The 144179-nt window shown below is 38.3% G+C and overlaps 6 protein-coding genes across 13 annotated transcripts; 3 read left to right on the forward strand and 3 right to left on the reverse strand.

Moving 5' to 3' along the window:
* Positions 1–38412: 38412 nt before the first annotated feature.
* LOC107770274 (uncharacterized) lies at positions 38413–39139 on the forward strand. The gene is made up of 3 exons (XM_075227221.1): positions 38413–38580; positions 38664–38736; positions 38862–39139. Exons 1-3 carry the CDS (start codon positions 38413–38415, stop codon positions 39137–39139), a joined length of 519 nt encoding a protein of 172 aa, XP_075083322.1.
* Positions 39140–43674: 4535 nt separating this feature from the next.
* On the forward strand, positions 43675–44970 carry LOC142166821 (senescence-specific cysteine protease SAG39-like). Its single transcript, XM_075226259.1, has 2 exons — positions 43675–44183; positions 44263–44970. The coding sequence occupies exons 1-2, from the start codon at positions 43745–43747 to the stop codon at positions 44853–44855; spliced, it is 1032 nt and encodes a 343-aa protein (XP_075082360.1). The 5' UTR covers positions 43675–43744; the 3' UTR covers positions 44856–44970.
* Positions 44971–45057: 87 nt separating this feature from the next.
* Positions 45058–54844, reverse strand: LOC107773222 (phosphoglycerate mutase-like protein 1). Of its 8 annotated transcripts, none has more exons than XM_075226261.1 (13): positions 54756–54844; positions 53300–53361; positions 53043–53150; positions 52631–52710; positions 50228–50289; positions 49971–50078; positions 49559–49638; positions 48796–48958; positions 47288–47362; positions 47080–47168; positions 46470–46589; positions 45733–45777; positions 45058–45656 (listed from the first exon to the last, which is right to left on the reverse strand). In XM_075226261.1, the coding sequence occupies exons 5-13, from the start codon at positions 50285–50287 to the stop codon at positions 45545–45547; spliced, it is 852 nt and encodes a 283-aa protein (XP_075082362.1). In that variant the 5' UTR covers positions 50288–50289; positions 52631–52710; positions 53043–53150; positions 53300–53361; positions 54756–54844; the 3' UTR covers positions 45058–45544. The 8 variants fall into 8 exon arrangements, with proteins under 8 accessions (XP_075082362.1, XP_075082363.1, XP_075082364.1 ...); XM_075226262.1 differs by lacking the exon at positions 54756–54844 and adding an exon at positions 54557–54733; XM_075226263.1 differs by lacking the exon at positions 54756–54844 and adding an exon at positions 54614–54732.
* Positions 54845–68834: 13990 nt separating this feature from the next.
* Positions 68835–69788, reverse strand: LOC107791274 (senescence-specific cysteine protease SAG39-like). The gene has a single exon (XM_016613302.2). It carries the CDS (start codon positions 69786–69788, stop codon positions 68883–68885), a length of 906 nt encoding a protein of 301 aa, XP_016468788.2. The 3' UTR covers positions 68835–68882.
* Positions 69789–70008: 220 nt separating this feature from the next.
* On the forward strand, positions 70009–81765 carry LOC142167068 (phosphoglycerate mutase-like protein 1). The gene is made up of 7 exons (XM_075227222.1): positions 70009–70015; positions 70143–70255; positions 71657–71731; positions 79645–79733; positions 80224–80343; positions 81036–81080; positions 81157–81765. Exons 1-7 carry the CDS (start codon positions 70009–70011, stop codon positions 81266–81268), a joined length of 561 nt encoding a protein of 186 aa, XP_075083323.1. The 3' UTR covers positions 81269–81765.
* Positions 81766–81842: 77 nt separating this feature from the next.
* On the reverse strand, positions 81843–83132 carry LOC107772860 (senescence-specific cysteine protease SAG39-like). Its single transcript, XM_075226268.1, has 2 exons — positions 82630–83132; positions 81843–82550 (listed from the first exon to the last, which is right to left on the reverse strand). The coding sequence occupies exons 1-2, from the start codon at positions 83066–83068 to the stop codon at positions 81958–81960; spliced, it is 1032 nt and encodes a 343-aa protein (XP_075082369.1). The 5' UTR covers positions 83069–83132; the 3' UTR covers positions 81843–81957.
* Positions 83133–144179: the final 61047 nt, after the last annotated feature.

Genomic DNA, 144179 nt, shown 5'->3' on the forward strand with positions numbered 1-144179 from the left:
GATGAAAATTATTAGGTCAGATAAAGATGGTGAATATTATGAAAAATATAATGAATCGGAACAATGTCCAGGTCCATTTGCAAAGTTCCTCGAGGAACATGGCATATGTGCATAGTATACTATGCCAGGAACACCTCAACAAAATATTATTATAGAAAGGCGTAATCGAACACTTATGGATATGGTTAGGAGCATGATGAGTAATTTCTCATTACCCAAATCATTGTAGATGTATGCTCTTAAAACCGTTGTATATTTATTAAACAGGGTTCCTAGTAAGGCAGTTCCAAAGACCCCTTTTGAACTGTGGAAGGAAACCTAGTTTAAGGCACCTGCATGTTTGGGGTTGCCCAACGGAAGCTAGAGTTTATAATCCACAAGAAAAGAAATTAGATTCCCGAACAGTAAGTTGTTACTTTATTGGTTACCTAGAGAAATCTAAAGGGTATGTGTTTTACTGTCCAAACCATAGTTCAAGAATTATTGAAACCGGTAATGCAAGATTCATTGAGAATGGTGAAGTTAGTGGGAGTGTTGAAAAATGAAGTGTGGAAATAAAAGAGGTGAGGATCAATATTCTATTACCCACGAATGTGCCTACTTCCACACAAATACCAAATATTATTCCAGTTGTTTAAGAACACTTTGACAACACCGAGCAACATTTGGATGAAACACTTCATGAAGAAACTGACTCACAAATATCTGACACAAATGAACCACAAGAAATGCCATTAAGAAAATCTCAAAGAGTTAGAAAATCGCTATTTTGGATGATTACGTGGTTTATTTGCAAGAGTCAGATTTTGACATTAGTCTTAATAAGGATCTAGTTTCATTTTCACAAGCCATAGAAAGTAATGAGTCTGACAAATGGATTGATTCCATAAAGGAAGAGATAAAATCTACGGAATACAAAAAAGTCGGGGATCTCGTTGAATTGCCAGAAAGTTCTAAAAGAATCGGGTGTAGATGAGTCTTTAAGACCAAACGTGATTCAAATGGAAATATTGAACGATACAAAGCCAAACTTGTTTCCAAGGGTTATACTCAGAAAGGAGGCATTGATTATAAAGATACCTTTTCACTGTCTCAAAGAAAGACTCGTTAAGAATTATTATGGCGTTGGTGGCTCATTATGATTTAGAGCTACACCAAATGGATGTGAAAACTGACTTTCTTAATGGAGATCTCGAGGAGGAAGTTCATATAGACCAACCAGATGGTTTCAAAACTAAAGAAAAATGTCAAATGGTGTGTAAACTGAAGAAGTCAATATATGGACTTAAACAAGCCTCACGACAATGGTATATAAAGTTTAATGATACCATAACATCTTTTGGATCTGTGAAAAATATCATTGATCGATGTATATACCAAAAGATCAGTGAGAGCAAGTTTATATTTTTAGTCCTATATGTTGATGATATTCTACTTGTTGCTAATGATTTAGGCATATTGCGTGAGACTAAAGATTTTCTCTCTAAAATTTTTGAAATGAAAGATATGGGTAAGGCGTCCTATGTGATAGGAATATAAATATTCCGTGATAGATCACAAGGATTATTAGGATTGTCTCAGAAAGGCTATATCGAAAGAATTCTAGAGAGATTTAACATGAATAACTGTTCAGCAGGAATTATTCCAATTCAAAAAGGGGACAAATTTAGTCTCATGCAATGCCCTAAGAATGATGTAGAACGAAAGAAAATGGAATCAATTCCTTACTCTTCAATTGTTGGTAGTCTGATGTATGCTTAGACTTGCACAAGACCGGATATTAGTTTTGTGGTTGGAATACTAGGAAGATATCAGAGTAACCCAAGAATTGATCACTGGAAAATTGCAAAGAAAGTCTTGAGATACCTAAAAGAAACGAAGGATTACATGCTCATGTATAGGAGATCCAAGCATTTGAAAGTTTTTGGATACTCGAATTCAGATTTTGCTGGATGTATTGACACTAGAAAATTCACGTTTGGTTATTTGTTCCAATTAGCTGAAGGAGCAATATCGTGGAAGAGTGCCAAACAGTCTGTCATTGCTACATTCACGATGGAAGCAGAATTTGTGACATGTTTTGAAGCCACAATTCATGCATTATGGCTGCGAAATATTTAAAGAACATGTATATAGAATGAGTCTTGGCTGTATTTAGGATTGATGTATTTATGATGTTTTGACACTCTGAGCTCATTTATGTGTTTATGATATACATTAATAATTTCCTGTTTCTCATAATGATTTACACATTATTGTTTTGAGATGTTACAGGATAAGTCTCAATGAGACATTATTGTAGACTATAATATTTTATGGCTTATGAACCTGATACGATAAATTACTAATGTTGTAGTATATGGAAGGGAGTATGTAGACAAATTATATATAACCGCCATAACTCACATTCAGTAGTTTATCGTATTATGGTATTTATGATGGACGTTATAAAAGGGATTTGTTTATGTGCAACTAATATTTATATTATTAAATATTAATATTATGTGATTATTGGGCCAAGTGGGAGAATGTAAGTTATTTTTCCTACGTGTATGTAGCCCAATAGATTTAAGGCCCATAATTAATATTTAATTAATGATCAAATCTCATACGTCCGATCGGTTACTTGATGGACGTACCGGATTAAGTGAGAACCTCTATAAATTGGTCCTCTCCCCCACCCATTAGGGTTACCGTATTTTTTTTATTATCTCTTCCATCACTAAAGATGGCGGTAACGAAAGCTAGGGCAAGAAACCAATTTGAATTAACGCTTCCGCTTCACGATGATGGCTTACGATTCAGGTATGTTTTCTGTACGATTTTGTATAAGATTATCATGTTCAAGATCCTGGTATGCAATTAAAGTTTATGCTCACACAATGAGCTAGTAACTAAATCAAAGCAGAAGCAACAACAGATAATATTAGAAATCTACTAAAAAGATAAACAAGAGTAATAATACAACTATCGGAATGGAAGGAAAGTACGCTTAAAGCCTTCTACTCTAATTCTCGATCTCCATGCACACTTATCAAAGAGTCGTGTCGTGAAAATGCATATTTTCCCTAATTATCTCTCCCGAGATGATATAATAACAAAATTGTCCTATTGTTGATAGCCGTTTCTATGCCTTCAGCAACGAGATTTTAGGAGACGATTCTTTCTTCTCTGCTTTCTGACAAATGATTGATAGAAAATATTGACTAGGATCGGACTTACTTGAGGAGCAGGATGCAAAGAGAAATGTGAATATAAGAAATCACATTTCTTCGATAATTGAAAGATATATATCTTTAAGCAATTATATTACGCTGGCCAATTTCAAGTCAAGTTACACTTGTGTGGACCTTTTGATTGGACAGTAACTCTAAACACTAAACGAGGTTAAGAGTTGATTAAGGACGACCATAAATTGCGCCAAAATTTTTGTTAGGATTGTGAAGTTGCAACTGTAAGTCCTACTTGATTTTCCGAGTTACTTTTTTAATATTATGATTTTTCTCTTTTAATCATCATTATGGACTTACCTATAGAAAAACTAAATTTTATTTATAAAATAAAAAATGAAAAATTAGTTTTCCAACATATATTATATCGCAATAAAAATATAATTTAGCATAATTTCGCAAGAATATATAATGTATATTATAAAATACCTTAATTTTAAATATATATATAAATTATTTTCTTTCATTTTCAATTGTGTAAATAAATTTTTTATTTTTTGTTATATATATATATATATATATATATATATATATATATAAATTATTTTCTTTCATTTTCAATTGTGTAAATAAATTTTTTATTTTTTGTTATATATATATATATATATATATATATATATATATATATATATATATATTATTTTCTTTCATTTTTAATTGTGTAAATAAATTTTTGAGTTTTTGTTATTAATATCAAAATTATTATTACGATCATATATATATATATATATATATATATATATATATATATATATATATATATATATAAATTATTTTCTTTCATTTTCAATTGTGTAAATAAATTTTTGAGTTTTTGTTATTAATATCAAAATTATTATTACGATCCAGATTGTTCTAATTAATTTTTTTACTTTGCTCAATATTATATATGCTTAAATACTATTTTTATTTTTAAATTTATAAATAAAATATATTTATTTAATAGGTAAGTCCATAATATAAATTAAAAAGAGAAAAAATTATGATATTAAAAAGTTAAAAAAAATAAAAAGATGAAAAAAGTTGATAATATAGAGGGTAAAATAGGTATTTGACAATCAAAAGTTTTAAAAATTTAGTTGAGTGACCTTCTGAGTGCTATAGGCATAGTTAAGTGACTTTGCCGTTACGAACGAAAAAAAGATGACTTTAGTATGCAATTTCGGATAATTAACACATCATTTGAGTAATGAACTTTTGATTTTCCCAAAGACTTTATAGCTTTGAGAGAATGAAAGAACAAGTTTTTATAATTTATAATTAGTATGATAAAGTTATAATCCCTCTTGTTCCCTTTTCGATTTTAGTTGCTAACTTCACTTTATAGGGAGTAAAAATAGGATACAATATTATCGTTGATTATTGCCAAGGAATTTCTGACGCCATTGCGTACATAATATGGTTGTCGTTTCCTAAATTGATTACTGATTATTCAAATTCTTAATTATGGCGAATATTCTATGAATCATTTTGTTCGGAATATTGTCCGTGTGTTGAATTGTGCGAAGAAAGTACAGAACTCTTTGAGAGAAAAAAAGGAAAGGAAAGAACTTTTAACTCTCAGCAATTATCATTGCACTTGATGATTTCCTTCTTTTTTTTTTTTTAATCAAACACAAACCACCTAGTTCCAACCTAAAATTCCACAAAATTTTCGCACTCTTTGGCCAAGCTTTTCCCAAGATCAAATGTGTTTTTTTTTCAAAAAAGTATTATTTTTTTTTTAAACTTGAGATATTTTGCCAAGCTTTTTGGAGGAAAAAAGGGATTTTAAGTAGAAACAAAAGCAGATTTAAAAAAGCAGAAAAAAGTAACTTCTCCCCGAAGCAGAAGTAGAAGCAGATGCAGTTTTGACTTTTCTTACTATAAAAAATACCTTTAGCAAAATATTGTATATCCCAAAATAACCTTAACTAATTTAAACTATTAAGTAATATAATGACTTTTGGGATGAACTTTCATATTTGTTTAATGCTTTTTTATATATTTATATCATCTTAAAAGAATAAAGTACTTTTTAATTTTATTTTTATATTTTACTTAAATAAAATATAGAACTTAATTATTATCTTTAATAATGATAAATATTTATAATTTTTTATCTATTTATATAATATTAACTATTAGATAAATCTCTTCATGTCTTTTTTCATAATTTGGTACTTAAAAGCACTTTTTTGAAAAGTTTGGCCAAACACAAATTTTTGCTCAAAAGTACTTTTCAAATTAATTAGTCAAACAAAAATTACTTTTGTCAAAGAGGCTATAACACTATTTATCGTTTATCAGCACAAATAAGAAGGAACTAGCTGGCACTACTAGAAAATTGTGGATTTTCGACGGAAAAAAATTGTCGGAAATTTCTGACCAAACCGGTTGGAATTTTTTTTTAAAAAATCAATTATATTTTTTTAAAAATAACTTCGACCATATTTCCGACCAAATCGGTAGTAATTTTTGGCGCAAAAGCCTGAGAAGTTATTTCCGTCTGAATCCGTCGGTATTGAATATTTAAAATTTGACTGTTTGGCTTTAGTAGCGACCAAATCGGTCGGTAATTTTTTTCAAAAAAAAAATTAATTATATTTCCGACCAAATCGGTCGAAAATCTATTTTTAAACCCTACCCGACCCTCGTTCCCAAAAAATAAAAGCTCGTTTTTCTTTATTCCTCCTTCTCTCATCCTCCTCCTCTCTCCCTCTCGTCCTTCTTCACCATCCTCATCCTTCTAGATAATGTATTTTTGCTCTCTCTCTCTCTCTCTCTCTCTCTCTCTCTCTCTCTCTCTCTCTCTCTCTCTCTCTCATTTTTTCCTCCCTTCTTCCTCTCCCTCCTCCTCCATGAATTCTTCAACCTCCTCCTCCCTTTTTCCCTTAATTTTTTAACTTATTTTTTTCGTTTTGCAGTAGTAGCGTCGCGGCGGCAGCTCCACCATCTTTCTTCTCCGGTATTTTTTCCGGCGAGGTAAATACTTCGTTGACATATATATTATTTTTATTGCTAACTTTGTAGTAATTTTAGTTGTTGTAGGCTTATTGAATTTTCTATATATGAACATTCTAGCTAGTTGAATTAGGTATGGTTGAATTTTTAGGGATTTTAGTTTTTGTAGGTTTATTTGATTTAGGTATGGTTGAATTGGCATTATGTAAAATTTAATTGTATATTTCTCTTTATTATGCTATAAGTTTTTAGGGTTCCCTATAAGAAAAATATAACACCATTGCCTTGAATTTATCTATGGAATGATATATTAGCTTTATAGTTTATTAATTTTAATCGTATTAACTAGTTATAGTTTAAAACTTTGGTGTAAAGCTGTCACGACCCAATTTTCTCTCCGTTTGGATATCGTGATGGCACCTAGTCTTAGGGACTAGGTAAGCTTAACATTAATTGAAAACAACATTATTTAATTAACATCTAACAAAATAAATAGAAATCTCTTACAACTCCCAAAACCAGCAGTACAAGTCATAAGCTCTATAGAGTGTTTGCTAGAAAACTTCTAAATACAACTGTCCAGAAATAAGAATAAATAGTGCAAAACGAAAACTTGAAGGTGACTTTGAAACCTACGAACTCAGTGGTAGGTTTACCTTGAGTCTCCGCAGCGACAGTCCACACAGCTAGCTAACGAACAAATACCTGGGTCTGCAAAAAAATAAATTGTGCAGAAGAGTAGCATGAGCACACCACAACAGTGCCCAATAAGTATCAAGACTAATCTCGGTGAAGTAGTGACAGGGACAAGTCAAGACACCACTGGTCTAATAAAATGAACAAGCATAAGTATATGGATGATAGAATATGACATCTATCTAAGGACCCCGCGATATGGCTAACGACATAGCAACTGCAATAAGGAAGAAAAAATAGCAAGTAACAGCGGAACACCAGAATAAGACACAGAAGAATGAACGAAAATACCACCCAAATCCAAAAATCACAATACAGTAAAGGCAAGTAGTAACTCAGCAACTGCAATAGTTTTCACATCAGGTCTTAGCTAACAAGCACAATAAATTAGTCAAATCCTTCAAGTATAAACTTTCACCCGTAAGTTTTTAAATTGAGGTCTTTAGAATATAATCCTTTCCAATAAGAAATTATTTTTGAAATATACTTCCTTCAAATAAATATCTTTCAAACATAGTTCTTTCAAGAAAAAACCTTTCAAATATATACTTTTCAAATAATTAGCCTTCAAACATAGTTCTTTCAAGATAAATACTTTTCAAATATAACCCTTTCAAATAAATATCTTCAAACATAGTTTCTTCAAGATAAATATCCTTCGAGTATAAGTCACCCTGTGACACCTAAGCATGGAAGATTAGTAGCTCCGAATACAGATATAACCACAGAAAAATTCTACCGGAATACCGTCCCGTAGTCCCGAATTAATTATGCAGTTAGGGAGGGGGGATTTCCCGGTGTCACGACCCAATTTCCCCTCCGTTTGGGTATCGTGATAGTACCTAGTCTTAAGGACTAGGTAAGCCTAACCATAATTAAAAACAATAACATTATTTAAATAGAATCTCTTCAAAATCCCAAAATCGGTAGTACAAGTCATAAGCTTTACATAGTATTTGCTAGAAAATATCTAAATACAACTGTCTAGAAATAAGAATAAACAGTGCAAAATAAAAAGTTGAAGGTGACTCCGAAGCCTGCGAACGCAGCAGCAGGTGTACCTTGAGTCTCCAGAGCAACAGTCCACACAGCTAGCTAACGAACAAGTACCTGGTTCTGCACAAAAATGTGCAGAAGAGTAGCATGAGCATACCACAGCGGTGCCCAGTAAGTATCAAGACTAACCTCGGTGGAGCAGTGGCGAGGAACAGTCAAGTCATCCACTAGTTTAATAAACTGAACATATATAAGTACATGAACAACAGAAGTATGATGTCACATAAAGACTATGCAATATAGCTCACAGTACAGTGATGGCAATAAGGAAGGAAACAACAAGTATCGGCAGAATATCATGAAAATGACACGGAAAGGTGAATGGAACACAACCTAAATCTGAAATCACAAATACAGCAAGGACAAGTAATAACTCAGCAACTACAACCGCTTTTACATCAGGTCTTTGTCAACAACTCCACGGGGTACCGAACCTTGGACAAATCATAACTCACGGGTCTCAATACCTCAACTCTAACACTTGGCATCCTGTGCCCTTATAACATCTCATAACCGCACTGACGACTCACGTGCCAATAAAGCCATTCTCACATAGAAGGCAAGTAAACAAAGGTGAACATCTATGCTCAACAATATCAAGAACACCTCTTATCCGATAAGAGTGCTTAACTACGTGTATGCTTGTGCAAGTGTCCTATCATAGTTCATATCAGCAAATAAGCATAAGGAAAAGGAACGGACAACACATAGAATATTTTCTCACAGCTTTCACAAGATAAAGCTCACACAAGTATGTATACCACTTCACAAATATCAACAACAAGAATGCCCCCAGGACACAAATAATCACAAATCAATCCCTGACACAGCCCACCTTGTCTCGCCACGTATGCAATAGTAACATAAATGCCCGCCTTGCCTCTCCACACGTACATAATAATGTTCCCACCTTGTCTCGCCACATGTGCAGCCCCATATATATATATATATATATGTAACCCATATATATATACATATATATACATATCCTGCCTTATCACGCCACATGTGCAAATATCAATGGTAACAATAGCACGGCAGAAACCTCGTGCAACCCCATAATAACAACCGCACGGCAGAAACCTCGTGCATCACAATAATAACAACCACACGGTAGAAATCTCGTGCATCGTCACAACAAGTACAACTGCAACAATGACAATAATACAAAGTACGACAAGTAAATCAACTCAAGAACTTTAATTCACAAAGAAACGGTAGAACCAATTCACAAGGAATAACCACAATAAAGAATGCTAGACGTAAAGAGAATAGCTCAACAAAGGAAAAACTAATGTGCAGCAACGATCCCACAATATACACTTCAACAACAGGGAAGCCAACACGAATCAAATAATTCCAAATAAAATAAGTCGACTTAGATATATGATATCTAAACTTCTTTTAAAGTTAAAAAAATTACGAAGGATATTCAACAATTCAATTAAGAATAAGCAGCGAAAAAATAATCATAACCTCAATTAAGACTGAACAATTATAAGATAAAATAATATAAATTTCAAATAAAGATAAGCAGTTATAAAAAGATAGCATGGCAATAAAAAAGATAACAGTTTCAATTAAGGCACATATGAATCAAGTAACAATAATAGTGGATCATGAAGCAATTGATTCTAATTAAGCAGGTAGATGTGAATCTAGTAATTAAGATATATAATTATAATAAGAACAACTGCATATTCAATGAATATAAGGATCTAAGAACCCTAAAAGTCCAACTTTCCACAAATAAGTCTATGCACGCACTCGTCACCTCATGTACACGGACTACAATCAACATAAAAGATTTAAATCCTAATGGGAAGTCCCCACACAAGGTTAGGCAAGATACTTACCTCGAACCAAGCTCAATTAGTCCGTAAGAATTCCCTTTCCTCGATTATCAGACTCTGAATGGCCCAAATCTAGCCAAACGCAAATTGCATATCATGAATACAACTATAATAGACTCATCTAATTAGTGAAATCAATATTTTAACAAAAAATCCAAAATTTGCCTTACAAAGTCGACCTGGGCCCACATCTCTGAATCGGGTAAAAGTCACAAAATACGAACACACATTCACTCACGAGTATAACCATATTAAAATTATCAAATTTCGATAACATTTCGTCCCTCAAATCGTGATTTTTCATTTTGAAAATTTTCTTCAAAAACCACTATTTTCCTCAAGTCAAAACACAAATTAAATGATAAAAATAAAGATAGAAACATGGAAATAAATAAATTCTAGTTGAAGAACACTTACCCAATCGATTTGCTGGAAAAATCCATACGGAAGCTCCCAAAATTAAAGTCTAAAACTCAAAATATGAAGAAAATGGCCAAACCATCGACTTAGTGTTTCTGCCAGGATTTCCGCATCTGCGGACTGGGAGACGCACCTGCGCACTCGCATTTGTGAGAAAGAGTCTACATCTGCTAACTCAGCTGGCCAGGCCTGGAACCACATCTGCGGATTTACAGCCGCACCAGCGGCACTACAGAAGCGAGCTTCTTCGCAGATGCGATCGAGGGACCGCAGAAGCGACCTTCGCACCTGCGTGCAAGCTTCCGCAGAAGCGAGCAAGCTCCCAGGCCTCAAGGATCGCAGAAGCGACCAAGCTCAAGCAGAAGTAGAGCCGCACCTGCGCTCCAAGCGTCGCAGGTGCGAAAACACCAGAACCAGATATGTTCAAAACTATGAAAAATATCTGAAAACTCGTCTGAAACACACTCGAGGCCCCCGGGACCTCGTCCAAGCATACCAACAAGTTCCATACCCTAATACAGACTCGCTCGAGGTCTCAAATCACATCAAACAACGTCAAAACTACGAATCGCACCATGAATCGAACTTATAAATTTTCAAATCTTTCAACTTCTAAAACCCGTGCCGAAACCTATCAAATCAACTCGGAATGATGTCAAATTTCCAAGCAATTCCCAAATAACATAACGGAGCTGTTCCAACTCTCGGAATCACATTCCGACCCCAATATCAAAAAGTCCACCTCTGGTCCAAATCTCCAAAAAATTGACTTTCGCCATTTCAAGCCTAAATCAGCTACGGACCTCGGATTTATAGTCCGGACATGCTCCTCAGTCCAAAATCACCCAACAGAGCTAATGGAACCGACTGAGCTCCATTCCGGAGTCGTCTTCACATAGTTCCGACTACGGTCAAAATCCTAAGACTTAAGCTTCTGTTTTAGGGACTAAGTGTCCCAAATCATTCTGAAACATCCGGTAACCAAATTCAACCACACACGCAAGTCAACACACATAATATGAAGCTTCTGAGGGCCTTATGCCGCCGGACGGGACTTCAATTCTCAAAACGACCGGCCGGGTCGTTACACTCGGAATACCCCCATAGTCCCAAAGTAAATATGCATGACAGGGGGATCTCCCGAAATACGTCCGTAGTCCCAATTTAAGTATGCAGTGCTGGGGGATCTCCCGGAATACGTCTGTAGTCCCAATTTAAATATGCAACGCAAACAACAGAGATAACAACTATAACACGACGGAAACCTCGTACATTACCACAATGAGTACAAAAGAAACAATGACAGAAATGCAAAGTACGACAAGCAAATTAACTCAAGAATTTAAATCACAAGAATGATAGAACTCATTCATAAGGAATAACCAAAATAAAGAATGCTAGGCACAAGGAGAACAACTTAACAAGGGAAAACAAAAAAAAAATTTAGCAACAATTCCACAATATTCAAGTCAACAATAAGAAGCCAACACGAGTCAAATAGTTCCAAATAATGGCAAGTCAACTAAGATATAGGTTATCTAAACTCCTTTTGAGGTTGAGCAATTACGAGGAATATTCAACAATTCAAGTAAGGATAAGCAGCAGAAGATAATCATAACTCTAATTAAGACTAAACAATTACAGGATGAGAAAATAATGATTTCAATTAAAGATAAGCAGTTATGAAAAATATAGCACGCTGATAGAAGAGGTAAAATCTTTGGTTAAGTCGAATAAGGGTCAAATAAATAGTAAGAGTGAATCCTAAAGCAATTATCTCTAATCAAAGCATGTAGAGGTGAAACTAGCAAATAGGAATTTAAACGTATCAAAACAACATCATACACGGTGAATATAAGGACATACGAACCCTAAAAGGCCAACTTTTCACAAATAAGTCCGAGTTCACACTTGTCATCTCGCATACACAGACTACAATCAACATAGATGACTCAAATCCTAAGGGGTAGTTCCCCCATACAAGGTTAGGCAAGATACTTACCTCGAGTCAGGCTCAATCAATCCATAAGAATTCCCTTTCCACGAATATCTGGTTATGAATGGCCCAAATCTAGCCAAAAGCTATTACATATCATAATTAAAATCATAAAAGGATTAATCTAATTAATTAAATCAATACTTTAAATAAAATTCTGAAATTCGCCCTAAAAAGTTGACTCGGGCCCACATCTTGAAATCGAATAAAAATCACAAATTACGAACACCCATTCACTCACGAGTCCAACCATATAAGAATTACTCAAATCCGACCACAAATCCCCCTTCAAAAACTCAAAATCTTTATTGAAGAAGTTTTTTCAAAATTTTCCAATTTCAACCCTAAAAATCTGAAATTAAATGGAGAAACAACTATAGATTAATGCAATAAAACCAAATTCGAGTAAGAAATCATTACCCACAATATTCCTCGAAAATCCCTCAAAGAATCGCCTTCTCCCGAGCTAAAAATAAAAAATGGAGTGAAAATGAACTAATCCTCGATTCCAACCCATTTCTGCCCAGCGATCCTCGCACCTGCGCCTACCGCACCTGTGGTCTAACCAGTCGCACCTGCGGAAGTCACTAACTCCCACAGTCTCCGCACATGCGAGCCTTCTTCGCATCCGCGGGCATCGCAATTGCGTAACTGCCTCGCACCTGTGACCCCAGGCCAACTCTCAATTCTCGCATATGCGCTTCCATCTCCGCACGTGCGAGTCCGTTGATGCGTACAAATTCTCCGCACGGAGACTGCCAAGTCCAGCACTTCTCGCTCTTGCGCCTCCATCTTCACACCTGCGACCATCGCACATGCGCCCAAGCTCCGCAGGTGCGATTACACCAGAACTCAGACCTCCCCAAAACCATGGAAATCATCCGCAACTCGTCCGAAAAACACCCGGGGCCTTTGGGACCCTGTCCAAACATACCAACAAGTTCTATACTCTAACACGGACCCGCTCGAGGTCTCAAATCACATCAAACAATGTTAAAACTACGAATCGCACCATGAATCGAACTTATAAATTTTCAAATCTTTCAACTTCTAAAACCCGTGCCGAAACCTATCAAATCAACCCGGAATGACGTCCAATTTTGCAGGCAAGTCCCAAATAACATAATAGAGCTGTTCCAACTCTCGGAATCTCATTTTGAACCCGATACCAAAAAGTCCACTTCCGGTCCAAATCTCCAAAAATTTGACTTTCGCCATTTCAAGTCTAAATCAGCTACAGACCTCGGATTTACAGTCCGGACACGCTCCTAAGTCCAAAATCACCCATCGAAGCTAATGGAACCGATGGAACTCCATTCTGGATTCGTCTTCACCTAATCCCAAATCACTCTGAAACATCTGGTAACCAAATTCAACCACGCACGCAAGTCAATACACATAATATGAAGCTGCTCAGGGACTTATGCCGCTGGACGGGAGTTAAATTCTAAAAACGACCGGCCGGGTCATTACATCCTTCCCCTCTTAAACAAACGTTCGTCCTCGAACGTGCTAAGAATCACCTCGAAGTCTTGAAATCACTGAAAGTGCATACCCAACATACACCTGTGGGGACCCTACGTCACCCCAATTCACATAAGCCTGACGACACCATCCCAGCATTAATTTATCGTTTCTATCAACACCGATAATCCTTAGAGTCAAAATTCTCACCTTCCATTTATCTTCAAAAGACCCGATTCTAAATCCATAACCGGTATCAGTCTCAACCAGCTGTAACAACTCATGCCTACATCTACAAGGTATGACCACACAACAAGACACACCACATATAGGCCCATAATAACATTTCTGATCATATTAGCTGCCCGAAATCAAAACCAGCACTGACAATTATACCCATATCCGTTAGCAACCCGTTTCAAACCTCTACAACACTGACAATGATGCAAGAAGCACGAAGACCTCATAACTATACACCTGAATCAACAAGTCACAACTGACACCATCAGGCACACACCCCGCAAGCTAAAACTCAAGAAGCACATAACTAAATTGACTAAATATGTAAAGAGAAACACATAATATAAATATCAAACAAGCCCGATAGGCGCAACTCTCTAACAATACCCTACTACGAATCAATTCAAAAGGAAAAATCAAAGTACATGAACAAATCATAAGGATCTCATCCTGGTATCACCCTCCAGCGCGGCATGCAGCCTGGCTCAAACATATCAAATCACATGGAGTCGCGAGGGTCTCGCCCTCAACTCTGAATCACAAGTCGAATACACAGCATACCAACGGAAATCTCCCACTAACTCAATTCTGCTAATAAAATCTCAACACTTGCTAAACTCTCACCCCGATAGAGTAACGAATCACAAATTATAACCAATTTACTCAGGAATCACATCAAACCTGCCATAATGGACAACATGAATTCACTTATAGTCTCGTAACTTTCAATAATGAATAGAAACAAACAATAGACACAACTATCACTCATATAATCTCCCAACGGGGTAAACATCTAAACATAATACTAAGTCATAAACTCACCTATAAGTGGAATAACAAGTGGGGGAACTCGACCCGATAAGCAGGACCGAATCAAAATACGAATGGTGCCCCTCTGTAACAAATAAAAGCATACCTGTATGACATCATCTGGCGTAGTGGCCTCAAGCCTACTATAAGAAACATATCAACGGGTCGGACCTTCCCCTCTTGGGCGCCCTCTACTCGCCTAAATACTCCGCTGTGATATAACTATCCGGAGTCTAGGACAATCTCTCACCCTGTGGATGGTATCTCCACACTCGAAGCAACCTCTCTGCTGACGTGAGTGTGGGAATTGTGCGGTACGGGTACTCTGAGACCCAGGAGCACCTGAAACACTGTGCGAAGCTTGAAGTGCAAACTGAACTGGCTGACCCACAAAACCTCTACCATGTCGCACCCTGCCTCCAAAATAAGAACCAGTAGATCTCTCTGATATACGAGGCCTCCTCACCTCCCTGTCCTCTCTCTCCTGATCTCGCATGTACTCTCTCTCACAGCTCCGCCTGTCCTCTTCCTCTTAATCCCACATGCCCTCTACACGGCGAGCGATCCCTACCACCTTCTGAAACGAAACATCTGACTCTAACTCCCGAGCCATGCTGAACCGAATATCATGCCAGAGTCCCTCACTGAATCTGCGGACACGCTCTCTAACTGTGGAGACCAAAGCAGGCGCATACCTTGCCAAATCACTGAATCTCACGGCATACTCTGACACTGACATAGTGCCTTGGCGCAGCTACTCAAACTCCGCGCACCATGCATCTCGAAGGGACTGAGGTAGAAACTCTCTCAGGAACATCTCTGAAAACTAAGCCCACGTAAAGGAAGCTAACTCGGCTGGGCTACCTAACTCATATGCCCGCCACCACTGGTAAGCTTCTCCCCTGAGCTGGAACGTAGTAAAAAGCAACCTTACTCGTCTCAACAATACCCATAGTGCGGAAAATGCGATGGCACTCCTCTAGAAAACTATGTGCACTCTCTGAAGCCAAACCACTGAATGTAAGAGGGTCATATTTCTTGAACCTTGCAAGTCTAAGCTGCTTTTCCTCGGATGCTGCTGCCCTAACCACGAGGTGAACTGGAACCACAGGATGTGTCGCCATGACACCTGGAACCTAACCAACATGAACTCGCTGCTCTGGGGTGTGGGCGGCGGGAGTCTGGATTCCTCCCCCGGTCTGTGAAGTAGCTGGTGCAACCAGAATGAACCCCGCCTGAGCCAATGTACCAAACATGCTCAGGAACTGTGCTAAGGTCTCCTGAAGTCCGGGGGTAATAACAGGCGCCTCCGGTTCCCGCTCCCTAACTGGAACTACAGGCGGCTCCTCAACTGCTCCTCTGGTAGGTGCTCTGGCTGCGACACTTACTCCTCGTCGGCCTCTGCCTCTAGCGATACTTGCTCCAGGAGCAGCATCATCTATAACTGTAGCTCGTGTCCTCACCATCTGTGAGAGAATGGAATGATAAAAGTTCAAACTCCGAGATCAATAAGCTCGCACGATAGGAATGAAAGAAGTGATATTGTCCTAATAGTTCTCTAGCCTCTCAAATTAAGTACAGACGTCTTTGTACCGATCCGCAAGACTCTAGTAAACTCCCTTATGACTCGTAGCACCTATGAACCTAGAGCTCTGATACCAACTTGTCACGACCCAATTTCCCCTCCGTTTGGGTATCGTGATGGCACCTAGTCTTAGGGACTAGGTAACCCTAACATTAATTGAAACAACATTATTTAATTAACATCTAACAAAATAAATAGAAATCTCTTAGAATTCCCAAAACTGGTTGTATAAGTCATAAACTCTACAGAGTGTTTACTAGAAAACTTCTAAATACAACTGTCTAGAAATAAGAATAAATAGTGCAAAATGAAAACTTGAAGGTGACTCTGAAACCTGCGAACTCAGCGGCAGGTTTACCTTGAGTCTCCGCAGCAACAGTCCACACAGCTAGCTAACGAACAAATACCTGGGTCTGCACAAAAATAAATTGTGCAGAAGAGTTGCATGAGCACACCACAGCGGTGCCCAGTAAGTATCAAGACTAATCTCGGTGAAGTAGTGACGGGGACTAGTCAAGACACCCACTGGTCTAATAAAATGAACAAGCATAAGTATAGGGATGACAGAACATGACATCTATCTAAGGACCCCGTGATATGGCTAACGGCATAGCAACTGCAATAAGGAAGAAAAAATAGCAAGTAACAGCGGAACACCAGAATAAGACACAGAAGAATGAACGAAAACACCACCCAAATCCAAAAATCACAATACAGTAAAGGCAAGTAGTAACTCAGCAGCTGCTATAGTTTTCACATCAGGTCTCAGCCAATAACCCCAATAAATTAGTCAAATCCTTCAAGTGTAAACTTTCACCCGTAAGTTTTTAAATTGAAGTCTTTAGAATATAATCCTTTCCAATAGGAAATTATTTTTGAAATATACTTCCTTCAAATAAATATCTTTCAAACATAGTTCTTTCAAGATAAAACCATTCAAATATAAACTTTTCTAATAATTAGCGTTCAAACATAGTTCTTTCAAGATAAATACTTTTCAAGTATAACCCTTTCAAAAATCCTTTAAGATAAATACTTTTCAAATATAAACTTTTCAAGTAATATCCTTCGAGTATAAGTCACCCTGTGACACCTAAGCATGGAAGATTAGCAGCTCCGAACACAGATATAACCATAGGGGAAATCTATCGGGATACCGTCCCGTAGTCCCGAATTAATTACGTAGTATGGGGAGATCTCCCGGAATACGCCCGTAGTTCCAAAGTAAAGATGCAGTGCTGGGGGATCTCCCGGAATACATATGTAGTCCCAAAGTAAATATGCAAGACAGAGGGATCTCCCGGAATACGTCCGTAGTCCCAATTTAAATATGCAGTGCTGGGGGATCTCCCGGAATATGTCTGTAGTCCCAAAATAAATATGCAGTGCTGGGGGATCTCCCGGAATACATCCGTAGTCCCAATTTAAATATGCAGCGCAAACAATAGAGATAACAACTATAACACGATAGAAACCTCGTACATCACCACAACGAGTACAAAAAGAAACAATGACAGAAATGCAAAGTACGGCGAGCAAATCAACTCAAGAATTTAAATCACAAGAATGGTAGAACTCATTCACAAGGAATAATCACAGTAAAGAATGAGGCACAAGGAGAACAGCTTAACAAGGGAAAACAAAACAAAAATGTAGCAACAATTCCACAATATTCAAGTCAACAATAAGAAGCCAACACGAGTCAAATAGTTCCAAATAATGGCAAGTCAACTAAGATATAGGTTATCTAAACTCCATTTGAGGTTGAGCGATTACGAGGAATATTCAACAATTCAAGTAAGGATAAGCAGCGGAAAATAATCATAACTCCAATTAAGACTAAACAATTATAGGATGATAAAATAATGATTTCAATTAAAGATAAGCAGTTATGAAAAATATAGCACGACGATAGAAGAGGTAAAATCTTTGGTTAAGTCGAATAAGGGTCAAATAGACAGTAAGAGTGAATCCTAAAGCAATTATCTCTAATCAAAGCATGTAGAGGTGAAACTAGCAAATGGGAATTCAAACGTATCAAAAACAACATCATACATGGTGAATATAAGGACATACGAACCCTAAAAGACCAACTTTCCACAAATAAGTCCGAGCACGCACTCGTCACCTCGCGTACACAGACTACAATCAACATAGATGACTCATATCCTAAGGGGTAGTTCCCCCATACAAGGTTAGGCAAGATACTTACCTCGAGTCAAGCTCAATCAATCTGTAAGAATGCCCTTTCCACGAATATCTGGCTCTGAATGGCCCAAATCTAGCCAAAAGAAATTACATATCATAATTAAAATCATAATAGACTCATCTAATTAATTAAATCAATACTTTAACAAAAATTCTAAAATTCGCCCTAAAAAGTCGACTCGGGCCCACATCTCGAAATCGGATAGAAATCACAAATTACGAACACCCATTCACTCACGAGTCCAACCATATAAGAATTAATCAAATCCGACCACAAATCCCCCTTCAAAAACTCAAAATCTTTATTGAAAAAGCTCTTTCAAATTTTTCCCAATTTCAACCCCAAAAATCCGAAATTAAATGGAGAAACAACTATAGATTAATGCAATAAAACCAAATTTGAGTAAGAAATCATTACCCACAAGATTCCTCTAAAAATCCCTAAAAGAATCGCCTTCTCAAGAGCTAAAAATCAAAAATGGAGTGAAAATCCTAAGACTTAAGCTTCCGTTTTAGAGACTAAGTGTCAGGGCCTTGTACTAGGTTCATTGTTGCTTGTTAGTTTTACTATTAGAATGATATTAATTTTTTTTCAATTTCAACATTAAAATTAATTTGTAGATTTAAGAAATCATTAATTTGGATTACATGAATATTTAAGAAGCTATTCAAATTTAATTATTATAGTTAAAGACTTATATATTTTAGAATAAGGATTAAAGTGAGATTTCGATTGTTAAAAAATATTAATTTAAAAATAAAATATATCAATTAATGTGCTTGACACAATGATACATATATATCTAAAAGGAACCTTTGAAAGAGTATAACTTTGTAATCAGTTTAAATAAATCAAATTGTTTTAAATATCACATTTTTAGATTTCTATTTGTGTAGATGAAATTTGTGCATCGTAGATGGATGTATAGTAGAAGTCATCCTAATCGTGCGGGGTTGAGGGATGCATTTATTGAAGGGGTTGCTGAATTTATTGCTAAGGCTAAAACACTTGATGATTTTCTTATTGGAGGAAGGATTAGGTGCCCTAATGTCACGACCCAATTTTTCTCTCTATGTGACGTTGTGACGGCACCTAGTCTCTACAACTAGGTAGGCCTAACATTTTCTGGAATAATAAAATAAAATATAGATTTAACCAACTATTCAAAAATTACACAACAAATTCCAAAACCCGGAACATCGTGAATCACAAACTACAGAAGGAAAAATCTAGTGTCTCTATACATCAGAGTCTAACAAGGAAAAATACAGAAGATAATGGACATAGGAAAGAGTAGAAGGGGACTCCGAGGTCTGCGAACGCGGCAGATATAACTTGAAGTCTCCAAAACTGTCCCGGCTCACTAGTAGTGCGGCTAATAAGGTGCACCTGGATCTGCACACGGAAAAAATATATATTCAGAGAGTAGCATGAGTACACCACAATGGTACCCAGTAAGTGCCAAGCCTAATCTCAGTCGAGTAGTGACGAGGTCAGGTCAAGGCCCTACCGGAGTAAATATAATAACTTAAACAGTAAAAGATATAAATAAAATTTACAGTAACACAGTTAAAGAAATTATCGAAAATTTAACAGTTACGGGAACCCTCGGCTCAGAACAAGGTAAACACAATGGTATATCTCCCGTGATACCGTCCCGTAGTTCCGAATGAATATGCAGTATAGGAAGATCTCCCGAAATATGTCCGTAGTCCCAAAGTAAATATGCAGTGCTGGGGGATCCCCCGGAATATGTCCATAGTCCCAAAGTAAATATGCAGGGATCTCCCGGAATACGTCTGTAGTCCTAAAGTAAATATGCAGTGCAGGTGGATCTCCCAGAATACGTCCGTAGTCCCAAAATAAATATGCAACGCAAGATGAAATGGCAGGTAAGGCATCGAGTTATACAGTTCATACAGAACATAGATAAGGAAAGTAGGGACTTAACTAAACATGGTGCACAGAATGTCAGATAGGCAGTTAAAACACGTAAGCATGCTTCTCTAGTCTAAGCTGAACAATTAAGCGAATTAGTGCAATTTAATAAGGGAAAGACGAATTTATGATTTAGAAAGGAAAAATGGGATTTTTGCAATAATAGCACGGGTACGTACTCGTCACCTCACGTACACGGCGCCCACACCTCAATTACTATCAAACATCATAAGGGAAAGTCCCCAACACAAGGTTAGGCAAGCCACTTACCTCGAACAAAGCTCAATCAATCGGTCACAATGCCTTTCACATGCATATCCGGCCCCGAATGCCCCAAATCTAGCCAAAAGCAATTACATATCATAAATACAATAATAATAGACTCTTCTAATTAACGAAATCAACATTTTCAAGAAAATTTCGAAATTAACTCAAAAATTATCTGTGGGACCCACATCTCGGAATCGGGTAAAAGTCACAAAATACGAACACTCATTCGCTCACGAGTCTAACCATATAATATTTGCTCAAATCCGACCACAAATCCCCTTCAAAACTTGAAATCTTTGTTGAAGAAGTTCTTCCAAATCATTCCTAATTTCAACCCCAAAAATCCAAAATTAAAGAGGAAATTAATGATAGATTAGTGGGATTTAAGAATCGTTACCCAATCGATATCTCTGAAAATCCCTCCAAATCTCGTCCAAATTCGAGCTCCCTATCTCAAGTTTCTGGTAAAATGGCAAATACCCCCGTTTTTGAAAACTTTAACACTCCCCAGTGATTCCTTAATCGCGATCGCGGAAATAGCCTCGCGATCGCGAAGAACAACTTTGCTGCCCCAGAAATTGCTCTACGCGATTGTGTAAAACACCACGTGAATGCGATGCTCTGGCTCCCCTACTCACGTGATCGCGAACATCTGCACGCGTTCGCGATGAGCAAAGCGCGTGGTCCACCTTTGGTACACTTAACACTACGCGATCGCGACCTTGTCTCTGCGTTCGCGAAGCACCACCTCACATCACTACGTGTTCGCATGCCCATGTCCGCGAATGCGAAGAACAATTCCATCCTCTGCCCAGAAATTACTCTACGCGATCGCGGATCACCCCACGCGATCGCGTATAAGGAAACCAGAACTCAGACACCAGAAAACGTCAGCAACCACCTAAGTCCAAATAACGATCCGTTGGGCATCCAAAACTCACCTGAGAGCCCCAGGACCTCGACCAAACATACCAACCAATCCTAAAATACTCTACGAACTTAGTCAAGCTCTCAAATCACATCAAACAATGCTAAAATCACGAATCACCCTCCAATTCAAACTTAAAGAACTTGAAACTTCAAAATTCTACAACTGATACCGAAACCTATCAAATCACATCCGATTGACCTCAAATTTTGCGCACAAGTCATAATCAACATTACGGACCTACTTCAACTTCCGGAATCGGAAAATGACCCCGATATAAAAAATTCCACTATCGGCCCAAAACTCTAAAAATTTGACTTTCGTCATTTTAAGCCTAAATGAGCTACGGACCCCCAAAACACAATCCGGACACGCCCCTAAACCCAAAATCTCCTAACGGAACTGATGGAATTCCATTCCGGAGTTGTCTTCACACAGTTCCGACTACGGTCCAAATCCTAAGGCTGAAGCTCTCATTTAGGGACTAAGTGTCCCAAAACACTCCGAAACTCAAAACCAATTATCCCGGCAAGTCACAATAACAGAAATAGATATGGCAAAAGCAGTTATTAGGAGATCGGGGCTCAAATTCTCAAAACGACCGGCCGGGTCGTTAAATCCTCCCCCTCTTAAAACAATCGTTCATCCTCGAACGAGTATAAAGACATACCTGAAACTGTGAAAAGATGAGGGTACTGGCTGCGCATATCCTGCTCGATCTCCCAAGTCGCCTCCTCGACTGGCTGACCCCTCCGCTTGACCTTTATTGAAGTAATATTCTTTGACTTGAGCTTTCTGACCTGCCTGTCCAAAATGGCTATTGGTTCCTCAACATAAGATAGATCTTTGTCCAACTGGAAATCCAATACATGAGTTGGATCACCGTGATACTTCTGGAGCATAGACATGTGGAATACCGGGTGAACTCCTGCTAGGCTGGGAGTCAAGGCCAGCTCATAAGCAACCTCCCCAACTCGCCGCAATATCTCAAATGGACCAATGAACCTCGGGTTTAGCTTGCCCTTATTCCCGAACCTCATGACGCCTTCATAGGCGATACCCGTAGCAAGATCCGCTCACCAACCATAAATGCCAAGTCACGAACCTTTCGGTCCGCATAACTCTTCTGCCTGGACTGGCTATGCGAAGTCTCTCTTGAATCACCTTCACCGTATCCAGGGCATCCTGGACCAAATCTGTACCCAACAATCGGGCCTTGCCCGGCTCAAGCCATCCCACTGGGGAACGACACCGCCTACCATACAAAGCCTCATACGGTGCCATCTGAATGCTGGATTGGTAACTGTTGTTGTAAGTGAACTCTGCAAGTGGAAAGTATTGGTACCATGACCCTCCGAACTCCATCACACAGGCACAGAGCATATCCTCAAGAATCTGAATTGTGCGCTCGGACTGCCCGTCTATCTGAGGGTGAAAGGTTGTGCTCAACTCCACCCTAGTACCCAACTCCTGTTGTACGGCTCTCCAAAACCGTGATGTGAACTGTGTACCTCTGTCTGAAATGATGGATACTGGAATACCATGAAGGCGGACATTCTCTCTGATATAAATCTCAGCCAACCTCTCAGAAGAATAAGTGGTCAACACTAGAATAAAATGAGCTGACTTGGTCAGCTGATCCACGATCACCCAAATAGCATCGAACCTTCTTAAAGTCATTGGAAGTCCAACTACAAAGTCCATGGTGATCCGCTCCCACTTCCACTCTAGGATCTCTAACCTCTGAAGTAATCCACCCGACCTCTGGTGCTCATATTTGACCTGCTGACAGTTGAGACACTTGGCCACAAACCCAACTATATCATTCTTCATCCTCCTCCACCAGTAGTGTTGTCTCAAATCCTAGTACATTTTCGCGGCACCGGGATAAATGGAGTACCGCGAGTTGTGGGCCTCCTCGAGAATCAACTCCCGAAGCCCATCTACATTGGGCACATAGATCCGGCCATGCATCTTCATCACACCGTCATCACCAATAGTCACATCTCTGGCATCACCTCGCCGAAACCCTATCCTGAAGAACTAGAAGATAAGGATCATCATATTAGCGCCCCCTGATATGGTCATAAAGAGAAAACCGAGAAACCACACAAGCTAATACCCGGCCAGGCTCTGAAATATCCAATCTCACGAACTGACTGGCTAAGGCCTGAACATCCAAGGTTAAGGGCCTCTCAGCTGCCGGAAGATATGCCAAACTCCCCAAACTCTCTGGCCGGCGACTCAAGGCGCCATCCACTACATTGGCCTTCCTTGGGTGGTATAATATAGTGATATCGTAGTCTTTAAGTAGCTCCAACCACCTCCGTTAACGCAAATTAAGGTCCATCTGCCTGAACAAGTGCTGCAAACTCTGGTGATCAGTGTAAATCTCACAGGGAACACCGTACAAATAATGACGCCAGATCTTCAGGGCATGGACAATAGCCGCTAACTCGAGATCATGAACCGGATAATTCTTCTCATGTACCTTCAACTTCTAGACGCATAGGTAATCACCCTACCGTCCTGCATCAATACCGCTCCAAGGCCAATCCTCGAGGCATCACAATAGACAGTGTAGGACCCCGAACCTGTAGGCAATACTAATACTGGGGTTGTAGTCAAAGCTGTCTTGAGCTTCTGAAAGCTCTCCTCATACTCCTCGGTCCACCTAAACGGAGCACCCTTCTGGGTCAGCCTGGCCATAGGTGCTGCAATGGATGAAAATCCCCCCACAAAATGACGGTAATACCCTGCCAAACCAAGGAAGCTGCGGATCTCCGTGGATGATGACGGTCTGGGCCAACTCTGCACTGCCTCCACCTTCTTCGGATCTACCTTGATCCCATCATAAGACACTGTGTAGCCCAAGAATGCCACTGAATCAAGCCAGAATCCATACTTAGAAAATTTTGCATACAATTTCTTCACCCTCAAAGTCTGAAGCACGATCCTCATGTGCTGCTCATGATCTTCCCGAGACCGGGAATATACCAGGATGTCGTCAATAAACATAATGATGAAGGAATAAAGATAAGGTCGGGATTCACTGTGCATCAAATGCATAAAGGCTGATGGGGCTTTGGTCAGCCCAAATGACATGACAAGAAACTCATAGTGACCATATCTGGTCCTGAAAGCAGTCTTCGGGATATCCGACTCCCGAATATTCAACGGATGATAACCTGAACGTAAGTCAATCTTGGAAAACACTCTGGCACCCTGTAACTGATTAAATAAGTCATCAATACGAGGCAATGGATACCTGTTCTTCACTGTGACTTTGTTCAACTGGCGGTAATCAATACACATCCGCATAGAACCATCCTTCTTCTTCACAAATAAGACTGGAGCGCCCCAAGGTGACACACTTGGCCGAATGAAGCCTTTATCAAGCAATTCTTGTAACTGCTCTTTCAACTCCTTCAATTTAGGAGGAGCCATATGATATGGAGGAATAGAAATGGGCTGAGTGCCCAGCAACAAATCAATGCCAAAATCAATATCTCTATCGGGCGGCATGCCTGGAAGATCAGCTGGAAACACATCTGAAAAGCCCCTCACTACTGAAACTGACTCAACTGTAGGGGTATCAATACTGACATCTCTCACATAAGCTAGATACGCGTCACACCCCTTTTCAACCATTCGTTGAGCTTTAAGAAAAGAAATAACTGTGCTGGGAGTATACTCTAAGGTACCTCTTCACTCTAATCGCGATAAACCTGGCATAGCCAGCGTCACGGTTTTAGCGTGACTATCAAGAATAGCATAATGGGGCAACAACCAGTCCATGCCCAAAATAATATCAAAGTCCACCATGCTGAGCAATAATAAATCGGCTATGGTCTCAAAACCACTCAAAGCAATCAAACACGACCGATACATGCGGTCCACAACAAGAGAATCTCCCACATAAGTAGATACATAAATAGGGGAACTCAAAGAATCACGAGATGTCCCCAAATCTGGAGAAAAATAAGAAGACATATATGAATACATAGAGCCTGTGTCAAATAATACTGATGCATCCCTATGACAAACAAGGACGATACTTGTGATGACTAAATCTGAAGCAACGACCTCTGAACAGGCTGGAAGGGCATAGTACCTGGCGTGGCCTCCCCCTCTAGGACGACCTCGACCTCCCCGACCTCCACCTCGAGCTGGTTGAGGAGGTGGGGTGGAAGCTGGGGCTAGAAGAATGGCCGGAGGACCCGGTGGAGAACGTGGAGGCTGATAAGTCTGTGGAGGTGCACCCCTCCTGGCTCTGGGGCAATCTCTAACCATGTGACGATTGTCACCACACCCAAAACAACCCATCAAAGGATGCGGCGGCTGAGACTGACTCGGACCTGGCCTGCTGGACTGGCCGGTAATAGCACATCGAGTAGGAGGATACTGGTGGTGCATAATAGGGCTCCTGAAGTCTAGGAGGAGCTGGAACATCGCTGGCTGCTGGAAGAGCTGAATGAACAGGGCAACTCATAAAACCCCTACCATAGCGTGTTGTTGGTGCATGAGCTCCTGAATAATGACCAGTCTCTCGAGACCTCTTGGCCTCTCTCTCCTCTCTGTCCCGGGAAAACATGCCCTCCACTCTCCTGGCAATGCTCACTGCCTGCTAATAAGTGATGTCCATCTCCAACTCCCTGGCCATACTGGTCCGAATACTGGGGTGGAGTCCCTCAATGATGAGACGAACCCTCTCTCTGACTGTAGTAACCAGAGCCGGTGCATGGCGAGCTAACTCACTAAAACGGACTGCATACTCCGACACAGTCATAGCATCCTGACGCAGCTGCTCAAACTCTGCGCGCCAAGCATCCCTGAGGCTCTGAGGAACATACTCACGTAAGAACATCTCTGAAAACTGAGTCCGAGTGAGTGAGGCTGCCTCGTCCGGACTACTCATCTCATAGGCACGCCGCCACTGATATGCCGCTCCCCTCAGCTGGAAAGCGGTGAAAGAAACCCTACTCGTCTCCACAATGCCCATTGTGCGGAGAATACGATGACACTCCTCAAGAAAACCCAAAGCATCATCTGAAGCTAGCCCGCTGAAAGTAGGTGGGTGGTACTTCTTATACCTCTCAAGTCTGAGTTGCTCTGCCTCAGAAGCAGCTACCCTGATCTCATGCTGAACTGGAGCCACTGGGGGCATATGAATATACTCTGGGGCCTGATCAACCTGGACACTCTGCTCAGGAGTGCAGGCTGCGGGAGTCTGTACCTCTCCCCCGGCCTGCGATGTAGCGGGAGCAATCAGAAACAGTCCAGCCTAAGCCAGAGTGCTGAACATGCTCATGAACTGAGCTAAAGTCTCCTAGAGTGCTGGAGCAGCAATAGGGATCTCCGGTGCTGGCCCTCCAGCTAGAGCTGCTGGGGGCTCCTCTGATGCAACTCTCACAGGTGCTCGGGCTATACCGCGTGGTGGTCCTCTACCCCGACCTCGGCCTCTGACGGCTCTGACAGGGGGATCAGGTTCCTCATCGTCAGTCCTCCGGGTACGGGTCCTTACCATCTGTAAGAAAGAATAGAATTTTAGAATTTTTGATGTCAATAACTCGCACGACAAGGAGATCAAAGAAATATGATTGTTCTTAACAGTTACATTGCCTCCCGAAGATAAGTACGGACGTCTCCGCACCGATCCTCAAGACTCTAATAAACCAATTTGTGAATTACGACACCTATGAACCTAGAGCTTTGATACCAACTTGTAACGACCCAATTTCCCCCTCAGTGTTACGTCGTGACGGCACCTAGTCTCTACAACTAGGTAAGCCTAACATTTTGCGGAATAATAAAATAAAATATAGATTTAACCAACTATTCAAAAATTACACAACAAATCCCAAAACCCGGAACATCGTAAATCACAAACTGCAGAAGGAAAAATCTAGTGTCTCTATACATCAAAGTTTAACAAGGAAAAATACATAAGATAATGGACACAGGAAAGAGTAGAAGGGGACTCCGAGGTCTGCGAACGCGGCAGATATACCTTGAAATCTCCAAACTGTCCCGGCTCACTGGTAGTGCGGCTGATAAGGTGCATCTGGATATACACACGAAAAAAAAATATGTGCAGAGAGTAGCATGAGTACACCACAATGGTACCCAGTAAGTGTCAAGCCTAATCTCGGTCGAGTAGTGATGAGGTCAGGTCAAGGCCCTACCGGAGTAAATATAATAACTTAAATAGTAAAAGATATAAATACAATTTACAGTAACACACTTAAAGAAATTCTCAAAAATTTAACAGTTAAGGGAGCCCTCGGCTCAGAACAAGGTAAACACAATGGGAAATCTCTCGGGATACCATCCCATAGTTTCGAATGAATATGCAGTACATGGGGATCTCCCAGAATACGTCCGTAGTCCCAAAGTAAATATGCAGTACTGGGGGATCTCCCGGAACACGTCCGTAGTCCCAAAGTAAATATACAGTGCTGGGGATCTCCTGGAATACGTCTGTAGTCCCAAAATAAATATGCAACGCAAGATGAATGCCAGGTAAGGCATCGAATTATACAGTTCATACAGAACACAGATAAGGAAAGTAGGGACTTAACTAAGTATGGTGCACAGAATGTCAGATAGGCAGTTAAAACACGTAAGTATGCTTCTCTAGTCTAAGCTGAACAATTAAGCGAATTAGTGCAATTTAATAAGAGAAAGACGAATTTATGATTTAGAAAGGAAAAACGGGATTTTTGCAATAATAGCCCATGTACGTACTCGTCACCTCACGTACACGGCGCCCACACCTCAATTAATATCAAACATCCTAAGGGAAAAGTTCCCAACACAAAGTTAGGCAAGCCACTTACCTCGAACCAAGCTCAATCAATCGGTCACAATGCCTTTCCCATGAATATCTGGCTCCGAATATCCCAAATCTAGCAAAAAGCAATTACATATCATAAATACAACAATAATAGACTATTCTAATTAACGAAATCAACATTTTAACGAAAATTTTGAAATTAACTCAATAATTGCCCGTGGGACCCACGTCTCGGAATCAGATAAAAATTATAAAATACGAATACTCATTCGCTCACGAGTCTAACCATATAAAATTTGCTCAAATCCGACCACAAATCCCTTTCAAAACTCGAAATATTTGTTGAAGAAGTTCTTCCAAATCATTCCCAATTTCAACCCCAAAAGTTCAAAATTAAAGAGAAAATTAATGATAGATTAGTGGGATATAACCATAAAGGAGTTAAAAATTGTTACCCAATCGATATCTGAAAATCCCTCAAAATCTCGTCCAAATCCGAGCTCCCTATCTCAAGTTTTTGGTAAAATGGAAAATACTCCCGTTTTTGGAAACTTTAACACTACCCAGCGATTCCTTAATCGTGATCACGAAAATAGCCTCGCGATCGCGAAGAACAACTTTGCTGCCCCAGAAATTACTCTACACAATCGCGGATCACCCCACGCGATCGCGTATAAGGAAACCAGAACTCAGACACCAGAAAACTTCAGCAACCTCCTAAGTCCAAATATCGATCCGTTGGGCGTCTGAATCTCACCCGAGGCCCCCGGGACCTCGACCAAATATACCAACCAATCCTACAATACCATACGAACTTAGTCGAGCTCTCAAATTATATCAAACAACGCTAAAATCACGAATCACCCTCCAATTCAAACTTAAAGAACTTAAAATTTTAAAATTCTACAACTGATGCCGAAACCTATCAAATCACGTCCGATTGACCTCATATTTTGCGCACAAGTCATAATCAACATTACGGACCTACTCCAACTTTCGGAATTGGAAAATGACCTAGATATCAAAAATTCCACTACCATCCTAAAACTCAAAAAATTTGACTTTCGCCATTTCAAGCCTAAATGAGCTACGGACCTCCAAAACACAATCCGGACACGCCTCTAAACCCAAAATTACCTAACGGAGCTAACAGAACCGATAGAATTCCATTCTGGAGTCTTTTTCATACAGTTCCGACTATTGTCCAAATCCTAAGGCTTAAGCTCTCATTTAGGGATTAAGTGTCCAAAAACACTCTGAAACTCAAAACTAAACATCCCGGTAAGTCACAATAGCAGAAATAGATATGGGGAAAGCAGTTATTAGGGGATCGGGACTCAAATTCTCAAAATGACCGGTGGTCGTTACACCTAGAGTGAAATGTAACTGTGTTAAATTATTAAAAACATACGAAGTTAAAGTTCATCTCTACAAGAAAGGGTTTATAGAAAATTATTATATATAATTATGCTAGTTTAGATGATGTTAACTTTCAAAATTCTTTTGGTGTTGAGGGTAGCCCCATAACGGAGCATAATGTTGAAAATTCTCGATACAATGAAATGATGAGGGATGCTTTTGGGATATTTTTTGGGGCTCAATCCGAACCAAATGATGGGGCTAAGTGTTTCTATGAATAGTTAGAGGAAGCTAGTTGTTGCATCCTGTACTTTAATATTAGGATAAGTCATAGTATTCAATATGTGCTTGAAGGGATTAAGACTATTCATGAGATTATAGAGGATTTGTAACTATGTTATTATAAGACCTCGTAAGTTTAACAATATGGATACCGTTATATACATTGGATATGGTATTTTGAGTGGAACAGTTTTTGTAAAAAAAAAAGGTTTGAAAAAATATGATTTTATATAGTTATTGAAATTACTACTTTCAAATATGCTTTAAATTATACATATAATATGACAAAGTTTATGAGATTTTCTTTATTATAAATATAGAAATTATTTTCTCACGAGAAAAGAAGGTTATCTTTCTACCATTTTAAGAATTAAGCGTACGAGAATTTTTACTCTTTATAAGAGACTAGAAAAATTATAAATTGAGAAAATATATGTATTTTTACATGGATGTTTTAATGAAATAATAGTGTATGTATTTATTTTATGTGGTACCACATGACCATGATAGTAGGGTACATAAAATGTGTTAAAAATGAGTAGTATTTTAAGTAATTTGAGATAATTCTTAATTATGCAGATAATTGATTAATTAATTATTTTTGGGGAAGATTAGTTAGTTAATTATAAATTTTTAGATAAGTCTATAATAGTCATTAAATGACTCTTGCCTTAGACAAACTAATCAGTGGGCACTTGGACAACAATTCTAAGACAATTACACGTAAAGAAATGACATTATCCTAGTCATCTCTATTTATCTTCAAAAGATATCCAATTCATTTCTTGGCAAAGATTATACACAAATAGGCAAAACAAGGAATGAAGATTCATATATCTAATGATGAATGCTCAAATTGTCGTTGCTTATATTGCTGGAATTTGGACCTTGCTTCATACTCAAATTGATTAAGCACCACGGAAACTACAATATGTGCAAGACCAACTGATCACTCCTTGCCCGTGTAGATTTTGTCTCAAGAATATTATACGAATTTTTCCTACTCCAGGTATGTTAAGGCTCATCCTTCTTTCTTTTGGCATGATCCAAGTAACGATACGTAAACGTAATGTTATTCCATAAGTGGTTCTGCTCTTAGTAGTTAAGGATGTCTATGTTATTCATTCCTGTAAAGTGATATTCAAGCATGTCTAAGCATATTCCTAAATCTCTATTGAGGTATTTGATAAAGATGTTAATGTTTATAATATAGTGATACACGCATATTCATGCATATTCATTTACCACTGTACTACGGCCGGTCGGATAGTTACAACCGGTTGGGCAGTTATGTATCATTATTTACCACCGGTTGGGCAGACATGCATATTCATTTACCATCGAACTACGGTCGGTCGGATAGTCATGCATTTACCACCAAGCTACGGTCGGTTAGGAAGATACATATTTACCATCGAACTACGATCGGTCGGCCAGTCATGCATTTACCACCGTGCTACGGCCGGTCGGACAGTTACCACTGATCAGTTAGGAAGTCATGCATCATAAGATATGAATAATAGTCTCAAAGAGAAGCATTGAATGTATATGAGTATAATAAGTATGAATATACGTTGGCACTTCAGAGATTCAGGTTGATTCTTATATGTTTTTAATTAATGTTGACTTATTATTATGTTTCAGTTCTGCCTTACATACTCAGTACATTATTTATACTGCCGTCCTTTTGTTGGGGACACTGCATTCATGCCTGCAGCTATAGATAATCAGTTTGACGAGCCCTCATAGTAGACGAGATTAGCATTCAGCAAATGATCGGTAAGACTCCACATCATTCGGAGTGCAGCCGAGTCTATGAGTCATCGTGTCAGAGTTTTGCTAAAGTCTTATGGGTAGGCCGGTACCCTGTCCCATTTGATGTCAAATAATCTTAGAGGCTTTGTAGACAGAGGTTCATTTTGTATAGTATGTCAGAGACCTTGATGGCTTATATGTATTTATGTTTTAAGAAAAATGGTCTAGTGATACAGTGTTGCCACTTGTAGTTATACATTATGAGTTGTGGCCATGTTGGCCCATGATAGTTACAGAAGTAAAACAAATGAGTTACACAGTAGTTCGCTCAGGCCAGCACGACACCGGGTGCCAGCCACGCCTCCCCAGGTTTGGGACGTGACACTAGTCATCCATTGCATGAAGGCTCGGTGCATTCCAATATTGATGTGAGCTCTTGGGGAAGATCAGCCTGTTATCCCTAGATTAACCTTTATCCGTTGAGTGACGGCCCTTCCACTCGGTACCGTCGGATCACTAAGGCTGACTTTCGTCCCTGCTCGACGGGTGGGTCTTGCAGTCAAGCTCCCTTCTGCCTTTGCACTCGAGGGCCAATCTATGTTCGGCCCGACGAAACCTTTGCACGCCTCTGTTACTTTTTGGGAGGCCTACTCCCCATAGAAACTGTCTACCTGAGACTGTCCCTTGGCCCGTAGGTCCTGACACAAGGTTAGAATTCTAGCCCTTCCAGAGTGGTATCTCACTGATGGCTAGGGCCCCTCCGGAAGGAGGCATTCTTCGCCTTCTACCTAAGCTGCGTAGGAAAGTTGTCTGTTGCGGTTAGATTGCTAAGTATTAAATCCGATAGTTCCATTTCCCAAGCAGGCATGGATTCTTGCTAATGAATCATGAATTTAGGTGAAGCACAAGTGCATTTATGAAGAACCGAACTGATTTTGAGGAGCCACCGGCCTGCTTGTGTTCAAAAGAAATTTGGAACAAAGTAAGTGATCTACCTAAAGTAGCAGAGTCTCCACCATCTAAGATATTTTTTTATGGTGTCACACACAACTGGACTAAACAGAGCATATTTTGGGAATTACCTTATTGGAAGCATAATCTTCTTCGGCATAATCTAGACGTCATGCATATCGAGAAGAATTTTTTTGACAACTTGTTTAACACTATTATGGATGTTACTAACAAGACCAAAGATAACTTGAAGGCTAGGATGTACTTAAAGGAATATTATAGGTAAAATGAGTTGTATCTGACATATAAGATTCAGAAGCCCAAAGCCAGTTACACGTTCACCTTGGATGAGAGAAGAGAGATTTGTAGTTGGGTTAACAATTTGAGGATGCTTGATGGGTACGCATCAAATTTATCCAGGTGTGTTGACATAAAATAAGAAAAGTCGGCGTCAATGAAAAGCCACGATTGTTATATTTTCATGGAAACCTTGATACCTAATGTATTCAATGCATTGTCTGATCGAATATGAAAATCGATTACAGAGATAAGTTACTTTTTCAAGAATTTTTGTTTTTGCACATTGAGGGTGGAGAACTTAATTTATATGGAGAGTAACGTTATCTTAACTTTAAACAAGCTGGCAAAATTTTTCCTTCTTGGTTTTTTTGACGTAATGGAATATCTTTCAATTCACCTTGCACAAGAGGCACAACTTGGAGGGCCAGTTCAATGTAGATGGATATATCCCTCCGAGAGGTAATTCCATTTAATCATTTACCTTTTGTATTTGTTTTAAATATTGTTTCGTCTAAAAATCACACTATGCAGGACTATTGGCAAATGTAAAAAGACCATAAAAAATAGATCAAGAATTGAGGGTTCGATATACGAGGCATATATGGTTAAAGAAATATCTTATTTTTGTCTATATTATTTTGAACATGATGTGCCATATTTGAGAAATGAACCGAATTGGCATGACGATGGAGGCAAAATCGATCCTTTGGCACCACCCTTTTCCATTTTTAATCAATCAGGTAAAAGAGGTCCAAAAAATAGTCCAAAGCGAAGGTGTCTGAGATGGAGCTAAAGTCAACTACAACACATGTATTGTTGAATTTCCCTGAGGTCCAACCTTATTATAGGTTAGTATATATTTGCATATATTACGGACTTTTATATTAGATCTACCACTGATTTAACTAATAAAAGTTATAATGGCAGTTACTTTGTGGGTACATATGGGCAAGATGTTATTTATCCCAAGTTTTCAGAGTAGTTTAAAGAATTTGTAAGTACTACTTATTATTTAACATGATTTTTATTATATGTAAATAAATTATATGTATTTTTAAAATTCAAAATTATATTTAATTCTATATATAGGTTCATGTTCCAGCTAATGGCATTAATGAACTATTTTTACGTGATATAGCTTGGGAAGCTGACCCTAGAGTCAGAATGATGTCTAAATACTTGGTCAATGGGTACAAGTTTCATATAGAAGAATGGTCTAAGGGAAAGAAAACCAATAATAGTGGGGTGTGGGTGAAAGGTGATGGAGATGTTGATTATTATGGAGTGCTTCAAGAGATTATGGAGCTGGAGTATACTGTAGGTTGGCCGAAGAAAAGGTTGGTACTCTTTCGATGTAAGTGGTATGATCCAACACCGAATAGAGGTACAAAGATGCACGCTCAGTACAAAATAGATATAATTAAACACACGGGGCAGTATAGACTTTATGATCCATTTATCATTGCACAAAAGATGAAACAAATATATTATGCTCCTTATCCTTTGAGCAAGAAATGGAACAACTAGATTGCACTTCCAAACAAGGGTTTTGATTTCTAATTCTAACTTTACTCTAACAATTATAAGCTAAGTGAGGAAACTAGAAAGCTAAATATTATTTTTGGTGTTTTTCCAAATAGTTAAAACGCTTGGGATGCGGCCTTAACCTAGGTGTTCGCATAATAGGTTAAATATGTTAATACTTATTTTATTGATCAGGGTGTATTATAGCTCTCAAATCTGAGTTACCCACTCAATACCTCTCGGTCATAGGATGGTTTTGCCCAATTTGGCTTTCTCAAGCCCAAATGGGTGTCAAGCTAAATAGTTGATATGAGCACAAGTCGGGTTCTCACTATCTCTAGCTTAAATCCTTTAATTAGGCTAATCAAACTCTTAATTAGCCTAATTTCTTGTTAGCCAAGTTGTCCTAAACTAGGTCTCTCTTTCTCAAGCAAAGACAAAGTCAAATAGGCATGAATTAATATTTGCAATAATTAATTCTAAAATTAAAGCATAAACTAGGCTAAATAATCAACACTCAATCATAAACAAGCATTAAATTAAATACCCATAAGGTTTACACAATAGGGTTGGATCACAACCCTAGTAAGAATCTAGCTACTCATAGTGAGAAATAAAGAAAACAAAGAAGAAACACTAATTAAACTCATAATCTAAGATTAAAATGATAAAATATGATGTTTAAATCCTAAAATAGTCACAAACTTCCTAAAATAGCAAAATACAATTTATCCGCACATTAGCTAAAACTCTGCTGGGATTCTTCACTTTTTTTGCGTCCGCAGAAGGAATTCTACGGTCCGCACTTTCTTTTGCGAACGCAGAAATACCTCTGCGGACCGCACATCTTATGTTATGCGCCCCTTCTTGCCTTGTGAGTCAGAACACTCATTTTTCAGTCGGATTTCATCATGGGAGCCCAAACTTCCAACACTCCTTCAATTTGCACACTTTTATTAGTTTTGAGAACATAAATCAATACTTTCGGACTAAAACAAAAGTAAACAGAAGCTACTAAGTGGTCAAAATCCACACTAATCAACTCCCCCAAACTTAAGTCTTTGCTTGTTCTCAAGCAAATAAATTAGTTTCCACCTCCTCAGAGTTAAAGGTCATTTCAGTGAGTTAATGGTGGGTCATTCATACATTAGTTGGGACCAACAATTACCCACACTACTCATGCATTATCAACAAGGTGACAAGTCAAATATTCATGCACATATATTTCTAATGTGACATTTGAGCTTCAAGAATTGACTTTACTCATCAAGGACTCTTGTTCTATCATGTAGGTCACGGTGGACTCCAAAATCTTCCTCCTCTACTTTCCATTTACCAAGCTCACTTAAGAAATTAGCACTCAATCTTAAGATTCAGGAAATGTTCACTCATCTCTCATAAGAGAATGTCACAAGTACGGCTTCAAGGACCAAAGGCTTGCCCCTCATGTAGATCACCACTAATGTAAGCTTACTCGATTTGAAATCAAGTAGGATTCCTTTCGGGTTGTACTGAAGGCTTGTAGATTAGGGTAGTATACCATATGAGTAATTGGTTACACCTTTCCTTAAGAACTCCACATTTTTATTTCTCGGCTTACAATTATCAATTCTTAGAGGCATTTTTTTTCATTGATGGCTAGAGAGACTTGATATCACTCCTTCTTGTTCACTTCATTATTTTTCTACCTTTTTGATTTCATGTGTTAGGGGTCATTACCTCTTGTTGAATCCATCAACCCTTTCACTTATTCATTTTTTTGTATTTTTCTTTTTGTTCTTTTCTTTCTTGCCTTCTTTTTTCATAGAGATCATTTCTTTTCTCCTTTTTTGTGCCTTGATATATTTTTCAAATTCCTCATCTCTACCCAAAACTTATGCTTTAAGCCACTTATTTCATAAGAGCGTTAAGGAAAGTCCGGGTTCCAAGAGAGGGTCACGACAAAACGGGTAAAGGCTTATAATATGGTTATCAAATGAGAAAGGGTAGAGGCTCAAAGGGGGTTAACCAGGGATAACGACATTGGTTGGTAATAGAAAACTCAAACGGGCTAAAGAAAGCCTACAATCACTTCTCAAACCAAGTAAAACTTAGGATTTCGCCTTGAAATACATTCAAGGCAAGTTCTAGACCATTCACACGGATACTTGGACTAACAACAATTTATCTCACCCCTCACGCAACTAGATTGGAAAAGAAGATAAGGGAAATATAGACTTTATGATTCCTTTATCATTGCACAAAAGGTGAAACAAATGTATTATGCTCCTTATCCTTTGAGCAAGAATAAGTGTGCATGGCGGGTAATTTTGAAAACACTGCCCATGGGTAGAGTGGAAGTCGAAGATGCATTAGATGTGGCATACCAGAATGACATTTCAAGTGTTGAAATAATAGTGGATGATGAACTAACAGATGAATTACATTATAATGAAGGAATATATGAAGAATTTGATCCTTCTGTCCTTGTACCAAATGAGGACGAAGATAGAGGTGTTGAACATGAAACAAGTGATGAGGAAGAATTACTAGATGAAAGTGAAATAGGCAATGATGAAGACTTAGATGATTACTATGAAGATAGCGATGAGGATTGAATTGTAATTCTTTTTTATGTTGTTCTTCCTTCAAGCATTTAATATATTTGAAGAATTGTTGTATGTTTTTATGACATGTCGGGGGTTTTTATGTTATTCCTTTAATTATCTATTATGTTGCAAAATTATTTTATATTTTTATAAATTGTTAGGTTGTTTATTTATTTCTTTAGTCGTTTAATTTGTAGAATAATTATTTTATATTTACTATCACTTGTTGTACTTGTTGTTTTGTATTTTATTATTATTATATTATAAATTTGGCATCTAAGGGGAAGGAAAAGGTGAAATATAAGAAGAAAAAAATAATCTTTTCCAACTACCTTAACCATGCCAAATATGAGTCATCCTCTTCCTCATCCTCCTCAATCGACTTCATTGCCATCTATCATGTTCACTATCTCTCCTCCATTTAATAATTCGGTTTAGTATTATTCTATACCTGCCAAAGTAAGTCAAAGTAACACTATTTTTAATTTTATACCCACACCTTCTATACCATCTTCTTCACCGGAATTTCATGGTAGTCAGCATGGTGGCTCACCAACTGTTGTACCCCCGAGCTTTCATGGTAGTCAGCATTGTGGCTCACCAGCTGCTGCACCCCCGAGCTTTCATGATAGTCAGCATAGTGGCTCACCAGCTGCTGCATTCCCGAGCTTTCATGGTAGTCAGCATGGTGGCTCACCAATTATTGCATCCCCGAGCTTTCATGGTAGTCAGCATGATGGTTCGTCTTTTGTTGCTCCATCATCTTTCACTCCATCATCATCATCCACTCCCAGCATAACTAGGTTGGATATTGGGTGGCTCTCGCCCAGTTACATCTAGTGGTACTTCTACACCTTCTAGTAGAAACAGGCAGAATCTTGGAGGGGATGTACAATATGATAGTTATAATCGGTTGATAATCGTCCCCTACGAGGATGGGTAAGTAATTCTTATACTATTTTTAATATTTTGAATGTACTTTTAGATATGTTAAAATTAACGAATATTTATTTATAATTAAAAATTGTGGAATCAATTTAGGGTAAAAATTGATTAAATTTATTTAATGATTATCGTCTTCATCTAATGTTACTTTTTTATATTGCACACAAAGTATACATGGCATCCTCAATATCAAAATGAAGTAAATGTTATTTTCGAGAAGAAGGTTGTTAAGCGGATTAAAGATACTTTGTTCGCCGCTTGCAATGCTGGTAAAATGGCGGAGTGGTTAAGAGAATATGTTTGGAATAAACTTCTTGCGAAATGGAATACCGATGAATGGAAGAAGAAGAGTGAACAAGCAAAGGCAAATCACGCCTCCAGTAAAGGTGGCTCGTTGCACACAGGAGGTTCGATTAGTTTTGCGGCCCATAAACTAAGATTGGTAATTACTTGTAAAAAATTTCTTAGTTTTTAAATATCGAATTTTACCATTGTAATGTCTAACTCATATTTTTTGTTATGAAGGAAAAGGAAAGAGGGCGATATATGAGTCATGCTGAGATCTTCGAGGAGACGCATAAGAAAAAGAAGAAGGACGGTACAAGAGAACACTGGGTGGAGACGCGTGCGTCGGACACATATGTAAAATACTAACTTCATAATTATTTACGGTTTATTAATATTAGTTTGTTTACATAATAGTTATATTTTTATTTTCGGAAGATTATCATAAAAGGGTGGAAGAATGGCAACAAACACAACCTCATTCAACTCAACCAACACCTGATGATATGGCTTCATTGTGGACAGATGCAACGAGTGGAGTAAACAAAGGCAGAGTCTACGGACTTGGAGTACGCCGACCTACAGGTCATCCAAAACCACTCTTAGTTGATTCTTCTTCTTCGCAAAATTCAGAACAGATTGAGGATATGAGAAAAGAAATTTGTGATTTGAAGCAACAATTGGACTCACAATTCGGAACATTTGTTAAGATGTAGAAATTCATGAGAAAATATGGGCATGATTTATCTTATGATGAGGATGGACAAACTGAATCTATTTATTTGGTAGCAGAAAATATATACTCCCTCTATCCCATTTTAACTGTCACTTTAGTTCAAAAAAGCTATTCCAAAATAATTATCACTTTAGGAATTCAAGATTAAATTTGTTAATTATTTTCAACTATACCCTTAATATTAAAGAAGTAGTAGTTCTTTTTATACTACTCAATTCTCACAATATATTTAATAGGGATAACTTAGTAAAGTATGTTATAAAACAACAAAGAAAAGAAGAATACTGTAAAGAAAGAGAGTATCCCTCTATTTATAGGAAAAAAGTGACTTAGCCACCAAGTAGCAAACCCTAAAATCTCTTTTATATATAGACATTCACCTTAAATATAATTTTATTTATAACAAAGTATACCTTATAGAGTATTTATTATTTTTCTTAATGGGTGCGAAAAGGACCGTTAAAATGGGACGAAGGAAGTAATAAATGTTACTGATATTATTAGAGCCAAAGAGTTTTAATGAAAATTTTGATTGTTAATGGTAAATAATAATGTCTAAAAGGTTTAGTTGGATCAAGTTAAAATATGAGGTTTAAAGTGGTAGGAGTATATAACGATAAAGTATTGTTGCAGCTGTGAAGTCAAGCTTGTTTCCTTTTTAAGGTTAGTAGTCCAGCTATGTTTCTATAAATGATCACTTAAAAAAGGATATAGTGATCTTCCTTTCAATTTTATTTATTTATTTTCGTAAGAGTCGGGAGAAAAGTTAATTATTGGTATATCTGCTAGTAGGATCAAAGTATTCCAATAATTAATAGCACAATAATTCTGCATGGCCCCAATGCAAAAGTAAATACTGTTAAGGTTGTTGCTGGGTTATTTCCTAATTAAGCCAGAGTCAACTTTTGAAACCTGCTATTGAAATTAATAAATTAAACTAAATAAAACAGGAAGAATTTTAACTAATCGACGTTAAAAGCGATAGATATGATTCAGTTTTGTGACTGAAATTTAGGTGTAAATATAAGTCTTGGGAATTTTCAGGCATCTCTATAGCTTCCAAGGTGCATTGGCATCCTTATATTTTGCATTGGCACAGGGGCGGATCTACGTGTAAGGGACGGGGTGGTATGCCACCCGCAAGTTTTGGTCGAAACTATGCAATAGTATGTATACATGCATGTATATATAGAAGGAATGTATACAAATACTTTCGGTGGCACTTTTAATAACAAAAAGGCCCAAGGTGCCATTGGCAAGAAATTCCCACTTTCACCCAAAAGGTGAGTGTTCGAATCTAGCCTAGCTCTTTTTTTTAAAAGCTTTTGTTTGGTGTATTCAAGACAATTACAAAAGGATCCTTTATTTCTTCTTTCTCTTTACTTAATTGCTCTTTTTTGTTTATTAATAGGTCCCATTGACTTTTTCTTTGATCTTATTGCCAATAGAAATCTCCATTGTTGCACTTTCCTAACTCCTCCATTATTTATCAATAGATAAAGAAAAATTAATTAATTTCTCCAAGACCACAACTCTGAAAATCTATTGGCAGAAACTAAAAAAAGAATCCTTGAATAAGTTATTGTTTTAATCAATGATGAAAGTTTATTTTTTTGTTAGATTGCTCTAAAGTAGTATAATTGTATATAATATCGAGTGAGTTAATTTTTATGAAAAATATAAATTGAAAAATATTCGTAAACTTACTTAATATTTAGAGTACTTATTAGTATAAGTTTTTGCCTTAAGTATCTAAATATAAAGTGATAACGAGTATTTTTTCTTGTACAAAATGCATAATCCAATTGAACTTTTATGCTTTTTTTCCAAGTTATCATAATTATTACGTAATATTTTTGCTCGGTCGATTTGTTTATATTAACCCCAAAGACGAATAGACCAAACCGAAACTCAAATAGACCAAACCGATTAAATTTATACCCTATTAGATAATATAAATTATAATATGACTACGTTCAAAATTTTTGATACCCGGAGCTTCTAAATCCTGGATCCGCCTCTACATTGGCATACTGAAATATTTATTTTAAAATTTTCATGCATATAGAATCTAACTCTGATAACCATTAATTTTTACATTCCTATACACTATTTGAAACTTTATTACCCTCCCTACTTAAGTTTCAATTTAATTACATACTATATACAATTTACAAATTATATACACTTTAGGAATTAAATGAGTATCTCTTTATATTAGAAATCAATTATTCCTCGTCCTTATTCTCTCTCCCTCATGCTCTCTCTCTCTCTCTCTCTCTCTCTCTCTCTCTCTCTCTCTCTCTCTCTCTATATATATATATATATATATATATATATATATATATATATATATATATATTCCAATAATGTAGAGCAAAGGGAAAGAAAGCAGCAATTCCATAATTATTGAAATTCCAATAATGTAGAGCTGAAGGTGTTGCACAATTGGTGTTTAAATTCCAGTAATGTTGCACAAATGGTATTCAAATTGAAATTGTCAATCAATAAATTTTGAAGGTGTTTGACTCTCCGTCATTGACAGCCATTAAAAAGTTTTGAAGCTTTGAATTCGAATTTGGGTTTTCAAAAACCATTATTTATTTGGATTGGGTGTTGTTGTAAACAATTGAGAATATTGTTTGGAGTTTATATCTCAATTTTGATGGTGTTTTGGTGAAGATTAGACTTGATTTTGGGTGAATTTCATATTGAAACTCGAAGAAGAAGAAGAAGAAGAAGAAGAAGAAGAAGAAGAAGAAGAAGAAGAAGAAGAAGACATGACATACATTATACTTACGAAATTGTAGTAAGTTGTAGTAAAATTGTAGGTAAATTGTATTTTGTTGTTTATATTTTTTTTATTTAAATATTGTATGAAAGTTGAACAATATTGTATAAAAATTATATTTAAGTTGTATGATATTGTAGTTGTATTTAACTTTGTAGAAATAATGTATGAAAGTTGTAGATAAGTTGTATAATATATAATTCATTGTATGAAATTTATTTTTACTATGTATAAATCAGATACAAAATATACAAAAGACATATTGTATAAAATTTGTATAAAAATTGTATTTAAATTGTATGATATTATAGTTGTATTTAACTATGTAAAAATAATGTATGAAAGTTGTAGATTAATTGTAAAAATATCGTGTAGGTTTGATTTCAATTGTCTACTTGAATACCATATTGAATTGTGTGGCTGATAATTTTAGTAATTATTTAATTATACAGGATTAACACCACGAGAAAAGGTTGTGTTGCACGATTGCCTTGAGACAATAGACGAGACTCTCGACGAACTCCACGTGGCCATAGACGACCTCGAGCTATATCCCAATAAAAAATTGCTCGGAGAACAGGCAGATGACCTAAAAACTCTAATAAGTTCCGCAATTACTAACCAAGAGACTTGCCTTGACGGTTTTTCTCACGAGGACGCCGATAAAAAGGTTCGCAAAGCTTTGCTGAAAGGTCAAAAGGACGTAGAAAAATGTGCAGTAATCCATTGAAGATGATTACATGGAGTCAGGACGCCACATCCAGTTTAGGTTTCTCCAACTTTAATTGATTACAGAATATTAAGGCGGAAGAAAAATAAGGAAAGAGAAGAGGAGAAAAAAAAGGAAAAGGGTGTAACTAAATCCCTTGATTGAAGGCACTAATAATAGATTTGAAGTTTTTTAAGGTGGAATGTATATATTTCGTAGATAAAACTTATTTAGGTCGAGTAATTAACGAAAAGTGAATATCTTTTATAATAAAGTTTTAAATAGTGTATAAAAACGAAAAAAATTCCTTTTTTGTTAAGTTCCAATAAAGTTCGTCTCAATTCTATCTTGTAAAAGAGGGCCCAAAACACGAAAAAGGGACTCTGTTAATGGTTCAGGCTCTTTTGTCGTCAAAAGTCCATTAAATTTTATTATGGCCCAAAGCATGAGAAATTAAAGAAGAATTAAACTCTGAAATGAGAAATCTACATTTGCGGTTGGGTTATTTTTGGACTTTCTTATTAGATACATGTGGTCTGTGGAAATGATCATTTCTACTTAGTTAGAAACAAAACGTAAGCAGAGTGTTATTTTTGCATATTTTGTTGGATTTTCCTGAAACAATAGAATAGAGAAGAGATATATCATTAGTGAAAAAGTTGTTCTTACGTAGCTTAATGGGAAAACTGCTATGATTGCCTTCTTTTTTCTTATCTTTTTTGTTTCTCCCTTCTCTTAGAAACATTAAAGGCCAAAACAGAAGTAATTTAATTTGCAAATAGGACAGCATAATGATCAATTACTCTATCGCTTAGTGCCTAAAGTTCCAAAACTAAGGTAAAGAAAGTTATCAGAAAGTTTTATTGGATTATATCATTTGCGAACAGTGGAGCAACGTTTACGGAGTCTGATCTTCATTGTCACAATCATTGTTAACTTGCCGGGATTTCAATTCAAAATTAGAACTTGTGTTACCATAACAGAACCACGAGGTGATCAGTACTATAAATTCATTGCTCCCTTAAGTAATATTTCATCCCCAACAAAGATATTAGAATCAAAAGAAATATATCAGGTAGTGAAAAATGGCCAGATTGACATTCAATTGGAATCTTGCTTTTGCAGCTCTACTAGTGTTGGTAAGTTTTGCTTCTCAAGCCACATCTCGCGACTTGTATGAAGCTGCCTCGATGGTCCAGAAACACGAGCAGTGGATGAGTCACTTTGGGCGGGTGTACAAAGATGATGTAGAGAAGGCTAAAAGATTCAAAATATTTCAGCACAATGTTGAGTACATTGAATTTGTTAACAAAGCTGGGACTCGACCTTACAAGTTAGGCATTAATGAATTTGCTGATTTGAGCAATGAAGAATTCAGAGACACTCGCAATGGATACAAAATGACTTCTCATCAACAGTTGTCAAAAACCACATCATTCAAGTATGCAAATGTGACTGCTCCAGCTACTATGGATTGGAGAACGAAAGGGGCTGTTACTGGAATTAAGGACCAAGGACAATGCGGTAAGCTAAAACAAAAGTTCATAACATCCTTTAAATGAATGTGCATTAATAATATCTTATAACATAATAATGTACGTAGGATGTTGTTGGGCATTTTCTGCTGTTGCTGCTACAGAAGGAATAAACAAGATCAAGACAGGTAAGTTGATCTCTTTATCGGAGCAAGAATTGGTGGACTGTGACACAAGTTCGGATATGGGATGTGAAGGAGGTCTTATGGATGATGCTTTTAAGTTCATAATCAAGAACAATGGGCTTACTACTGAATCCAATTACCCATATGAGGGAACTGATGCTACTTGCAAAACCGGCAAAGAGTCTAACCATGCAGCCAAGATCACAGGTTACGAAGATGTTCCAGCCAACAGCGAATCCGCTTTGCTAAAAGCAGTTGCCAACCAACCAATATCCGTGGCCATTGATGCTAGCGGTTCAGATTTCCAATTCTATTCGACCGGTGTTTTCACTGGAGAATGTGGAACTGAGTTAGACCATGGTGTTACTGCAATTGGTTATGGAAAAACTAGTGATGGTACTCAATATTGGTTAGTGAAGAATTCATGGGGAACAAGTTGGGGTGAGAATGGATACATAAGAATGCAAAGAGACGTTGATGCTGAGGAAGGACTTTGTGGAATTGCTATGCAAGCATCTTATCCAACTGCTAATTAAATGCCTGAGAAGTTTAGGGGGCATTTGCTGTTGTAAAGATTAATGATGTGCACCCTTATCATATAATTTATGTGTGTGTATCTAGAGTCTATGTATTTTACCGACTCGCAGTTTGTATATTGCAAGTGTTGAACAAAAGCTTGTATATATGTAAAAATATTTGTAATACGAGTAATGAAATTCTGTGTTCCAAAAGACTGAATGGTGCAATGCTTGACTTAGTTTAATGTTCAAATAAGATACAGCTGACTAAATAATCAAGGTCTAGGTTTACTTTCTTCTTTCTCATTGCTGAACAAAGAAAAAAAAGTTAACATAAAAAACAAGATAAAGCCACCACAAGCTTGTCAACTAACCAAAGTCTCAACTAAACCAAGCTATTTTTAATGTGGTCATCGTACTGAAGTACGGTGAAGCAGATCTCTTCTTGCCGTCCTTAGATAACTATGGCCAATTAGAATAGGTGCAAATTTATTTGCAAATGGTTTTGGGCGGTCATGTTAAAAAGACCGACAAAATACTTGTTGATACTTGTAAACTGAGTTTGGCTCGGTCGACTTTCTTCAAGAATAATAAATTCTGAGTCGGCCAAAAAGTGCCAGCTCCAAATGAGATAATAATTCAATATTACTTGAAAGAATCGTAAAAGCAACCCAAACACCACCACTTTTGATTGCCGCTGCTTTAGATCAGTTTGAAAATCCATCTGGATGATTAATACATGTAACGTCACTTGGGACATCTACTCCACTTGGAATTTTTCCTGGATAATCAGTTGTTGAAGAATCTGACCCTATCATGCTGCAGAGTGGCAAAGTCAGTCAGCAATCCAAAAATATGGAGATAGATTGGTTCAATAGTTTTCAGAAACACAAACCTTCTGTCAACAATAACCATGGACCGCAGTTCACAGTTCTTGAATCTGCAAATTACATACGAGGACATCAAAAGATCAAAAGGTTTCCACCTTGAGTGTAATTCGTACAATGAAAATGCTGAAACAGTGTTCTGCATCTCAAACTGAAGAGGTCAACTGCAAGATAAATTTTAGATATCCTACCAAGCTGAAACAACAAACCTTCATGAAAAGAAATACACCTTTCAGCTATTTTACCAAGCCGAAAAAAACAGTTGACACTTATTTTAGGGAAATTCAAAACAAACAAAGAAATATATGAATGTTTTCTGCCAACTTCTCCCAAGACAACGTGGCAGGAGAGGGATAAGTGGACAGGGGGCATGATACTGATTAGTATTAAGCTACAGGCAGGAAATGAATGAGCAGCATGAATATTAAGACAAACCCGCATAGTCCGTAAGATAACATTGATAAGCTACCACATTCAATGACTTATTAAATGTCCCTGTGAGACAGAGATATCATATTTAGTAGAAAGATTGCCTTTTTACATCTGGACGCATAAGGCAGATCAGAGATCTAAAACTGCAGTCAAGTTCACTATTTTCCAATTTTTGTCGTCTTTAGGCAGTTGTAGTCTAGAGTTCGATCAGGCAATCTATGATGTAAAAGCTTATTTGTTGGTAATCCAACAAGTTAGAATGTGATCAAACCAATTTCCAGCATATCAGTTCACCAATGAGTTGAGAACTTACGGTCTACATATCTCATTCTTCACATCTGGATGGCAATCATTACCAAATGCACTGAGTGTATGTATCAAGAATCCACTATGTGTAACAATTGCAATCTCTTTCTCCTTACGTGTCCACAACCTGTATCAGCATCACCATAAATTAGAAAGGGGAAAACTATGATGGCAACAAGACGCTGGAATCTGCATCTGGAACCTTGACCAGCAACACTTCCAATAAATCAATTTTCCGAAAGCCTTATTGGAGAGAAAATTACTATCATCTTATTCAAGAGAAATTGTTTAACAAAATGAAATGCTCCCAGCTTAAATATATGACATCAAGAAGCCAAAGAAAGGAAAAAGCAGAGAAGCATGTGACCAAGAAATTCAAAAAAGCAAGCTTTGACCAGCATCGATAGCTGGTTTCAGAAAACCTTTAAACTCCATACTAACCTAGGCATAACATTACTGAATGTTAACAGCATTAGTGAAACTACTCTCAGGTAGTTGAATTACTGAACTATGCTTTTTCTTGTTCATTCAGAGTTGTCATAAAACTCAAATGTGGACACAAACATCTGAAGATCATTAAAATCAATTTTTGTATTTTCTGACAAACAAGCACTTACCAGTTCAAGAACTCCATTCCTCTAGCAGCAAGGTGTTCATTTGGCTCTCTGATATCAGGCTCCCAGAGAACATCATCATCACATTCAATCTGGGAAAATCAACATGAACCTTTTTCAACGAGAAAACTCTAAAAGTATGTTGCAGCGAGCAAATCATACAAAAAATTAAAGTCAGCATGAGGATATTTTGAGAAGCATAAGTACTTGCCATGGAAAAATCAATTGCAGGAAATAGAGGCTTGTATTCGCTAATGCTTCTCCTCTTATCACACCAATGAACTCCCTGCATTTGGCAACACATAAGAACAAATGAACTTCTAGTATGAGCATTGAAAAAGTGAGTTTCTGCAGTTCCTTTATAATAACCTCCCCTTGTCCCAGTATCACCGAGTCTTACCTTGTTGGTCCACCCCAAAAGAGTTGACCTCTTCCTTAAAATGGAAATATTTTCCCCTTTCAACAATTCACAATTATATATATATATTATTACTTTTAGATCATTCTAAACTTTATTTGACATTTTACCAACAAACCATTACACTACAATTACTTTTCAAACCATTATTTAAAAGACCTCCACCTAATAATATTACATTCTATCCACACTAAATGAAATAGAGGTAGTAAGACTAAGTGGAGCATAAGAGAAATACGCCACCTAGTTGTTCAACTTAATCAGAAGCCCACATAAAGGGATTTATGCAGGTTATAACCAAAGTTCTACGAGTATATACCAGAAAAAAAAAGGATCACAAATGTTCATGTGAGTGAAGGAAAAGAAGAGGATAAGTTGTCAATCAATGAAACCAAGTCTATCAAGCTCTTTACAAGCACTTATACCCAAATAAGGCAGCACCAAAACAATTCATTGCCATAGTCTTTTGTCATATTAACCACTCCGCATATTATATGCTCAATATGCCATGTAGTTTTAGTGTCAATATTAGTTTTTAGTAACAATTAGCAATACATAACAGAGGACTCTCACGTCAAGTGATAGCTTAAATGCTTCAAATTTGTTTTATTAGTTTCACATAACTGATATGCATTATTACAGATGAACTAACAATATGACAGAACATAACTTTTTTGCCAAAATCCACTGCACGAGCACAATTTTTATCAACACTTGGTGAATCTTGTTTATAAGAAAGTGTTTTCTAAACAATTTGGTACTTCTAGTCTCTAGACATATCAGATTATTGCCAAGACCAAAGAACAGCATGAAAACAGTCATTCCTCATCCCAAACTCCTCTACGTCACAAAAAACTGACTTGTTAAAGAAAGAAAATAGAAGCAAAGGAGTTATGCTTTTCCTTCCAACAAATGGTACTCTAGTTTGCAATCTCTAAGCACCAAAAGAAATATTTCCAGATCTTGCAAGAAAAAAGAAAGAATTCTATCCATGATCAGAAACATTGTATGCAAAAAGAGAGAGAGAGAGAGAGAGAGAGAGAGAGAGAAAGAGAGAGAGAGAGCGTGTGTGAGGGACCAAAAATATCTTCACAAGAAGGAGAAAAGAACACCAACTTAAATCAACATCAGAGGAGGAAATAATCGTGTAAGGGAGGTAACTTTTAGGAGGAAAACACTCGTGAAATAATAAAATTCAGTCAACTGCATGAAACAATAGATAGAGAAACAAATATAACGACACGAGAAAAGGATAAAGAAGACTACACATTAAAGTCACGTAACTTTTAGGATGACATTACCAAGTGTTCACGACAACCCTCCACCGCAATGAAGGGAGGGCAATATAGACTTGAAATTGCTGGATGGTTACTGTTTCCTGCATCTGCCACCATGAGCAGGGGAACGTCTATTCCATCTGGGCAACCTTCTCCACCAAATACTCCAACTGCAGTTTGCATAGTCCTACAATGCAAGACCACCAAAGTTGAAGGTTAAAACAAAACAACCTGCTACCGTCTTCACTCAAAAATTTAAGGGAAACTGATCTCATAGAATAGTGCTGGAATGCGCATGCATAAAAGAATTGTACTTCTTGTGTAAGCCAGAAAATTCTGGTTTCACGAGGCTCAAGACATATGCCATCCATTATGTTAAGTATAACAAAAGAATGATTATTTAAGAAATCCAACGCTGCTTTAAACATCCATCATAGCGCCACCTCAAAAGCATAATATTGTGCACAACAACAACAACGACCCAGTGAAATCCCACAAGTGGGGTCTGGGGAGGGTAGTATGTACGCAGACCTTACCCCTACTCCAGGGGAGTAGAGAGGCTATTTCCGATAGACCCTCGGCACAATAAGATGAAAACGTGACAGTGTAGCAATAACAGCAACCAGCTTCTTCACATTTGGTAACAACAGCAACGTAATAACCAGAAAAAAGCATAATATTGTGCACATGTTCCAAAAAAAAAAGAGATGAAACTTTCATATCAAATGAGAAGAAAAATAAAGATGTCACAGCTTATCGACACTAAGATATAAAACACAGTGTGTACCTCAATAAAGGAGAAGTGATAACTAGTTCCACCTTCTTAGAAAGTCCAGATGCGTGGACATGTTTCCGAAGATTATCTACCTGAAACAATACCAAATGAGATTTTCTAAACCACAAACCTAAGTTCCATAATGGCAGAAAACAAGTTCAAGTGACAGTTATTATCCTTATCATGAAGATGATCAATTCGGTTGTTGTGGTCGGACTCTATTATGGATAACTCTTCTAAGCTAAAGATTCAAAAACAAGGAAAAGGACAGTGGGAAAGACTTCAACACTCTTGACGTCCACCATGTCATTGGAGAGAAAGACGATCATCACCTAAAAAAAACCTACTACTAGATAGGTATGCACTGCGGCCATGTCTAAGCAAATAGGTGACAGAAATGCAGCCATGTTTAACTATTTATCACCTGCTCCCAGCCAAGAGGAGTAAGGTGTGCATCAAAAAGGTGCGGAGATAGGTATGCACTGTGGTTCATTTCTCCTTCCACATTGTGAATCCCCTGAGCATGCCTCACCTACATGTTAAAGTCAATATAGTCCAAACACTTATCAGAAAGCAAGTAAAAAAATAAGAATCTTAACTAGGAAGGATCAGAATTATTCTTTGAGTATCTTTATGGAAAATTTGCACAATTAGATAAGAGAGGCTAGACCGATGACAAACCAGGTGTATAGTTTTGCAGCGGTGTAAAGGATACAGGCTTTGACCTCCAGAGACATCCATATCTGCATTTGCAACCATGATGGACTCTTACTATTATTGGAAAAGCATACACTGAGACAGAGTGATTTAAAAAAAACTACCAAGAGAACATCATCTACATGTTCAGATTAATAAATATGAATGACTTAATATCCCAAGAGAAGAGCACAGAAAAGTGTGATATTCCTCCGTGAATTAACATCTATGTCATACAAAAGGCAGAGAGAAAAGAAGACAAAAGGAGGGATCAACGCTTCCCCAGGAAAACGACAAGATTTCAGAGTGATATATGTGAAAGTAAGAATTAGAAAAGCATGATAGGCATTCTATTAATTCAAAGCAAAAGAACATATCATAAGGAACCGAAAGGAAACTATACAAATTTTAAACATGATACTGAAATAGTAACCATCAGTCCTGCTAGTAAAAGGGTAGTGGGAGTTATTAAGGGTAGCAACTTAATACTTTTTTCTACACTCTTTTGCCAATATGAAACATCGGCAAACATACAGAACACCATTCATACATTTATTTTCTTGAGTTGAGATAAGATGGTCAGGCCTGGTTCCTGGAACCAACCATAAACAACTTAAGCCATGAAATTGATTTGCAACATATGAATATAAGACATTCATGCAAAGTAGCTGCTATAATTTCTAATGTTTACTTGTCCGCGTAGTTAAGACATATGAGCCATTAAGAGGCTTTTTGTTCTAAATATATTCATATATTTATGAATGACAACGGGAAGTACCAAACCATTTGGGAACGGGATCTTTTTCATCTACCAAAATCATGATCAAGTAGCAGAATTTCCACCCTAAAAAATCAAATTCTAGTTTTTCTTTCCTCACCTAAAGGCCTAATAAGTTGCTTTTACACTGCACCAAATACTGAAACTGCATTTAATCTCTAAAAGATAAACAACAACAACCCTATACTGGGAAGGTAGACAGATTGTTTCCGATAGATCGCAAGAAAAAGGCCGTGGCAACAAGCAGTAACACTAAAAGATAAAGAAGCTACTAAATGGAGCACGTTAAGTAACGATGATCAAGATTGACGCAGACCAGAAACAAGGTCATCAATTCAATCATATTCAACCAGTAGGATAGTCAAAGGTAAAAGACATGTAGAATCAAATTAGCTTTACTGTTAAGAAGCCAAAAGTCCAGAAAGCTAGGATTTCAAAAATTAATTATAAGAAAACATTCATACCAAACTGGTACAAATTGGATTTGCTTTGCTCTCTTTTTTTCCTATACTAATTACTACCTTTTGACAATAACTGGTCCATGTATCGCACTCGATGTACATAAGATGACCAGAAAAAAAAAAACCTAACTTAGGATAATACTTTTAGGCTTTAATAGTAGTAAACAAAATATAAATCTGAGTTATAAGAAGAGTTCGTGACCAGAAATACTGCAGTTCTCAGATTCGATCTCGAGAAGGTTCTAAGAAAAACATCAACGTCTCATTTCCATGGACGGCTCTAGGTAAGGCAAGCTCTCTTGGCTTGGGCCCCAAATATTTAAGGCCCCAAAAATAAGATGCAGTGCTATATTATTATATAATATATACTCCATAATTTATATTTATATAATTATTAATAAAATATTTCAAACTTTAATAATTTGTAACATTTGGTAGACTTAAGATTGGGTGAGTTAACTAGATAGACACTAAATTAAATAATATATTTACCTTCTCATCAATTTTATTTTATTTTTTTTTTTATGTATAGTCTTTTTTCATGATTCTATTTTACTTTCTAATTTCAACTCAAATTCTTCAAATTAACTATTCCTTTTTGTCACATTTGATTGATCCACACACCAGGAACCAAGTTCTTTTATGTCTCATCTTTTTTAACTAAGAAATCCCCGAGACAAATGTCGCAAGGTTCAAAACACGATGGATAATGGGCGCACCCTTTACCATTTTCACTTAAGGAAAAAATTCAATACCATATGAATGACATGCGCCTAACTCATACATCATGAGTTACGCTCTCACCACTAGATCAAAGTCATGCAGTTTTTTTTTGTGTCTCAATATTTTATGGATTTTATAAAAGAAGTTTCAGGGCCTTTTTAATATAATTTGATTTTAGGCCACCAGTTCTTTTGAGCCGCCTCTCATTAACGATCAACAATTATTTGCAGACTACTGCCCCACCATGAACGTACTGTTCAACCAGCTTCTTCACATTTGGTAACAACAGCAACGTAATAACCAGAAAAAAGCATAATATTGTGCACATGTTCCAAAAAAAAAAGAGATGAAACTTTCATATCAAATGAGAAGAAAAATAAAGATGTCACAGCTTATCGACACTAAGATATAAAACACAGTGTGTACCTCAATAAAGGAGAAGTGATAACTAGTTCCACCTTCTTAGAAAGTCCAGATGCGTGGACATGTTTCCGAAGATTATCTACCTGAAACAATACCAAATGAGATTTTCTAAACCACAAACCTAAGTTCCATAATGGCAGAAAACAAGTTCAAGTGACAGTTATTATCCTTATCATGAAGATGATCAATTCGGTTGTTGTGGTCGGACTCTATTATGGATAACTCTTCTAAGCTAAAGATTCAAAAACAAGGAAAAGGACAGTGGGAAAGACTTCAACACTCTTGACGTCCACCATGTCATTGGAGAGAAAGACGATCATCACCTAAAAAAAACCTACTACTAGATAGGTATGCACTGCGGCCATGTCTAAGCAAATAGGTGACAGAAATGCAGCCATGTTTAACTATTTATCACCTGCTCCCAGCCAAGAGGAGTAAGGTGTGCATCAAAAAGGTGCGGAGATAGGTATGCACTGTGGTTCATTTCTCCTTCCACATTGTGAATCCCCTGAGCATGCCTCACCTACATGTTAAAGTCAATATAGTCCAAACACTTATCAGAAAGCAAGTAAAAAAATAAGAATCTTAACTAGGAAGGATCAGAATTATTCTTTGAGTATCTTTATGGAAAATTTGCACAATTAGATAAGAGAGGCTAGACCGATGACAAACCAGGTGTATAGTTTTGCAGCGGTGTAAAGGATACAGGCTTTGACCTCCAGAGACATCCATATCTGCATTTGCAACCATGATGGACTCTTACTATTATTGGAAAAGCATACACTGAGACAGAGTGATTTAAAAAAAACTACCAAGAGAACATCATCTACATGTTCAGATTAATAAATATGAATGACTTAATATCCCAAGAGAAGAGCACAGAAAAGTGTGATATTCCTCCGTGAATTAACATCTATGTCATACAAAAGGCAGAGAGAAAAGAAGACAAAAGGAGGGATCAACGCTTCCCCAGGAAAACGACAAGATTTCAGAGTGATATATGTGAAAGTAAGAATTAGAAAAGCATGATAGGCATTCTATTAATTCAAAGCAAAAGAACATATCATAAGGAACCGAAAGGAAACTATACAAATTTTAAACATGATACTGAAATAGTAACCATCAGTCCTGCTAGTAAAAGGGTAGTGGGAGTTATTAAGGGTAGCAACTTAATACTTTTTTCTACACTCTTTTGCCAATATGAAACATCGGCAAACATACAGAACACCATTCATACATTTATTTTCTTGAGTTGAGATAAGATGGTCAGGCCTGGTTCCTGGAACCAACCATAAACAACTTAAGCCATGAAATTGATTTGCAACATATGAATATAAGACATTCATGCAAAGTAGCTGCTATAATTTCTAATGTTTACTTGTCCGCGTAGTTAAGACATATGAGCCATTAAGAGGCTTTTTGTTCTAAATATATTCATATATTTATGAATGACAACGGGAAGTACCAAACCATTTGGGAACGGGATCTTTTTCATCTACCAAAATCATGATCAAGTAGCAGAATTTCCACCCTAAAAAATCAAATTCTAGTTTTTCTTTCCTCACCTAAAGGCCTAATAAGTTGCTTTTACACTGCACCAAATACTGAAACTGCATTTAATCTCTAAAAGATAAACAACAACAACCCTATACTGGGAAGGTAGACAGATTGTTTCCGATAGATCGCAAGAAAAAGGCCGTGGCAACAAGCAGTAACACTAAAAGATAAAGAAGCTACTAAATGGAGCACGTTAAGTAACGATGATCAAGATTGACGCAGACCAGAAACAAGGTCATCAATTCAATCATATTCAACCAGTAGGATAGTCAAAGGTAAAAGACATGTAGAATCAAATTAGCTTTACTGTTAAGAAGCCAAAAGTCCAGAAAGCTAGGATTTCAAAAATTAATTATAAGAAAACATTCATACCAAACTGGTACAAATTGGATTTGCTTTGCTCTCTTTTTTTCCTATACTAATTACTACCTTTTGACAATAACTGGTCCATGTATCGCACTCGATGTACATAAGATGACCAGAAAAAAAAAAACCTAACTTAGGATAATACTTTTAGGCTTTAATAGTAGTAAACAAAATATAAATCTGAGTTATAAGAAGAGTTCGTGACCAGAAATACTGCAGTTCTCAGATTCGATCTCGAGAAGGTTCTAAGAAAAACATCAACGTCTCATTTCCATGGACGGCTCTAGGTAAGGCAAGCTCTCTTGGCTTGGGCCCCAAATATTTAAGGCCCCAAAAATAAGATGCAGTGCTATATTATTATATAATATATACTCCATAATTTATATTTATATAATTATTAATAAAATATTTCAAACTTTAATAATTTGTAACATTTGGTAGACTTAAGATTGGGTGAGTTAACTAGATAGACACTAAATTAAATAATATATTTACCTTCTCATCAATTTTATTTTATTTTTTTTTTTATGTATAGTCTTTTTTCATGATTCTATTTTACTTTCTAATTTCAACTCAAATTCTTCAAATTAACTATTCCTTTTTGTCACATTTGATTGATCCACACACCAGGAACCAAGTTCTTTTATGTCTCATCTTTTTTAACTAAGAAATCCCCGAGACAAATGTCGCAAGGTTCAAAACACGATGGATAATGGGCGCACCCTTTACCATTTTCACTTAAGGAAAAAATTCAATACCATATGAATGACATGCGCCTAACTCATACATCATGAGTTACGCTCTCACCACTAGATCAAAGTCATGCAGTTTTTTTTTGTGTCTCAATATTTTATGGATTTTATAAAAGAAGTTTCAGGGCCTTTTTAATATAATTTGATTTTAGGCCACCAGTTCTTTTGAGCCGCCTCTCATTAACGATCAACAATTATTTGCAGACTACTGCCCCACCATGAACGTACTGTTCAACCAGCTTCTTCACATTTGGTAACTGACTCACTGCCATTACTGTTTTTGTTATTATTGCCTTATCTAAAGTGAGACTCTATAAATTTGATTGAGAATGCCAGGGGTGGACAAGTAGCTCTAGTAGGAGACTAGTAAAGTCTTGATTTAGGTTCCACAAAATTTTTAATAATGGATTTTATAATTTTATTTCAAATTAGACAAATTAATATTTGTAGAAAAAATAAAAAAAGTACAAAAGAATTTGTAAAAAAGAAAGAAAGGTGTCTACTCTTTAACAATAAAAATATTTTTAAAACTATGAATTAAACTACTTAAATCTTCATATTAATAAATACATTTTTTACAACAATATCAAATATAACATATTGCAAATACATGTCTAACGTCTCATTTATTTAAATTATCCTTTTCTAGTATAGATACCGGTCATTTTAATTTTTAGAACCCCATTCCCCTAAATAAAACTTCTCGTGTGTGCTTTTATAAAATTATGACTTGCGGGGATGGTTGGTTCGGAATTTGGAAGTGTTCGGGTTGAAATCGGAACACTTGATTCCTTAAGTTGGCCTTAAATTGCTAAGTTTGACTTCGGTCAATATTTTGAGAAAATAACCCCGAATAGAATTTTGATATTCCAACAGCTCCGTATGGTAATTTTGGACTTAGGAGCGTGTCCGAAATTTTATTTAGAAGTCCGTAGTTAAATTAGGTTTGAAATGGCTAAAATAGAAATTTAAGTTTGAAAGTTTGATCGGGGAGTTGACTTTTGATAACGGGGTCCAAATCCAGTTCTGAAACTTTTCATAGCTCTATTATGTGATTTGTGAATTGCATGCAAAAATTGAGGTCAATCAGACTTGATTTGATATGTTCCGGCATCGTTTGTAGAAATTAAATGTTTCAAAATTCATAAGGCTTGAATCTATGAGTGATTCGTGTTTTTAGTGTTGTTGGATATGATTTGAGAACTCGACTAAGTTCGTATGATGTATTAGGACTTGTTGGTATATTTGGTTGAGGTCCCGAGGGGCTCGGGTGAGTTTTGAATGCTTAACGGATCATTTTTGGACTTGGCTTGATAGCTGAAGTTCTGGTTTCTGCAGGTTCTGGTTTCCTTCTACGCGATCGCGTGAGAAGGTATGCGATCGCGTAGGGTTAATTGGGCAGCTGAAATTTTGTGATATGCGATTGCGTGGGAGAGTATGCGATCGCGTAGGTTTGGCAAGCTGTGCTACGCGAACGCGTGGCTAAGATCGCGTTCGCGAAGAGGAAATGAGACAGAAGCTGGGCCACGCGCTTAATGCTTCGCGATCGCGTGAGAAGGTTCGCGATCGCGTAGGCTTGCGGAGACTGTGCTTCGCGATCGCGTGGAATTTTCCGCGATCGCGTAGAGTTATTTTTGGACAATAAAAACTTATGCTTCGCGATCGCGTAGAAGAAATCACTGGGCAGAATGTTTAAGTTCTGAAAATGGGACTTCGTCCCATTTTCCATTTTTAACGATTTGGAGTTCGGATTGAGGCAATTTTTGGGAGATTTTTAGAGAAAATATCGGGGTAAGTGTTCTTAACTCAATCTTGGTTAGATTACCCGAATCTATCACTGTTTTTAACAATTAATTGGTGATTTAAGTTGAAAAATTTTGAAAACCCTCTTGGATAAATTTGAGGATTTGAGGGTCAAATTGTTTTCAGAATTTAGTCATTTTGGTATGGTTAGACTCGTGGTTAAATGGGCGTTCATATTTCGTAACTTTTACCGGATTCCGAGACGTGGGCCCCACGGGCAATTTTTGAGTTAATTTCGGTTTTTTATTGAAAAATATAGTATTTTCTTATTGAATTAATTCTATATTTTTTGTTGACGGTGTCGAATTAATTATGACTATATTCGAGTCGATCGGAGTCAGAAAATCGAGGAAAAGGCATACTACTTGATTAAATTGGAGCAAGTCGAGGTAAGTGACTTGTCTAACCTTGTGTGGGGGAAATATCCCCTAGGATTGGTATTGAAGTGATAAATTAAAATGTGTTGAAAGTCGTGTACACGAGGTGACGAGTGTGTACACGGGCTAAATGTGAAAGATTATGTCTTTAAATTGTGTAGATCACAGTTGCATATTAATTAAATAATTTTACCTTGTTATATTCTTCATCTTTGATTTAAATGTTTATACTTAAAATTTGCTTGACCTTTTTCTCGTAATTATTTTACCTGTTTAGTTGAAACTTAGTTTCTTTTATTCTGTGCATTATTTGAAGAGTAATTTTCTTTAAATTAAATATTTTTAATATTAATTATTTGACATTTTTAAATTTTGTATTAAAGCAACGTATTAAAATTTTGAAATATTATTTTGTTAAGTTATTTATTCTCGAATATTTTGTGAGATTTTCATGCTCATTGTGATGGAGCGAACTCTTTATTGTGGAAAAATATTATTGTTGGATTATTTTGGCATGAGCCGTGAGCTCTTTATTATGGAAAAATATTGTTGTTGATTTATTTTGGCAAATTGAAATAGTGGGCACTTGAGGTGCAAATTGTGATATATTGTGATATCGATACGCATGTTGTGGTAAGATCTGGGTATTGAAACGCATGCGGTGAGATAAGGGTGGCTTGATACGCGTGGCTAGTAGGAGAGACTACTAGAAGTCATGCGGTGTGATAAGGGTGGCTAAAACGCGGGATGCTATTTCAGGAAAAATATTTTATTTAAAATAAATTGTGAAGGCACCCGCGGTGGTATAAGAAAATGAGATATTGTGAATTTATTTATGATTTGGGATTACGAGGCGGTAGGTCGGGAGTGCCCTTGTTGATATTGATTGATGGCTGCAGTTGTCTTTGATTATTGTTGTGATTTTTCTTAAAGTTGAAAAATAATTTGTTTTGTTTCCGCAAAGTATTAATTGCCATTGTTTGGTGTAATTAAATGGTGACATACTACTTGACTCATTTCCATTGTCATTTTATCTTATTATATTGTTAAACATTTTACCATGCCATTATTTATTTTTCCAGTAGGGTCTGACTTGACATCGTCACTACTCTACCGAGGTTAGGCTGGGCACTAATTGGGTACCGCTGTAGTGTACTCATACTACGCTTTTGCACATCTTTTTGTGCAGATCCAGGTACATATAACCAGCCCAGACATCAGTGAGTTATCGGTGTACGGAGACTTCGAGGTATATCTGCTAGCGTCCGTAGACTCCGGAGTCCCCTTCTATCACTATCATGTTGCTTCCTTATTTTCTTTAGACCTTGATATATATAGAGACATTGAGGATAAATTCTTAGAAGCTTGTAATTTATTTCTACCGGGTTTTGGGAGTTGTAATTAAGTGAATTGCAGATTTATTTATTTTATATTTCTATTATTATTCCGCATTGACAGGCTTACCTAATCTTAGAGACTAGGTGTCATCACGACATCCTACGGAGGGAATTTGGGGTCGTGACAAGTTGGTATCAGAGCTCTAGGTTCATAGGTGTTATGAGTCACAAGCAGGTTTAGTAGAATCTTGCGGATGGGTACGGAGACGTCTGTACTTATCTTCAGGAGGCTATGGAACTGTTAGGAAAATATTCACTTCTTTGATTCCTTATCGTGCGCAATTATTGAATTCAAAGTTCTAAATCATTATCTTTCTATTCTCTCACACATGGTGAGGACACGCACAACTGGATCCGATAATCAGACACTCGCGCCTCCTGTTGGAGCCGCAAGAGGCCGAGGTCGGGGCAGAGGCCGAGGAAGACCACGCGGTGCAGCCAGAGCACCTGCACGAGCTGTTGCACCAGAGCCACCAGTAGCTCCAGTTGGAGAGCAAGCACCTGAGACGCCTGTTACTACTCATGCACTTCAGGAGACTCTTGCCCAGTTTTTGAGCATGTTTGGTACTCTAGCTCAGGCAAGGTTAATTCCACTTGCTCCTGCCACATCTCAGGCTGGGGGAGGAGCACAGACTCCTGCCGCCCGTACTCCAGAGCCACAGGCCCAAGTTGACCATGCCCCAGAGGTTATACCAGTGCAGCCAGTTGTCCCAGTTCGGCCTGAGACTAGGACAACAGTTTCAGAGGGGGAGCAGCTCAGGCTCGAGAGGTATAAGAAGTACCACGCTCTCACTTTCAGCGGTTTAGCTTCAGAGGATGCTCAGGGTTTTCTAGAGAAATGTCACTGTATCTTTCATACTATGGGTATTGTGGATTCCAGTGGGGTTTCTTTCACAGCATTCCAGTTTAGAGGAGCAACCTACTAGTGGTGGCGGGCATATGAGTTGGATAGTCCTGCTGAGGCATCTTCACTCACTTGGACTCAAATTTGAGATATGTTCTTAAGGGCCTATGTTCCTCAGAGTCTTAGAGATGCATGGCACGCAGAGTTTGAGCAGCTACGCCAGGGTTCTATGACCGTGTCAGAGTATGCGGTCCGATTTAGTGAGTTGGCTAGGCATGCACCAGTCTTAGTTGCTGCTGTTCGAGAGCGGGTTCGCAGATTTATTGAGGGTCTCCACTCTAGTATCAAATTCAGTATGGCCCGAGAGCTAGAGATGGACATCGCATACCAACATGTAGTGTCAATTGCTAGGAGATTGGAAGGTATGCGGACCCGGGAGAGGGAAGAGAGGGAACCTAAGAGACCCCGAGATTCTGGCACATATAATAATTCACGTGCCCCAGTTGTAGCCCGTCATGGTAGAGGTTATGTGAGCCGTCCTATTCATTCAGCACTTCCAGCTTCCAGTGGTATTCCGCCTACTCCCAGACCGCAGGTTCCATATTATGCACCGCCAGTGTCTACTGTATGCTTTCATCGGGCAGTCTAGTCGATCAGGCCCGAGCCAGTCCCCGCAGCCACGTCCTCCGAGGGCTTATTTTGAGTATGGTGACACTCATCATATCATGAGAGATTGCCCCAGATTTAGGAGGGGTGCACCTCCACAGACTTCTCAGGCCCCACCTATTCCACAGGGCCCTCAAGTTTCTCAGGCCATGATTACTGCACCAGTTGCCATTCCACCTGCATAACCAGCTAGAGGTAGAGGCCGGACAGGTAGAGGTCACCCTAGAGGGGGAGGCCATGCCAGATATTATGCCCTTCCTGCTAAGACAGAGGCCGTTGCATCCGATTCTGTTATCACGGGTATTATTCTGGTCTGTCATAGAGATGCATCAGTCTTATTTGATCCAGGCTCCACTTATTCTTATGTGTCATCTTATTTTGCCCCGTATTTGGGTGTATCACGTGATTCCTTGAGTTCTTCTGTTTATGTATCTACACCTGTGGGTGAATCTATTATTGTGGACTGCGTGTATCGGTCGTGTTTAATTGTTATCAGTGGTTTTGAGACCAGAGTTGATTTATTATTGCTTAGTATGGTGGATTTCGATATTATTTTGGGTATGGACTGGTTGTCGCCCTATCACGTTATTCTTGATTGTTACGCCAAGACGGTGACATTGGATGTGCCAAGTCTACCACGGCTAGAGTGGAGAGGTACCTCGGATCATGTTCCTAGCAAGGTTGTTTCATTTCTTAAAGCTCAACGAATGGTTGATAAGGGGTGTGATGTGTATCTGGCCCATGTGAGAGATATTAGTATTAATACTCCTACTGTGGAGTCAGTTCCTATAGTAAGGGATTTGTCTGATGTATTTCCAGCAGATCTTCCGGGTATGCCACCCGGTAGGGATATTGACTTTGGCATTGATTTGTTATCGGGCACTCAGCCCATTTCTATTCCACCATATCGTATGACCCCAGAAAAGTTAAAAGATTAAAAGAACAGTTACATGAATTGCTGGATAAAGGGCTTCATTCAGCCTAGTGTATCACCTTGCGGTGCTCCTGTCTTATTTGTAAAGAAGAAGGATGGTTCTATGCGGATGTGTATTGATTAACGCCAGCTGAACAAGGTTACAGTGAAGAACATGTATCTATTGCCACGTATTGATGACCTATTTGATCAGCTTCAGGGTGCCAGGGTATTCTCTAAAATTGACTTGCGCTCAGGCTATCATTAGTTGAATATTCGAGAGTCAAATATCCCGAAGACTGCTTTTAGGACTCGGTATGGTCATTATAAGTTCCTTGTAATGTCATTCGGGCTAACCAATGCCCCAACATCATTTATGCACTTAATGAATAGTGTATTTCAGCCCTATCTTGATTTTTCATCATTGTGTTTATTGACGACATTCTGGTGTATTCCCGGAGTCGGGAAGATCATGAACAGCACCTGAGGACTGTGCTTCAGACTTTGAGAGAAAACAAGTTATATGCAAAATTTTCAAAGTGTGAATTCTGGCTTGATTTAGTGGGATTTTTGGGTCATATAGTTTCGTGCGAGGGGATCAAGGTAGATCCGAAGAAGATTGAGGCAATGCATAGTTGGCCCAGACCGTCCTCAGCTACAGAGATCCGGAGTTTCCTTGGTTTGGCAGGGTATTATCACTGATTTGTAGAGGGTTTCTCTTCTATTGCTGCATCTATGACCAAATTGACCCAGAATGGTGCTTCGTTCAGGTGGACCGAGGAATGTGAGGAGAGCTTCCAAAAGCTCAAGACAGCTTTGACTACATCCCCGGTATTGGTGTTACCTACAGGTTCAGGGTCTTATACTGTGTATTGTGATGCGTCGCGTATTGATCTCGGTGCAGTGTTGATGCAAAACGGTAGGGTGATTGCCTACGTGCCCAGACAGTTAAAGGTACATGAGAAGAATTATCCAGTCCATGACCTTGAGTTAGCAACTATTGTTCATGCCTTGAAGATTTGGCGGCATTATTTGTACGATGTCCATTGTGAGGTCTACACCGATCACTGGAGTCTACAACATCTGTTTAAACAGAAGGATCTTAATTTACGACAGCGGAGATGGTTGGAGTTGCTTAAGGATTATGATATCACCATTCTCTATCATCCCGGGAAGGCCAATATAGTGGCCGATGCCTTGAGTCGTAAGGCAGAGAGTTTGGGCAGCTTAGCATATTTACCGGTAGCAGAGAAGCCTTTAGCCTTGGATGTTCAGGCCTTGGCCAACTAGTTTGTCAGGTTGGATATTTCCGAGCCGAGTCGAGTTTTGGCTTGTGTGATTTCTCAGTCTTTTCTTTATGATCGTATCAGATAGCATCAGTACGATGACCCCCATATGCTTGTCCTTAAGGATACAGTTCAGCACAGTGATGCCAAGGAAGTCACTATTGGAGATGACGGTGTATTATGGATGCAGGGCAGGCTATGTGTGCCTAATGTAAATGGTTTGCGTGAGTTGATTCTTCAAGAGGCTCACAATTCGTGGTACTCCATTCATCCGGGTGCTACAAAGATGTATCAATACCTGAGACAACACTATTGGTGGAGGCGGATGAAGAAAGACATAGTGGAGTATGCAACTCGGTGTCTCAATTGTCAGCAGGTAAAATATGAGCATCAACGACCAGGTGGATTGCTTCAGAAGATAGAAATTTCGGAGTGGAAATGGAAGTGAATCACTATGAATTTCGTTGTTGGACTTCCACGGACTCAGTGGAAGTTTGATGCAGTTTGGGTGATTGTGGAGAGGCTGACCAAGTCAGCTCATCTCATTCCTGTGATGACTACCTACTCTTCCGAGCAGTTGGCTCGAATCTATATTTGTGAGATTGTCAGATTTTCATGGCATACCAGTATCTATCATCTCTGACCGGGGTACATAGTTTACATCACGGTTTTGGAGGGTTGTACAACGAGAGTTGGGTACTCGTGTGGAGTTGAGTACAACATTTCACCCTCAGACAGACGGGCAGTCCGAACACACTATTCAGATATTAGAGGATATGCTTCGTGCGTGTGTGATAGATTTTGGGGTGCTTGGGATCAGTTCTTACCACTTGCGGAGTTTGCTTACAACAATAGCTACCGGTCGAGCATTCAGATGGCTCCGTATGAGGCCTTGAATGGTAGGCGGTGCTGGTCTCCAGTGGTTTGGTTCGAACCGGGCGAGGCTAGGCTATTGGGTACAGACTTAGTTCAGGATGCCTTGGAAAAGGTTAAATTGATTCAGGATCGATTTCGTATAGCCCAATCTAGACAGAAGAGTTATGCAGATCGGAAGGCTCGTGATGTTGCATTCATGGTTGGTGAGCGGGTCCTGCTCCGGGTTTCGCCTATGAAGGGTGTGATGAGATTCGGGAAGAAGGGCAATTGAGCCTTAGGTATATTGGGCCTTTTGAGATTCTACAGAGAGTTGGAGATGTGGCTTACAAACTTGTACTACCACATAGTCTCTCTGTAGTTCATCCGGTATTTCATGTTTCTATGCTTCGAAAATATCACGACGATCTGTTTCATATGTTAGACTTCAGTTCGGTTCAGTTGGACAAGGATCTATCTTATGTTGAGGAACCAGTGGCTATTTTAGATAGGTAGGTTCGAAAGCTGAGGTCAAAGAACATTGCTTCCGTGAAAGTTTAGTGGAGGGTTCATCCGGTCGAGGAGGCGATTTGGGAGACCGAGCATGATATGCACAACTGTTATCCTCATCTTTTCACCACTCCAAGTATAATTCTAAACCCGTTCGATGATGAATGTTTGTTTAAGAGACAGAGAATATAATAACCCAAACCGTCATTTTGACTTTTAGAACCCCGTTCCCCTAAATAAAACTCCCCATATCTGCTTTTATAAAATTATGACTTGCGGGGATTGTTGGTTCGGGATTTGGAAGTGTTCGGGTTGAAATCGGAACACGGGTTCCTTAAGTTGGCCTTAAAATGCTAAGTTTGACTTCGGTCAATATTTAGAGAAAACGATCCCAGAATAGAATTTTGATGATTTCAATAGCTTCGTATGATGATTTTGGACTTAGGAGCCTGTTCGGAATTTTATTTGAAAGTTCGTAGTTAAATTAGGCTTGAAATGGTTAAAATAGAAATTTAAGTTTGGAAGTTTGACCGGGGAGTTGACTTTTTGATATCGGGGTCGGAATCCAGTTTTGAAACTTTTCATAGCTCCGTTATGTCATTTATGACTTGCATGCAAAATTTGAGGTCAATCGGACTTAATTTGATATATTCCGGCGTCGTTTGTAGAAATTGAAAGTTTCAAAGTTCATTAGGCTTGAATCTATCAGTGATTCGTGTTTTTAGTATTGTTGGATATGATTTGAGAACTCGACTAAGTTTGTATGATGTATTAGGACTTGTTGATATATTTGGTTGAGCTCCTGAGGGGCTCGGGTGAGTTTCGGATGCTTAATGGATCATTTTTGTACTTGGCTTGATAGTTGAAGTTCTGGTTTGTGCAGGTTCTGGTTTTCTTCTACGCGATCGCGAGAGAAGGTATGCGATCGCGTAGGGTTAATTGGGCAGCTGAAATTTTGTGCTATGCGATCGCGTGGGCGAGTCCGCGATCGCATAGGTTTGGCAAGCTGTGTTATGCGAACGCGTGGCTAAGACCGCGTTCGCGAAGAGGAAACGAAGCAGAAGCTAGGCCGCAAACTTAATGCTTCGCGATCGCGTGAGAAGGTTCACGATCACGTAGGCTTGCGGAGACTGTGCTTTGCGATCGCGTGGAAGTTTTCGCGATCGCGTAGAGTTATTTTTGGGCAATAAAAACTTGTGCTTCGCGATCGCGTGAGTTGATCCGCGATCGCGTAGAAGAAATCACTGGGCAGAATGTTTAAGCATTTTCCATTTTTAACGATTTGAAACTCGGATTGAGGCAATTTTTTGGATATTTTCAGAGAAACATCGGGATAAGTGTATTTAACTCAATCTTGGTTAGATTACCCAAATCCATCACTGTTTTTAACAATTAATTGGTGATTTAAGTTGAAAATATTTGAAAGCCCTCTTGGATAGATTTGAGGATTTGAGGGTTGAATTATTATCGAAATTTAGTCATTTTGGTATGGTTAGACTCACGGTTGAATGAACGTTCATATTTCGTAACTTTCACCGGATTCCGAGACGTGGGCCCCACAGACAATTTTTAAGTTAATCTCGGATTTTAATTAAAAAATATAGTATTTTCTTATGGAATTGATTCTATAATTTTTGTTGACTGTGTCGAATTAATTATGACTATATTCGAGTCGATCGGAGTTGAAAAATCGAGAAAAAGGCATACTACTTGGTTAAATTGGAGCAAGTCGAGGTAAGCGACTTGTCTAACCTTGTGTGAAAATTTTTTTTCCTAGGATTGGTATTGAAGTGATAAATTAAAATGTGTTGAAAGCCATGTATACGAGGTGACGAGTGTGTACACGGGCTAAATGTGAATGATTATGTCTTTAAATTATGTAGATCACTATTGCATATTAATTAAATAATTTTACCTTGTTATATTCTTCATCGTTGATTTAAATGTTTATACTTTAAATTTGCTTGACCTTTTCCTGCTAATTGTTTTACCTGTTTAGTTGACACTTTGTTTCTTTTATTCTGTGCATTATTTGAAGGGTGATTTTCTTTAAATTAAATATTATTAATATTAATTATTTGACATTTTAAATTTGGTATTGAAGCAACGTATTAAAATTTTAAAATATTATTTTGTTCAGTTATTTATTCCCGAATATTTTGTGCGATTTTCATGCTCATTGTGATGGAGCCGTGAGTTCTTTATTGTGAAAAAATATTTTTGTTGGATTATTTTGGCATGAGCCGTGAGCCCTTTATTATGGAAAAATATTGTTGTTGACTTATTTTGGCAAATTGAAATATTGGACACTTGAGGTGCAAATTGTGATATCGATACGCATGCGGTGGTATAAGGTCTGGGTATTGAAATGCATGCGCTGAGATAAGGGTGACTTGATACACGTGGCTAGTAGGGGAGACTACTAGAAGTCATGCGGTGTGATAAGGGTGGCTAAAACGCGGGATACTATTTCGGAAAAAAAATATTTTCTTTAAAATAAATTGTGAAGGCACCCGCGGTGGTATAAGAAAATGAGATATTGTGAATTTATTTATGATTTGGGACTACGAGGTGGTACCTCGGGAGTGCCCTTGTTGATATTGATTTATGGCCGCAGTTGCCTTTGATTATTGTTGTGATTTTTCATAAAGTTGAATAGAATTCTATTTTGTTTTCGCGAGGTATTAATTACCATTATTTGGTGTAATTAAATGGTGACATACTACTTGACTAATTTTCATTGTCATTTTATCTTATTATATTGTTAAACATTTTACCATGCCATTATTTATTTGTCTAGTAGGGCTTGACCTGGCCTCATCACTACTCTACTGAAGTTAGGCTTGTCACTTAGTGGGTATCGCTGTGGTGTACTCATACTATGCTTCCGCACATTTTTTTGTACAGATCCAGGTATATATTACCAGCCCAGACATCATTGAGTTACCGGTGTACGGAGACTTCGAGGTATATCTTCCAGCGTCCACAGACTCCGGAGTCCACTTCTATCATTATCATGTTGCTTCCTTATTTTTTTTAGACCTTGATATATATAGAGACATTGAGGATAAATTCTTAGAAGCTTGTGACTTATTTCTACCGGGTTTTGGGAGTTGTAATTAAGTGAATTGCAGATTTATTTATTTCATATTTCTATTATTATTCCGCATTGACAGGGTTACCTAGTCTTAGAGACTAGGTGCCATCACGACATTCTATAGAGGGAATTTGGGGTCGTGACATTATCATTTTATAATATAAATAATAATATTACTATGTGAAATTAAAGACTTTATGTCATTTAAGAATATATACTATATAACAACAAGTATGAAAAAAATGGCAAGATTAATTTTTTTGTATATATGTGTGCATACGTACTAATAAAAAAAGTATAAGACCTCTTATTAAAATTTGACTTTAGGCCACTAATTTTATGGAGCCGCCCTTGCTCATTTCATTATATAAAATTCAACCGAGAAGAAAGAACATTAAGAATTCAAGCGCAATAATCAGAACAACATCGCATTATTATGAAAGATTAACCAAAACGAAAAAAATGGAGAATTCAATAAAAAAACAAATATTTTACAGCATAGCACGACTATGAAAAATTAACAAAAATGAGAGAGTATCATTTGCTCACGAGCATATCAAATTCACAGCATATCAATAACAGATTTTTCACTGTGCATAAGACGTAGAAAGAGAGTGATTTTACCGAAGAGGAAATGGAAACATAAACGGAAAGAGATCGAGTAGATGTGACGTTGGCATCTGAAATATGATTCACACAAGTCGAGCTAAATGCTGTTAAAAGTAGCATTCAATTAAAGCGATGTATAAGTCGCATTTATCTAATACAATACAACGATTTTATAAGTTTAATTCTTAATGAAATTTATAAGTTGCATATCTAAAATGTTCTTCCAAACCTTTTATTATGTCAGTTAACATAAAACACATGTAAATTGAATTTTACATATCCATTTTACAAATTCTTAAAATTCTTACAAGCTTATATATATACTAGTAGAATTTTCTAGCTAAAATTGCACATTTTTTGAAAAAGGACCTGTTGTATTACTATACCACATTTTATAAGGCTCTACTTTCTTGGTGTTGTCGTACTTTGAAACTCATCACTCTATTTTAAAAGAGAAAATATTTAATTTTAGAAAATTAAAAAATTATTGAAACTTTATTATTGAAACCATCGCCAATATTTTCACTTTTTTTTCCAGATAACTACGCCCGAAAATCAAAAGAAATGAAAGGTTATTTTAAATTAAAGACATAAATTTTCAGAAAAAAATTGTTATCGTGCTTTTGCTTGTGAATCAATAATCACACACCAAGGGTAAGTTTTTACGCCGCTAGCAGTGTGTTATTCTCACAATATTTGGGCATTTTTAAGTGGATCCAAGCATTTCCTCTATTGTTGCCTTTTGTTTTCATTTTACAGATCTATTGGAAACAACATATTTATCTTAATAAATTAGGAACAAAATTTGAGTACACTCTACCTCAAATTGTATTTATTGTTATTATTGTTGTAAGCTATATATTTGAATAATACTTTAAAATAAATGTTCTACCATTTCAGGCGAAAGAAAATAACTTGCAAGGAAGAGCCTAATAGAGAATTTTAAAAGGCAACTATTAAACAGAGTTCCATTACTTCGATTATCAATCTTTTACATACAAGCATTTTTGAGCACTTAAAATGTACAAACTGCGAATCTATAACTTAAATAGACTCTAGATACACACACATAAATTATATGATAAGGGTGTACATCATTAATCTTTACAGAATAATCAACAGCAAATGCCCCCTAAAATTCTCAGGCATTTAATTAGCAGTTGGATAAGAAGCTTGCATAGCAATTCCACAAAGTCCTTCCTCAGCATCAACGTCTCTTTGCATTCTTATGTATCCATTCTCACCCCAACTTGTTCCCATGAATTCTTCACTAACCAATATTTAGTTCCATCACTAGTTTTTCCATAACCAACTGCAGTAACACCATGGTCTAACTCAGTTCCACATTCTCCAGTGAAAACACCGGTCGAATAGAATTGGAAATCTGAACCGCTAGCATCAATGGCCACGGATATTGGTTGGTTGGCAACTGCTTTTAGCAAAGCGGATTCGCTGTTGGCTGGAACATCTTCGTAACCTGTGATCTTGGCTGCATGGTTAGACTCTTTGCCGGTTTTGCAAGTAGCATCAGTTCCCTCATATGGGTAATTGGATTCAGTAGTAAGCCCATGGTTCTTGATTATGAATTTAAAAGCATCATCCATAAGACCTCCTTCACATCCCATATCTGACCTTGTGTCACAATCCACGAGTTCTTGCTCCGATAAAGAGATTAACTTACCCGTCTTGATCTTGTTTATTCCTTCTGTAGCAGCAACAGCAACAAAATGTTTAGTTTGTTTTAGCTCACCGCATTGTCCTTGGTCCTTAATTCCAGTAACAGCGCCTTTCGTTCTCCAATCCATAGTAGCTGGAGCAGTCACGTTTTCATACTTAAAAGATGTGGATTTCGACAATTGTTGATGAGAAGACATTTTGTATCCATTGCGACTGGCTTTGAATTCTTCATTGCTCAAATCAGCAAACTCATTAATGCCTAACTTGTAACGTCGAGTCCCAGCCTTGTTAACAGATTCAATATACTCAACATTATCCTTGAATATTTTGAATCTTTTAGCCTTCTCTACATCATCTCTGTAAACCCGTCCAAAGCGACTCATCCATTGCTCGTGTTTCTGGACCATCGAGGCAGCTTCATACAAGTCTCGAGATGTGGCTTGAGAAACAAACATTTCCAACACTAATAGAGCTGCAAAAGCAACCTTCCAATAGAATGTCGAGCTGACCATTTTAGTTTTGACAACCTGATATCTTTCTATTGATTCTATTAATCTTTGTATTTGAATGTTGTGGATGAATTATTACATAGAGGGAGCAACGAATTTATACTACTTGAGTCGTCGTTCTGTTATGGTTACACAAGTTCTTTTATGCCAGAATTTTCTGGCTTACATGAGAAGTACAATTCTTTTATGCATGCGCATTCCAGCACTATTCTATGAGATGAGTTTCCTTTAAATTTTTGAGTGAAGACGGTAGCAGGTTGTTTTGTTTTAACCTTCAACTTTGGTGGTCTTGCATTGTAGGACTAGACGTTCCCCCGCTCATGGTGTCAGATGCAGGAAACAGTAACCATCCAGCAATTTCAAGTCTAAATTGCCCTCCCTTCATTGCGGTGGAGGGTTGTCGTGAACACTTGGTAATGTCATCCTAAAAGTTACCTGACTTTAATGTGTCAGTCTTCTTTATCCTTTTCTCGTGTCGTTATATTTGTTTCTCTATCTATTGTTTCATGCAGATGACTGAATTTTATTATTTCCCGAGTGTTTTCCTCCTAAAAGTTACCTCCCTTCCACGATTATTTCCTCCTCTGATGTTGATTTAAGTTGGTGTTCTTTTCTTCTCCTTGTCAAGATATTTTTAGTCTCTCACACACACTCTCTCTCTCTCTCTCTTTGCATACAATGTTTCTGATCATGGATATCATTCTTTCTTTTTTCTTGCAAGATCTGGAAATATTTCTTTTGGTGCTTAGAGATTGCAAACTAGAGTACCATTTGTTGGAAGGAAAAGCATAACTCCTTTGCTTCTATTTTCTTTCTTTAACAAGTCAGTTTTTTGTGACGTAGAGGAGTTTGGGATGAGGAATGACTGTTTTCATGCTGTTCTTTGGTCTTGGCAATAATCTGATATGTCTAGAGACTAGAAGTACCAAATTGTTTAGAAAACACTTTCTTATAAACAAGATTCACCAAGTGTTGATAAAAATTGTGCTCGTGCAGTGGATTTTGGCAAAAAAGTTATGTTCTGTCATATTGTTAGTTCATCTGTAATAATGCATATCAGTTATGTAAAATAAATTAAAACAATTTGAAGCATTTAAGCTATCACTTGACGTGAGAGTCCTCTATTATGTATTGCTAATTGTTACTAAAAACTAATATTGACACTAAAACTACATGGCATATTGAGCATATAACATGCGGAGTGGTTAATATGACAAAAGACTATGGCAATGAATTGTTTTGGTGCTGCCTTATTTGGGTATAAGTGCTTGTAAAGAGCTTGATAGACTTGGTTTCATTGATTGACAACTTATCCTCTTCTTTTCCTTCACTCACACGAACATTTGTGATCCTTTTTTTTTTTTTTCTTTTTCTGGTATATACTCGTAGAACTTTGGTTATAGCCTGCATAAATCCCTTTATGTGGGCTTCTGATTAAGTTGCGTATTTCTCTTATGCTCCACTTAGTCTTACTACCTCTATTTCATTTAGTGTGAATAGAATGTAATATTATTAGGTGGAGAAGTCTTTTAAATAATGGTTTGAAAAGTAATTGTAGTGTAATTGTTTGTTGGCAAGATGTCAAATAAAGTTTAGACTGATTTAAAAGTAATAATATATATATAATTGTGAATTGTTGAAAGGGGAAAATATTTCCATTTTAAGGAAGAGGTCAACTCTTTTGGGTGGACCAAAAAGGTAAGACTCGGTGATACTGGGACAACGGGTGGTTATTATAAAGGAACTGCAGAAACTCTCACTTTTTCAATGCTCATACTAGAAGTTCATTTGCTCTTATGTGTTGCCAAATGCAGGGAGTTCATTGGTGTGATAAGAGGAGAAGCATTAGCGAATACAAGCCTCTATTTCCTGCAATTGATTTTTCCTTCGCAAGTACTTATGCTTCTCAAAATATCCTCATGCTGACTTTAATTTTTTGTATGATTTATAAGAACAAGAGAAACACAGAAAGCTAATTACTTTATTGAACCAAAACAATCTTTAAATACAAGAGTAAAAAAATCAATTCCCTAAACTAACTCCTCGGAAGAGGACTTAACTACTTGCTAAACAAACTCCTTGAATAAGGAGATCTATTTGAGAAAATAAAGGACTAACAAAATCCTAACTACTAGCTAAAGAATGGGTCAAAGTAGTAAAGTAGCTGGTAGTTAACTTATGCTCTAATACGCCCCCCTCAAGTTAGGTAGTGTGTAACTATGCCTAACTTGAATAAGTGTGTGTCAAAGGCTGGCTTTGGTAGTGCTTTGGTGAGAGTATCCGCGAGCTGATCTGCAGTATGAATATGAACAATGCGAACTTGATTATGTTGGATTTGGTTTCGAACAAAGTGTCACGACCCTGAGTTTTCACCGTCGGGACCGTGATGATGCCTAACATTTCACTTGCTAGGCAAGCCAACATTAGAGAATCATTAAACCAATTATTTTTTCATTCAGTAAATAACATCAAATAAGCTAGGATGAAATATAGCGAGTACGGAATAATATAGAAACTGCATCAATTACTACTATTCGGATCTGGAGTCACAATTCACGAGCATTCTAAAATTTATTACAAATAATAATATGGGAGAAATACAACTGTTTGAATGAGAAAAATAGTAAAACAGAAAAGATAGACGGGGACTTCAAGGTCTGTGAACGCCGATATATCTACCTTGAGTCTCCGGATAACGGTCCAACAGCAAAAAAAAATCTCGATCAACCCGAGCCGGTACCAAAATCTGCACAGAAAGTGCAGAGTACAGTATCAGTACAACCGACCCCATGTACTGGTAAGTGTCGAGCCTAACCTCGACGAAGTAGTGACGAGGCTAAGACAAGGCACCTACAAATCAATCTGTATAATTTAACAATGTATATACAAATAACAGCAATGAAAAACTAGACAAGAAATATCGGGAGGGGGAAACATGCTGAGAAAAATACGAGATAAAGAACTACACCAAAATAATGACTGAAACAACCAATGTACTATGAATCAACATGAACAACGAATACAGTAAAGGAAAACAAATTGCATGGCATCACCCTTCGTGCTTTTACTCTAAACCTCACCATAAAATCAATAGAAATGATACGGCATCATCCTTCGTGCATTAACTCTCATATCATGGCACGACATCACCCTTCGTGCATTAACACTCACAATACGGCACGGCATCACCCTTCGTACATTAACACTCACAATATGGCACAACATCACCCTTCGTGCATTAACACTCTCCCTTACCATAATACAATAAATAATTAATAACATGGAGATAGAATAACAAATACAAGTCTTACTTCAACATTTGGTTCCACAATATCAATCTTAACTTCGGAGTCAATATTTAATTATCACCAGGATATCCATAAACATGATAAGAACAATCAACTTAACAACACTAGTCTAAACACGTAACAATTAGGCATGGAAAAAAGAGACAATATGAGCAAACGAGAGAAACAAAGAAAACATGTAAATTGGCGGCACATAAGTACTCGTCACCTCACATATACGCCACTCACATGAATTTCACCTAGCAAATAGTCTGAGGTTCCTAATTTCCTCAAGTCAGGGTTAACTACGACACTTACCTCTCTCCGAAAGCCACTCAATACTCAATCACGGCTTTTCCTCTAGAATCCACCTCCAAACCACTCGTATCTATTCAAAAATGACTCAATAATATCAAATATTGCTAAAGGAATCAATTAAATTGCATAAATTTAGATTTCCCATACTTTTTCCCAAAAAGCCAAAAATCGATCCCGGGCCCGCTTGGTCAAAACCCGAGGTTCGGACCAAAATCTATTTACCCATTCACCACCGAGCCCGGATATATAATTGGTCTTGGAATCCGACCTCAATTTGAGGTCTAAATCCCCATTTTTCCAAATCCCTAGTTTCTACCCAAAATCCCCAATTCTACCATGAAAACTCTAAATTTTTAGTTGAAAATTCATGAAATGTAATGGGTAATTGAAAGAAAGTGGTTTAGAATCACTTACCAACACTTTAGGAAAGAAAATCTCTCTTGAAAATCGTCTCTAGCCCGTTTGGTTTTTGAAAAGTTGAAAAAATGGCTTAAGTCCCATTTTTGGGACTGTTTATGCACTTGGCGACAGTGTTCATCGCGTTCGCGAGGACACTGTCGCATTCGCGAAGAGCAGAGTTGTCAAGATTACGCGTTCGCGAAGGCTACTCCCCCCTGGCCTTCGCGTTCGTGAGACCTTGCTCGCATTCGCGATGAAGGAAAGACTGACCCCTCCCCCAGGTCCCTAACACTATGCGTTTGCGATGAGCTAGTCGCGTTCGCGAAGGGTAAAGCCCCCATCGTTTCGCGTTCGCGACCAAGCCTTCACGTTCGCGAAGAGTAAAAACTCACCCTGACCAGCTTACCCTTCGCGTTCGCGAGAGTACCTTCGCAAACGCAAAGAAGAACATACCAGAATAGCTGCTGCAGCAAAAATATCAGATTTTCCAAGTTGAAAACATCCCGTAGCCTATCCGAAACTCACCTGAGCCCTCGGGGCTCCAAACCAAACATGCACACAAGTCTAAAAATATCATACGAACTTGCTCGCGTGATCAAATTGCCAAAATAACACCTAGAACTACGAATTTAGCACCAAATCAAATGAAATTCTCAAGAATATTTTAAAATTCCTATTTTCACAACCAAACGTCCGAATCATGTCAAACCGACTCCGTTTCTCACCAAATTTTACAGATAAGTTATAAATATTATATTGGATCTATACCGGGCTCCGAAACCAAAATACCGACCCGGTATCAACAAGGCCAAACATCAACCAATTCTTAAAAACCATTAAACTTTCAGACTTTTAATTTTCATCAAAAATTCATAACTCGAGCTTGGGACCTCCGAATTCGATTTCGGGAATAACGCCCAGGTCCCATATTTTGATACGTACCCACCGGGACCGTCAAAATATGGATACGAACCCGTTTACCAAAAATGTTGACCGAAGTCACTTAATTGAGGTTTTTAGGTAAAAATTCTTATTTTTATCAGTTTTTAACATATACGCCTTCTGGACCAATACCCGAACTGCGCACGCAAATCGAGGAGGGTAAAAATGAGATTTTTAAGTCTTAAGAGCATAGAATCGAGTTCTAAAATATAAGATGACCTTTTTGGGTCATCACACAAAGTGAAAGTCCACTGCAATGTGTTTCATGCGGCTATGGAAAACTGGATTTTCGCACAAATAAGTTGCACCAACATTGTCACAGTAAATGGTTGGTGCTTGTGAAAGTGAAACATGTAGTTCATTTAGCAAATTCGTTACCCAATTTGTTTCAGCAAGTGCACTTGCAACTATTGATACTCTGCTTCGGTTGATGAGCGAGCAACTATTCTATGGTTCTTGGATGACCAGCTCACAGGATTTTGGCCAAAAAACAGCATGTAACCAGTAGTGGAGGCTCGATCACTCGCATCTCCAGCCCAATCCGCATCAGAATACATGTGTAGCTTGAAATCATTATCTCTTTGAATGCGAAGACCAAACTAAATTGTTCCTTGAAGATAGCTGAGTACTCGTTTGAGTGCTTTCCAGTGTACTTCAGATGGGGAGTGCATAAATTGAGACAATTTGTTCACAGAGAAACTTATGTCTGGATGAGTGAACGACAAGTACTGTAGTTTTCCAAGAACTCTCCTGTAGCGAGTGGCATCAGTTGGTTCCGCTCCATCATTTTGTTGAATCACTTCACTGGAACTCATTGGAGTTTTTGCGGAATTGTAGTCTTTCATATTTTCTTCAAAGAGGATTTCACTGATGTAATTGGATTGTGATAGAGTAATTCCATCTGCAACACGGACCACCTCAACTCCGAGAAAAAAGTTAAGGTTTCCGAGATCCTTAATGGAAAAACGATCAGCAATACAACGTATAGCCTGATTTACATATGAGCTATGGCTTCCGGTGATGATGATATCGTTGACATAAACCAGCACATACAACACGATGTTCGACACTTTGTGAATGAAAAGCGATGCATCAGATTCGGACTTGACAAATCCCAAATAAATAAGGAACGTCTTAAGTTCATTGTACCAGGCCCGAGGAGATTTCTTGAGTCCGTATATAGCTTTCTTTAGGCTACATATATGTGAGGGGAACTGCTCGTCTTCAAAACCTGGAGGTTGGACCATGTAGACTTCTTCTTCTAGGTGACCCTGCAAGAACGCGTTATTGACATCAAGCTGATGTATGGGCCAATTCTGCTGGATAGCAATTGAAAGCACCAAGCGCACAGTAGTCGGTTTGATAACCGGACCAAAAGTAGCATGAAAGTCAATTCCAGGACATTGTGTAAACCCCTTTGCAACAAGACAAGCCTTGTAGCGATCGATTGTCCCATCAGCTTTTCTCTTCAACTTGTATAACCATTTGCACGAAACAATAATTTTTGTTGGGTCATATGGTACCAATTCCCATGCCTGATTATTCAATAATGCATCAAATTCACTTTTCATTGCTCTCTGCCACTCTGGGTGTTTGTTAACTTATTTAAAACTAGTAGGGGTGATGGTGGGGGATAAGTGAGCCATGAAGTCAAGGATCGTTTTCGATTTGTGAATGTTGTTTTGTGAACGAGTCACAACACGATTTGAAGGAGGGAGAGAAGGTTGTGTGGGTTGCGGAGTTGAGGCAGTGGTACGGGCAACAGTGGTTTGGCCAGTAGTTGTCATTTTGGTCATTCTGCGACTGTATACAATTGGAAAAGATGGTGGTTGAGGATGTGAGAGTTAGGTGAATGGTTGTTGAGAATATATAGGTGTTGAGGAAGGGAGTGATGATAATGTACGTAGTGATTGTGGAGGAGAGGAGACATTTGAATTTCTTGGGATAACTGTTGGGGATGGCAATGGGGGATAAGATTGGGTATCATTAAGATCAGGAGGAACAACAGAATTTGTAGGAGGAGAAGTTGAAGACGTACCTGTAGTTGCAGATTCTGTTGGAGAACAGGCAGAGGATGTAGTGTCTTTGTGAGCGCTAGTTTCTGTATTTGGGATAAGTATAGGGTTGGGTAATTCACTAATTATGGGAGGAGAAAAAATAGGAGATTTTGTTGAGTTAGTTTCAGTTAGGTTTTCTCACGCAAGAGTTTTAGAATTTAAGAAAATATTTGAAAAGATATTCTGAAAAGGAAAATTATTTTCAAAAAATTTTACATCTCGAGATAAATATATTTTGGAAGATTTCGGATCAAAACATTGATGACAATAATAGTTTAAAGAATAACCTAAATAAACACAAGGTGTTGATCGTGGCTCTAATTTATTTTTTGAATAGGATTTGAGCCAGGGATAACAGAGACACTCGAAATTTTTTAAAGAATTATAATCTGAATCGTTACCAAACAATATTTGAAAAGGTGATTTATTTTGTAAAAGCGAGGTTGGCAGGCGATTTATAAGATAAACTGCATGTTGACAAGCAAAAGACCAAAAAGTCGATGGAAGCGAAGCTTCATGAAGTAAAGTTCTTGCCGTTTCAATAATATGTCTGTTACGTCTTTCGGCAAGAGCGACTCTTTGGGGGGAGGGGGGGGGAATGTACGGGGGAGATAAAAGATATTCAATACCTTGAGAACGTAGGTATAGATCAAGACTTTTATATTTGCCACCACCATCTGTATAGATAGAAAGAATTTTTGTATTGAAACATCGTTCCATTAATGCTTGATAATTTTTGAAAAGATCTTTAACCTCACTTTTACTTTTTAATGTATATAGCTAAGTATATTTGGTGTATTGATCAACAAAAATACAGTAGTATATTTTTTTGTCAATCGATAAAATCGGAGAAGGACCCCATAAATCACTAAATATTGTTTGAAACGGTTTGGAACTTGATAATGTAAGATTCTGAAAAGGATGACGATGAGCCTTATTCGATGAACAAGAATTACAAACTAAAAATTTGTCTCGCAAGCAAGGTAGCGAAAATTTATTCAAAATAAAATTTAAAACTCTTGCATGCGGATGACCCAATCGACGATGCCAGGTGATGATGGATGTGTTGGTGGAGGCCAAATGTGCTTTAGGAGAAGATATAGAAGGTGAGGTTGGCCACTCATAGAGACCGTCTCTACTCCGACCGTACACCAACGGAATCCGCGTTTCCAGGTCCTTCATAGAAAAGTGAAACAGAAAGAATTCAATAGAGGTTAGGTTATCTTGACAAAATTTAGAAACGGAGAGTAAGTTGCTTTTAATGCTAGGAGCACAAAGAATGTTAGAAAGTTTAAAAGTATTTTTTGATGCATTTAATTGAGTTAAACCAGTGTGAGTTATTGATATTTTGTTACCATCACCCATGGAGACTTGCTCCATGCCATTGTATTCCTGCAAGTTGTGAGAATTATCAGTTATGTGGTGAGATGCTCCAGAGTCGAGAATCCAGGGATTTGCTGATGCGTGCATTCCTGAAACATAGTTGGCCTTGGCCTCGAAATGATTGTAAGATCTGGATCTGCATACACTTGTAACATGACCTGGTTTGTTGCACAACTGGCAGCAAACACCATCATAAGAGTTGTTGGTGTTCGAAGATCGCCCTTGATTTTGTGAATTAAAGCGATTGTTGTATCGCCATTATTGGTTGCTGCCATTGTTATTGTTGGAGCTGCGATTGTTGCGATTGTTCGAGTTTCTAGATTTGTTGAATGTAGCAGCAACATCAGTAATCTGGCTAGGAGCTTTCTTTGACTCTTCACGTCTAAGGAAAAGTTCATGATCAAGAAGCTTCTCATAGAGTTCTTCATACGTAATAGTGGAGTCACGAGCACGAATTGCAGCAGAAATCTCACGAAACTCTGGTCCAAGACCATTCAGGATCTTAACAATGAGTTCAAAGTTTGTGACAGGGGCATCAACAGTACAGGTTCATCAGCCATGGATCGAATATTTTGCAAATATTCAGTGACTGGTTGGGAGTCTTTTGTGAGTCGCGCAAGTCGATCGCGAAGACTGAAAATTCTGGTTTGGGACTTGTTAGCATATGTAGTGTGCAATGCATCCCAGGCTTTTTGTGCTGAATCAGCAGCTGCAACAGTAGTGGCAATTGTTGGATCAACGGATGCCATAAGTGCATTTTGAATGAGTTGGTCTTGACGAAACCAAAGAGCAAATGCAGGATTGGCAGTAAGGACTGTGCCACTTGTGACAGTGCGAGATGGAGGAGGGGTAGACCCATGTAGATGACCATAAAGATTATGACCGTGCATAAGCATGGAAAATTGCGCCTTCCAAGTTGCAAAGTTGTGGTTGCCTTGTAATTTTATTGGCAATTGTGACGCAAGATTAAATTGGACGACCATCACACCACTATTGTTATTAGCATTAACAACTCCAGTAGTGTTGGCCATTTGTGGAGGGTGAGTGGGTGGGAGAGAAAAAAGATAGGATCTTACTCGTTAGAGTTTGTTGAGGCTCTTGATACCATATAAGAACAAGAGAAACACAAAAAGCTAATTACTTTATTGAATCAAAGAAACCTTTAAATACAAGAGTAAAAAAACCAATTCCCTAAACTAACTCCTCTGGAAGAGGAGGACTCAACTACTTGCTAAACAAACTCCTTGAATAAGGAGATTTATTTGAGAAAATAAAGGACTAACAAAATCCTAACTACTAGCTAAAGAATGGGTCAAAGCAGTAAAGTAGCTGGTGGTTAACTTATGCTCTAATATGATTTATCCTAACTACTTTTAGCGTTTTCTCGTTGAAAAAGGTTCATGTTGATTTTCCCAGATTGAATGTGATGATGATGTTCTCTGGGAGCCTGATATCAGAGAGCCAAATGAACACCTTGCTGCTAGAGGAATGGAGTTCTTGAACTGGTAAGTGCTTGTTTGTCAGAAAATACAAAAATTGATTTTAATGATCTTCAGATGTTTGTGTCCACATTTGAGTTTTATGACAACTCTGAATGAACAAGAAAAAGCATAGTTCAGTAATTCAACTACCTGAGAGTAGTTTCACTAATGCTGTTAACATTCAGTAATGTTATGCCTAGGTTAGTATGGAGTTTAAAGGTTTTCTGAAACCAGCTATCGATGCTGGTCAAAGCTTGCTTTTTTGAATTTCTTGGTCACATGCTTCTCTGCTTTTTCCTTTCTTTGGCTTCTTGATGTCATATATTTAAGCTGGGAGCATTTCATTTTGTTAAACAATTTCTCTTGAATAAGATGATAGTAATTTTCTCTCCAATAAGGCTTTCGGAAAATTGATTTATTGGAAGTGTTGCTGGTCAAGGTTCCAGATGCAGATTCCAGCGTCTTGTTGCCATCATAGTTTTCCCCTTTCTAATTTATGGTGATGCTGATACAGGTTGTGGACACGTAAGGAGAAAGAGATTGCAATTGTTACACATAGTGGATTCTTGATACATACACTCAGTGCATTTGGTAATGATTGCCATCCAGATGTGAAGAATGAGATATGTAGACCGTAAGTTCTCAACTCATTGGTGAACTGATATGCTGGAAATTGGTTTGATCACATTCTAACTTGTTGGATTACCAACAAATAAGCTTTTACATCATAGATTGCCTGATCGAACTCTAGACTACAACTGCCTAAAGACGACAAAAATTGGAAAATAGTGAACTTGACTGCAGTTTTAGATCTCTGATCTGCCTTATGCGTCCAGATGTAAAAAGGCAACCTTTCTACTAAATATGATATCTCTGTCTCACAGGGACATTTAATAAGTCATTGAATGTGGTAGCTTATCAATGTTATCTTACGGACTATGCGGGTTTGTCTTAATATTCATGCTGCTCATTCATTTCCTGCCTGTAGCTTAATACTAATCAGTATCATGCCCCCTGTCCACTTATCCCTCTCCTGCCACGTTGTCTTGGGAGAAGTTGGCAGAAAACATTCATATATTTCTTTGTTTGTTTTGAATTTCCCTAAAATAAGTGTCAACTGTTTTTTTCGGCTTGGTAAAATAGCTGAAAGGTGTATTTCTTTTCATGAAGGTTTGTTGTTTCAGCTTGGTAGGATATCTAAAATTTATCTTGCAGTTGACCTCTTCAGTTTGAGATGCAGAACACTGTTTCAGCATTTTCATTGTACGAATTACACTCAAGGTGGAAACCTTTTGATCTTTTGATGTCCTCGTATGTAATTTGCAGATTCAAGAACTGTGAACTGCGGTCCATGGTTATTGTTGACAGAAGGTTTGTGTTTCTGAAAACTATTGAACCAATCTATCTCCATATTTTTGGATTGCTGACTGACTTTGCCACTCTGCAGCATGATAGGGTCAGATTCTTCAACAACTGATTATCCAGGAAAAATTCCAAGTGGAGTAGATGTCCCAAGTGACGTTACATGTATTAATCATCCAGATGGATTTTCAAACTGATCTAAAGCAGCGGCAATCAAAAGTGGTGGTGTTTGGGTTGCTTTTACGATTCTTTCAAGTAATATTGAATTATTATCTCATTTGGAGCTGGCACTTTTTGGCCGACTCAGAATTTATTATTCTTGAAGAAAGTCGACCGAGCCAAACTCAGTTTACAAGTATCAACAAGTATTTTGTCGGTCTTTTTAACATGACCGCCCAAAACCATTTGCAAATAAATTTGCACCTATTCTAATTGGCCATAGTTATCTAAGGACGGCAAGAAGAGATCTGCTTCACCGTACTTCAGTACGATGACCACATTAAAAATAGCTTGGTTTAGTTGAGACTTTGGTTAGTTGACAAGCTTGTGGTGGCTTTATCTTGTTTTTTATGTTAACTTTTTTTTCTTTGTTCAGCAATGAGAAAGAAGAAAGTAAACCTAGACCTTGATTATTTAGTCAGCTGTATCTTATTTGAACATTAAACTAAGTCAAGCATTGCACCATTCAGTCTTTTGGAACACAGAATTTCATTACTCGTATTACAAATATTTTTACATATATACAAGCTTTTGTTCAACACTTGCAATATACAAACTGCGAGTCGGTAAAATACATAGACTCTAGATACACACACATAAATTATATGATAAGGGTGCACATCATTAATCTTTACAACAGCAAATGCCCCCTAAACTTCTCAGGCATTTAATTAGCAGTTGGATAAGATGCTTGCATAGCAATTCCACAAAGTCCTTCCTCAGCATCAACGTCTCTTTGCATTCTTATGTATCCATTCTCACCCCAACTTGTTCCCCATGAATTCTTCACTAACCAATATTGAGTACCATCACTAGTTTTTCCATAACCAATTGCAGTAACACCATGGTCTAACTCAGTTCCACATTCTCCAGTGAAAACACCGGTCGAATAGAATTGGAAATCTGAACCGCTAGCATCAATGGCCACGGATATTGGTTGGTTGGCAACTGCTTTTAGCAAAGCGGATTCGCTGTTGGCTGGAACATCTTCGTAACCTGTGATCTTGGCTGCATGGTTAGACTCTTTGCCGGTTTTGCAAGTAGCATCAGTTCCCTCATATGGGTAATTGGATTCAGTAGTAAGCCCATTGTTCTTGATTATGAACTTAAAAGCATCATCCATAAGACCTCCTTCACATCCCATATCCGAACTTGTGTCACAGTCCACCAATTCTTGCTCCGATAAAGAGATCAACTTACCTGTCTTGATCTTGTTTATTCCTTCTGTAGCAGCAACAGCAGAAAATGCCCAACAACATCCTACGTACATTATTATGTTATAAGATATTATTAATGCACATTCATTTAAAGGATGTTATGAACTTTTGTTTTAGCTTACCGCATTGTCCTTGGTCCTTAATTCCAGTAACAGCCCCTTTCGTTCTCCAATCCATAGTAGCTGGAGCAGTCACATTTGCATACTTGAATGATGTGGTTTTTGACAACTGTTGATGAGAAGTCATTTTGTATCCATTGCGAGTGTCTCTGAATTCTTCATTGCTCAAATCAGCAAATTCATTAATGCCTAACTTGTAAGGTCGAGTCCCAGCTTTGTTAACAAATTCAATGTACTCAACATTGTGCTGAAATATTTTGAATCTTTTAGCCTTCTCTACATCATCTTTGTACACCCGCCCAAAGTGACTCATCCACTGCTCGTGTTTCTGGACCATCGAGGCAGCTTCATACAAGTCGCGAGATGTGGCTTGAGAAGCAAAACTTACCAACACTAGTAGAGCTGCAAAAGCAAGATTCCAATTGAATGTCAATCTGGCCATTTTTCACTACCTGATATATTTCTTTTGATTCTAATATCTTTGTTGGGGATGAAATATTACTTAAGGGAGCAATGAATTTATAGTACTGATCACCTCGTGGTTCTGTTATGGTAACACAAGTTCTAATTTTGAATTGAAATCCCGGCAAGTTAACAATGATTGTGACAATGAAGATCAGACTCCGTAAACGTTGCTCCACTGTTCGCAAATGATATAATCCAATAAAACTTTCTGATAACTTTCTTTACCTTAGTTTTGGAACTTTAGGCACTAAGCGATAGAGTAATTGATCATTATGCTGTCCTATTTGCAAATTAAATTACTTCTGTTTTGGCCTTTAATGTTTCTAAGAGAAGGGAGAAACAAAAAAGATAAGAAAAAAGAAGGCAATCATAGCAGTTTTCCCATTAAGCTACGTAAGAACAACTTTTTCACTAATGATATATCTCTTCTCTATTCTATTGTTTCAGGAAAATCCAACAAAATATGCAAAAATAACACTCTGCTTACGTTTTGTTTCTAACTAAGTAGAAATGATCATTTCCACAGACCACATGTATCTAATAAGAAAGTCCAAAAATAACCCAACCGCAAATGTAGATTTCTCATTTCAGAGTTTAATTCTTCTTTAATTTCTCATGCTTTGGGCCATAATAAAATTTAATGGACTTTTGACGACAAAAGAGCCTGAACCATTAACAGAGTCCCTTTTTCGTGTTTTGGGCCCTCTTTTACAAGATAGAATTGAGACGAACTTTATTGGAACTTAACAAAAAAGGAATTTTTTTCGTTTTTATACACTATTTAAAACTTTATTATAAAAGATATTCACTTTTCGTTAATTACTCGACCTAAATAAGTTTTATCTACGAAATATATACATTCCACCTTAAAAAACTTCAAATCTATTATTAGTGCCTTCAATCAAGGGATTTAGTTACACCCTTTTCCTTTTTTTTCTCCTCTTCTCTTTCCTTATTTTTCTTCCGCCTTAATATTCTGTAATCAATTAAAGTTGGAGAAACCTAAACTGGATGTGGCGTCCTGACTCCATGTAATCATCTTCAATGGATTACTGCACATTTTTCTACGTCCTTTTGACCTTTCAGCAAAGCTTTGCGAACCTTTTTATCGGCGTCCTCGTGAGAAAAACCGTCAAGGCAAGTCTCTTGGTTAGTAATTGCGGAACTTATTAGAGTTTTTAGGTCATCTGCCTGTTCTCCGAGCAATTTTTTATTGGGATATAGCTCGAGGTCGTCTATGGCCACGTGGAGTTCGTCGAGAGTCTCGTCTATTGTCTCAAGGCAATCGTGCAACACAACCTTTTCTCGTGGTGTTAATCCTGTATAATTAAATAATTACTAAAATTATCAGCCACACAATTCAATATGGTATTCAAGTAGACAATTGAAATCAAACCTACACGATATTTTTACAATTAATCTACAACTTTCATACATTATTTTTACATAGTTAAATACAACTATAATATCATACAATTTAAATACAATTTTTATACAAATTTTATACAATATGTCTTTTGTATATTTTGTATCTGATTTATACATAGTAAAAATAAATTTCATACAATGAATTATATATTATACAACTTATCTACAACTTTCATACATTATTTCTACAAAGTTAAATACAACTACAATATCATACAACTTAAATATAATTTTTATACAATATTGTTCAACTTTCATACAATATTTAAATAAAAAAAATATAAACAACAAAATACAATTTACCTACAATTTTACTACAACTTACTACAATTTCGTAAGTATAATGTATGTCATGTCTTCTTCTTCTTCTTCTTCTTCTTCTTCTTCTTCTTCTTCTTCTTCTTCTTCTTCTTCTTCTTCTTCTTCTTCTTCGAGTTTCAATATGAAATTCACCCAAAATCAAGTCTAATCTTCACCAAAACACCATCAAAATTGAGATATAAACTCCAAACAATATTCTCAATTGTTTACAACAACACCCAATCCAAATAAATAATGGTTTTTGAAAACCCAAATTCGAATTCAAAGCTTCAAAACTTTTTAATGGCTGTCAATGACGGAGAGTCAAACACCTTCAAAATTTATTGATTGACAATTTCAATTTGAATACCATTTGTGCAACATTACTGGAATTTAAACACCAATTGTGCAACACCTTCAGCTCTACATTATTGGAATTTCAATAATTATGGAATTGCTGCTTTCTTTCCCTTTGCTCTACATTATTGAAATATATATATATATATATATATATATATATATATATATATATATATATATATAGAGAGAGAGAGAGAGAGAGAGAGAGAGAGAGAGAGAGAGAGCGCATGAGGGAGAGAGAATAAGGACGAGGAATAATTGATTTCTAATATAAAGAGATACTCATTTAATTCCTAAAGTGTATATAATTTGTAAATTGTATATAGTATGTAATTAAATTGAAACTTAAGTAGGGAGGGTAATAAAGTTTCAAATAGTGTATAGGAATGTAAAAATTAATGGTTATCAGAGTTAGATTCTATATGCATGAAAATTTTAAAATAAATATTTCAGTATGCCAATGTAGAGGCGGATCCAGGATTTAGAAGCTCCGGGTATCAAAAATTTTGAACGTAGTCATATTATAATTTATATTATCTAATAGGGTATAAATTTAATCGGTTTGGTCTATTTGAGTTTCGGTTTGGTCTATTCGTCTTTGGGGTTAATATAAACAAATCGACCGAGCAAAAATATTACGTAATAATTATGATAACTTGGAAAAAAAGCATAAAAGTTCAATTGGATTATGCATTTTGTACAAGAAAAAATACTCGTTATCACTTTATATTTAGATACTTAAGGCAAAAACTTATACTAATAAGTACTCTAAATATTAAGTAAGTTTACGAATATTTTTCAATTTATATTTTTCATAAAAATTAACTCACTCGATATTATATACAATTATACTACTTTAGAGCAATCTAACAAAAAAATAAACTTTCATCATTGATTAAAACAATAACTTATTCAATGATTCTTTTTTTAGTTTCTGCCAATAGATTTTCAGAGTTGTGGTCTTGAAGAAATCAATTAATTTTTCTTTATCTATTGATAAATAACGGAGGAGTTAGGAAAGTGCAACAATGGAGATTTCTATTGGCAAAAAGATCAAAGAAAAAGTCAATGGGACCTATTAATAAACAAAAAAGAGCAATTAAGTAAAGAGAAAGAAGAAACAAAGGATCCTCCTGTAATTGTCTTGAATACACCAAACAAAAGCTTTTAAAAAAATGAGCTAGGCAAGATTCGAACCCCAACCTTTTGGGTGAAAGTGGAATTGTCTTGCCAGTGACACCTTGAGCCTTTTTGTTACTAAGGGTGCCACTAAAAGTATTTGTATACATTCCTTCTATATATACATGCATATATACATACTATTGCATAGTTTCAGCCAAATCTTGCGGGTGGCGTACCACCCCGTCCCTTACACGTAGATCCGTCAAGGCAAGTCTCTTGGTTAGTAATTGCGGAACTTATTAGAGTTTTTAGGTCATCTGCCTGTTCTCCGAGCAATTTTTTATTGGGATATAGCTCGAGGTCGTCTATGGCCACGTGGAGTTCGTCGAGAGTCTCGTCTATTGTCTCAAGGCAATCGTGCAACACAACCTTTTCTCGTGGTGTTAATCCTGTATAATTAAATAATTACTAAAATTATCAGCCACACAATTCAATATGGTATTCAAGTAGACAATTGAAATCAAACCTACACGATATTTTTACAATTAATCTACAACTTTCATATATTATTTCTACATAGTTAAATACAACTATAATATCATACAATTTAAATACAATTTTTATACAAATTTTATACAATATGTCTTTTGTATATTTTGTATCTGATTTATACATAGTAAAAATAAATTTCATACAATGAATTATATATTATACAACTTATCTACGACTTTCATACATTATTTCTACATAGTTAAATACAACTACAATATCATACAACTTAAATATAATTTTTATACAATATGTCTTTTGTATATTTTGTATCTGATTTATACATAGTAAAAATAAATTTCATACAACTAATTATATATTATACAACTTATCTACAACATTCATACATTATTTCTACATAGTTATATACAAATACAATATCATACAACTTAAATATAATTTTTATACAAATTTTATACAATATTGTTCAACTTTCATACAATATTTAAAAAAAAAAAAGAATACAATTTACCTATAATTTTACTACAACTTACTACAATTTCGTAAGTATAATGTATGTCATGTCTTCTTCTTCTTCTTCTTCTTCTTCTTCTTCTTCTTCTTCGACGAGTTTCAATATGAAATTCAGCCAAAATCAAGTCTAATCTTCACCAAAACACCATCAAAATTGAGATATAAACTCCAAACAATATTCTCAATTGTTTGCAACAACACCCAATCCAAATAAATAATAGTTTTTGAAAACCCAAATCCGAATTCAAAGCTTCAAAGCTTTTTAATGGATGAAAATGACGGAGAGTCAAACACCTTCAAAATTTATTGATTGACAATTTCAATTTGAACACCATTGTGCAACATTACTGAAATTTGAACACCAATTGTGCAACACCTTCAGCTCTACATTACTGGAATTTCAATTATCATGGAATTGCTGCTTTCTTTCCCTTTGCTCTATATATATATATATATATATATATATATATATATATATATATATATATATATATATATATATATATATATATATATAGAGAGAGAGAGAGAGAGAGAGAGAGAGAGAGAGAGAGAGAGAGAGAGAGAGAGAGAGAGCGCATGAGGGAGAGAGAATAAGGACGAGGAATAATTGATTTCTAATATAAAGAGATACTCATTTAATTCCTAAAGTGTATATAATTTGTAAATTGTATATAGTATGTAATTAAATTGAAACTTGAGTAGGGAGGGTAATAAAGTTTTAAATAGTGTATAGGAATGTAAAAATTAATGGTTATCAGAGTTAGATTCTATATGCATGAAAATTTTAAAATAAATATTTCAGTATGCCAATGCAGAGGCGGATCCAGGATTTAGAAGCTCCGGGTGCCAAAAATTTTGAACATAGTTATATTATAATTTACATTATCTAATAGGGTATAAATTTAATCGGTTTGGTCTATTTGAGTTTCGGTTCGGGTTATTCGTCTTTGGGGTTAATATAAACAAATCGACCGAGCAAAAATATTACGTAATAATTATGATAACTTGAAAAAAAAAGCATAAATATTCAATTGGATTATGCATTTTGTACAAGAAAAAATACTCGTTATCACTTTATATTTAGATACTTAAGGCAAAAACTTATACTAATAAGTACTCTAAATATTAAGTAAGTTTACGAATATTTTTCAATTTATATTTTTCATAAAAATTAACTCACTCGATATTATATACAATTATACTACTTTAGAGCAATCTAACAAAAAAATAAACTTTCATCATTGATTAAAACAATAACTTATTCAATGATTCTTTTTTTAGTTTCTGCCAATAGATTTTCAGAGTTGTGGTCTTGAAGAAATCAATTAATTTTTCTTTATCTATTGATAAATAACGGAGGAGTTAGGAAAGTGCAACAATGGAGATTTCTATTGGCAAAAAGATCAAAGAAAAAGTCAATGGGACCTATTAATAAACAAAAAAGAGCAATTAAGTAAAGAGAAAGAAGAAACAAAGGATCCTCCTGTAATTGTCTTGAATACACCAAACAAAAGCTTTTAAAAAAATGAGCTAGGCAAGATTCGAACCCCAACCTTTTGGGTGAAAGTGGAATTGTCTTGCCAGTGACACCTTGAGCCTTTTTGTTACTAAGGGTGCCACTAAAAGTATTTGTATACATTCCTTCTATATATACATGCATATATACATACTATTGCATAGTTTCAGCCAAATCTTGCGGGTGGCGTACCACCCCGTCCCTTACACGTAGATCCGCCCTGCGCCAATGCAAAATATAAGGATGCCAATGCACCTTGGAAGCTATAGAGATGCCTGAAAATTCCCAAGACTTATATTTACACCTAAATTTCAGTAACAAAACTGAATCATATCTATCGCTTTTAACGTCGATTAGTTAAAATTCTTCCTGTTTTATTTAGTTTAATTTATAAATTTCAATAGCAGGTTTCAAAAGTTGACTCTGGCTTAATTAGGAAATAGCCCAGCAACAACCTTAACAGTATTTACTTTTGCATTGGGGCCATGCAGAATTATTGTGCTATTAATTATTTGAATACGTTGATACTACTAGCAGATATACCAATAATTAACTTTTCTCCCGACTCATACGAAAATAAATAAATAAAATTGAAAGGAAGATCACTATATCCTTTTTTAAGTGATCATTTATAGAAACATTGCTGGACTACTAACCTTAAAAAGGAAACAAGCTTGACTTCACAGCTGCAACAATACTTTATCGTTATATACTCCTACCACTTTAAACCTCATATTTTAACTTGATCCAACTAAACCTTTTAGACATTATTATTAACCATTAACCTTAACAATCAAAATTTTCATTAAAACTCTTCGGCTCTAATAATATCAGTAATATTTATTATTTTCTTTGTCCCATTTTAACGGTCCTTTTCCCACCCATTAAGAAAAATAATAAATACTCTATAAGGTATACTTTGTTATAAATAGAATTGTATTTAAGGTGAGTGCCTATATATAAGAGAGATTTTAGGGTTTATTACTTAGTGGTTAAGTCACTTTTTCCCTATAAATAGAGGGATACTCTCTTTCTTTGCAGTATTCTTCTTTTCTTTATTGTTTTATAATATACTTTACTAAGTTTTTCCTATTAAATATATTGTGAGAATTGAGTAGTATAAAAAGAACTACTACTTCTTTAATAATAAAGGTATAGTTGAAAATAATTAACAAGTTTAATCTTGAATTTCTAAAGTGATAATTATTTTGAAATAACTTTGTTTAACTAAAGTGACGGTTAAAATGGGATAGAGGGAGTATATATTTTCAAAAATTATTTTCTGCCACCAAATAAATGCCGAAAAATATTTTTCAAGAAAAAAAAAACTTTCTAAGAAAATATTTTTTATGGAAAACTTCCGTCATTCCAAACGCTCTTGTAATTCCAATATAAATACACTTTCGTTTATCCCATAAACAATGCATGATAAGCTATGCGTAATCAATGATCATGCAATGTTTTCTTCGTACAAACAAGAGAATATGTTGCAGTTTTTCTTTACAATGATTTCTCAATGATTCTTTATCTTTAATTTGAAAAAATCGAATCAATTATTAATGTCATTGAGTTTCCCACACGACCATAAAAAGAGTTATTTCCGACCACGTCGGAAAATGGTCGGAAATTACGGATTTCCGACTATTTTCCGATCAAAATTGGTCGGTCGGAAAATAGTTGGTCGGAAAATAATTTCTGACTGAATCCGTCGGTGATTTCCGACCAAAGTAGTCGGAACATTCAAAAGGCCAGACGATCAAGTTATTTTCAAATTTCCAACCAAAGTGGTCAGAATTTTATCGACCGAATCAGTCGTAATTATTTATATAAAAATAAATATTTATTTAAAATTAAATAATAAAAATAAATATTTACCGACCGATTCAGTCGGAAATTAATAATTAAAAAATAAAATTACTTTAACTTTATGACGGAAACCGTCAAAAATTGTTTAAAAATAATTAATTTTTTATCATTTCCGACTGAATCGGTCGGAAATATGAGTGTTTTTTGAAAATAAACTGGGCAACTGTCCGACTGTTTCCGTCGAAAATCAATCGGAATTTTCTGTAAAACTAGGCAGAATTCTGCTCAATTTTAAGGCACACCACTTATCAAACAATTACAATACAATAGCGCTAACAACCAATCAACAAATATAGCATCTAAACTAACAAATCCAACCATTAACACAATCTAAACCAACAAATCCATTAAACCTAACAATTTTGGGCATAAAAATATCCAAATAGTAGCCCACATTCAATTTTAAAAACAAAACATAAACTTGTCTCTCACAATCAAGTTTAACAATAAACCAATACCATACACCTAAACTACTACAAATCAGATTCAGTTTGATCATCCTCATCATTAGATAGATCATGCCCATGTTTTCTCATGAATTCTGCATCTTGACAAATGTTCTGAATTGTGAGTCCAATTGTTGCTTCAAATCACGAATTTCTTTTCTCATATCTTCAATCTGTTCTTGATTTTGCGAAGAAGAAGATTTGGCTAAGAGTGACTTTGGATGACCTGTAGGCCGGCGTACTCCAAGTCCATAGACTCTGTGTTTACTCCACCCGCTGCCTCTGTCCACAATGAAGCCATATCATCAGGTGTTGGTTGAGTTGAAGGAGTTTGTTTCCATTCTTTCACCTTTTTATGATAATCTTCCTGGAATGAAAACATAACTATTATGTAAACAAACTAATATTAATAAACCGTAAATAATTATGAAGTTAGTATTTTACATATGTGTCCAACGCACGCGTCTCCACCCAGTGTTCTCTTGTATCGTCCTTCTTCTTTTTCTTATGCGTCTCCTCGAATACCTTATCATGACTCATATCTCGCCCTTTTTCTTTTTCCTTCATAACAAAAAAATATGAGTTAGACATTACAATCGTAAAATTCTATATGTAAAAATTAAGAAATATTTTATAAGTAATTACCAATCTTAGTTTATGGGCCGCAACACTAAACAAACCTCCTTTGTGCAGCGAGCCACCTTTACTGGAGGCACAATTTGCCTTTGCTTGTTCACTCTTCTTCTTCCATTCATCGGTACTCTATTTCGCAAGAAATTTCTTCCAAACATCTTCTCTTAACCACTCCGGCATTTTACCAGCATTCTAAGCAGCGAACACAATATCTCTAATCCGCTTAACAGCTTTCTTCTCGAAAATAGCATTTATTTCATTTTGATATTGAGGATGCCATGTACACTTTGTCTGCAATATAAAAAAGTAATATTAGATGAAGACGATAATTATTAAATAAATTTAATCAATTTTTACCCTAAATTGATTTCACATTTGCTCTCTGATGCTGTATGGTATCTGTCTCCAAGAATTTCACGGCTCATGATAATTAGTTTCATAGAATCCACAACCAAATCTGTAGACTGAAAGGATGGCAAAAACCTGCATTAAAGTTAGCATATATAATTAATAAACATCTTAAAGTTTTAAAATTTTTAATTATAAATAAATATTCCTTAATTTTAACATATCTAAAAGTATATTCAAAATATTAAAAATAGTATAAGAATTACTTACCCATCCTCGTAGGGGACGATTATCAACCGATTATAACTATCATATTGTACATTCCCTCCAAGATTCTGCCTGCTTCTACTAGAAGGTGTAGAAGTACCACCAGATGTAACTGGGCGAGAGCCACCAATATCCAACCTAGATACGCTGGGAGTGGATGATGATGATGGAGTGGAAGATGATGGAGCAACAAAAGACGAACCATCATGATGACTACCAAGAAAGCTCGGGGGTACAACAGCTGGTGAGCCACAATGCTGACTACCATAAAAGCCCGGTAAAGAAGATGGTATAAAATGTGTGGGTATAAAATTAAAAATCATGTTACTTTGACTTACTTTGGCAGGCATAAAATAATACTAAACTGAATTATTAGATGGAGGGGGATAGTGAACATGGTAGATGTCAATGAAGTCGATTAAGGAGGATGAGAAAGAGGAGGACTTATATTTGGCATATTGAGGAAGTTGGAACAGATAATTTTTGAGGGGTAGTGAACATGGTAGATGTCAATGAAGTCGATTGAGGATGATGAGGAAGAGGAGGACTCATATTTGGCATAATTGAGGTAGTTGGAAAAGATTATTTTTTCTCTTTAGATTTCACCTTTTCCTTCCCCTTAGATACCATATCTATAATATAACCATAATACAATACAAAACAAAAAAATACAACAAGTGATAGTAAATATAAAATAATTATTCTACAAATTAAATGACTAAAGAAATAAATAAACAACCTAACAAGTTATAAAAATATAAAATACTTTTGCAACATAATAGATAATTAAAGGAATAACATAGAAACCCCAAATGTCATAAAAAACATACAACAATTCTTAAAATATATTAAATGATTGAAGGAAGAACAACATAAAAAAGAATAAGAAGTCAATCCTCATCGCTATCTTCATAGTAATCATCTAAGTCTCCATCATCGCCTGTTTCACTTTCATCTAGTAATTCTTCCTCATCACTTGTTTCATGTTCAAGACCTCTAACTTCGTCGTCATTTGGTCCAAGGACAGAAGGATCAAATTCTTCATATATGTCTTCATTATGATGCAATTCATCTGCTAATTCATCATCCTCTATTGCTTCAACAGTTGAAATGTCATTCTAGTACGCCACATCTAATGCATCTTCGACTTCCACTCTACCCACGGGCTTTATTTTCAAAACTACCCGCTATGCAGACTTATTCTTGCTCAAAGGATAAGGAGCGTAATACACTTGTTTCACGTTTTGTGCAATGATAAAGGGATCAAAAAGTCTAAACTGCCCCATGTCTTTAATTTCAACTATTTTGTATTGAGCGTGTGATAAGTGTAAATTTTGACCACTTATTAGCTCCTTTTTGCTTTTGTTTTAATCAGAAAGTATTGATTTATGTTCCCAAAACTAATAAAAGTGTGTAAATTGCAGGAATGTTAGAAGTTTGGGCTCCCATGATGAAATCCGACTCAAAAAGGAGTGTTTCGACTCACAAGGCATGAAGGGGCGCAAGACATAATATGTGTGGTCCGCAGGGGTATTTCTGCAGCCGCAGAAGAAAGTGTGGACCGCAGAATTCCTTCTGCGGCGGCAGAACAAGTGAAGAAGCCCAACCGTATTTTAGCTAATGTGCGGACTGCTTATGAATTGTGCGGTAGCAGAACAAGGTCTGCACTGATAAAGAATTCAAAGTTCAGAGAATGTGCAAATGACCAAGACTTGAAGCCTTGCCTGAAATGCGTCCCGCACAAGAATTGTGCACCGCAGAAGCTATATTGCAGCCTCAGATCAAATTGTGCGGCTTCAGATTCCAAGTCCATGCAAGATGAAGAAATCTGCGGACCACACATGGAATTGTGCGGTCGCAGAACCTCCCCAAGGGCCTTTTTTCAGCATTTTTTGGGTCACTATAAATAGACGAGAATCACATTTTTAGGTCAAGTTTTTAAGTTTTAGCTGCTGTAGCTGTTGTATTTTGCTATTTTAGGAAGTTTGTGACTATTGTAGGATTTAAACATCATATTCTATCATTTTAACCTTAGATTATGTGTTTAATTAATGTTTCTTCTTTGTTTTATTAATTTCTCACTATGAGTAGCTAGATTATTACTAGGGTATTTAATTTAATGCTTGTTTATGATTGAGTGTTAATTATTTAGCCTAGTTTATGCTTTAATTTTAGAATTAATAGTTGAAAACATTGATTCATGCCTATTTGACTTGGTTTTTGCTTGAGAAAGAGAGACCTAGTTTAGGACAACTTGGCTAATAAGAAATTGGGCTAATTAAGAGTTTGATTAGCCTAATTAAAGGGTTTGAACTAGAGATAGTGATAACCCGACTTGAGCTCATATCAACTATTTAGCTTGATACCCATTTGGTCTTGAGAAAGCTAAATTAGGCAAAACCACTCTATGACCGAGAGGTATTGAGTGGGTAATTCAGAGTTGAGAGCTATAATATACCCCGATCAAGAAAATAAGTAATAACATATTTAACCCATTAGGCGAACACCTAGGTTAAGTTCACATCCATAGGATTTTTAACTATTTGAAAAAACACCAAAAATAATATTTCGCTTTCTAGTCTCTTCACTTAGCTTATAATTGTTAGAGTAAAGTTAGAATTAGAAATCAAAACCCTTGTTTGGAAGTGCGATCTAGTTGTTCCATTTGCTTTAGTCAAGTGTATACCCTAAACACCCATATTAAACTCCCTGCGAAAATCAACCCCGACTCTTGTTGGGTACTATTCTTCCAACGACCGTTTCCACTCACTATTGAGTGCAGATTGGACGTGGATCAATTTTTGGTACCGTTGCCGGGGAGTTAAAACAGTGTTAGCTATATATTTGGGTTTGTTTTTGGAATATCTTCTTTCCCTTCCATGTTACTAACTCGTGTGAGAAATTTTAGGTACAACCATGGCGAACAATGAGCTCAGAAATTTACCTTTGGGGGAATTGGACGGCGAGGAGGAGCAAGTAGAAAAGGTACCTCATGATCCACAAGCCAATCGAAAAGGCCGGGTACCTCATGACAATGTGCCCGTTCCACCCCCACCTCCACCACAAGTGGCTCTACACCGGACATTGCCCAACGAAGGTTATTGTAACGATCCGACCAGTCGTTTTGAATATTATAACCCCGTTTTCCCATTTATAGCTCAATTTATGTCTTACAATTGATTTATGACTTATCGTGTTAGTTGATTCGGGTCCGAAAGGAACTCGGAGTAAAATGAGATACTTAGTCTCATAATTAAAAATTTTAATTTAGAAAAGTGAACCGGATATGGACCTATGTGTAAATGATCTCATATTTGAGTTCTGATGGTTCTGTTAGCTCCGTTAGGTGATTTTGGACTTAGGAGTGCATCCGGAATGTGATTTGGAGGTCCGTGGTAGAATTAGGCTTGAATTGGTGAAATTGAAAATTTGGCGATTTCGGTCGGCAGTGAAAAAATTTGATATCGGGGTCGGAATGGTATTCCGAAAGTTGGAGTAGATTTTTAGTGTCATTTGTAATGTGTGTGAAAAATTTGAGGTCATTCAGATGTGGTTTGGTTAGTTTCAGCATCGGGTGTCGAATTTGGAAATTTAGAAGTTCTTAGGCTTGAATCCGAGGGTAATTTGGTGTTTGGATGATATTTTGAGTGATTCGAAGGTTCGACTAAGTTGGTATGTTGATATATGACTTGTCAGTATTTTTGGTTGAGGTCCCGAGGGCCTCGGGATGATTTCAGATGGGTATCGGGGAGTTTGGAAGTTGGAAAATACAGCTGGAGCTGCTGTTCTGGTGTGTCCGCACCTGCGGATTGGGAACCGCAGGTGCGATGATCGCAGGTGCATGGGAGGCTCGCAGATGCGGAGATTGAGGCCTGGGGCTTGGTCGTAGATGCGAAGAGTAGATCGCACCTGCAGGCTCGCAGGTGTGAGGAGGCTGCCGTAGGTGCGAAGTCTGGTCAGTTAAGTGGAATGCGCAGGTGCGCACCTGTGTCCGCAGATGCAGAAGCGTAGGTGCGATGAAGGGCTCGCAGGTGCGAAAAACCTTGGCAGAAACCATAAATAGAACCCTTCGCGATTTTTGGTGCATTCTTCACAATTTCTATCCAGTTTTATAATAATGCAAGAAAAACACAGACATCATAATTTGACACCTGAATCACCAAGCCATAACTAACACCACCGGGCACACACCCCGCAAGCTAAAACTCAAGAAGCACAGAACGAAATTGACTTAATATGAAAAGAGAAACACATAAGGAAACTACCAAACAAGCCCGACAGGCACAAATCTCTATCAATACTAACCTAAAAAAAATATAACAAGGAAATAATTAAAGCATATGAACAATTACCAGGGTCCCATACAGATTTAACTTTTGTCGCAGTACTCAACCCGGTTCAAACATATTGAATCACAAGAGATCATGAGGGTCTCGCCCTCAACTCTAAATCACATATCGAATATATATCATACCAATTGAAATCTTCCACTAACTCAGCTCTGCCAATAAATCACAACACTCGTTGAACTCTAACCCCGGTAGAGTATCAAATCACCGCTCGTAATCAAAATACTCAGGAAATATCACATCAAGCTTTCCATGATAAACAACAAGGACTCACTTCTAGTCTCACCACTCTCAATGATAAATAAAAACAACGATATACACGGGCTACCACTCATAGAATCTCCCAACAGGAGCAAACACGAAAATAGAGTGCAAAGCGTGAAAATCACTCATAAATGAAGCAACAAATAAGGGATTTGTCCCGACCAGCAGAACTATAATGAAATACAAATAGTTCCCCACTATAACAGATCAAAACATACCTGTATGATAATATCTGGCACAACGGCCTCTAGCCTACTATATGAAACACATCAAAGGGTCGGGCCTTCCCCTCTTGGGCTCCCTTTACTCACCTGAATAAATCGATGTGACACACCTGCCTGAAGCCTAGGACAATCTTTCACCATGTGGCTGATATCTCCACACTCAAAGCAACCTCTCTGCTGATGTGGCTGTGGAAACTGAGCAGTATGAGTACTCTGAGACCCATGAGCACCTGAAACACTGCGCAAAGCCGGAAGTGCAACTGAACTGGCTAACCCGCCAAACTCCTACCATGTTGTACCCTGCTTCCAAAATAAGGACCAGTAGATCTCTCCAGTCTACAAGGCCTCCTCACCTCTCTGTACTCTCTCTCCTGATCTCGTCTGTTCTCTCACTCTCGGTCTCACATGCCCTCTAACTGGCGAGCGATCCCTACCACCTGCTAAAACGAAACATATGACTCCAATTCTCGAGCCATGCTGAACCGAATATCATTCCTGAGCCCCTCAATGAATCTATGGACTCGCCCTCTAACTGAAGCGACCAAGGCAGGTGCATGTCTGGCCAAATCATTGAATCTGATGGCATACCCTAATACTGACATAGTGCCCAAACGCAACTGCTCAAACTCCGCGCGCCATGCATCCCATAGGGACTGAGGTACAAACTTTCTCAAAAACATCTCTCAAAACTGAACCCATGTAAGTGAAGTTGCATCGGCCGTGCTACCCAACTCATATGCCTGCCACCACTGATGAGCTTCTCCCTTAAGCTGGAACATAGTAAAAGCAACCCCACTCGTCTCAACAATGTCCATAGTGCGGAGGATGCTATGGCACTCCTCCAGAAAACCCTGTGCACTCTCTGAAGCCAAACCGCTGAATGTATGAGGGTTATATCTCTTGAACCTTACAAATCTAAGCTGCCCTTCCTTGGATGTTGCTGCTCTGACCATAAGCTAAACTAAAACCATAGCCTGTGTCACCATGACACCTGGAACCTGACCAACATGAACTCGATTCTCTGGAGTGTGGGCGATGGGAGTCTGGGCTCCTCCCCCGGTCTGTGAAGTAACTGGTGCAACCGGAAATAACCCCGCCTGAGCCAATATACCAAACATGCTCAGGAACTGTGCTAAAGTCTCCTGAAGTCCGGGGGTAACATCATCAGGAACCGCAACTCGTGTCCTCACCATTTGTGAGAGAATGGAATGGTAAATTTCAAACTTCAAGATCAATGAACTCGCACGATAGGAATGAAGGAAGTGAAATTGTCCTAATAGTTCTGTAGCCTCTCGAAGATAAGTACAGACGTCTCCGTACCGATCCGCAAGACTCTACTAAACTCGCTTATGACTCGTAGCACCTATGAACCTAGAGCTCTGATACCAACTTGTCACGGCCCAATTTCCCCTCTGTTGGGTATCGTGATGGCACCTAGTCTTAGGGACTAGGTAAGCCTAATATTTACTAAGTAGCAACAATAACAAAGGAAATCTAACAGACTTGATATAGAAATCTTTCCAAAATTTACAATTTCCCAAAACCGGTAGTACAAGTCATAAGCTCTACAGAGTTTACTACAACTTCTAAATACAACTGTTCGGAAGTAAGTAAAAACAATGAAAATACAAAATAGGAAGGTGACTCCGAAGCCTGCGAACGTAGCGGTAGGTTTACCTTGAGTCTCCTCAGCAAGGATCCGCACAGCTACTAACGATCGATACCTGGATCTGCACAAAATGTTCAGAAGTGTAGGATGAGCACACCACAATGGTGCCTAGTAAGTATCAAGACTAACCTCGGTGAAGTAGTGACGAGGACTAGTCAAGACACCCACTGGTCTAATAAACTGAATAATCATAAGTATAAGGATGACAGAACATGACATCTATCTAAGGACCCCGCGATATGGCTAACGACATAACAACTGCAATAAGGAAGGGAAAAAATAGTAAGTAACAGCGGAACACCAGAATAAGACACAGAAGAATGAACGGAAACACAACCTAAATCCGAATATCACAATACAGTAAAGGCAACTAGTAACTCAGCAACTGCAATAGTTTTCACATCAAGGTCTCAACCAACAAATCCCCAATAAATTAGTCAAATCCTTCAAGTGTAAACTATCACCCGTAAGTTTTTAAATTGAGGTCTTTAGAATATAATTCTTTCCAATAAGAAATTATTTTTAAAATATACTTTCTTCAAATAAATATCTTTCAAACATTGTTCTTTCAAGATAAAAACCTTTCAAATATAAACTTTTCAAATAATTAGCCTTCAAACATAGTTCTTTCAAGTATAACCCTTTCAAATATAAATATCCTTCAAACATAGTTCCTTCAAGATAAATACTTTTCAAATATTAACTTTTCAAGTAATATCCTTCGAGTATAAGTCACCCTGTGACACCAAAGCAAGGAAGATTAGCAGCTCCAAACACAGATATAACCACAGGGGAATCTATCGGGATACCATGAGGATCTCCCGGAATACGTCCGTAGTCCCAATTTAAATATGCAGTGCTGGGGGATCTTCCAGAATACGTCCGTAGTCCCAAAATAAATATGCAGTGCTGGGGGATCTCCCAGAATACGTCTGTAGTCCCAAAGTAAATATGCAAGACAGGGGGATCTCCCAGAATACGTCCGTAGTCCCAATTTAAATATGCAGTGCTGGGGGATCTCCCGGAATACGTCCGTAGTCCCAAAGTAAATATGCAAGACAGGGGGCTCTCCCGGAATACGTCTGTAGTCCTAATTTAAATATGCAGCACAAATAACAGAGATAATAACTATAACACGACAGAAACCTCATACATCACCACAACAAGTACAAAAGCAATAATGACAGAGATGCAAAGCACGACGAGCAAATCAACTCAAGAACTTAAATCACAAGAACGGTAGAACTCATTCACAAGGAATAACCACAGTAAAGAATGCTAGTCACAAGGAGAACAGCTTAACAAGGGAAAACAAAACAAAATGTAGCAATGATTCCACAATATTCAAGTCAACAATAAGAAGCCAACACGAGTCAAATAGTTCCAAATAATGGCAAGTCAACAAAGATATAGGTTATCTAAACTCCTTTTGAGGTTGAGAAATTATGAGGAATATTCAACAATTCAAGTAAGGATAAGCAGCGGAAGATAATCATAACTCTAATTAAGGCTAAACAATTATAGGATGATAAAATAATGGTTTCAATTAAAGATAAGCAATTATGAAAAATATAGCACGACGATAGAAGAGGTAAAATCTTTTGGTTAAGTCGAATAAGGGTCAAATAGACAGTAAGAGTGAATCCTAAAGCAATTATCTCTAATCAAAGCATGTAGAGGTGAAACTAGCAAATAGGAATTCAAGCGTATCAAGAACAACATCATACACGGTGAATATAAGGACATAAGAACCCTAAAAGGCCAACTTTCCACAAATAAGTTCGAGTACACACTCGTTACCTCGCGTACACAGACTACAATCAACATATATGACTTAAATCCTAAGGGGTAATTCCCCCACACAAGGTTAGGCAAGATACTTACCTCGAATCACTCGACTCAATCCGAAACCACGCTCTTTCCACGAGTATCCAACTCCGAATGGCCCAAATCTAATCAAATCAATTGCATAATGTAAATAATACTACAAGTAACTACTTTAGCTAATTAATTCGAAGTTAAGGCAAGAAAATAGGGAAAACGCCCAAAATGTCTCCCCGGGCCCACGACTTGGAATCGGGTAAAAGTTACCAATTTAGAACACCCATTCACTCACGAAACCACTCGTACAAAAATCATCTAAATCCGATGCCTAGAACTCGATCAAAACTTAGAATTTCGATTGGGGAACTTTCCCCCCATTTCTTACATTTCCCAACCAATTACCTTGATCAAATGAGGAAAACTACAATAGATTAATGCAATAAAACCAAATTTGAGTAAGAAATCGTTACCCACAAGATTCCTCTGAAAATCCCTCAAACAATCGCCTTCTCCCGAGCTCAAAATCAAAAATGGAGTGAAAATGAACTAACCCTCAATTCCAACCCCTTTTTTGCCCAGCAATCCTCGCACCTGTGACCATTTCTCGCACCTGCGCCTACCGTACCTGCAGTCTAACCAGTCGCACCTGTGAAAGTCACTAACTCCCACAGTCTGTGCACCTGCGAGCCTTCTGCGCATCTGCGGGCATCGCAGATGCGGAACCTCCTCGCACCTGTGACCCCAGGTGTTAGGACCCGATTCTTTGTCAATCGGACGTGGCGCGGCTATGGCAAGGATTGGGGCGTGATGGCCTTGCTGTTGGCCTAGGCGAGAGCAAAACGATCATGCGGGACAATGGACGAGAAACATTGTCATGAGAACAAGTATTGGCCAAGGTCTTGAGACAGGCAAGATGGGCTTGGCAAAGGCTTGATGAGGCAGTGCGGGCAAGTTTGGGCGGCATGAAGCGGCATGCGCGCCAAAGGCAAAGGTACGGGCAGTTCAAGTTGTGGGAGCGCCAAGTACAAGCTAAGCTAAATCGTAGGTTGCGGACGAGACATTGGCACGGAGCAATGTCAGAATCGGCCAAGGCTGGGCGTAATGCCAGACTTGGGGCGTGCAATAGCTGACCAAGAAAATGGGCACATGTTGTGCATATGCCAAAGCAGTGGGCCGTTGTATTTTTGTAATGACTTGTATCCATGTCTGTTTAGTGCTTGTAGCTAATGTCATTTCGTGTAAGATAGGCCTATGTAGTTGGGGGATGTCAACTACAAGATAGGATCAGATTTAGTAATACTGTGTGTAATGGCTTGGTTCAGTGGGAGGTGGGACCAGTGCTCCACCAGTGGGCTAAGTGCTCCACCAGAAGAGCAGAGTGTTCCACCATGAAGGCTGAGTGCTCCACAAATAGAAATAAGTTCTGGAGAGGGCCATTTCATGGGTAAGTGCCCCATTAAATGGTTAAGTACTTATTAGTGCTTTGACTGGGCAAAGCACAATGACGGAATTGCCCCTTTGTATGTTGTCCCTTAATATCTGCCAGTGGAAGCCCCTATATCTATATATATGGGGGCATTTCGTGAAGAAAAGGCATCAAGACTGAGGGAGTCTTGCATCAGGCATCAAGACTGTGTCTTGAGCAGAAGGAGAGGGTCTTCAAATGAAGAAGAGGGTCTCCGAGACGAAGAAAAAGACGAAGTGGTACTAAGGCTGGGCATGGGCAGGTCTTAGTGTGTCAAGATCGGCTTGTGATCTTGACTAAGTGGGCTATGAACGACTTGTGTTCATAGCAAAGAAACGGAAACAGGTTAGGAAGGTGATTCTTTCTAAGTGTTTCAAAACGGGGGCTAAGGCTAGGCTTTGGGCAGGTCTTAGTGTGCAAAGATCGACTTGTGATCTTTGCAAAGTCGAAAAACAAGAGAGAAACGTGAGGGTTTCTAAGTGTTTTCAAAAGTGGGCTAGGGCTTGGCATGGGCAGGTCTTAGTGAGCAAAGATCGACTTGTGATCTTTGCCAAGTGGGAAAACAAGAGAGAAACGAGAGGGTTTCTAAGTGTTTTCAAAAGTGGGCTAGGACTTGGCATGGGCAGGTCTTAGTAGCTATGAACGACTTGTGTTCATAGCAAAATGGGAACCAAGAGGGAAACGTGAGGGTTTCTAAGTGTTTCCGAAAGTGGGCTAAGGCTGGAGCGTTGGCAGGTCTTAGTGACAAGATCTATTTGTGATCTTGGCCGGACGAAGTGGGCTGTGAACGATTTGTGTTCATGGCAAAGAGAGGTCCTTTGTATATTTTGTTATTAATACAAAGGTTGGGTTTTTCCCGTAAATGTTGGTGTTCTCTTTATGTTGCTGCCGAATTTTGTGGGAAGCCAAACTTGATGAAAAGTTGGCTAAGTGTTGGAAAAGGCTGAGTAACTTGAGTGTCAGGTTGCTGCCGCGCGGTGTCAAGTTGGGCGCGAAAAATTGGCCCAAAATGGCCCCGTGACAACTGGTATCAGAGCTGAGACGGAATTATTCTGATACAACTAGTATCAGGGTGAAGCAGCGTGCTTAGCAGAACTGCTTTGATAGACGAGTATCGGAGCAGAGCAAGATTCATGGCAGTGGTGAGACGATCAGTAGCAGACGGAATGTTGCTGTTTTGAGAACATGTCTTGTGGCAAAAATGCTGAACTGCGCCAAGGGTGGAACAGTTCGTGAAAGCAAGAAGTGTCAAAGCGCGGGAAACTCTCTTGTGGAATGGAGCAACAAGGGCGTTGTCTGTCAACAACTCCTTGGAGCAGATCCATTAAGTCGGCTCGACGAGGACGTCGATTTCAAAGGGTGCGGGTGATTTGTTAGGACCCGATTCTTTGTCAATCGGACGTGGCGCGGCTATGGCAAGGATTGGGGCGTGATGGCCTTGCTGTTGGCCTATGCAGGAGCAAAACGATCATGCGGGACAATGGACGAGAAACATTGTCATGAGAACAAGTATTGGCCAAGGTCTTGAGACAGGCAAGATGGGCTTGGCAAAGGCTTGATGAGGCAGTGCGGGCAAGTTTGGGCGGCATGAAGCGGCATGCGCGCCAAAGGCAAAGGTACGGGCAGTTCAAGTTGTGGGAGCGCCAAGTACAAGCTAAGCTAAATCGTAGGTTGCGGACGAAAAATTGGCGCGGAGCAATGTCAGAATCGGCCAAGGCTGGGCGTAACGCCAGACTTGGGGCGTGCAATAGCTGACCAAGAAAATGGGCACATGTTGTGCACATGCCAAAGCAGTGGGCCGTTGTATTTTTGTAATGACTTGTATCCATGTCTGTTTAGTGCTTGTAGCTAATGTCATTTCGTGTAAGATAGGCCTATGTAGTTGGGGGATGTCAACTACAAGATAGGATCAGATTTAGTAATGCTGTGTGTAATGGCTTGGTTCAGTGGGAGGTGGGACCAGTGCTCCACCAGTGGGCTAAGTGCTCCACCAGAAGAGCTGAGTGTTCCACCATGAAGGCTGAGTGCTCCACAAACAGAAATAAGTGCTGGAGAGGGCCATTTCGTGGGTAAGTGCCCCATTAAATGGTTAAGTGCTTATTAGTGCTTTGACTGGGCAAAGCACAATGACGGAATTGCCCCTTTGTATGTTGTCCCTTAATATCGGCCAGTGGAAGCCCCTATATCTATATATATGGGGGCATTTCGTGAAGAAAAGGCATCAAGACTGAGGGAGTCTTGCATCAGGCATCAAGACTGTGTCTTGAGCAGAAGGAGAGGGTCTTCAAATGAAGAAGAGGGTCTCCGAGACGAAGAAAAAGACGAAGTGGTACTAAGGCTGGGCATGGGCAGGTCTTAGTGTGTCAAGATCGGCTTGTGATCTTGACTAAGTGGGCTATGAACGACTTGTGTTCATAGCAAAGAAACGGAAACAGGTTAGGAAGGTGATTCTTTCTAAGTGTTTCAAAATGGGGGCTAAGGCTAGGCTTTGGGCAGGTCTTAGTGTGCAAAGATCGACTTGTGATCTTTGCAAAGTCGGAAAACAAGAGAGAAACGTGAGGGTTTCTAAGTGTTTTCAAAAGTAGGCTAGGGCTTGGCATGGGCAGGTCTTAGTGAGCAAAGATCGACTTGTGATCTTTGCCAAGTGGGAAAACAAGAGAGAAACGAGAGGGTTTCTAAGTGTTTTCAAAAGTGGGCTAGGACTTGGCATGGGCAGGTCTTAGTAGCTATGAACGACTTGTGTTCATAGCAAAATGGGAACCAAGAGGGAAACGTGAGGGTTTCTAAGTGTTTCCGAAAGTGGGCTAAGGCTGGAGCGTTGGCAGGTCTTAGTGACAAGATCTATTTGTGATCTTGGCCGGACGAAGTGGGCTGTGAACGATTTGTGTTCATGGCAAAGAGAGGTCCTTTGTATATTTTGTTATTAATACAAAGGTTGGGTTTTTTCCGTAAATGTTGGTGTTCTCTTTATGTTGCTGCCGAATTTTGTGGGAAGCCAAACTTGATGAAAAGTTGGCTAAGTGTTGGAAAAGGCTGAGTAACTTGAGTGTCAGGTTGCTGCCGCGCGGTGTCAAGTTGGGCGCGAAAAATTGGCCCAAAATGGCCCCGTGACAACTGGTATCAGAGCTGAGACGGAATTATTCTGATACAACTAGTATCAGGGTGAAGCAGCGTGCTTAGCAGAACTGCTTTGATAGACGAGTATCGGAGCAGAGCAAGATTCATGGCAGTGGTGAGACGATCAGTAGCAGACGGAATGTTGCTGTTTTGAGAACATGTCTTGTGGCAAAAATGCTGAACTGCGCCAAGGGTGGAACAGTTCGTGAAAGCAAGAAGTGTCAAAGCGCGGGAAACTCTCTTGTGGAATGGAGCAACAAGGGCGTTGTCTGTCAACAACTCCTTGGAGCAGATCCATTAAGTCGGCTCGACGAGGACGTCGATTTCAAAGGGTGCGGGTGATTTGTTAGGACCCGATTCTTTGTCAATCGGACGTGGCGCGGCTATGGCAAGGATTGGGGCGTGATGGCCTTGCTGTTGGCCTATGCGGGAGTAAAACGATCATGCGGGACAATGGACGAGAAACATTGTCATGAGAACAAGTATTGGCCAAGGTCTTGAGACAGGCAAGATGGGCTTGGCAAAGGCTTGATGAGGCAGTGCGGGCAAGTTTGGGCGGCATGAAGCGGCATGCGCGCCAAAGGCAAAGGTACGGGCAGTTCAAGTTGTGGGAGTGCCAAGTACAAGCTAAGCTAAATCGCGGAGACACGGAATGATGGCAAAGGGTTTCAATAGCTAAGGCAAAGCTATGTGAGACAAAAGACAAGTAATGGCACGGATAAAACAAGTGTTGACAAAGACAAGGCAGAAATGCGGCTAAGGCAATGTGCGGCCGACAGGTGTCGGGCGTGTGCGATAAAATCATCGGCAGCAGGTTGCGGACGAGACATTGGCGCGGAGCAATGTCAGAATCGGCCAAGGCTGGGCACAATGCCAGACTTGGGGCGTGCAATAGTTGACCAAGAAAATGGGCACATGTTGTGCACATGCCAAAGCAGTGGGCCGTTGTATTTTTGTAATGACTTGTATCCATGTCTGTTTAGTGCTTGTAGCTAATGTCATTTCGTATAAGATAGGCCTATGTAGTTGGGGAATGTCAACTACAAGATAGGATCAGATTTAGTAATGCTGTGTGTAATGGCTTGGTTCAGTGGGAGGTGGGACCAGTGCTCCACCAGTGGGCTAAGTGCTCCACCAGAAGAGCTGAGTGTTCCACCATGAAGGCTGAGTGCTCCACAAACAGAAATAAGTGCTGGAGAGGGCCATTTCGTGGGTAAGTGCCCCATTAAATGGTTAAGTGCTTATTAGTGCTTTGACTGGGCAAAGCACAATGACGGAATTGCCCCTTTGTATGCTATCCCTTAATATCTGCCAGTGGAAGCCCCTATATCTATATATATGGGGGCATTTCGTGAAGAAAAGGCATCAAGACTGAGGGAGTCTTGCATCAGGCATCAAGACTGTGTCTTGAGCAGAAGGAGAGGGTCTTCAAATGAAGAAGAGGGTCTCCGAGACGAAGAAAAAGACGAAGTGGTACTAAGGCTGGGCATGGGCAGGTCTTAGTGTGTCAAGATCGGCTTGTGATCTTGACTAAGTGGGATATGAACGACTTGTGTTCATAGCAAAGAAACGGAAACAGGTTAGGAAGGTGATTCTTTCTAAGTGTTTCAAAATGGGGGCTAAGGCTAGGCATTGGGCAGGTCTTAGTGTGCAAAGATCGACTTGTGATCTTTGCAAAGTCGGAAAACAAGAGAGAAACGTGAGGGTTTCTAAGTGTTTTCAAAAGTGGGCTAGGGCTTGGCATGGGCAGGTCTTAGTGAGCAAAGATCGACTTGTGATCTTTGCCAAGTGGGAAAACAAGAGAGAAACGAGAGGGTTTCTAAGTGTTTTCAAAAGTGGGCTAGGACTTGGCATGGGCAGGTCTTAGTAGCTATGAACGACTTGTGTTCATAGCAAAATGGGAACCAAGAGGGAAACGTGAGGGTTTCTAAGTGTTTCCGAAAGTGGGCTAAGGCTGGAGCGTTGGCAGGTCTTAGTGACAAGATCTATTTGTGATCTTGGCCGGACGAAGTGGGCTGTGAACGGTTTGTGTTCATGGCAAAGAGAGCTCCTTTGTATATTTTGTTATTAATACAAAGGTTGGGTTTTTCCCGTAAAAGTTGGTGTTCTCTTTATTTTGCTGCCGAATTTTGTGGGAAGCCAAACTTGATGAAAAGTTGGCTAAGTGTTGGAAAAGGCTGAGTAACTGGAGTGTCAGGTTGCTGCCGCGCGGTGTCAAGTTGGGCGCGAAAAATTGGCCCAAAATGGCCCCATGACACCAGGCCACCTTTTAATTCTCGCATCTGCGCTTCCATCTCCGCATGTGCAAGTACGCAGGTGCGGTCAAACTTGTGCAGTTGCGCTCCATCACCAGACCCACCAGTTCCGCATCTGCGCACTCCCTCTGCACCTGCAGCTCTCGCACTTGCGACCTCCCTTCCGCAGGTGCGAAACACCAGAACCAGCAAAGGCACCAGATTTTCCTAAGTCCAAATTTCATTCCGTTAAGCATCTGAAACACACCCGAGGCCCCCGGGACCTCAACCAAACATACCAACCAATCCTAAAATACCATACGAACTTAGTCAAGCCTTCAAACCACATCGAACAACACAAAAATCAAGAATTAAGCACGGATTCAAGCCTAAGAATTTAGAATTTTCCAAATTCTACAAACGATGTCGAACCACATCAAATCTAGTCCGAATGACTTCAAAATTCACACACATGTCACAAATGTCACTACGAAACTACAACCACTTTCGGAATTCCATTCTGGGCTCGATATAAAAATTTCCACTGCCGACCGAAATCGCCAAAAAACTAACTTTCGCCAATTCAAGCCTAAATCTACTACGGACCTCCAAAACATATCCCGTACGCGCTCCTAAGCACAAAATCACCATACGAAGCTGCTGACATCATCCATAACTCATTCCGGAGCCGTTTGTACAAAAAGTCAAATTCCAGTTAAATTCTCACCACTTATGCTTCCAAAACTAGAATCCTTCTTCCAATTTGACTCGAATCATCCGGCAACTGAATACAACCATGCGTGCAGGTAGATATACATAATGTGAAGCTTCTCAAGGCCTTATGCCGCCGAACGGAGCTTAAATTATCAAAACGACCGGTCGGGTCGTTACACCACATCAATCATGTCATCATGTGACAAGCACGAGAATCTCATTATCAACTTTGGGTAATCAACAAACTACATACCCGGTGATTTAGTAACATTCATCTTGCTTCCTTCCAGGAGAAATTCATAATACACAACAAGTTCCCTACACCGGTAAAATATATCCGGTTCAACCCATGGTAGAAACCATTAAGAATACTTGGAAATCTATTTGCACATAACCAAGCTATCAGAACTGAATCCCCATAACTCCACCAAACCACACAAGTTGCCAAATCCGAGAGTATTGTCACCAAACACCCATAAAGTCCCACAACATCATATGAACCAAAAGAACCGAGCATACAATTACCATATTGATCCAGCATGTTACCCATTTGTCCTATTTCCTCTGAGTTTCTTCTGAATCACCCACAGGTTGACATTTCTCCTTGTCAAAACACTACTATTCTTACCCCAAGCTCACTACAAGACATCCTAACATAAAACCACATCGCCCTAAGGCCCATAAGCTACTATATTCTTCTTAAGCACCTTCATAAATACCCCAACAGTAACACTCACTCTGAAAATACCTTATATGAATTTAAAATTCTTCTGCTTTCTTTTCTTATACTGAAAATGTAGAATCCATAGTCAAATAGAATTATCGTACGTCCCGATACCATCCAATGTAAGTAACTCATTCTAGTGATATACAAATTCAAAAAAATTTCAATTTCCACATATACTTTTTGAATCCATTAGAACCTTCTCGAGAATCATCCATTCTGCTCAAATCTTATTTTATCTGCCCCAAACGGGCCAAAAGATATGTGCTCCTTTAGCACGATCAACACTCAAAGAAGTAACCCTGCCTTAACACAAACAATCGAATTCATACTTCGTGCGCACCACATCCTTCAAATTAACAACATAATCATTCCATAATTTTCATATTTTCATAAAGTTCAATGTAACCCGTATCCAGGAATTTATTTACCCGTGTCATCCTCGATCTCCACCTCTGTAAGTCATAGCTAACCCACAAGTATGCCTTAAACCAAAACTAAAATTTAACATATATCCATGAAATTGAATTGTCCATAGCAGACTCCCCCACTTAGCTCAAAGCCATATAACAAAACACTCGATAACTCATAATACCCTTACTTTATTACTACCATAATACTGCAGTTAGTTCAACGAAAATGCTTCTCAAGCTTATGCAACACCCACCATAAAATACCTCAATCATCCGCTAAGTTAGCATTTATTCTTGCGACAATCAAGTCAAATTTTCTCAACCCGATTAAAATTCAAATCTCAATACATACGCCCCATTGGTAGGAAAGAACCTCTCTATTCACATCATAAGGAACACACCTACATAGATTACTGCGCAGGAGATAACCCACCTGCTTAGTCTCAAATTGGCATCTTGTTATACCCTTTCGCAACCACAATTACTATGAAATCACTTAATCTTTCTGAGTCCAAACTCATTAACCAGACACGAGAATTTAATTTGCCCCAAAATTTAACAATGTGAAAGATCTTTCAAAATATTTACACTCGAGATTGTACGTCACATCAAAATGAAAAATAAAGAACCCAGTGGCCTTCCTTTACATTTCAAAGAAACACTTCTCGTCTCATTCAAATCGTCTTAACACATCCCGTAGTTACATCATAATCATCACAAAGCCATTCCACCGCTCACCGAGCCACAAATTCCACTCGTAGGGATATTACCGGACATATGAGTTCAAATGTACAGGTTACAACTGAAGATACCGAGCCTAAGCTGCGGTCTAAACCTAGACTCAAGTCCTCCAGACTAGCCCATCACCAAACCACAGAATACACATCTTGAACCTTGTTCATAGAATCATAAGACGGCGATGCACAGCTGATACCGAGCGCTCATGTGTGCATACGAATACGTGGAAGGAATTCAAAGAGTTATGTTTCAAGATGAACCAATTCAGCACGATAAGGAAACAAATATGGGAAGTATATATCCTAAATGCCCTGTAGCCTCTCGAAGATAGGTATGGACGTCATCATACCGATCTGCAAGACTCTACTAGACACTTGCTCATGACTTGTAGAACCTATGAACCTAGAGCTCTGATACCACCTTGTCACGACCCAAAATACAACTAGTCGTGATGGCACCTAATCCAACCCGTTAGGTAAGCCAACTATTCACTATCCAATTCCAATGTAATTTAACAAGACAATTATTAAAGAAAATATATATAACCATTACATTTCCCAAGAACTGGTAGTACAAATCATGAGCTTCTAAGAATAGAGTATACAAAGCTGGTATGAAATAATACATCATCTGTTTGAAAAGTACATAAACAGAGTTTTCATGAATCTAAGGCTACCATGAACAAGAGGCAACAACAACCGGAACGTAGGTACATCTTCAAATCCGGCAACCATCGAACACAGCAACAACGATAGCTAATATCTGCACGCAATGTGCAGAAGTGTAGTATCAGTACAACCGACCTCATGTACTGAGTAAGTAACAAACCTAGCCTTAGGTTGAAAGTAGTGACGAACTTGTACCAAGGTCAGAGTCCAACTTCCATAACCAACAATAGTTCATAACAATATAAAACAAGTAATACCAGAAGTAACTCAAAGAATAAATGCTCAGCTAAATCGTGACTTCTGAAAATAGTTCTGCCCTTCAAGTACATCAGTGAAAATCCAAATCGCTTACCGAAGTTACCAAAAATATGAATAAGTTTGAAAACAGTAATTTTTCCAAAATCTTTTCAATAATAAATAAAATGTCTCATTTTCTTTCCAGATAATCAGTATAAAACAAATGCATCACTATGCCCATCTATCAACATGTGTGAGAAATCATGAATAATGTGATACCGTACAGCATGAGGAAAACACATCTCTATGCATGTATGTCATATGTGCATGTCAATGCAATGTATCTCAGAGATTGTACTCAAGTACTCACACTCTCAGAGTACTCAATCTCACTGTCTCGCATTCTCTCTCACTATGCTCAGCACACTCAATCACTCAGCGCTATACAATACTTGCTGCAGCGTGCAGCCCGATCCCTGTTTATAGTCGACTGCGCTCACTAGGGGTGTGTACAGACTCATGAGGGGCTCCTACATCCCCAGCGCTATAAGAACAGACAACTCACGTGCTATAATATCATATTTGGATCCGCACGGACAACTCACGTGCGATAATAATATTTGGATCCGCACGGTCAACTCACGTGCAATAGTATAATATATGGATCCGCATGGCCAACTCACATGCTGCACGGCCAACTCACGTGCAATAGTATAATATATATAAAGCCAACATGGCCTGCTGCGGTGTACAACCCGATCCCAAAACAATATCTTCACAATCAAGCCCTCGGCCTCCCTCAGTCATCAATCTCTCAAGTCTCTCTCGCATGGGCTCACAATGTCATGAGAATAGCCCAAAATGATGATATGATGTATCAATAAATAACAACAGAGACTGAGATATGATATACAATGAAATGAATATGACTGAGTATGAATTTTCAATTTAAACAAATAATTCACAGCAATATAACCTCCCTCGGTCCCAATAATACTAGCACATAGCCTCAACATGATTTTAATATGCTTTTAAACTCAATTTCTTTAACTCATAAAATCGCATGGAAAATGCCAAGATCATTTAACTACAAAATTTCACATAAACAATTATGTCACAATTTCTATAGTGCAGGCCCACACGCCCGTCACCTAGCATGTGCGTCACCTCCCAACAATTTACGAAATACATATATTCAGGGTTCATACCCTCAACTCCAAGATTAGAAGAGTTACTTACCTCGAACAAGCCAAATCCAATGTCGAGCAAGCTAAGCAATGCTCCAGCAATTCCACTCTGCTTGTATCAACTTCCAAACGGCTCGAATCTAGTCACAATTAATTTGATTCAGCCCACAAAATTTATAGGAATTAATTCCATATCAAAATACTAATATTTCCACAAAATCCGAAATTACGCCCCAAAAATCACCCTGTGGGGCCCACGCCTCAGAATTCGACGAAACTCACAAAATCCGACAACCCATCCAATTATGAGTTCAACCATACTAATTTCACTCAAATTCAACTCTGAATCTGTATTCAAATCTCAAAAATTCATTTTATGAAGTTTCTACAATTTTCCCCAAATTTTCACCTCAAAGTAATAATCAGATGATGAAATCATTGATATATTCATGTATATTAACCGAATTCGAGTTAGAATCACTTTCCCAATTTATATATAGTACATCCTCTGAACTCAGATATATAGTACATCCTCTGAACTCCAATTTCGCGGTCAGCAAAATTCCAAGCGCGCCGCGCCCCAGGTCCCGCAGTCGCGAAACAATGGTGCGACCGCGAAATTCTTGGGGCTGCACTGCCAGGCTTTAGTATTTTGTCCATCACTTTCTCTACAAATTTCCAAATGATGACTTCTTTACCTTTATGGAAACTAGACACGAAGGGATACAACTTTCGTTTTTGAATCATCTTAAAATTCATCATAGATCAAAAGATATAGGCTTACGAAGTCGGACCGGGGGATCTGCAGAACTTCCTGGAGCGCGGCCGCGGACAGAATTGCGCGGTCCGCAAAAATTTGAGCGCGGCCGCAAAATTCTGCTGCTTTCCGTGTCCCTCCTTTGCCTCAGCGCCCAAAAATGCGCGGTCCGCATCCCCGAAAGTGACAAAATAATATTTGAGTACCGAAATACCCGGACTCGCTCAAAACTCATCCTGAAACTCATCCAGAACTTCCCGAACACAAACCATATATGAATTTCAATCATAAAACACGTTACAGACCTGTTCGCGCACTCAAAATACTAAAAAGAAGTCACCTTGACCTGATATTGACCATGGCCAAACTCCCAAATTTCTTAACTTTATAAATCTCTCGACCAATGATCCAAATATATACCCAAACCCCTTGGGACCTCAACCAAATATACCAACACGTTCCATAACATAACACGGACCTACTCGAGGCCTCAAATCACATCAAATAAAGCTAAAACCACGAATCACACCTCAATTCAAGCTTAATGAACTTTGAACTTTTAAATTTTATATCTTGTGCCGAAATACATCAAATCAATCCGGAATGACTTCAAATTTTGTGCACAAGTCATAAATGACATAACGAAGCTATTTAAATTTTCAGAATCGGATTCTGACATCGATATCAAAAAGTCAACCCCCCGGTCAAACTTTCCAAAATTCAACTTTCGGCATTTCAAGCCTAATTCCACTACGGACCTCCAAATAATTTTTCGTACATGCTCCTAGGTCCACTTCGGAGATATTGCAATCATAATAATTAAATTCCGAGGTCGTTAATACATAAGTCAATATCCGGTCAACTATTTCAACTTAAGCTTCCAACATGAAAATTCATTCTTCCAAGCTAACTCTGAAATACCTTAAAATCAAAACCAACAATTCACACAAGTCATAATACCTCGTAGGAAGTTATTAGAGACTTCAAATAGTTGGAAGGAGCGTAAATGCGCTCAAAACGACCAGTCGGGTCGTTACAATAGTATTCCAATCAGACTTTAAACTCTCCCACTTCTACATAAGTTCATCCATTGTAAGCTTCCTGCTTCTGCTAGCATCAGACATTATTTCTTTAGAAAGGCTAAAAGGCTATGGATGAATATAAATTTAATTAAATATGATAGAAGGCTATGGATGACTATGAAATTTTTAAGTGAAGAGGTTGTTAATATAGCCAAAGTTGGCACCTAATCAATTTAATATCTATAAATACAAAGGTAACTTTTCAGGTCTATTTATTAGTTTACGTTCATAGAAATTGAATGTAACAAGATAAGTAGGTGGTAAAAGACAACAAATAGGTGGTAAATGCAAAAAGAAATGTAACTTCGGCCTAATAAGTCTATAGTTTTTCCATACTAAAAAAATAACTTCAGGCTAAAAATTTGCACCTAATCAATTAAAAGACTTCATTTACTATTTATTAATACAAAAGTAACTTTTCAGTTCATTTACTATATGGTCAGACAAATTAAATGTAATATAAAGTAGGTGGTAAATACAAAAAAGATAAGTGTGAAGTTTCAAAATACAAAGGAATGTAACTTCGGACTAACAAGTCTATAGTTATGAAAGTATAAACTAAAATTTCATGCTAGTTTAGAATGAAGTTGTTTCACGTTGATATAGACTTAGAGTAACCTTCAGAGTCTGAAGTTTCAAGGATACATAAGCTAAAACCTCATGCTTATATAGCATGAAGTTATTTCACGTCGATATAGGCTCACATAAAACTTCAGTTTAGATGATTAGTGTTTTCCAAGAAAACTTCAACACAAAAGATCTTAAGCTTCAAGGATATAGCAAAAGAACTTCACACATATATAAAAAATAACTTTAGACTGTAAAAATTTACAAAAAAAAAATAGCTGGTAGTGTTTTACTCAAAACTACATCATAAAAAGTCCGAAGCTTTAAAGATATATAACCTAAACTTCAAACTAAACATGCTGAAGTTTTGTCCTGCAGTCTATAACTTTGTATTAAGTTTTTTCCTAAACTTCAGACTAAACATGCTGAAGTTTTTATGTTCATTTGCTAAGACTTTAGACTAAACATGCTGAAGTTTCGTTATGCAATCTGTAATTTTCTAATGAATTTTTGCAAAACTTCAAACTCATGCATGCTAAAGTTTTTTAGTTCATTTGCTAAAATTTCATAGTAAAACCTGCCAGTCTTTAGTTTTGCAATGAGTTTTTGTAAACTTCAGATTAAACATGATGAAGTTTTGTCCTGTAGTATGTAATTTTTTAATGAGTTTTTGCTAAACTTCATACTTATCCATGCTAAAGTTTTTTTTGTTCATTTACTAACACTTCACACTAAACATGCTGAAGTTTCATAAAACATGCTTAAGTTCATGATAAAAGAAACAAAGTTATTTGATAGAATCCAAGATAACTTCAGACAAATTAATGCGAAGAAAACAAAAATTTAAAAGATTGATAGCACATAATTCACAAAAAATAATCAATATTCTCAAACCCAATTTTGTTTTCACTTACATCATTGAACAAAAAAACAAAAAAAAATTATTTTTCATTTATAATTCATTCTCTGTCAAAACTTTTCACATAGAGTGTCTTCATATTCTCCATAGTTATGTCCTAGTTGCTCTTCTGGAGTTTCATAATCGCTTTCTTCCTTTCACTTTCCATGAGCCCAAAGATTGGCAGTCAACTCTCTCCTGAATGTCAAAATATCACTTTGTTTGAATTTGAAGACATCATCTTGCTTCAACCGCATCACAAGGAACTTAGGAGCAAATAAACCATAATCAACACTACAAACAAAAACATGAAAACAAATTGAAGATTAATTAACACAATAACACAGCTTTAAAAAATAAAGAAAAACCCATAAAATTAAGATGCATGGTAAACATATGCCAAACACATACTTGTTCTACTGTAGGGGTGTTTTTATCCACTTAATCGTAAAAGTTTTCGGAGCATTTTCCCTATAAGTTTCATTTTGAGCGCCAAATTTCAAGAATTCGAGCAAGTGTGGGATCAACCGGGCATAATTTTGGACATGTTACAATGCACTTTCATATGGTAAATCACTCAAGGAATCGTACACATATATAGTTTTGGTTTTTAAGTGCAGAATTCCAAGAAAGTAGTGCGGATAACTACCCAGCTATTGGCTTAAGTCGAAATGGAAAGAATACTTTTTCGACAGATGCCCATGAGATACCACATGAAAGGTCAATGCCTCTTACGTAGTTGACCATCTTTTCACCAGTTGATTCTTTAATAATCGAGGTAAATTCAGTAAGTTTCTCAATCTCCACTTCTTCTTCAGAATCCACTGGTTCCCCAATCACCTTTTTTTGACAACCCACTTTCTCTTTGATTTGCTCTTTGTCTCCTCCATTTTTATTTTTCTCCTCTATTCTCTTTTTCTTCCTTATTCTAATTTTCTCCTTTTGTTCATCTGAAGGATGAACATGAACCAACTTAGCCATATACTGATCAAAAAGTAAATTTGTTATAACATATTTTGATTCTGGATAACTTGGAAGGTGATAGCAATATTGCTTGTGCGGGAAATATACGACCAATTCCATGTGCTGCAAATAAACAACATAAAAAGAAAAATATGTGAACTTAACCACAATAAAATTCAGAGCAAAAAATAAGTTGTGAAAATGAACTAAAAAACTTTAGCATGTTTAGTTTAAAATTTAGAAAACAACTCATTACAAAACTAGAGATTGCAGGACAAAAATTTCAGTACGTTAAGTATGAAGTGTTAGGGAATGAACTAAAATATTTCAGCATGTATAAGTCTGAAGTTTAGAAAAAAAACTCATTACAAAACTACATACTGCAGGAAAAAACTTAAGCATGTTTCGTATTAAGTGTTAGGGAATGAACTAAAAAACTTCAGCATGCATAAGTATGAAGTTTAGAATAACTTACTACAAAACTACAGACTGCAGGACAAAAACTTAAGCATGTTTAGTCAGAAGTTTTAGCAATTGAACTAAAGATCTTCATCATGTTTAGTCTGAAGTTTAGGAAAAAAACTCAGTACAAAACTGCAGACTATATGACTAAACTTCAGTATGTTTTGGTATGAAATTTTAGCAAATGAACTAAAAACTTAAGCATGCATAAGTCTGAAGTTTATCAAATTACAGTACAAAAACTATAAAACAAGCATAAGGCTGAAGTTTTAGGAAATAAAGTTCAAAAACCAATTCAAAAACAAACTTAATAACTTACATTATCCGCAAGATCAGAGTTAGGGTCCACAAGCTCGGTAAAGAATGACTTTGGAATATCAATTCCAGCTAATTTGTATAGCTTGGAATCATATTCCCCGGAATCCATATTCAATTAGTCTGTAAATCTCTGCATCAATATGTTGTCTTTCTTGACATAATGAAAGATTTTCTTCATGTAGTCTTTCCTGCTTTCCAATCTTGCCTTTTGTTTAGGAATGACATAAGGAGATTTCAACCAAATTGTAACGATCTGGCCGGTAGTTTTGAGAATTTAAGTCTCGTTCGGTGGCATAAGGCCCTGAGCAGCTTCATATTTTGTGTATTGACTTATGTGCGTGGTTGAATTTGGTTACCGGTTGTTTCAGAGTGATTTGGGACACTTAGTCCCTAAAATGGAAGCTTAAGTCTTAGGATTTTTACCGTAGTTGAAACTATGTGAAGCCTACTCCGGAATGGAGTTCTGTCAGTTCCATTAGCTCCGTTGGGTGATTTTGGACTTAGGAGCATGTCAGAACTGTGAATCCGAGGTCTGTAGCAGATTTAGGCTTGAAATGGCAAGAGGCGAATTTTTGGAGATTTGGACCGGAAGTGAACCTTTTGATATCGGGGTCGGAATGTGATTCCAAGAGTTAGAACAGCTCCATTATGTTATTTGGGACTTGCTTGCAAAATTTGACGTCATTCCGGGTTGATTTGATAGGTTTCGGCATGAGTTTTAGAAGTTAAAAGATTTGAAATTTATAAGTTCGAATCATGGTGCGATTCATAGTTTCGACGTTGTTTGATGTGATTTGAGACCTCGAGTGGATCCGTGTTTGGGTATAGAACTTGTTGGTATGTTTGGACGGAGTCCCGAGGGCCCCGGGTGTTTTTCGGACGAGTTACGGATGATTTCCATGGTTTTGGGGAGGTCTGAGTTCTGGTGTAATCACATCTGCAGACCTTGGGCGCAGGTGCGATGGTCGTAGGTGCGAAGAATGAGGCGCAAGTGCGGGAAGAGCTGGACTTGGTAGTCTCCACAGTTGCGAAGAATTTGTGCGCATTAACAGACTCGCACGTGCGGAGATGGAAGCGCAGATGCGAGAATTTGAGAGTTGGCCTGGGGTCGCAGGTGCGAGGAAGATCCACATCTGCGATGCCCGCATATGCGCAGAAGACTCGCAGGGGCGGAGGCTGTGGGAGTTAGTGACTTTCGTAGGTGCGACTGGTTAGACCGCAGGTGCGGTAGGTGCAAGTACGAGAAATGATCGCAGGTGCGAGGATGGCTGGGCAGAAAGGGGTTGGAGTCGAGGGTTATTTTATTTTTCACTCCATTTTTTATTTTGAGCTCGGGAGAAGGTGATTCTTTGAGGGATTTTTAGAGGAATCTTGTGGGTAACGATTTCTTACTCGAATTTGATTTTATTGCATTAATCTAGAGTTATTTTCTCCATTTAGTTTCGGATTTTTGGGGTTGAAATTGGAAACAAATTGGAAGAACTTCTTCAATAAAGATTTCGAGTTTTGAAAGAGGATTTGTGGTCGGATTTGAATAATTCTTATATGGTTGGACTCGTGAGTAAATGGGTGTTCATATTTTGTGATTTTTACCCGATTCCGAGACGTGGGCCCAGGTGGACCTTTTAGGGAAAATTTCGGATTTTCTTGTTAAAATATTGATTTCATTAATTAGATGAGTCTATTATCGTTGTATTCATGATATGCAATTGTGTTTGGTTAGATTTGGACTATTCAGAGTCGGATAATTGAGGAAAGGGCATTCTTACGGACTGTTTGAGCTTGGTTCGAGGAAAGTATCTTGCCTAACCTTGTGAGGGGGACTTCCACTTAGGATTTGAGTCTTCTATGTTGATTGTAGTCTGTGTACACGAGGTGACGAGTGCGTGCACGGACCTATTTGTGGAAAATTAGCCTTTTAGTTTTCTTAGGTCCTTGTATTCATTGAATATGCAGTTGTTCTTGTTATGATTATATATCTTAATTACTATATTCACATATACCTGCTTAATTAGAATCAATTGCTTCATGATCCACTATTATTGTTACTTGATTCATATGTGCCTTAACTGAAACTGTTATCTCTTTTATAGTCATGCTATCTTTTCATAACTGCTTATCTTTATTTGGAATTTATATTATTTCATCCTATAATTGTTCAGTCTTAATTGAGGTTATGATTATTTTTCCGTTGCTTATCCTTAATTGAATTGTTGAATATCCTTCGTAATTTCCTCAACATTAAAAGAAGTTTAGATATCCTATATTTCAGTCGACTTATTTTATTTGAAATTATTTGACTCGTGTTAGCTTCCCTGTTGTTGAGGTGTATATTGTGGGATCGTTGCTACACATTAGTTTTTCCTTGTTGAGTTGTTATCTTTACGCCTAGCATTTCAAACTGTGGTTATTCTTTGTGAATTGGTTCTACATTTTCTTGTGGTTTAAAGGTTCTTGAGTTGATTTACTTGTCGTACTTTGTAATATTCACATTGTTGTTTTTGTATTCGTTGTGGTGATGCACGAGGTTTCTGCCGTGCGATTGTTATTATTGTGATGCACGAGGTTTCGTCTGTGCGGTTTTTATTATGGGGTTGCACAAGATTTCTGCCGTGCTATTATTACTATTGATATTTGCACATGCGGCATGACAAGGCGGGATATATATATATATATATATATATATATATATATATAAAATATATATATGTGGGTTGCGCATGTGGCGAGACAAGGTGGGAACATTATTATGCACGTGTAGCGAGACAAGGCGGGCATTTATGTTACTATTGCACACGTGGCGAGACAAGGTAGGTTGTGTCAGGGATTGATTTGTGATGATTTATGGCCTGGGGCATTCTTGTTATTGATATTTGTGTAGTGGTATACGTACCTGTGTGAGCTTTATCTTGTGAAAGCTGTGAGAAAATATTCTACGTGTTGTCCGTTCTTCTTCTTCCTTATGCTTATTTGCTTGTATGGACTATGTTAGGACACTTGCACAAGCACACACGTAGTTAAGCACTCTTATCGGATAAGAGGTGTTCTTGATATTGTTGAGCATAGATGCTCACCCTTGTTTACTTGCCTTCTATGTGAGAATGGCTATATTGGCACGTGATTCGTTAGTTTGGTTATGAGGTGTTATGAGTGCACATGATGCCAAGCGTTAGGGTTCAGGTACTCAGACCCGTGAGTTGTGAATCGTCCGAGGTTCGGTACCTCGTGGAGTTGTTGACTAAAACCTTATGTAAAAGCGGTTGTAATTACTGAGTTATTACTTGTCCCTGTTGTATTCGTGATTCCGGATTTAGGTTATGCTCCATTCACTTTGTCTGCGTCATTTTCATGATATTCCGCTGATACTTGTTGTTTCTTGCTTTAATGTCATTACTGTATTGTGAGCCATATTGCATAGTCTTTATGTAGACATCATACTTCTGTTATTCATGTACTTATATCTGTTCAGTTTATTAGACCAGTGGATGTCTTGACTGTTCCTCGTCACTACTCCACCGAGGTTAGTCTTGATACTTACTAGGCACCGTTGTGGTGTGCTCATGCTACTCTTTTGTATATTTTTGTGCATATCCAGGTACTTGTTCGTTAGCTAGCTGTGTGGACTATTGCTGTGGAGACTCAAGGTAAACCTGCTGCTGCGTTGGCAGGCTTCGGAGTCACCTTCCAATTTTTGTTTTGCACTGTTTATTCTTATTTTTGGACAATTGTATTTAGAAGTTTTCTAGCAAACACTCTGTATAGATTATGAATTGTACTACCGGAAAAAATACGTTTTCGACAGATGCCCATGAGATACCATATGAAAGGTCAATGCCTCTTACGTAATTGACCATCTTTTCACCAGTTGATTCTTCAATAATCGAGGTAAATTCAGTAAGTTCCTCAATCTCCACTTCTTCTTTAGAATCCACAGGTTCCCCAATCACCTGTTTTTTGACAACCCATTTTCTCTTTGATTTTCTCTTTGTCTCCTCCATTTTTATTTTCTCCTCCATTCTCTTTTTCTTCCTTATTCTAATTTTCTCCTTTTGTTCATCTGAAGGATGAACATGAGCCAACTTAGTCATATACTGATCAAAAAGTAAATTTGTTATAACGTATTTTGATTTTGGATAACTTGGAAGATGATAGAAATATTGCTTGCGCAGGAAATATACGGCCAATTCCATATGATGCAAATAAACAACATAAAAAGAAAAATATGTGAACTAACCACAATAAAATTCAGAGCAAAAAATAAGTTGTGGAAATGAACTAAAAAACTTCAGCATGTTTAGTTTAAAGTTTAGAAAATAACTCATTACAAAACTAGAGATTGCAGGACAAAATTTTCAGCACGTTTAGTATGAAGTGTTTGGGAATGAACTAAAACTAGAGACTGCAGGACAAAAACTTAAGCATGTTTAGTCAGAAGTTTTAGCAATTGAACTAAAGATCTTCATCATGTTTAGTCTGAAGTTTAGAAAAAACACTCAGTACAAAACTGCAGACTACAGGACTAAACTTCAGTATGTTTTGGTATGAAATTTTAGCAAATGAACTAAAAACTTAAGCATGCATAAGTCTGAAGTTTATCAAATTTCAGTACAAAAACTTTAAAATATACATAAGGCTGAAGGTTTAGGAAATAAAGTTCAAAACCAATTCAAAAACAAACTTAATAACCAATATTATCCGCAAGATCAGAGTTAGGGTCTACAAGCTCGGTAAAGAATGACTTTGGAATATCAATTCCAGTTAATCTGTATGGCTTGGAATCATATTCCCTGGAATCCATATTCAATTAGTCTGTAAATCTCTGCATCAATCTGTTGTCTTGCTTGACATAATGGAAGGGACATCTTCATGTAGTCTTTCCTGCTTTCCAGTCTTGCCTTTTATTTAGGAATGACATAATTATATTTCAACCAAATTGTAACGATCCGGCCGGTCGTTTTGAGAATTTAAGTCTCGTTCGGTGGCATAAGGCCCTAAGCAGCTTCATATTATATGTATTGACTTGCGTGCGTGGTTGAATTCGGTTACCCGTTGTTTCAGAGTGATTTGGGACACTTAGTCCCTAAAATGGAAGCTTAAATATTAGGACTTTTACCGTAGTCAGAACTATATGAAGATGACTTCGGAATGGATTTTCGTCGGTTCCATTAGCTCCGTTGGGTGATTTTGGACTTAGGAGCGTGTTCGGACTGTGAATTCGAGGTCTGTATCAGATTTAGGCTTGAAATGGCGAGAGTCAAATTTTTGGAGATTTGGATCGGAAGTGGACTTTTGATATCGGGGTCGGAATGCGATTCCAAGAGTTAGAACAGCTTCGTTATGTTATTTGGGACTTGCCTGCAAAATTTGACGTCATTCCGGGTTGATTTGATTTTCGGCACGAGTTTTAGAAGTTGAAAGATTTGAAATTTATAAGTTCGATTCATGGTGCGATTCATTGTTTCGACGTTGTTTGATGTGATTTGAGACCTCGAGCGGGTCTGTGTTAGGGTATAGAACTTGTTGGTATATTTGGATGGGGTCCCGAGGGCCCCGGGTGTTTTTCGGATGAGTTGCGGATGATTTCCATGGTTTTGGGGAGTTCTGAGTTCTGGTGTAATCGCATCTGCGGACCTTGGGCGCAGGTGCGATGGTCGCAGGAGTGAAGAATGAGGCGCAGCTGCGGGAAGAGCTGGACTTGGCAGTCTCCGCAGGTGCGGAGAATTTGTGCGCTTCAACGGACTCGCACGTGCGGAGATGGAAGCGCAAATGCGAGAATTTGAGAGTTGGCCTGGGGTCGCAGGTGCGAGGAAGATCCACATCTGCGATGCCCGCATATGCGCAGAAGACTCGCAGGGGCGGAGGCTGTGGGAGTTAGTGACTTTCGTAGGTGCGACTGGTTAGACCGCAGGTGCGGTAGGTGCAAGTACGAGAAATGATCGCAGGTGCGAGGATGGCTGGGCAGAAAGGGGTTGGAGTCGAGGGTTATTTTATTTTTCACTCCATTTTTTATTTTGAGCTCGGGAGAAGGTGATTCTTTGAGGGATTTTCAGAGGAATCTTGTGGGTAACGATTTCTTACTCGAATTTGGTTTTATTGCATTAATCTAGAGTTGTTTTCTCCATTTAGTTTCGGATTTTTGGGGTTGAAATTGGAAACAAATTGGAAGAACTTCTTCAATAAAGATTTCGAGTTTTGAAAGAGGATTTGTGGTCGGATTTGAGTAATTCTTATATGGTTGGACTCGTGAGTGAATGGGTGTTCATATTTTGTGACTTTTACCCGATTCTGAGACATGGGCCCGGGTGGACGTTTTAGGGAAAATTTCAGAATTTTTTGTTAAAATATTGATTTCATTAATTAGATGAGTCTATTATCGTTGTATTCATGATATGAAATTGTGTTTGGTTAGATTTGGACCATTCGGAGTCGGATAATTGAGGAAAGGGCATTCTTACGGACTGTTTGAACTTGGTTCAAGGTAAGTATCTTGCCTAACCTTGTGTGGGGGACTTCCCCTTAGGATTTGAGTCTTCTATGTTGATTGTAGTCCGTGTACACGAGGTGACGAGTGCATGCACGAACTTATTTGTGGAAAATTGGCCTTTTAGGGTTCTTAGGTCCTTGTATTCATTAAATATGCAGTTGTTCTTGTTATGATTATATATCTTAATTACTAGATTCACATATACCTGCTTAATTAGAATCAATTGCTTCATGATCCACTATTATTGTTAATTGATTCATATGTGCCTTAATTGAAACTGTTATCTCTTTTATAGCCATGCTATCTTTTCATAACTGCTTATCTTTATTTGAATTTTATATTATTTCATCCTATAATTGTTCAGTCTTAATTGAGGTTATGATTATTTTTCCGCTGCTTATCCTTAATTGAATTGTTGAATATCCTTCGTAATTTTCTCAACCTTAAAAGAAGTTTAGATATCCTATATTTCAGTCGACTTGTTTTATTTGGAATTATTTGACTCGTGTTAGCTTCCCTGTTGTTGAGGTGTATATTGTGGGATCGTTGCTACACATTAGTTTTCCCTTGTTGAGTTGTTCTCTTTACGCCTAGCATTTCAAACTGTGGTTATTCCTTGTGAATTGGTTCCACATTTTCTTGTGATTTAAAGGTTCTTGAGTTGATTTACTTGTCGTACTTTGTATTATTGCCATTTTTGTTGTTGTATTCGTTATGGTGATGCATGAGGTTTCTGCCGTGTGATTGTTATTATTGTGATACACGAGGTTTCTGCCGTGCGGTTGTTATTATAGGGTTGCACGAGATTTCTGTCGTGCTATTATTACTATTGATATTTGCACATGCGGCGTGATAAGGCGGGATATGTACATACACTTGTGACACCGGGTTTGGGGATTCCTACGGGTTGTTCACTATTGTAGTCCGTGTAAATTCTATTTCACACTATTTCATTACTAAAAATTATGATTTTAAGGTACTAGACTAAGTAATTAAATTGACTAATCTCTGTTGGCTTGCCTGACGGTGGTGTTAGGCCTCATCACGACCACTAATGGATTTTGGGTCATGATAGCTTGGTATCAGAGCTCTAGGTTCACGTAGGTCTCACGAGTCATGAGCAAGTCTAGTAGAGTCTTGCGGATAAGTACGGAGACATATGTACTTATCTTCGAGAGGCTACAAGGCTGTTAGGAGCACTTCCCTTCTTGATTTCCTCATCATGCAGTTTGATTTCATTGAAGCTTGTGCCTTTATTTCCTCCATACTCAATCTTATGCGACGCGAAGTGCTTGTTATCAATTGGGCGTCGAGGAGTTGTAATGGTACTACAGATGTGGTGCAGGATATTTTTCCTTGCGTGTTCGGGCAGGCTATTAGCGTCGTCTTGAGGAAGGATGTTCTTTTGTTCCAGCTCAGTATCTGTATTTTCTATGGTTTATGGACTGTGCATGGATTGATACAATGTCTATGCATTGTTATCGTACAATGTTGGTGTAAAAGTAAGGTGCTCGTTTATGTGTTGAGGCAGTGAATGGCTTGAAGATAGGATTTCTCAGTGCATGATTAAGGGGTTCAACATTTAATTCCATTGGAGGGAAGGCAATCGGACTATAGATGTCCATGTTTGGTTGATAAAGTAATGAGACTTGATATTTTCGAGCGTGGTGGAATTTTTATTGTGATGCGGTGTCGCCGTCCTTGTTTGAACGCATTACGGTTCGCCGGTGTTACAGTCTTCTTGGATTTTACCTTCGGGGCAGGGTGTTGTGAAATGGTGCCCGAGGGTCGATTGCCAGAGATAGCGGTGTGCAGCGGTTCAGAATCAAATTGGTATTTCTAGTGTTGATGGCTCGAGAAAGATGATCTTCGAAGAGGCTTAAAGTCGGTAACATTTTATTGCTTCAGGTGCTACAGAGATGGATTTTTGATTTGACGCAACATTTGGACAACAAAGTATGAGAAAGGACATGGCGGGAAGTGTTTCGCGGTGATTAAAGTACTACCAGGTCAAGTATGAAAAGCAAAGGTTGAGAAGTTGCTCAAAGGAGATTTCTCAAAGGAGATGGTTTAACCGAAGTAAGGGTAGCAGATTAGCATATGGATTTTGTGGTAGGATAGTCGCGTGCCTTGAGAAAGTGTAGAACGGTTTGCAAATCGTGATGGAAGGTGATTTGGCCTACGGATTTTATTGGGAGTGATGGTTATTGTACGAAGAAATATTGAATATGGTAGAAAGGAATTTGTTTGAAATGAAGAGGGGTGTGAAAATCTAATTATCGTTTCAGGTGCAATATGACTTGAGTTTGGAAGGTATTGTTGAATTTCAATTGATGTCAATAGGGAAGGGGCATACTTATATAGCTGGTGGGCTAGCATGAGCTCAGGAGAATTTACTGATTACGTGGTAGTTGTACCCAGTGCAGCATCATTGGAAGATGTCGGTAAGGAATTTCACAGGTGGGTTATCTCCTGTGAGTAGGTTAGCGGTGGGTTATCTCGAGTGTGTGACTGGTGATTCAGGATGTTCATGAAAATCTTAACAAAAGACTTCGAGAAGTCTTGCGGGTTAACGGTGCAAGATCATGGTAATTGAGAAGGAGGAATCATTGTGGGCTCTGCATTATGTGATGGTAGCTTAAAGTTAAGTGGGGAAGCCCCACCGTTTATGATTGGATCGCATGGCGGTTTCTTGTTATCGGTGTGTTGGCAGATTATTTATGACTAAGAAAAGTAAATATCAGGGGTAATTCAACAAAGAACTTGATGGATGTGTGCTATATTCGGCGTTATCGATGCATGTTCAGGTTTTTGGGAAGACTCGGAGCTTATGCTTTTGTGGATGTAATGTACAAGGAAAAGAGTTTAGCCAGTTGTTTCTTCGAAAGGGTGTTCATGTTCTAGTAGAGCGTTGGAGTTTGGTCATATTTGGGACCAGGTTAGAGTGGGTGACTCTCGACAACGGTCCTAGTGGATTCAAGGATTAAAGTGCAGTATTAGAGGAAAGGAAGAAATAGCTTCGGACTCGCGGAAGATCTTGCAGAATGGGTGCCCCAGTTGGAGATGCTATTGTTCTACTAAGGAGGTATGAGATGAGTCATGGGTATTGAGACAATGTGGTCTCGCAATTCGGGTCACTCGGGGTGAGTGCAGAATGAGTTCGTTAGGTTGTGAATGGAGCTATCATATTTCTAAGTCAGGTCAAGGGTAAATTGAAAGAAGTTGGGTCGGTTAGTAATGGATGAATCAGCATGATTGTGGCAAGGATCGGCTCCTTCTTTGTGTGAAGTTATACATGTGGTTTGTGGTTGTACGTGCGGGCTTGACAACCACCATGACCTAATTGATTTGGGAGGTATTTGATTCAAATGTCTTTGTTGTGTAAATGGATTCACGAAGAGTTATTATGGTTTAGATCACGGTTTGAGATTGTGTTTTATGCGGTTTGGGAATTGATTTGCGTGTTGCATGGGCTCTTCGGAAATGAGCTAAGTGAAAGGTTTCTAGCTGATGAAGTGTTATTCTACCGGTAGTTCAGGGGTTATGATGAATTTGTGTATTCACGCATAGCGGCATGATAGGTGCAGTGAGTGGCATGGGAATTTGAAATTTGAGAACCAAGGTTGCAGTTCGGTGTTGACAAGAATGTCACGAGCTCGGATGAGCCGGGAAGAATTAGATGTTCAGAGTAAGCTGGCATTATCCTACTGTCGTCTGGAAATGGTGTTCTGTGGAAGGAGCATTGTGTATTGATTTGCGAACTTGATCTTCTTTACAGAATTAGTACAGTTGGTGGTATGGATGAGCGCACTTGGCTACCTGGGCGGAAGGTCGTGGGAGCGTACCCCACGGGGAAATTGTTTGAGTCTGACATACTAGTCACTTGATGGTTAAAGCTCGAAACCAAGTACGGATATTTTTGGTACTATCGTTAATATGAGGGTTTATGCCTAGAAGGCGCTCTATTCCTTTGGTTGAGAATTGTGGGGGTTGTGCCGGATTGAGACGGCTTGGTTATTCGCACGTGTGTTGAGGTCCCGTGTAGCTTGTGGTGTCATATGAGCAGGATGGCTCTCGAGATGCAGTCATTTATCGCACCTTAGTCGTGCTTGAGTTTTGTGGCGTATTGCACTATTCGTCTCCACAGAGTTGTATTTTTGCACTTGGCGTGCTCGTGGCCAATTGAGTATATTGTAGGTAGAAGCATTATGGCTTGAGAGGTATGTCCTTACTTATTGTTTCGAGTGGATCGAGTGGCACACCGCCATGGGTACGTTAATTGGATCGGGTTGCACGCCACAACAGTGTTATGTTGAGTACGGTTCCCTATATCTATTCCTACATATTTTGTTTCTCATCCTTTGAGAAGGGTTCATAACATTTGTTCGACCGTTTTATTCGTTACGTGGGCTGGATAATTCTTTTCCAGAGTTCGTTCCTCCTTATGTGTCATATTTGAGTTGTAACTTATCGACGCATTGATGGAGTCATATGAGATCTGAGTTAGTGTTTGAGGCGGCTTACCGCTTGAGCGTCTTGTACTCGGTGAGACGAGATTATTGGACCTGAAATTTGTGTAATTAGATTTATATAAGGTACATTAAATGGAAAATATCGTTATTCGGTTCAGAATGGGGTAATGGTTCTTATCAGGAGAAGAGACTCCATGAATTATTGATTTGGCATGTGATTATGAGTTTCTACATGTCTCTTTCGTCTTGACAGTATTGCGAGAGTTGGAACAGGATTTATATACATCATGAGATGTATTGCGGGCATCAAATTTGTGAAATTACAGCTGTTGTGATCGGATGATGTTATTATGGGCGTGTGAAATATGCGGGGCATGGTGTGAATTCATCAAAAGGTGTACGATCGTGTTTTGGTACAGTGTGTGGTGCTCGAGACCTATGTAACCTAGGCTCTGATACCAACTTGTCACGACCCCAAAACCAACCGTCGTGATGGCGCCTATCGTGGAACTAGGCAAGCCAACTACTCAACCAGATCACCAAGTAAAAACTTTGAAAATAAAACGGAAGCAGTTAATATTTAAGAAACCATTTAAATATCGAAATAAAACCACAATACCATACGAATCCCTCCAAACAAATCGGGGTGTCACCGAGTACATGAGCATCTATATCATAATACGGTCTACTACAATGTCTAAGGAGTAAAAATTGAAGTACAGATAGAGATAATGAGGGAGAGTCAAGGCTTGCGAACGCCATGCAGCTACCTTGATAGTCTCCAAGATGCTGTCTCCTCAATCAGCAGCCGCTGTAAATGGAAGTACCTGGATCTGCACACGAGGTGCAAGGTGTAGTATGAGTACAACTAACTCAATAAGTAACAAACCTAAACTGTGGGCTGAAAGTAGTGACAAACCCAAACGGCACAACTCAATACAAAAAATAACAGTACAAAAATGTAGACATGCTTTCAAGTTCGATAGATATCTTAAAACAATAAAATGGATCAATCTGAATGATATCAAAAATATAACTCCTCTGCTTCTACCATGCCAATGCACATGCTGGATATGATGCACCATTCTGACAGCCTCATGTGCTCACACTCTCAAATGCTTAATCACTCGGTACTGTATATGGCACAAACGGCCAAGGAAAGATCCATCTCGGAATATATACATCACTGACCATCAGTCACCCAGTACTGAGTAGGGAAAATCCAGCCCGTGGAGAAGATCCATCTCCAGGTATAAAATGTTTCAGACAAGATCTATGTCCAGGGAAGATCCATCCCTCAATATTATCAATCGCGCTCACTGGGGGTGTGTGCAGACTCCGGAGGGGCTCCTTCAGCCCAAGCGCTATCATAAATCAGTATAACCACTGCTGCATGCAACCCGATCCCATAAATGTCACTCATAATCAGGCCCTCGGCCTCACTCAGTCATCAATCTCTCCAGTATCTCTCTCACGGGCTTACAATGTCATGATACTAGACCGAAAATAATGATATGATGTATCAATAATTAACAACAGCGACTGAGATATAATATGAAATGAATGAATATGACTTAGTACGAAATATCAATGAAATCAGAAAGACAACAACAAGAAACGACCACTACGGGTCCCAACAGTATCGGCATAAAGCCTAAGCATGATATCTAGCATGAGTGACAACTCAATTACTTTATCACATGATGAAAACACGGATATCAACAAGATAGAACCACTAGACAGTGCCGTGGAATCGACCAGGTCATAATTCTCACGGTGCACGCCCGCACGCCCGTCACTTAGCATGTGAATCACCTCAATACCAATCACATAACACATAATTCGGGGTTTCGAACCGTCAGAACTAAGTTTGAAAGTGTTACTTACCTCAATCCGGGCTAAACTCTACTCCAAAATGCCTTTGTCCATCAAATCGGTCTCCAAACATCCCGAATCTAGCCACAAACAGTACAATACAATCAATATAGCAGTACAATACAATCAATATAGAAATACTAAATTGTAGCCAAAATTCAAAATCGGCCCAAACTCGCCCCCCCCCCCGGCCCACGTCTCGAAACTCGACGAAAGTCTTAAAATATGAAAGCCCATTCACTCACGAGTCTAACCATACCAAATTTACCAAAATCTGACACCAAATGGTCATTCAAATCCTCAAAAACTAACTCTCCAAATCTCTAGCCTCAAACCCCCAAATTACACCTCAAAAACACACCATCTAGGTGGAAAATCAGTAGGGAAACATAATTATTGAAGAAAAATGGACACAAGGATCTTCCTTATAGACTCGCATAAGTCTCGCATTTATAGAATCTGCCAGGCCTTCCGCACCTGCGGCAACTTGGCGGCTTCTGCGGTATCGCAGGTGCACCTCTTGCCCGCTTCTGCGCCAACCTTATGTGCAGAACAACCCTCGCACCTGCGCTATTCTCCGTATCTGCGCCCAATGTGCGCTACTGCGCAAATCGCTTCTGCGCATGAATGGATGCATCTGCAGTCTTTGACCAAAGCATCCCTAGCCACTTTTGCGGTCACATTTCTCGCTTCTGCGAGCTCGCATCTTCAGTCCCCAATCCATAGATGCGATTACACCAGCAGCCCTCAAACTTTAGCAGTTCTTCAACTTCAAATCTTGAACCGTTAATCACCCAAAATCAACCCAAGGCCCCCAGGACCTCAACCAAACATACTAACAGATCTTAAACTATCATTCGAACTTAGTCGAATCTTCAAATCACCTCCAACAACATCAAAAACATGAATTACACACGGATTCAAGCCTAATGAACTTCGAAATTTTTAAATTCTACAAACGATGTCGAAACCTATCAAATCACGTCCGATTGACCTAAAATTTTGCACATAAGTCACAAATGACCCCAAAAACCTACTGCAACTTTCGGAATCAAACCCCGATATAAAAAAGTCAACCCCCCGGTCAAACTTCCCAAAAATTCGACTTTCGTCATTTCAAGCCTAATTCTACTCCCGACCTCCAAATCACAATCCGGATACACTCCTAAGTCCAGAATCACCCAACGGAGCTAATAGAACCATCAAATTTCCAATCCGAGGTCGTTTACATATAAGTCGACATCCGGTTGATTTTTGCAGCTTAAGATTTCAATTAAGAGACTAAGTGTCTCAATTCACTCTGAATTCACTCCGGACCAGAACCAAGTAACCCGATAAGTCATATAAAAACCATAAAGAACAAATGTAGCAGTAAATGGAGGAACGGGGCCACAACTCTCAAAATGACCGGCTGTGTCATTACAAGGTCTTGTAGAGAAATTCGGAGGTTGGAATTTGGTTCTAAGGCTTATTGACTAAGCAAAAAGGGAGGATCTTCAGTCTAACTCGAGCTAATATGTTCAACTGGATGGTGGTGGCACGGGTAGGTGCACAAGGTGTTAACGAATGATTTTGGACAACTCTGAATCAGTCCTTAGCACGTTCGAGGACGAACACATGTTTAAGTGGGGGAGAATGTAACGACCTGACCGATCATTTTTGAGCTCTAGCACATTATTCGATGATTTGAGGCCTTGAATAGCTTCACTTCAGGTATTATGACTTGTACGTGTGGTCGGAATTGAATTTCGGGAAGTTCGTGATTGATTTGGAAAGAAAATTCTAATTTCGAAAGCTTTAAGTTAGAAAAAATGACTAAGGTTTGACTTTTGAGTAAACGACCTTAGAATAGAGATTTTAAGGATCCAACAGGTTCGTATGATGATTTTGGTCTTAGGAGCGCCTCCGGATGTTGATTTGGAGGTCTGTAGGTTATTTCGGCGTCATATGGTAGAAGTTGAAAATTGGATGATTTTTGGAAAGTTTGACGGGGAGTGGAATTTTTTATATCGGGGTCAGATTCCGATTCTGGAAGTTGGAGTAGGTACATAATGTCAATTAGGACTTGTGTGCAAAATTTGAGGTCAATCGTACTTGATTTGATAGGTTTCGGCGTCAGATGTAGAATTATGATATCTTAAAGTTCATTAGGCTTGAATCAATGCGTGATTCGTGTTTTAACATTGTTTGATGTGATTTAAAGGCTAGACTAAGTTCGTATGATGTTTTAAGACTGGTTGGTATATTTGGTCGAGGTCCCCGGGGGCCTCGGGTGGTTTTCGTATGGTTAACAGATCAATTTGGACTCGTGTGAATGGCTGAAGTGCACCAGCTCAGGTGTAATTGCACCTGCGCAAGATTGACCGCAGGTGAGAGCTCGCAGAAGCGAGCATTTGGGCGCAGAAGCGGACCTGGAGAAGGTAGCCTGTGGTCGTAGGTGCGACGCGATGACCGTAGAGGCGGAGTCGCTTCTGCGGAGGAAGGAGCACAGAAGAGGAAAGGCCTGTTGATCGTAGAAGCGGACATGGTCCATAGGAGCACGTGCGCAAAAGCGCTCCTTGGCCGTAGAAGCGGAAGTGCAGATGTGAATTTGGGTCCGCAGATGCGGACGTGGCTGGACTAAGTTAGAACCGCACCTGCGATGGAAATTCCGTAGGTGCGGAAAGTCGGCTAGGCATATTGCTTTAAAATCAGGGTTTTCCTCATTTCCCTCATTTTCTCCCTTCGTTAGGACGATTTTTGAGAGCTTCAATGGGGAGATTTTCATCAAGTAACACAAGGTAAGTTATTCCCACCTATTACAAGTTAAATACATGGTTTGTATAAGGATTTAAACATGGAAATCAGTAAAAATTGTGGGGGTTTTGGTTAAAAAAACCTAGAATTTGGTATTTTTGGAATTTGGCCACGAAAGTGGACATGGAATTTGGAATAAGTTATATATTTTAGTTCGTGGTGTTATGGGTAAAGTTTATCTTTGAAAATTTTAGGAATCCGGGCACATGGGTTTTGATTTTATAGACTTTTCGATCGGAGTTGGGAATTTGTTTAAATTGATTAATTATGGGTATTAGAGTATCTTTTGATTGGTTTGCATATTGCTTGAATAGTTTTGGATCGACGAGATTTGGTTTGAGGTTTGAGGGGCGTTGGAGCCGATGATGGAACTTTGGAGCGAGGTAAGTCTCCTGTCTAACTCTGTGAGGAGGAAACTACCCCTAGGTGATGTATTTGTTATGTGTTACTTATTGCAGGGGATACGTGCTCACCAGGTGACGAGAGTTCGTGCGTAGCTAGATTCATATTATGTTCGGGTAGGCTTAGGTTCCCGCCATGCTATAACTGTACTATTTGCGTTGTCTCTTGCCTATTAAATTCCTTCATATTACGTTGCGACTTGAGACTAGACTTGTGTAGAGTGACAGACTTGCTATTGTAGAGATTCGACGGGCTTCAAGATTAGCCGCTAGATAATTGTACTCCTCTTATGAGTTTCTCCCATGTTATGCGTTCTCATCGAAATTTCCCTTAAAAATTTATAACTCACACATATATTCATGAGTGGGGTCAAGGACACGTCAAAGCTTCTTATTCTAATGGGATCAAGCCATTCGCCTCGGTAGGATAGATACATCTATGGTTCGTGTCGTTCGACCCTCGACAGTGCGCACACTATGATGGATCGGTCCGTACGCCTCAACAAGATTTATGTACCACACTCTCATGGGAGCGGGTCGTTCGCCTCGGCTATAAAATAGATGTATCTATAGTTTGGCAATGTTATGATGGATCAGGTCGTATGCCTCGATATTTCTATAAAATACTCACATAAATCGTGCGTAATAATTGTCAAGAAGCCAGCACATCTTTGAGCTTTTCCTTATTGAACTGTGACGACCTATCTGGTAAGGTCCATTATATATATACTCTGATTGAGGAGGTAGCTACTAGCTGAGAGTTTGAGTTATTGATGCGAGGAGGATTGTACCACATATTATACTTGTTACTTCATTTATTTTCTCTACTTCACATATGTTTACTGCTACTGCATCTGTTTTATTGGACCACTAGTAAGTGTTAAAGTCGAGCCCTCGTCACTACTTCTATGGGGTTAGGCTAGATACTACTGGGTACACATTGATTTATGTACTCATACTACACTTGCTGCATTTTTTGTGCAGGTTCACATATGTCAGTGGTTTTTGGGCGCAGAGGCGCGACCATTTCGGGGACTTTACCATGAGTTGCATCTCCTGTTATGATCCACAGCATGCAGAGTCTCCATCAGAGTTATTTATATTTTTCTGTCTAACTTGTATTCCAGACAGATATTGTATTTTATTATATTTTGCTAGTTGATACTCATGCACTTGTGACACCGGGTTTTGGTGGTTCCTACGGGTTGTTCTCTATTGTAGTTTGTGTAAATTCTATTTCACACCATTTCATTAATAAAAATTATGATTTTAAGGTACTAGAATGAGTAATTAAATTGACTAATCACTGTTAGTTTGTCTAACGATGGTGTTAGGTGCCATCACGACCACTAGTGGATTTTGGGTCGTGACACTTCGGCATTCTAGGAGTTGAAGTTTTGTTTTGTATTTGTAAAACAAAAGCATGTTTTGTCTGCAGTTTTTGTTTTGTATTTGCTAACTTCAGCATTCTTAGATCAAGCATCTATTGAAGGCCAAGTTCAAGTATTGATGAACAATCATCAATCGATAATGTAGGAAGCAAGAAAGGTGCAGATGATGAAGTTGGCGGTACTGAAGAACACGTATAGAGTTTTATTGTGGGTACTCCTATTACAAAAGGCACTGCATTTGCGGGTGCAGATGATGAACCTATCAGTACCGAAGAACAAACACCGAGTTTTGATATGGGTACTCGTATTGGAAAAGGCAATGCGTTTGCGGAAGCATTAGCTATTTGCCAAGAAATTTTAGGTGGAGACACACATGAAGTTGTCACTACAGGTATAAATATGTTCTATGTTATTATATATATATATATATATATATATATATATATATATATATATATATATATATATATATGTTCTATGTTATACTTCATTGATTCTCCCCTATAAATATGTAGTGGAAGTTAAAATTAATGGTGCTTCAATTGATACGACTCAAAAACACTCCGATGATGCTGCATTGCATGAAGATAGAGTCGAGAAAATCCTTCCGGAGAATACTCCAAGGCTCGCCGACGATGCTGCACCATTGAATGCAGCTGAAGGTGCTGAGATCGACAAAGGTATGCAGTCTGGCGACTGTGCAGTGGAAGGAAAATGTCAAGGTATTCAATACATCACGAACTTATTATATTTGATCCAAGTTTTTATTTTCAGTTTGAAATTTTACATACTTTCTTTTCTTTTTTGTGCTTTTTGATGATTATTCAGAAAGACTTGATGCGACTGAAAAATAAATTGATGAGCTCATTTGGCTATATGAAAAAGGAGAAATACATCTCTTCACAAATGTTGGCTCACAGATAGGTGTGAAGTGTCTTTGTAGTATTTTCAAAATTTAGTCAGTATTATTTAATATTTTTGTCTTTTTTTTTTGCATGAAGATATAGGCATATCTGAGGGTAATGCAAGAGGATCCGTTGGTATGCAAATACCATCTGTGTCGCAACACTTAAACCAGATAGTTATTTGCAGCAATTCGATTACAAGGCATTGTTTTGACTAATGTGTATTTGTATCAGTTGTATTTATGTATATATTTTCCTTGTTTTTGCAGATCTCATCTGATGCATCACAACTTCTTCCAAATCCTAAGAGAAGGAGGTTGTCCAGTTCTCATAACGTTTTGTGTGACACCAGTTATATCCCCAACTTCAATTTATGTTCATTTTCACTGGGTAGTACATATGAGACTGGTTTAGAAGGTAATTCTGCTGCTATTGTTGTTGGTGAAGAGAGACAAGAAGATCATGAAAAATAAGGAGTTGGAGAAGTATCTGTCCCTATGGTTGTGGAATTTTTCCCTGCTGTTGAATCACATCAGTTAGTTGCGACTGAGCTGTAGGAGCATCAAGTAACTCAAGGGCTTAGTGGAAGAGAGAAAATTTCCAGTGGAATCTGAAGTAGTTGTCACGACCCAATTTTCCCTCCGTTGGGTATCGTGATGGCACCTAGTCTTAGGGACTAGGTAAGCCTAACAATAATTAAAATAACAACATTATTTAAATAGAATCTCTTAAAATTCCCAAAACCGGTAGTACAATTCATAATCTCTACAGAGTATTTGCTAGAAAACTTCTAAATACAACTGTCCAGAAATAAGAATAAACAGTGCAAAACGAAAATTAGAAGGTGACTCCGAAGCCTGCGAACGCAGCAGCAGGTTTACCTTGAGTCTCCACAGCAACAGTCCACATAGCTAGCTAACGAACAAGTACCTGGATCTGCACAAAAATGTGCAGAAGAGTAGCATGAGCACACCACAACGGTGCCCAGTAAGTATCAAGACTAACATCGGTGGAGTAGTGACGAGGAACAGTCAAGACATCCACTGGTCTAATAAACTGAACAGATATAAGTACATGATAAACAGAAGTATGATGTCTACATAATGACTATGCAATATGGCTCACAATACAGTAATGGCAATAAAGCAAAAAACAACAAGTATCAGCGGAATATCATGAAAATGACGTAGACAAAGTGAATGGAACACAACCTAAATCCGGAATCACGAATACAACAAGGACAAGTAATAACTCAGTAATTACAACCGCTTTTACATCAGGTTTTAGTCAACAATTCCACGAGATACCGAACCTCGGACAATTCACAACTCACGGGTCTTAATACCTGAACCATAACACTTGGCATTGTGCCCTCATAACACCTCATAACCAAACTAACGACTCACGTGCCAATAGAGCCATTCTCACATAGAAGGCAAGTAAACAAGTGTGAGCATCTATGCTCAACAATATCAAGAACACCTCTTATCCGATAAGAGTGCTTAACTACGTGTATACTTGTGCAAGTGTCCTAACATAGTCCATACCAGCAAATAAGCATAAGGAAGAAGAAGAACGGACAACACGTAGAATATTTTCTCACAGCTTTCACAAGATAAAGCTCACACAGGTACGTATACCACTACACAAATATCAACAACAAGAATGCCCCCAGGCCATAAATCATCACAAATCAATCCCTGACACAACCCACCTTGTCTCGCCACGTGTGCAATAGTAACATAAATGCTCGCCTTGTCTCGCCACACGTGCATAATAATGTTCCCACCTTGTCTCGCCACATGCGCAACCCACATATATATATATGTTCCCACCTTGTCTCGCCACATGCGCAACCCACATATATATATCCCGCCTTGTCACGCCGCATGTGCAAATATCAATAGTAATAATAGCACGGCAGAAATCTCGTGCAACCCAATAACAGTCGCACTGCACGACAGAAACCTCGTGCATCACAATAATAATAATCGCACGGCAGAAAACTCATGCATCACCACAACGAATACAACAACAACAATGGCAATAATACAAAGTACGACAAGTAAATCAACTCAAGAACCTTTAAATCACAAGAAAATGTGGAACCAATTCACAAGGAATAACCACAGTTTGAAATGCTAGGCGTAAAGAGAACAACTCAACAAGGGAAAACTAATGTGTAGCAACGATCCCACAATATACACCTCAACAACAGAGAAGCTAACACGAGTCAAATAATTCCAAATAAAACAAGTCGACTGAAATATAGGATATCTAAACTTCTTTTAAGGTTGAGAAAATTACGAAGGATATTCAACAATTCAATTAAGGATAAGCAGCGGAAAAATAATCATAACCTCAATTAAGACTGAACAATTATAGGATGAAATAATATAAAATTCAAATAAAGATAAGCAGTTATGAAAAGATAGCATGGATATAAAAGAGATAACAGTTTCAGTTAAGGCACATATGAATCAATTAACAATAATAGTGGATCATGAAGCAATTGATTCTAATTAAGCAGGTATATGTGAATCTAGTAATTAAGATATATAATCATAACAAGAACAACTGTATATTTAATGAATACAAGGACCTAAGAACCCTAAAAGGCTAATTTTCCACAAATAAGTTCGTGCATGCACTCGTCACCTCGTGTACACGGACTACAATCAACATAGAAGACTCAAATCCTAAGGGGAAGTCCCCCACACAAGGTTAGGCAAGATACTTACCTCGAACCAAGTTCAAACAGTCAGTTAGAATGTCCTTTCCTCAATTATCCGACTCCGAATGGTCCAAATCTAACCAAACACAATTTTATATCATGAATACAACGATAATAGACTCATCTAATTAATGAAATCAATATTTTAACAAAAAAATCCAAAATTTGCCCTAAAAAGTCCACCCGGGCCCATATCTCAGAATCGGGTAAAAATCACAAAATATGAACACCCATTCACTCACGAGTCCAACCATATAAGAATTACTCAAATCCGACCACAAATCACCTTTCAAAACTCGAAATCTTTTTTGAAGAAGTTCTTCCAATGTTTTTCCATTTTCAACCCCAAAAATCCGAGACTAAATGGAGAAAACAACTATAGATTAATGCAATAAAACCAAATTCGAGTAAGAAATCGCTACCCACAAGATTCCTCTGAAAATCCCTCAAAGAATCACCTTCTCCCGAGCTCAAAATAAAAAATGGAGTGAAAAATGAAATAACCCTCGACTCCAACCCCTTTCTGCCCAGCCATCCTCGCACCTGCGATCATTTCTCGCACTTGCACCTACCGCACCTGCGGTCTAACCAGTCGCACCTGTGGAAGTCACTAACTCCCATAGCCTCTGCACCTACGAGTCTTCTGCGCATATGCGGGCATCGCAAATGTGGAACTTTCTCGCACCTGCGACCCCAGGCCAACTCTCAAATTCTCGCATCTGCGCTTCCATCTCCGCAGGTGCGAGTCCGTTGATGCGCACAAATTCTCCGCACCTGCGGAGACTGCCAAGTCCAGCTCTTCCCGCACCTGCGCCTCATTCTGAACTAAATAACGATATTTTCCATTTAATGTACCTTATATAAATCTGATTACACAAATTTCAGGTCCAATAATCTGGTCTCACCCAGTACAAGACGCGCAAGCGGTAAGCCGCCTCAAACACTAACTCAGATCTCATATGACTCCATCAATGCGTCGACAAGTTACAACTCAAATATGACACATAAGGAGGAACGAACTCTGGAAAAGAATTATCCAGCCCACGTAACGAATAAAACGGTCGAACAGATGTTATGAACCCTTCTCAAAGGATGAGAAACAAAATATGCAGGAATAGATATAGGGAACCGTACTCAACATAACACTATTGTGGCGTGCAACCCGATCCAAACATGATACCGTTGCGGCGTGTAACCCGATCCAATTAACGTACCCATGGCGGTGTGCCACTCGATCCACTCGAAACAATAAGTAAGGACATACCTCTCAAGCCATAATGCTTCTACCTACGGTATACTGAATTGGCCACGAGCACGCCAAGTGCAAAAATACAACTCTGTGGAGATAGATAGTGCAATACGCCACAAAACTCAAGCGCGACTAAGGTGCGATAAATGACCTGTGTCTCGAGAGCCATCCTACTCATATGACACCACAAGCTACACGGGACCACAACACACGTGCGAATAACCAAGTCGTCTCAATCCGGCACAACCCCCACAATTCACAACCAAAGGAATAGAGCGCCTTCTAGGCATAAACCCTCATATTAACGATAGTACCAAAAATCTCCGTACTTGGTTTCGAGCTTTAACCATCAAGTGACTAGTATGTCACACTCATACAATTTCCCCGTGGGGTACGCTCCCACGACCTTCCGCCCAGGTAGCCAAGTGCGCACATCCATGCCACCAACTGTGCTAATTCTATAAAGAAGATCAAGTTCGCAAATCAATACACAATGCTCCTTCCACAGAACACCATTTCCAGGCGACAGTAGGATAATGCCAGCTTACTCTAAACATCTAATTCTTTCCGGCTCATCCGAGCTCGTGACATTCTTGTCAACACCGAACTGCAACCTTGGTCCTCAAATTTCAAATTCCCATGCCGCTCACTGCACCTATCATGCCGCTACGCGAGAATACATAAATTCATCATAACCCCTGAACTACCAGTAGAATAACACTTCATTAGCTAGAAACCTTTCACTTAGCTCATTTCTGAAGAGCCCATGCAACATGCAACTCAATTCCCAAACCGCATAAAACACAATCTCAAACCGTGATCTAAACCATAATAACTCTTCATGAATCCATTTACACATCAAAGACATTTGAATCAAATACCTCCCAAATCAATCAGGTCATGGTGGTTGTCAAGCCCGCACGTACAACCACAAATCACATGTATAACTTCACACAAAGAAGGAGTCGATCCTTGCCACAATCATGCTGATTCATCCATTACTAACCGACCCAACTTCTTTCAATTTACCCTTGACCTGACTTAGAAATATGATAGCTCCATCCACAACCTAACGAACTCATTCTGTACTCACCCCGAGTGACCCGAATCGCGAGACCACATTGTCTCAATACCCATGACTCATCTCATACCTCCTTAGTAGAACAATAGCATCTCCAACTGGGGCACCCATTCTGCAAGACCTTCCCCGAGTTCGAAGCTATTTCTTCCTTTCCTCTAATACTGCACTTTAATTCTTGAATCCACTAGGACCGTTGTCGAGAGTCACCCACTCTAACCTGGTCCCAAATATGACCAAACTCCAACGCTCTACTAGAACATGAACACCCTCTTGAAGAAGCAACCGGCTGAACTCTTTTCCTTGTACATTACATCCACAAAAGCATAAGCTCCGAGTCTTCCCAAAAACCTGAACATGCATCGACAACGCCGAATATAGCACACATCCATCAAGTTCTTTGTTGAATTACCCCTGATATTTACTTTTCTTAGTCATAAATAATCTGCCAACACACCGATAACAAGAAACTGCCATGCGATCCAATCATAAACAGTGGGGCTCCCCAACTTAACTTTAAGCTACCATCACATAATGCAGAGCCCACAATGATTCCTCCTTCTCAATTACCATGATCTCATACCATTAACCCGCAAGACTTCTCGAAGTCTTTTGTTAAGATTTTCATGAACATCCTGAATCACCAGTCACACACTCGAGATAACCCACTGCTAACCTACTCACAGGAGATAACCCACCTGTGAAATTCCTTACTAACATCTTCCAACGATGCTACACTGGGTACAACTACCACGTAATCAGTTAATTCTCCTGAGCTCATGCTAGCCCACCAGCTATATAAGTATGCCCCTTCCCTATTGACATCAATTGAAATTCAACAATACCTTCCAAACTCAAGTCATATTGCACCTGAAACGATAATCAGATTTTCACACCCCTCTTCATTTCAAACAAATTCCTTTCTGCCATATTCAATATTTCTTCGTACAGTAACCATCACTCCAAATAAAATCCGTAGGCCAAATCACCTTCCATCACGATTCGCAAACCGTTCTACACTTTCTCAAGGCATGCGACTATCCTACCATAAAATCCATATGCTAATCTGCCACCCTTACTTCGGTTAAACCATCTCCTTTGAGAAATCTCCTTTGAGCAACTTCTCAACCTTTGCTTTTCATACTTGACCTGGTAGTACTTCAACCACCGCGAAACACTTCCCGCCATGTCCTTTCTCATACTTTGTTGTCCAAATGTTGCATCAAATCAAAAATCCATCTCTGTAGCACCTGAAGAAATAAAATGTTACCGACTTTAAGCCTCTTCGAAGATCATCTTTCTCGAGCCATCAACATTAGAAATACCAATTTGATTCTGAACCGCTGCACACCGCTATCTATGGCAATCGACCCTCAGGCACCATTTCACAACACCCTGCCCCGAAGGCAAAATCCAAGAAGACTGTAACACCGGCGAACCGTAATGCGTTCAAACAAGGACGGCGACACCGCATCACAATAAAAATTCCACCACGCTCGAAATTATCAAGTCTCATTACTTTATCAACCAAACATGGATATCTATAGTCCGATTGCCTTCCCTCCAATGGAATTAAATGTTGAACCCCTTAATCATGCACTGAGAAATCCTATCTTCAAGCCATTCACTGCCTCAACACATAAACGAGCACCTTACTTTTACACCAACATTGTACGATAACAATGCATAGACATTGTATCAATCCATGCACAGTCCATAAACCATAGAAAATACAGATACTGAGCGGGAACAAAAGAACATCCTTCCTCAAGACGACGCTAATAGCCTGCCCGAACACGCAAGGAAAAATATCCTGCACCACATCTGTAGTACCACTACAACTCCTCGACGCCCAATTGATAACAAGCACTTCGCATCGCATAAGATTGAGTATGAAGGAAATAAAGGCACAAGCTTCAATGAAATCAAACTGCACGATGAGGAAATCAAGAAGGGAAGTGCTCCTAACAGCCTTGTAGCCTCTCGAAGATAAGTATATATGTCTCCGTACTTATCCGCAAGACTCTACTAGACTTGCTCATGACTCGTGAGACCTAAGTGAACCTAGAGCTCTGATACCAAGCTATCACGATCCAAAATCCTCTAGTGGTCGTGATGATGCCTAACACCACCGTCAGGCAAGCCAACAGTGATTGATCAATTTAATTACTTATTCTAGTACTTTAAAATCATAATTTTTAGTAATGAAATAGTGTGAAATAGAATTTACACGGACTACAATAGTGAACAACCCGTAGGAATCCCCAAAACCCGGTGTCACAAGTGCATGAGTATTAACTAGGAAATATAATAAAATACAACATATGTCTGGAATACAAGTTAGACAGAAAAATATAAATAAATCTGATGGAGACTCTGAAGGCTGCGCATCGTAACATGAGATGCAGCTCACACTAATGTCCCCGAAATGGCCGCGCCTTTGCGCCCAAAGACCACCGGACATATGTGAACTTGCACAAAAAGTGCAGCAAGTGTAGTATAAGTACGTAAATCAACATGTACCCAGTAAGTATCTATCCTAACCCCATAGAAGTAGTGATGAGGGGTCGATATCAAGACTTACTAGTGGTCCAATAAAACAGATACATTAGAAGTAAACAGATGTGAATTAGAGAAAATAAACGAAGTAACAAGTATAATGCGTGGTACAATCCTCCTCGCATCAATAACTCAAACTCTCAGCTAGTTCGGAGTATATATATATAATGGACCTTACCAGATAGGTCATCATAGTTCAATCAGGAAAAGCTCAAAGATGTGATGGCTTTTTGCCAATTATTACACACGATTTATGTGAGTATTTTATAGAAATGTCGAGGCGTACGACCTGATCCATCATAACATTGCTAAACCATAGATACATTTGTTTTATTACAGAGGCGAACGGCCCGCTCCCATGAGAGTGTGGTACATAAATTCTGTCGAGGCATACAACCCGATCCATAATAGTATGCGCACTGTCAAGGGTCGAACGGCACGAACCATAGATGTATCTATCCTGCCGAGGCGAACGGCCCGATCCCATTAGAATAAGAAGCATTGATGGGTCCTTGACCCCACTCACGAATAGACGTGTGAGTTATAAATTTTTAAGGGAAACGTTTTGGTGAGAACGCATAATGTGGGAGAAACTCGTAAGAAGAGTACAATTATCTCGCGGCTAATCATGAAGCCGTCGAATCTCTATCCTCCGCATAAGCGACTCCGCTTCTACGGTCTTTGCGTCGCACCTACGATCACATGCCACCTTCTCCAAGTCCGCTTCTATGCCCAAATTCTCCCTTCTGCGAGCTCACACCTGCGGTCAATCTTACGCAAGTGTGATTACACTAGAGATGGTGCACTTCAGCCATTCACACAAGTCCAAATTGATTCGTTAACCATCCGAAAATCACCCGAGGCCCCTGGGACCTCGACCAAATATACCAACTAGTCCTAAAACATCATACGAACTTAGTCGAGCCTTTGGATCACATCAAACAACGCTAAAAACATG

Source organism: Nicotiana tabacum, chromosome 12, assembly GCF_000715075.1.
Source record: "Nicotiana tabacum cultivar K326 chromosome 12, ASM71507v2, whole genome shotgun sequence".
In the NCBI taxonomy this organism is placed as follows: Eukaryota; Viridiplantae; Streptophyta; class Magnoliopsida; order Solanales; family Solanaceae; genus Nicotiana; species Nicotiana tabacum.

What these genes read in the sequence shown, in the direction of transcription:
- LOC107770274 (XM_075227221.1), top strand. Translation starts at nt 38,413, where the DNA reads ATGGCGGAGTGGTTAAGAGAATATGTTTGGAATAAACTTCTTGCGAAA. An exon ending in CGGCCCATAAACTAAGATTG is followed by an intron (nt 38,581 to 38,663) that starts GTAATTACTTGT and finishes TTTGTTATGAAG; the next exon opens with GAAAAGGAAAGAGGGCGATA. An exon ending in TAAGAAAAAGAAGAAGGACG is followed by an intron (nt 38,737 to 38,861) that starts GTACAAGAGAAC and finishes TATTTTCGGAAG; the next exon opens with ATTATCATAAAAGGGTGGAA.
- LOC142166821 (XM_075226259.1), top strand. Translation starts at nt 43,745, where the DNA reads ATGGCCAGATTGACATTCAATTGGAATCTTGCTTTTGCAGCTCTACTA. An exon ending in TAAGGACCAAGGACAATGCG is followed by an intron (nt 44,184 to 44,262) that starts GTAAGCTAAAAC and finishes TAATGTACGTAG; the next exon opens with GATGTTGTTGGGCATTTTCT.
- LOC107773222 (XM_075226260.1), bottom strand. Translation starts at nt 51,563, where the DNA reads ATGGACCAGTTATTGTCAAAAG. An exon ending in AGGGTTGTCGTGAACACTTG is followed by an intron (nt 47,363 to 48,795) that starts GTAATGTCATCC and finishes TGCCAAATGCAG; the next exon opens with GGAGTTCATTGGTGTGATAA. An exon ending in GGAATGGAGTTCTTGAACTG is followed by an intron (nt 46,590 to 47,079) that starts GTAAGTGCTTGT and finishes ATGCTGATACAG; the next exon opens with GTTGTGGACACGTAAGGAGA.
- LOC107791274 (XM_016613302.2), bottom strand. Translation starts at nt 69,788, where the DNA reads ATGTTTGTTTCTCAAGCCACATCTCGAGACTTGTATGAAGCTGCCTCG.
- LOC142167068 (XM_075227222.1), top strand. An exon ending in CTGCAATTGATTTTTCCTTC is followed by an intron (nt 71,732 to 79,644) that starts GCAAGTACTTAT and finishes TGATTTTCCCAG; the next exon opens with ATTGAATGTGATGATGATGT. An exon ending in AAGAATGAGATATGTAGACC is followed by an intron (nt 80,344 to 81,035) that starts GTAAGTTCTCAA and finishes TGTAATTTGCAG; the next exon opens with ATTCAAGAACTGTGAACTGC.
- LOC107772860 (XM_075226268.1), bottom strand. Translation starts at nt 83,068, where the DNA reads ATGGCCAGATTGACATTCAATTGGAATCTTGCTTTTGCAGCTCTACTA. An exon ending in TAAGGACCAAGGACAATGCG is followed by an intron (nt 82,551 to 82,629) that starts GTAAGCTAAAAC and finishes TAATGTACGTAG; the next exon opens with GATGTTGTTGGGCATTTTCT.